The sequence below is a fragment of the Leucoraja erinacea genome, chromosome 28 (assembly GCF_028641065.1).
Source record: "Leucoraja erinacea ecotype New England chromosome 28, Leri_hhj_1, whole genome shotgun sequence".
NCBI classification, from domain to species: Eukaryota; Metazoa; Chordata; class Chondrichthyes; order Rajiformes; family Rajidae; genus Leucoraja; species Leucoraja erinaceus.
The window spans coordinates 31,665,606-31,809,784 of NC_073404.1; the positions used below are offsets into that span (position 1 = coordinate 31,665,606).

Here is a 144,179-nt window from a genome sequence, read left to right on the forward strand (position 1 = left end):
TGAAAGCTAACACACCATTCGCTTTCTTTACTACCTGCTGCACCTGCATGCCTACCTTCAATGACTGGTGTACCATGACACCCAGGTCTCGCTGCAACTCCCCCTTTCCCAATCGGCCACCATTTAGATAATAGTCTGCTTTCCCGTTTTTGCCACCAAAATGGATAACCTCACATTTATCCACATTATACTGCATCTGCCAAACATTTGCCCACTCACCCAGCCTATCCAAGTCACCTTGCAGTCTCCTAGCATTCTCCTCTCAGCTAACACTGCCCCCCAGCTTAGTGTCTTCCGCAAACTTGGAGATATTGCCTTCAATTCCCTCATCCAGAAACAGGCCCTTCAGCCCAACCTGCCCATACTGGCCCAACCTGCCTCATCTACACGTCACAGAGTGATACAATGGGGAAACAGGCCCTTCAGCCCAACCTGCCTCATCTACACCAGTCAGATGAGGCAGGTTGTGTGAAAAAGTTACCCCTCAGATTCCTATTATATCTTTCCCCCTTCACCTTAAACCTGTGTCCTCTGGTCCTTGATTCCCCTACTTTGGGCAAGAGACTCTGTGCATCTACCCGATCGATTCCTCTCATGATTTTGTACACCTCTATAAGATCACACCTCATCCTCTTGCGCTCCATGGAATAGAGACCCAGGCTACCCAACCTCTCACTATAGCTCACATCCTCTAGCCCTGGCAGCATCCTTGTAAAGGTCATAAGGAATAGGAGTAGAATTAGGTCATTCAGCCCATCATGTCTACTCCACCAGTAGACTTGATGTTCCTGCTCCTGGACCTGCTCTAGCTCTTGCTCCTGCTCCAATGTCGGGGTCTGGGTCTGAGTCTGAGTCTGCTCCAGTTCTAGCTCCAGGGCCTGCTCCATGATCTGGATGTTTCTACTCCTACATGTCTGTTCCTAGATCTGCTCCAGCTCCTGTATAGGGGTCTGCTCTTGGATGTGGGTGTGGGTGTGGGTCTATATCTGCTCCATTTCCAACTCCAGGGTCTGGGTGCAGGGTTGCTGCTGCTCCGGCAGGTAGTACTGTACCAGTGTACCTAGTGTACCAGTGTACCTAGTGTACCTAGTGTACCTAGTCCAGGGTCTGGGTGCAGGGTTGCTGCTGCTCAGGCAGGTAGTACTGTACCAGTGGACTTCCACGAAACTGCTGGCGCTGGTTTCGAAAAAAAGACAAAGTGCTGGAATAACTCGAGATCTCTGATTTTTGAGCTGTTCCCTGGGCCACACCCAGAGAATGTCTTCCAGCTGCATGATGTCCATCAACTTGGTCTTTGGTGTTCCTGAAACCTGTTGGTCTCCCAGCACAGTAAGATGTTGACCAGGGAATGTTGCTGACCTGCCCATTCCCACTTCAACTCAAATATTACCCATGTGCAATAAACTGGCTGGGCTCACTAACAAGGGAGGGCTGTAATCTTAGTCTTAATTTTATTTTAATACTGTCATGTACTGAGGTAGAGTGAAAAGATATTTCATTGCGTGCCATCCAGTCAAGGAAAAGACTACTGTACATGATTACAATTAAGTCGCCCAGTGTACAGATACAGGATAAAGAGAATAACATTAGTCCACTGCTGAGACATTGGCTTTCCAAAGGGATTCAATTTCTGAGCCTGGCCCAGGACTTGTTACTATTTTATGCCAGTCATCTGCAGTTGCCATTTATCCAAGGAATGGGGAACAACACAACTGTTTTCTTATAATCAAAGAACTCCCTTGCCCTATACGTGTTCCTGTTCATATGTCACAATTCGCTATCTGTTTAAGGGTCAGGTCAGAGCTGTGAAACATAGAAACATAGAAATTAGGTGCAGGAGTAGGCCATTCGGCCCTTCGAGCCTGCACCGCCATTCAATATGATCATGGCTGATCATCCAACTCAGTATCCCGTACCTGCCTTCTCTCCATACCCCCTGATCCCCTTAGCCACAAGGGCCACATCTAACTCCCTCTTAAATATAGCCAATGAACTGGCCTCAACTACCCTCTGTGGCAGAGAGTTCCAGAGATTCACCACTCTCTGCGTGAAAAAGGTTCTTCTCATCTAGGTTTTAAAGGATTTCCCCCTGATCCTTAAGCTGTGACCCCTTGTCCTGGACTTCCCTAACATCGGGAACAATCTTCCTGCATCTAGCCTGTCCAACCCCTTAAGAATTTTGTAAGTTTCTTTAAGATCCCCTCTCAATCTCCTAAATTCTAGAGAGTATAAACCAAGTCTATCCAGTCTTTCCTCATAAGACAGTCCTGACATCCCAGGAATCAGTCTGGTGAACCTTCTCTGTACTCCCTCTATGGCAATAATGTCCTTCCTCAGATTTGGAGACCAAAAACTGTACGCAATACTCCAGGTGTGGTCTCACCAAGACCCTGTACAACTGCAGTAGAACCTCCCTGCTCCTATACTCAAATCCTTTTGCAATGAAAGCTAACATACCATTCGCTTTCTTTACTGCCTGCTGCACCTGCATGCCTACCTTCAATGACTGGTGTACCATGACACCCAGGTCTCGCTGCATCTCCCCCTTTCCCAATCGGCCACCATTTAGATAATAGTCTGCTTTCCCGTTTTTGCCACCAAAATGGATAACCTCACATTTATCCACATTATACTGCATCTGCCAAACATTTGTCCACTCACCCAGCCTATCCAAGTCACCTTGCAGTCTCCTAGCATCCTCCTCACAGCTAACACTGCCCCCCAGCTTAGTGTCATCCGCAAACTTGGAGATATTGCCTTCAATTCCCTCATCCAGATCATTAATATATATTGCAAATAGCTGGGGTCCCAGTACTGAGCCTTGGGGTACCCCACTAGTCACTGCCTGCCATTGTGAAAAGGACCCGTTTACTCCTACTCTTTGCTTCCTGTTTGCCAGCCAGTTCTCTATCCACATCAATACTGAACCCCCAATGCCTTGTGCTTTAAGTTTGTATACTAATCTCTTATGTGGGACCTTGTCGAAAGCCTTCTGGAAGTCCAGATACACCACATCCACTGGTTCTCCCCTATCCACGCTACTAGTTACATCCTCGAAAAATTCTATAAGATTCGTCAGACATGATTTACCTTTCGTAAATCCATGCTGACTTTGTCCAATGATTTCACAGAAGCTGCTCTTCTGTTGTTACTGACTACTTGTCGAATCGCATGGATTTCCTTCACCATGTTTTGAGCTCTGGTTCATAGCATCTCTCTCTAGCTTGCTTGGGATGTTTGACATCTTGTCCCTGGCTACACAGCAGATATTAGAAACATAGAAACATCGAAAATAGGTGCAGGAGTAGGCCATTCGGCCCTTCGAGCCTGCACCTTGTGATGCGTTTCCGATACCTCAATGAATTGGTAATCGGACAGGTTCACAGTTCACTTTCCATTCCGTGCTGTTAGCTGATGTTTCCCGTCAGGTCAGCAGTGGTGCTCGACTTGGTGTCAATAATTTTAGATTAACGAGTGTGGAATTGCTTAACACGTTTACTGCTGAATTTAAAACAGGAAATGCTAGAAATGCTAAACAGGTCGGGCAGCATCTGCGGAAAGAGAGACTGTCAATGTTTCAAGTCAGAGAGACTGGATCAATGAATTGGATGAGAATGTGCAAGGTATTATTAGTCATTATTAGTAATTAGTAACTTCCCCAACATCGGGAACAATCTTCCTGCATCTAGCCTGTCCAACCCCTTAAGAATTTTGTAAGTTTCTATAAGATCCCCTCTCAATCTTCTGAATTCTAGCGAGTACAAGCCGAGTCTATCCAGTCTTTCTTCATATGAAAGCCCTGACATCCCAGGAATCAGTCTGGTGAACCTTCTCTGTACTCCCTCTATGGCAAGAATGTCCTTCCTCAGATTAGGAGACCAAAACTGTACGTAATACTCCAGGTGTGGTCTCACCAAGACCCTGTACAACTGCAGTAGAACCTCCCTGCTCTTATACTCAAATCCTTTTGCTATGAATGCTAACATACCATTTGCCTTCTTCACTGCCTGCTGCACCTGCATGCCTACTTTCAATGACTGGTGTACCATGACACCCAGGTCTCGTTGCATCTCCCCCTTTCCTAATCGGCCACCATTCAGATAATAGTCTACTTTCCTGTTTTTGCCACCAAAGTGGATAACCTCACATTTATCCACATTATATTGTTGTGATCAAGTAATGAAACTCTGCTCTGCCCCAGAATATGGAGTGTTGATGGGATCAACAGATCCCTGAACATTCTCAGCAGTGATTTCTTTGCTTGAAATTCTAGAATGGACAAAAATACAAGTATCTGTCATCAACTGATCCTTTTTAAGATCAACAAGGAGAAAATGAAGTTTCTTTAGATTTCCTTAACATGCAGTTATAGATGTAACAGGATTTCTTTGCTGTAAACTATTCCAGAGAGCATTACTGTTTTATTCAGTCAATTGCACCCATTGTGTTAATCAGCAATGATCCCCCCTGAACATACAGGTCAATATATGTATGCCAGCATGCACGTCAACCTCAGATAAATCATACTGGTTTTGGTTGATAGGTTTATAATGAGTAATATTGGGAAAATGGTCCATTAACATTACTGTTAATGAGTATTAAATAATGCCAAGGACACAGTGTTGTAGCAGTATAGAGGTTGCCTCACAGTACCAAAAGCCCAGGTTTGATCCCGACCTTGGCTGCTGTCTATGTGGAGCTTGCATGTTTTCCCTGTGACTGCGTGGGTTCTCTCTGGATCCTCCAACATCCCAAAACCTTGAATGTTTGTTGGTTAATTGGCCGCTATAAATTGTCCCTCATGTGTAGGGAGTGGATGAGAAAGTGTGACAACATAGAATGTGTGAGATCAGATGATCGATGGTGAGTGTGGACTCGGTGGATGAAGGACCTGTTTCCACGCTGAATTTCTAAACCAAACTAAACATCAGTGACAATTCGGCCAGAGATTTTTTTTTTGCCATTATTTCAAGCAATTTATCTTCCCCTGAGGCTAGACAAAAGCCTCAAATGAACACGTCATCCAACAGACAGCACCCCCTGCAGTTCACCGACGTGATAGCGAGACCTTTCAACAGACTATGCAACACATCACAGCAGGAATAACATCTAAACAGAGAGTAGGCAGCAGGCAGCACCACATTACATGCACCATCTGATCTTCCTTCTCCGACGTTAATGCTCCAAGTATTCATTTTAAGAAAGCCATGATGGTACTAATTAATTTATTCAGGGTGCCTTCAGCATACATTTAATCACAATTCCGTTTCTGCATGAAATAATCTGTTACTTTGACTCCAGGCAATACGTCTGGTACACTGCCTCTTATTTCCTAGCCAAAGCAATAACAAAACTGTAGTTTAATTAATCTATTAAAGCACCCAATAGCAATCTATTAAATATAGATTTATAAATGTCTGGATTTAAGTTTCATCATTTATCAATCGATCACTTAGTTATTTTTGAATTTAACAATGATAGATTCCTGACATTAGAGTTCAGTTTAGATACAGTGCGGAAACAGGCCCTTCAACCCACCGAATCCGCGCCGGCAAGCGATCCACGCACACTAGCACTATCCTGCACTCTAGTTACAATTTTATCAAAGCAAATCAACCTATAAACTTGTATGTCTTTGTAGTGGGGGAGGAACCGGAGCACGTTCCTTTAAAGTCAAAGTCAATTTTATTTGTCACATCCACCCAAAGGTGCAGAGAAATGAATTTGCCAGCAGCGATGCACTTAAAAAAAAACACACAATAGAATTTAACACAAGGTGATGAGCAATTTAGAAGGATGAGTGGGGAATAATTGAAACTTACCGGATAGTGAAAGGCCTGGATAGAGTGGATGTGGAGAGGATGTTTCCACTAGTGGGAGTGTCTAGGACCAGGGGGCATAGCCACAGAATTAAAGGACGTTCCTTTAGGAAGATGAGGAGGAATTTCTTTAGTCAGAGGGTGGTGAATACATTGCCAAAGAAGGCTGCTGAGGTCAAGTCAATGGATATTTTTAAGGCAGAGATAGAAAGATTTTTGATTAGTACAGGTGTCAGGAGTTATGGGGAGAAAGCAGGAGGATGGAGTTAGAGGGAGAGATAGATCAGCCATGATTGAATATCGGAGTAGACTTGATGGGCCGAATGGACTGATTCTGCTCCTATCACTCATGAACATATGAACACGAGGGAAAAACTCACAAGGTTGCAGGGAGAACGTACAAACTCCGTACAGACAGCACCCAAAGTCAGTCCCTGGCGCTGTGAGGCAGCAACTCTACCGCTGTGCCACTGTGCAAAATAGTATTTGTAATTTAAAATCTAATTACATGTAAGGCATGTATGCATCGAATGACAACGTTTTCCCTGTGTATTTCAATTTGCCGAGCTTGCCTGGCCCTGTAAACTGCGGAAGGAAGGAAGGGAGTAGTATTGTACCCAGCAATTCTCAGGTCATTGACAGTATCCAGGAAAACGACAATGCAAACATTTGGCACACCAATTTGCATATTTTATCGCCACTAATTATAAGCGTATCTAATTGCAGAAATTGATCCCCTAAATCTGACATTTTAAAACGTTTTTAATTCCTTGTGGAAACAAACCCAATTTAATATATTCAGTCATTGTAAAACAGTAAGTCTGATCACAGATTCCTAAATCAGTCAGAAAAGGCATGTTATAAGACAAAAATATATTTTATTTGTTATTTCAATTTTGGAGATAGACTTTCCAAGTGTTGACCCGATGATCAGAGAATATATAAACAAATCTAATGGAAAGAAATCAAATGTATCCAACATCAGCCTTGCTACTTACTTATATACAACGCCTCCATCTTTTAACTTTTAACATACCTATCATTAAAACAAGTGAAAGATGTTCCAACTAAATACCACTGCTGTTTAACTACACATACCACCATACACACCATAGTTATGCTCAATAATGCATTTATTTTTTGATGCCAAACCCTTTCACTGATATCCAGTAACATTACCACAAAGTGAAAGCAATATGAAAAATTTAAGGCATCACAGTATATCATCAAACACGCAAATCGGCTAAAGTCCTGTGCAAAAAAGGTACAAATTAATGATGACAAGAATAACATTTTGAAGTAAGCCTCCAAAATGGAGCTGACAACATCAGGTACAGCAAGACATTTCTGGTGCTGAAACATTGCTATAAATCAGGTGTTTTTGGCAATGCTGTATTTCTGGTGATCTTGTACTGTACTTAGGCAGATCAGGTGTACATTCAGCAGCATACACCGAGACATTCACACGCACACACACACACACACACACCTGGACAGATTCATTATTCTATAATCCTTCACCAAAATTCAATAACCTCCACATTATACTGAAAAACATTTACACCCAAATTTCAGATTAGAAAAGTTATGAAAAAATATGCTTCAAATAGCATACAATAGGACCACTAGTTCTCATTTTCTGTTCCATCATAATTCAGTGTAAGCAATTCCACTGTCTCAGCAGCAGTACTTCAGAATTATATTTCTACTCTTAAAAGAGCACCTTTAAAAATTAAGCTTCTCTGTTAACAGTTTAACTGCGATTGAGGGAGCTCCGATTACAAAATAATCCAGTGTGTATCAGGAAACCAATGGGAAAAGTAACAGCAATAATATTGAAGACACTAATTGCAAAAATGGTTCATTTGGTTCACTCTCCCAGTACATAGTCTGTGTGCAACTCTAAACCAGTCCATTACTACTGTTAATCGCAGAATGTAAATGAGACGTAAAGATCATATCAAGCACTCCAGCACATTGATTGTTGATCAATCTTCTTACATTCAGTTTATCAATTACATTAATGTCAGCAACATTAGTTTATTCCTAATTTATAATATTATTTGCTGCAATTAGATGCAACCAGCGCTTTGTCTGTGGACTGAAAGGTGCCGACACACACACGCCGTTCCCTGCTGTTGGTGTCTACAGCAATCATCGTCCTATAAACTGCTTCAATTGTTTAAGAGTCTGACCTTCATTTAATTTCACTCTTTGAACTTTAGTAACCATTCTGTGATATTTAAAAAATTGGAGAATTTAAAAAATCTAGTTTTTAGTCGGCTGTTTTTAGTTGCATACAGTCACTAAAATAAAACTATGTTAAATAGTGAAATGTAAATTAACTATACACAATTGTAGAGGAGAAGAAAATGTAAAATAAATGCCTAAATCTTAAGATCTATGAAGGTAGATTAGGTGGTAAGCACGTACAGAGTCAGGTTACCTCCACACGACCAACAACATTCATGCACAGCATAAAGCTGCACGACATCTGAGATTAAAACACATCCATTGGTTTAAAGTAACTTGGACCTGTATGAATTTTACAGCACTAGAGTGCACCATTTCACTCTGCCCCCCCCCCCCCCCCCACCCGCGGCCCTTTATTTGTACAAAATACAGTGGTGTGAATAGTTGGAGGATTATTAAATAGATTGCACATGAATGCTTTTGTACTTGTTGTTATATAAAAAGATTGCTAGAGGTTGTGATGGGCAGAGCTTAGATGGTGGAGATGGTGTAACTACAGGCTCTGTATGGCTGATCTTCCACATTGTATGTGTCAGCAGTCAGATCAAGGTGTATGCAAATCTTCAGTTGTTATTCATTCCTGCAGCATCAACTTTCCCCAAACGGACAACCAAGAACGTGACAGAATTCACTCCAAGATTTCCACCCAATGCCATGTGCTGTAGTAGGCCAGACATATCCTCTCCTACAGTCATGAGACTTGGCAATAAAGATGAATGTTAATATCAGACCAGTGGGGCTGGTGTGATACATTGATGTTCATTGATGTAGTGTGTCTTCATCGCTTTCCGTTTCATCCTGAAACTCGTTGCTGAGAAGTGATTTCTTTGAACCCATCGACATCATTCGGATCTCATCTTCGTAGTCGTCCCGATGCTGCCTCAATCGATGGAAGCCGTCTTTCTGGTGACTGGACTTGAAGGAGCAAACACACCAGACAATGCAGGCAGTCACAATCACTGCTGACAAAGCTGCACCTAAATGTAGATGGAAAAATCATCCTTGTTTAATCTCCATCACACAAATGAATCATCAAACCACAAGATACTACAGATGCTGGTTTACAAAAAGACAAGAGCACGGATCGGTAACTTCTTGGGTCTGAAGAAGGGTCCCTACCCAAAATGTCACTTATCCATGTTCTCCAGAATGGCTGCCTGACCCCCCTTAGTTACTCCACGATTTTCTGTCTTAAATTATCAACGTTGCAAGAACGCAGTCATTTATAACAACAAAATCAACAGTGTTATGGACACACAAGTAGAAGAGATTTTCTTGTAGAACACTAGAGAGCATAGCTTTAAGGTGAGACGGGCAAATGTTAAAGGGGAAACACAGTGATGGGTGCGTGGAACATGCTGCTAGCGGTGGTGGTGGAGGCAGATACCATAGTGGCATTTAAGAGAATTTTAGTTAGGCACATGGATAGGCCGGGAAAGGAGGGGTATTTAGGCATTTAAGAGCTGATCTTGGTATCGTGCTTGGCACAGATATTGTGGGCCGAAGGCCCTGTTCCTGTGCAGTTCTATGTTTTAGAAACTAGAATGTTAAACTTAATGTTTAAATATTCCTTTGCATGACAACTTTTCAATCTAATGCCATGCTGAAACACATCTCAAACACTGCTTAAATAACCTGCACAACATTTATATTACAAAGTCTCTCAGTGGCAAAGGTTTGTTCTGCTGACTTGTCTAGATTTCTAGATAGATAAACCGTGATTGAAGAGTAGAGCAGACTCAATGGGTCGAATGTCCTAATTCTTCTCCTATGACTTATGAATTTTCTGAGATCTCAGTTGTTGAGTATAATCATGAATAAGGACCCACAAATCTTGGTACAAAACAGGGAAGCAATTTGGGGATGTAAAAAGGCTGGGCTATGTATGATCTTGTTGAGTGATGGAGCAGATCGGAGGGATTTAGCAGCCCAATCCTGTCCCTACAATCTATCTCACTCCGATTAATTAAGTAATTAATCACTATCAGTGAGCTATTTCAATCTACAGGTTAGTTAACAAGTGTCAGCACAAGCGGTTTATAACACAGTGCTGTTGCATTAGTGCCTACCTGTTGCTGTCACCACCAGTTCTCGGGGCAGTCCAAACAACTTATTATCCAGCTCAACAACCATCACCAAGGTGATGGCTGCCTCATACGGCGACACAAATACCTAAAAGACGCACACAAAAAAATATATATATAATTGATTTGAACCTTTCAAACAGCACCAGGAGAGCACTATAAACCCTTCCCCCTGCAGCAGGTGGGAGTGCCGCTTCTGCCATGACATCTCTCACTTATGGAACCAACAAACTTTAAAGGAAGACACAAGGAACTGTGGACGTTGCAATCTTGAGAAAAAAAAGTGTTGGAGGAACTCAGCGAGTCAGGCAGCATCTGTGGAGGGAATGGACAGGCAATGTTTTGGGTCAAGACCCTTCTTTAGACTAATTTGAGTTTAAATTTAGTTTATTGTCAAGTGTACTGAGGTACAGTGAAAAGCTTTTGTTGCGTGCTAATCAGTCAGCGGAAATACAACACATGATTACAATCGAGCCGTCCACAGCGTACAGATACAGGATAACGGGAACACCATTTAGTCCAGTAAAGTCCAATCAAAGATAGTCCAAGATTCTCCAATGAGGTAGATAGTAGCTCAGGACTGCTCTCTAGTTGGTGATAGGATGGTTCAGTTGCGTGATTACAGCTGGGAAGAAATTGTCCCCAATCTGGAAGTGTGTGTTATAAACGGCAGAACTACATTTAGACACAAGCTGATCACAAAACAAAATGGAAAAGCTGCATTACAATCTATGGTTCTGATTGTGATGCTGATCTACTGACCGTCATGCTGTTTTTATTGGTAGCCAAGCAAAATTAAGATATTAGCATCCATCATGATCCAACAAATCAATATTTTCTCCATTAGGAAACAATTTAGAGACCATTTTGCCACTTTGATAAATGAAGGGGCTAAACATTGATGTCTAATCAACAAAATTGGTGCTTCCAAGTTCAACAATTTGTTCACAGATCACCCACAAGGAACATGATTTATAGCAAGTTCCATCATTCAATTATCTAATTTGAATACAATCTGAAAAACCAGCAATCTGTAAAGGTAGTAATTTGCCGTCTTTGATTTTCTGTTTATCATGTCCTACTGGGTCCATGCCATTTCCCAGGGGAGCAATCTCATTCGCCCCATTTCCCCTCACCACTGCAGGATATTATCTCACATACATGCATCAAAGTGCTTTGGATTCATTTTGCCTTTAATCCACTCAGTGCGGTTTTACAGTAAGAAATTAACCCACCAGCGCCTTCAGTAAAGACCAAAGCAGAGATAACTACCATACCTACCTTGCTGAGCTACCATCTACCTCATTGGTGACCCTCAGACTATCCTTGATTGGACTTTGTTGGCTTAACCTTGCACTGGTCTTTCCGCTGACTGGATAGCATGCAACAAAGGTTTTTCACTGTACCCCACTACACGTGACAATAAACTCAACTGAAATGAACTAAACTGAAATGTCTTAGAACAGAGAAATTAGATGGACAACACAGGAACAGGCCCTTCAGCCCACAATGTCTGTGCTGAACATGATGTCTGTACAAAATCAATATCCCTCCATGTTCGTGCCACTATCAGATCTGCCTCCACCACCACCCCTGGCAGCACGTTCCAGGCACTCACTACCCTCTGTGTAGAAATGTTTCTGCACACATCTCCTTAAACTTTGCCCGTCACCTTGAAATTATCCCCTATTGATACATCCATCCTGGGAACTGACCGTCGACACTATCTATGAGTCTCATCATTTTATATACTTCTATTAGGTCTCTCCTCTTTGGGATGTGGGAAGCACCTGGATGAAACCCATGCCATTACAGGGAGAACGTGTAAACCCCACACAGACAGGACCCAAGGTCAGGATCGAACCCTTGTCAGCGCCCTCCCTGTGGCGACTCTCTGCATACTTTGAGTGCACTGTGACATATCACGTGATAATAAAGTATCGTTCATTCAGGTGAAGATTCCCACGAACCAACCCGGGTCTCTAGCGCTTTGAGGCAGCAGCTCTACCAACTGCGCCACCCTTGCAGTTTTGAATGATTTTTACTTTAACTCCTTTCACAGATACTGCCTGAGCTGGTGAATGTTTCTGCTGTCTGTGTCTTTATTTCAGATTGAGCACCTGCAACTGAGTAGCTGCTCGCTGCCAGGTGAGGATGTTACCTTTTTGCGCTGATGCTGGTAGCCTTCTGCAAGCGCATCAACGTCGTGCGGTCCCGGAGCCAGCAGGATGTGGAAGTAACCTGCCTCCGACGTCGGCACCCTCACGCCTTCATTCAGAATTATATTCGCTCTTGGGATGGGATTCCCGTCATGATCCGTAACCTTTCCACGCAAGCCTTTATGGACCTGGCAGAAAGAAAGATTAGAAGCATTAGATAAACTTCAAAGCAAGCAGAGGCACACACACACACACACCCCAAGAGAGACAGACACACGCGTTATAGCCAGATCTTTACTTTTAAATTGCCCGAGTGTGGTGGAAAGGGATCAGGAACAATATAACCCTTAGACATCCATCCATGGAACAAGTTGCCCAGGGGATGATGCTGGGTGCTTACCTCAACAAGCATGCTCAGCAGAGACCTCTGGTTATCGTGCCAAATTGCACCCAGCTCTTTAGCCAGTGGGAACTTACAGCAGCCGGTGTAAACTGTGATCTCCGGACAGTGGCCATAGGTAACACTAAAGTCCTAGCAGGGCAAAAGATGAGAAAACAAACAATGATAACGGTGCCAGTGTATGGATTATGACACGATAAACAAGAATGTTACACTTTCTACCCAGTGGGCTAAAGCTTTACAAGATAAACATAGATTTAAAACACCAGAATTAAGCTTTTGAAACAAGGAACTGCAGATGCTGGGTTGCACAAAAAAAGACAAAATGCTGGAGTAACTCAGCGGGTCAGGCAGCATCTCTGGAGAACTTGGTTAGATGATGTTTTGGGTGGGGACCCGTCTTCAGACTGGTTATGGTGGTGGGGGGTAGTAAGCTGGAAGAGAGGTGGGACTTCTGGCAACTGATAGGCGGATACAGGTGAGGGGTGGGATTTTTAAAGGCCAGAACTGAAAAGACAAGGAGATTCACAGCAAGACTAGCAAGAGAATGCATTAATCAAGCAGCACACCACTGTGTACAAAATCACAGGGCACCGACAGTCTAGATAGTAAGAACCTTGTTCCCTGCTACATAAAACCAGAGGCAACACATTACAGGCAAAGTTAAAATGTTGAGTAGGGATTTGGGAGAGATTTTTTCCACACTGAATGGTTGGAATGGCACCCCTGAATGGGAGACAGAAGCAGAGGCAGAGGCTTTTGAAACATTTCAGAAATATGTCAGTGTGCATTTAAATCGCCAGTGCACAGAAAGCTGTAGGTCAACTAATGGAAAGTAGGATCCATATGGATGGATATTTGATGCCCCCGTAAGATTACTGTTCTGTACTCTGTGACACATCAAGTATTAATTGGGTTTACGAGCTTGAATTACACTGAGTATTCGGATAGACTGGGGGTTTGTTTGGAATGCAAGAGGCTGAGGGGTGATCTGATGGTCACAAAATCAGGAGGGGCATGGATAGTCGCTTCCCCCAGGGTGGAGGATTCTAAGAATAGAGGGTACAGGCTTGAGGTGAGGGAAGAGAGATTTAAGAGGGACCTCAGAGGGCAACTTTTCACTCAGAGAGTAGTCTGTATCTGGAACAAGCTGCCAGAGGAAGGTAAAGTAGTGGATACAATTACAACTTTAAAAATTCATTTGGTCGGATATATGGATAGGAAAGGTTTACAGGTCAAAAGCATGGACTAGGTGAACGGAAGGGACGGTTCTGTACAACTCTGCGACGATGGCCTTTTGAGAAAGTCTTGAATGAGTCACTTCTAATGTTAACACTGCACAAGTTTGTAGAACGTAATTTTGTCAGCTTTCGGTTACAATTTTATCAGAGAATTTAACCCACCACAAGGGGGCAGAGCAGGAAAAGCTTTTGTTCAGCCAACCAAAGCTTAGGATTTAAAAGTATAACATGTGGCAAACTTTCAGTGACTAAGCACAATACTTTCTGTAGATGATTCCCAGCTTTAATTTATGCAGCTGCATGGTTGGGCACATTAAATGGTTACATGAGTCAACATGCTCTTGTACCTGCTTCAGTAACCCCAACGCCCAGGAATAACTCAGACTGCAGAGACTGCCCGGTCCATCACAGTACTGACCTCCCCACCATCGAAGGTCCATCACAGTACTGACCTCCCCACCATCGAAGGGATCTACAGGAGACAATGCCTCAAAAAGGCAGCCAGCATCACCAAAGACCCACACCACCCTGGCCACCCTCTCATCTCGCTGCTACCATCGGGGAAGAAGGTACAGGAGCCTGAAAACCCTGACCTCCAGATTTAAGAACAGCTTCTTCCCACCAACCACCAGGCTCTTGAACACTGCACAACACTAACCTCAGCAACTGTGATTTTCCACCGACTTTTGTCTTTAATTGTGCTACAGACTGTGTCTTTATTTTTGCAGTTTTGGTTACCTTGTATTACGGGTATTAATCTATTGTATTTTTGATTACCATGTATTATCTGTGTGTTATTGCATTTACAGGCCTGTTTGGCTGCAGCAACAGTTCTGTTGCCGGTACATACGACAATTAAACACTCTCGACTCACCTTCATGCTGTGCATGTGACCATGCCACTGGGCACCACGTACAACGCCACCAGGAATATTCTCATCTGTAACACATTAAACCAGACAGACTTCAGAGGCCAATGTGCTGTTGCGTTCCACAATCATTATTTCATATTCTCAATACTGTAGTTATTGATCAAGATGAACATTTATCATATTCAGGATGTGTAGGAAGGAACTGCAGAAACTGGTTTAAATCGAAGATAGACACAAAATGCTGGAGTAACTCAGTGGGACAGGCGAGCATCTCTGAAGAGAAGGAACGGGTGACGTTTTGGGTCAAGACCCTTCTTCATGCTGGATCTCAACCCAAAACGTCACCCATTTCCTTCTCTCCAGAGATGCTGCCTGCCTCGCTGAATTACTCAAGCATTTTGGTCTATCTTTGATTTACCATGTTCACTTGGGCCCCTGCACCGAGAATAAAGAGGGGCCCGGCAGGCAGTCGCCAAGAACGGAGAATTCTTCATGAAATGATTCATGGTGGTAAAAAAAAAAAAGGCTATTAGACTATCCACACTCTAAGCCCATTTCTCACAATTCTCACAAATTTCTCACAAATGCCAGATAATGTCCAATTCAATTCAATTTGACTTTATTGTCATTGCACAAATACGAGTATAGGTACAATGAAATGCAGTTTAGCGTCTGGCTCCCAGTGGCAAATTTGTAGAGAATGCATTTAGAGTGCATACATGTTTACCTCAACTTAAGCAAGAATGAATTTCCCATTCCACCGTAGATTTCTACTGATCTACTATTTTGGACGTGACTGCAGCCTGGAACCAGCCCAGTGCTCGGGGTCAGCAATAGAGAGAACAGCACAACCTCTGATACTTGCTGACCACACGTCAGAGTAAAGCCACCTAGAGATGGAGGGGTTCTTGATGTACAAGCCTCCATCAGCCGTAATGCCAAAGACAATCAGCCTGATCTGGGCTTGTAAAGTACTAGAATTTGAACAATCCCCAAATCATATTGAAAATATTTCCAATTCCAACAGCAGAGATCTCAGTGCATTTAACCCCAGTGTAAATTCCTACCTGTGTTGTTGGGACAGCCTGGGTGGCCCAGATGCATTTTGGGATGGTTGTTAGAGTACACATTGGCCAGATATTTTAGGGTTTCCTCATTCTCCACTGTTGAAGAAACACCAGATCAGTCAAAATAGTTAATGCAATAATCCCACGTTCAAACAATTTTAATTGAAACAAAATTTGAGAAGGTTCCACTCCTTCAACATCTGCAGTAAGATGCTGCAGATGTTCTACCAATCGGTGGTGGCCAGTGCCATCTTCTACGCTGCCGTGTGCTGGGGCAACAGGGCCAAGGCTGCGGACACCAATAGGATCAACAAACTCATCAGGAAGGCCGGCTCCGTCCTGGGGGTGGAGTTGGAGTTGGATTCACTGGAGGTTGGTCTTGGAGGGGACGATGCTCCTCAAACTGTGGAGCATCCTGGACAATACAGCTCACCCCCTCCATGACACACTGGTCAACCTGAGGAGCACCTTCAGCAACAGACTGGTTCCACCACGATGCAGCAGACCACAGGAGATCCTTCTTCCCTGTGGCTATCAAACTTTGCAACTCCTCCACCCTTCTGTCATGAGGTAGATTGAGACTGAGACTGACAACCATTCCCCCCCCCCCCCCCCCACCCCACACCTCCTCAATCTTTTTGCACATCCCTCAAGCGTTTCCACTCGTCACTTTAATTTTTGTTTCATGTATTTTGTATTTTATGACTGTTGGCGATCAATTTCCCTCCTGGGATAAATAAATTTCTATCGTATCGTATTTACAATTTTACCTAAGCTAATTAGCCTACAAACCTGTGGAAGGAAACCGAAATGCCCAGAGAAAACCCACCCAGTCACAGGGAGAACATAAAAACTCCACAGATAGCGCCCGTGGTCAGGATCAACCCCGGGTCTCTGGCGCTGCGCCACTCAGTGCTGGAGGTGGTGAGTTGGTTACCTGGCCATGTTCATCCTCAATCTAGCCCTCTCCTTACACCCAGAGTCCGACCAGCAGATGGTGCATCATAAATGATCACACAAAGGCTGGTAGGTGTATGGAACGAGCTGCCAGAGGATGTGGTTGATGTGGCAGGTACTGTCGAAACGTTTAGGCACGTACATGGATAGGATAGATTGCGAGGGATATGAGCCAAACACAGGTAGATGGGACTTGTTGGTCAGTAAGGGCAAGTTGGGCTGAAGGGCCTGTTTCCACACTGTAAGACTGACTCTATAACAAATGAACCAGTGACAACACTCTTGCTTGTATTAGACAGGACAAGTTAAGGTTTCCAGCAGCAGTAATGGAGGTACATACCTGTTTGGACAGGCTTGTCGTAAGGATAGGTTGTAAGAAGAGAGCCGCCATCCAAAACAACAGACAGTGTGAATCCTTGGTTGAGGATCAGGTTCTTGACAATGTTTCTGGTCTCAGGCTGCATCTTTGCTAGTTGTTCAGACGAGTTCCCTGAAGTACAAGGTCACCATTTATTGTATCTATAACATGGTCTTCAGGATGTACACACAATCAAAACTCATCTTTCTATTCAGTTTATAAAAGGCATGATAAAAAGTGACAGTAGCATTGGGTTGAATAAGAAAATTATACTCATAACACATGAAGACACAAGATATTGCAGATGCTGGAATCTTGAGGAAAACACAAAAAGTGTTGGAGTAATTCAGCAGGTCAGGCCGCACCTGTGGAGGGAAATGGACAGACAACATTTTGGGTCGGGGTGCTTCTTCAGACTAGACACCTGGAACTGCAGATGCTGGAATCTTGAGCAAAAAACCCCACAACATGCTGGAGTAACTCAGCGGGTCAGTCGCCATCTGTGGGAACATAGATAGGCAATGAAGGGCCCAGAGCTGCAACGTCACATATACAATGTTCTCCAGAGATGTTACTTGACCCACTGAATTATTCCAGCACTTTGTTTTCTAACCCCTTCTTCAGACTCATGGAGTGGAGGGGGTGGAGGAGGAAGATTGATAGGAGTTAGAAAGCCCTTGCCATCCGACCTCTCTACCAGTTGTACCGATCCATCAGTCTGATGAAGATAGCCAACCCTAAACATCATCTGTCCACTCTCCAAAGCTGCTACCCGACCCACTGAGTTCCACAAGCAGTTTTTTCATAATACACATGCACATCACTCAAGTTAATTTTACCCATCAATTATTTACATGATAGCTGAATTATGCTTCTGTTTAACTAGCTAGAATTATCAATGATTGGTACGCTGGAATTCAGAAGATTGAGGGGGGATCTTATAGAAACTTACAAAATTCTTAAGGGGTTGGACAGGCTAGATGCAGGAAGATTATTCCCGATGTTGGGGAAGTCCAGAACTAGAGGTCACAGTTTGAGGATAAGGGGGAAATCTTTTAGGACCGAGATGAGAAAATATTTTTTTACACAGAGAGTGGTGAATCTCTGGAACTCTCTGCCACAGAAGGTAATTGAGGCCAGTTCATTGGCTATATTTAAGAGGGAGTTAGATGTGGCCCTTGTTGCTAAAGGGATAAGGGGGTATGGAGAGAAGGAAGGTTTGGGATACTGAGTTGGATGATCAGCCATGATCATATCGAATGGCGGTGCAGGCTCGAAGGGCCGAATGGCCTACTCCTGCACCTATTTTCTGTGTTTCTATGATTATTAATTAAATCCCGTTGATTAAAATGATCTCAAAATAAAGTGTATTTTTTGATGACCTGGACCAATTTATTTCTCAAATATTGGATTAAATATTGATCACGACTATTCACAGCCCTTATATATTGATGAAACAATTGATGTTATCAACACAGGGCCTGGGTGAATTAGCCAGAAACACCCAGATATGAACAACCCTCCCCAAACACACTTTTGATTTTAAATAGAAGTCTCGATTTGATTCATTCCAAAACAAATTTGCTCAAGGTACAGGTATATATATGTTATGGCAATGCTTTATCATTTAACAGTGCACATGAACCCATCATTTGAAACATCATCGACTGTTTAGTCTGAAGCCGCGGTCTGCGGAGCTTCTAGCCACGGGCGCGGCGTCCGGAGTCTGGGATCCCTCGTTGGGGACCCCTGGAGAAGAAGAGCTCCAGCCTGCCGTCTACAACACTTTGAAGCCGCGGTCTGCGGAACTTCTAGCCCCGGGTGCGGCATTCGGAGCCTGGGATCCCTCGTTGGGGACCCCTGGAGAAGAGCTCCGACCAGCCTGCCGTCTACAACACTTTGAAGCCGCGGTCTGCGGAGCTTCTAGCCCCGGGTGCGGCGTCCGGAGCCTGGGATCCCTCGTTGGGGACCCCTGGAGAAGAAGAGCTCCAGCCTGCCGTCTACAACACTTTGAAGCCGCGGTCTGCGGAACTTCTAGCCGCGGGTGCGGCGTCCAGAGTCTGGGATCCCTCGTTGGGGACCCCTGGAGAAGAGCTCCGACCCACGGTCTTCAACATCTTGAAGCAGCGGTCTGCGGAGCTTCTAGCCGCGGGTGCGGCGGGAACTTACTAACCATCTGGAGCGGGATCGCTCGCCGGGAATCCCTGGAGAAGAAATCCAACCGATTCGGGACTTACCTTCCAGACAAGAGGCCTGTCATTTGGCCGCCCACAGCGGCGACTGCGGAGGTTATGCCCTGACCACGGGGGGAAATGCAGGAGGACTGACAATACTTTGTGCTTTCCACCACAGTGAAGAATGCTGTGGTGGATGTTTGTGTTACATTTTTATTGTATATTGTGTGTTCTTTGTTATTGTACCGTTGCTGGCAAGTTCATTTCACTGCACTTTATTGTGTATGTGATGAATAAATCTGATTGACTGATTGATTGAAGGGGAAGCAAAAATAGCACAAAGTGTAGGGTTTGCAACTAGATAACGCTATTACAATGAAAATAACAACTCTGCTGGAGAAGAGATGTTGAATGGCAGAGGTCTGGATCTGGATCAGTATTTCCAATGACACAATTACCTGATCTAATAGATTACCTGTGAAATCAGTGTCGAGATCTTTGCCATGTACGTTAGTTTGTCCAACTTTGGAGGTACACTGCCCCTCTTGTGCAATTTCTCTACCATCAGGGTTGACTGACGGCACTATCATAATCTTGGTTTCCTCAATCAACTGCAAAACAAGGTTTTTTAATTAGTTATCAATATAAGATTTGTTCTCCAACTACTGTATACAAAGCATAAAGAGCAGCCAGAACTTACTCACAACCATCATGCAGTTGGAAGATAAATTGTAGTTATTGAATGCCTAGAAGACTTATACAGGGATTCACAGTAATAAAATGGATCTCAAACATTTATACAACAATAACCTTCAAATATCCAGCGCTTTGAGAGAACAATAAGATTACATAAACTAGCTCTGCAAAAATACAATACATCCAAAAGCTCAACATTTCACTGTGTTGTTCCAGGATTTTGTCACGGAACACCTGATATTGGTGGGTCAGCAGCGGGAAAGAGAATCCAAGCAGGACATTTTCAGAAACTCTCGATCGATGCATTTACATCGGTCACTTGCTTTAAAAATAAACTCTGTTTCTCCCCACATATCAAGCTTGGCAATATAAAATAATAGTTAAACATGTAACATGGGCCACCAGCAAGAGCTGCAGTTTTCAGGGCATTTGCAATGATTGATTTGCTGGATCATTGCATGGATCTGCTGCTTTTGTTCTTCCTCTCACTGTGAGGAGCTGCTAGCATTACTATTCTGCAGGGATCAGGCGCCCTGAAGCTGTGGCAGGTGATTCTACTGGACTATTCCTGCTCCACATTTTCTTTATTTAGTCACATCAGGCCACCTTATTCATCCCTCCCATTCCAAATTCATCAGCACTCAAATATTCAAAAAAGGGCACCAGGATACAAAGTGAAATGGTTAAAGGAAAGCAAGATTGCCAGATGATCGCAATAAAACCTAAAAATAAAAGTAAATTTCTAGCATTAATGCCGGAAATCTGAAACATAACAGAAAATACTCAGGTTACACCGCATCTGTGGACAGAGACAGTTTCAGGTCAACAACCCGACATTAGAAAACACTTTGTGGAGAGCGATTGTGAACGCACTTTTAAAACAATCCTGTGTTCAAACCAGGAACAGACATGGTCTAGTAATTTGATCTGAATAATGTGCATTTCAAATATTGACAAAGCTCAAACGTAAGATGAAAGGAAAATGATGCATCGATCATAGAGGCCAACCAGGGGAATATGTCTGGAACACAAAGCACAAACCTGTGGGAAACATTACCTTTGTAATAGCTTGGTTTTTCCCAAAGAGAATACAAAGAAACTCTGCAAAGGCCAGGAGCAGCTCAGTGCCGACTGGTGCATTGCCGTGAACTCCAGCAATAAACTTCATTTTTGGTTCTGCAACTTCCTTTATTCCAGGTCGATCTGATATTTCCAGGGCCCAAATGTGGCGCACTTCTACACTCTGGCCCAGACTTTAACACAGGAAGAAACGACAACTGTTAGATCACTTGTTTCTTAATTCACACGTCCAGCATTGCATTATACAGTGTGAATTATACGGGGAAGTGGAGAGGGTGCACATTTCATCAATCCTTTGCTTAATTAAACATTCTGAAAAATCAATACCTATTTCTTATTAATTTAAATGGAATACAGATAAAAATTTGACTGTAGCTTTAGACTTTATAGAAATACAACGTGGAAGCAGGCCCTTCAACCCATCGAGTCTGTGCCAAACAATAATCACCACGTACACGAGCACTATCCTAAATAAGGACAATTTGCGTTGCCAAAGTCAATTAACCCACAAGCCCACATGTCTTTGGAGGGTGGGAGGAGACTGGAGCACCTGGAGAAAACCTACCCGGTCACAGGGAGAACGTACCATGGACAGAGGTTTCGGGGGGGGGGGGGGGGGGGGGGGGGGGGTCGACATTTTCATGATCACCACAGACTGCTGCTGAACAGTCCGAAGCATCAGTTCTGTAAACCTGCACGTGCTTTCACTCAATCAGTTATTCCGTCTAGATAGCATGGCAGGTGAAACTATTTAATTTTCAATTCCTTCAGGAAACTATTGAATCCAGTCCAGAGGAATGGATGTATTCTGCTTTATCAATTAGTTTGCCAATAGATTCTACATTTTAAATTAACCAGAGCATATATTGCTATCTACTTCAATGTAGGGCACATTTATGCTCTCCCGTTAAGGTCCCTCAACTAATGGAAACGATTCTTCAGCTTTTGCACAAAACACTGGTTCTACTGTTATTGGAGTGTTGTGTACAATCCTGGTCACCACAGTAGGGGATGTGTTGTCAACACAGGGTGCAGAAAGATTCAGCAGCATGGTGTCTGGAATGGGGGTCTGTACTGATATGGAGAGACTGGGGAGGCCAGGGGGTGACCTTATAGAGATTGATAAAATGAGGGGGCAAAGGTAGAATCTTTTTCCCTATGGCAGGGAAATCTAGAGCTAGAGAACACAGATTTCAGATGAAAGGAGAGAAATTCAGAGCAGATCTGGGGGATATGTTTTTGACACAGTGTGGGTAGTTAGCTGCCAGAGGTGGTGGCAGAGGAAGACACAAGTACAATTTAAGTACAAATAAAGGCATTTGGACAGATACTTAGAAAGGAATGGTTGTAGAGAAGTGGGATTAGCGTAGATAGATAACAGTCAGTGTGTAAGAAAGAACTGTAGATGCTGCCGGTCCCGCTGAGTTACTCCAGCTTTGTGTGTCTACCTTAGATTAGTCAGCATGGATGAGGTGGACCATGTGCTGTACAATTCTATGACGTTATGTTTTATAGGCAATAACTCTCAGCCATAATGAAGAAAGTGTTCACTTGATGCTTCTATTCTATCCATTTACTAATCAGGCAAATGACCCATTCTATCAACAACTACACAGCGGCCCTGAGCTACTATCTACCTCATTGGAGATCCTCGGGCTATCTTTAATCGGACATTACCTTGCACTAAACATTATTCCCTTTATCACGAACACTGTGGGTGGCTTGATTTGATTATGTATTATCTTTCCACTGACTGGTTAGCATGCAACAAAAGCTTTTCACTGTAGCTTGGTGCGCATGACAAGAAAGTAGACTAACTACCTAACATTTCTGGAACATCTTGGTAAAATCCTAATAAACTTCCCAGACCTCCCCAGATCCCTCTTCAATGCACCATACCTTTGTCAACAGTTCCTTCTTGTACTTTGCCAAGTATTTTGTAAAATAAACCACACCACTATGAACGGCAGCTTGTTTCTCTGCTACAAGAAACAATGACCAAGGAACTCAATATGACCTCGTTTTTAAGAGATCCACGTTGATTGGTCTAGATAAACTCGTTTTTCTCCAGATATTTCCATATTTAATGAAATCATTTCATGACTATCTGTTTGAGTTTAGTTTATTGTCACATGTACCGATGGTACAGTGAAAAGCTTTTGTCGCATGCTAACCTGTCAGTGGAAAGACAATACACAATTACAATCAGGCCGTACAGATGAGATGCAAGTTGTAAAACGGGGTTATTTTCCAAAACTGCCACCTAATTAATTTTGCAAAACAGAAGGCTCTCCTACAAAGGAATCTTATGGTACTCATTTGCTGAACACACAATGGAGAAACAAACCCTGTGGCCAACTGCATGACATTGGTCCTGTGTGAGACTCTACCCATCTCTGAATTGATCTGCTTTTCCCTTCAATCTTTGCCCCTCATCCATGCAATTCACTTCCACTTCTCTTGCCGTCTCCCTCACTCCCCAAACTTGGAGATTTGCTCAAGTTTGACTCCTGATTTTCATCTTTACTGCTAGTTGCAAAATGTATTTTCTTTATCTTTCCTACTGAACTTATTCACTTTTTTTTTTTAATGAAGTTCTCCCTCCCTTCTTTTTAAGAGATAAGGTTCCAGTTTGTTCCATCTTCCTGGAATAGTTCTGGCACTATCTTTATAAACCGTAATTACACCTTCTCCAGTGAAATGACATCCCAACACGTTCTGATTCCAGGCTTGACAAGACCATGTTAAGTATATTCGACACCAACACAATGTAAATATTACAAATGTGAATAATGATTTCACAAAACTGGCCAGAAAATGTGATATTTTAAATTATTATATCTGAACTGAAATTTCTCCCAAATCCTTAAAAAACCCTTGATTAATAAAATGGAATTCACAGTCCAGTAGAAGAGATTACAAGGAGAAGGCAGGAGGAAGGAAAGATAGATCAGCCATGATTGAATGACAGAGCAGATTCAATGGGCTGAATGGCCCAATTCTGCTTCTATGTCTTACGGTCTTGTAGGTTTCAGCTTGGCCTCATGGACAGATCGCAACTACATTTGTTTTTCACAAGGGCAGCACAGTGGCGCAGTGGTAGAGTTGCTGCCTTTAAAGCGCTAGGTACCCGGGTTCGATCCTGACCACGGGTGCTGTCTGTACGGAGTTTGTACGTTCTCCCCATGACCTACGTGGGTTTTCTCCGGGTGCTCTGGTTGTCTCCCACACTTCAAAGACGTACAGGTTTGTAGGTTAATTGGCTTGGCAAAATTGTAATTTGTCCTTAGTAGGACAGTGTTAGTGTGCTGGTGAAGTCGGCACGGACTCAGTGGGCACAAGGGCCGGTTCCTGCACTGTATCTCCAAAACTAATAAAAAACTAGGCAGTGGACAGAAACTGGCCATTATTGCAGAATACTCCTCAAACAGCTGTCACCTTGTGCTTACCTGATCAGTTTGGTAATGGAGGGATAGTTACTGTGTAATCCACGAAGAGCCTCAGACAGGTCTTTGTAGTCATGGTAACGGTAGAGATTTAGGTCGACACGTGCGGACAAAATCAGGTCCTGCAACCCATTTTCAGAAGACAAGCTCTTGATGAGTTTTTCAAATTCCTGGCCGGGGTCTGCTGAGGACTCGGTGAGCACTTGGTCAAGGCCACTGTCGTGGTTGTTCGCCACACGCGTAAGGGTGAAATTCACTTCCACTGCCTCTTCCACCACTGTCACGCTCCTAGTCTTTGGGGTATATCTGCAGGGGGTGAGGAGACAAGTAGTTAAACATGGCAGAACATACTTCCAGGATTTGTACAATCACAATTAAAATCTTGCTAACTAACTCTTTTACATAGAAACAGTTTTCTTTTCCCTCCACTCTTTTTTTCCCCCAAGACAGTTTTCTTTCTGCTTGTCATTTTCTAATGTAATTCTTAAGTGGTTATCTAGTTCTCAATAGAAGTCATGTTATAATCAACTTGGACTGCTTCATGCAAACACCATTCCAATTCATTCATCGTGTTTTATCTATGCGCATTATAAAAAAGCAGAACTACTGTACCTGTACAGTAATGGAATATAATCATATTCAATTTATAAACAAAAGTCTCTTTTTGTAAATGAAAGTATGTCAAAGTGCAATATCAGGGTAAAGTGAACACTTCCTTACAACCTTTCTGTCCTGGGCCTCCTCCATGGCCAGAGTGAGTCCCACCGTACATTGGAGGAGCAGCACCTCATATTTCGCTTGGGTAGTTTACATCCCAGTGGTATGAACATTGGCTTCTCCAATTTCAGGTAGTCCTTGCTTTCTCCCTCCTTCCCCTCCCCTTCCCAGCTCTCCCACAGCCCACTGTCTCCGCCTCTTCCTTTCTTCTTCCCGCCCCCTCCACCCCCACATCAATCTGAAGAAGGATCTCGACCTGAAACGTCACCTATTTCTTCGCTCTATAGATGCTGCATCACTGAGTTTCTCCAGCATTTATCCAGCATCTGCAGTTCCTTCTTAAACATTTCTCCACAACTGGTTTGCTTTATTGTGTTGCATGTTAACATTCCCAGTAGAATGAATCCTTCAACAATTAACAAAGCTACTGATCCCTCTACTATCACGCCTTTTAATTCAATGCAACAACAATCTCTTCAGCATTCTGTAAGTACTAATTGCTTTTCCTGTAAAAATGGACTCAAAAATACAATGGTTAAAAACAAAATCACACACCTACTTGTAATTATTTCCTGTTCACACAAGGAAATAGCAAAAATAAATATTGGTGTCTTGGTCCAGAAGTTCCCCAAGTGACAAGCTCCCCAAACTCATTAATGACCTGGATACCAAGCAATTAGTTGATGCTCTAGACAGCACAGTCCTCATGGCAAGGTCCAGTATCGTGGCTGGGCTGAAAGCCCATGGGTGAAGGTGGGCAAACATGCCCTGCCTGCACAACAGCAGATAAACACTCACACCATGCTAAAGCCCCAGCTTCTGGGTCAGCTGGCTGTCAAACCTCCAAAACTAGAATGCAACTCAACGTCCGACATCCGCCAAGCCAATTAAAAAATATTGATTAGTACAAGTGTCAGAGGTTATGGGGAGATGGCAAGAGAATGGGGTTAGGAGTGAAAGATAGATCTGCCATGATTGAATGGTGGAGTAGACTTGATGGGCCGAATGGCTTAATCCTGCTCCTATCACTTACGATCTTATGAAATTAAATACAAAGCTAAATTTATGTTAAAAAACATGCACATTATCTCAGTTAGCTCACTCCAAGCTTAACTAAGTGGCCAAGGTGGACTTTAGGACCTACTCCTGTTCTGTACAGCTCTATGACTCCACCAGTGGAGCACATGTGAAGATTTGGTAAAGCTGCCGACAAAGAGCAGCCAGGAAGTTTGGTGTCTCTGAGAACCAGAGGACACAGGTTTAAGGTGAAGGGAGAACAGATTTTATAGGAATCTGAGCTGCTGGAGGAGGTAGTTGAGGCAGGCTCAGAGGAATACAAGCCAAACATTTCGTTGTCTCTAATGCATTTCGTTGTCTCTGTACTGTACACTGACAATGACAATTAAAATTGAATCTGAATCTGAATCAAACGCAGGCAGATGGGAAAAGTATAGATGGAACATGTTTGTTGGTGAGGAAGGAACTACAGATGCTGGTTTAAGCCAAAGATAGACACAAAATGCTGGAGTAACTCAGCGGGACAGGCAGCATCTCTGGAGAGAAGGAATGGGCGACCCTTCTTCAGACTGAAAGTCACAGAAAAGGGAAACAAACTTTAGTGTGGACGTTGGGCCAAAGGGCCTGTTTCCACACTATATCACTCTGTGACTCGGAATTGTTGTGCCTGTGTCAGAACCTTAAGTGATTGATATACGATTAGTTTCTTGCTTCTCACCCTCGAGCGGAGGTAGTGATCTTGTAGACACCAGGCAGGAGCAGCCGCCAGTAATCTCCATCTTTGGCAGATCTCACAGGATGGTTCACCTCAGCAACTGTGATGGTAGCATTGTAAATCCCCTTTCCATTAGTGGCATCAATTATAAATCCTTTCACACCACGGTGCACCTGATGTCAACATATTAAATCACAATCAGATTTGTTTGGTATCAATGTGAATGAAGCTGTTCACTGTATCTCTGTACATGTGACAATAATAATAAACTAAACAATGTAACACATTCTGATAAAAAGTAGGCAGGGGTTTGTGTATAATTTGTTCAAATCAAAATGTATTTCCATAAATGGATTAAATAGCATGACATTTAATGTCCCAGTATTAAAATCTACCTTAAAATCAGGTGCTTGAGTACAAGTACCATGACAAAAGTTCAGCAACTTAGTAAATCAAATGGAAACACCCACAATCTTTGCAATTTTGATGTTACTATTTCTGCATTTCAGACATTTGCACGGCCTTAATCACGCCAATAGTTGTTGGTTGCCAATCTGAAACAGAGTCACACGCCCTGAAGATAAGACACAAAAAGCTGGAGTATCTCAGCAGGACAGGCAGAACGTATGGAGAGAAGGAATGGGTGATGTTTCAGGTCCAGACCCTTCTTCAGACAATTCTGCCAAAGGATGTGCGAGCTGCAAAATAAACTCTGTTTTCCTCTCCAAAGGCACTGGCTGATCGAGCAGTTTGTGTTTTATTTTAGTTTAACTGATCCATAATTTCATTATTTACCCTCCCAACTACTCCTTTCTTGAATAGAGGTGCTACATCTGTGGATATTCAATCTGCTGGGACTTTCCTGTATCCAGGGAATTCTGGTAAACTACAGCCAATGCATACACCATCTCTGTGTAGCAGGGGGAACTGCAGATGCTGGTTTAGTGTAGCAGGGAACTGAGTTCTGAAGATACACTTGGTCCCACTGAATCACTCCAGAATCTTGTGTCTATCATCCACCATCTCTGCAGCCTTTTCCACATAGCCCATTGAAAGCTTACAACACAGTTAAGATGTTAAATGTGCCTATTATTTAACATTCTTATAACAGGAGCCTCAGGGAAGGGTGCAACATAACTGGATAATTGAGCATCATCCGGCTGAGAAACTGCCAGAAGAAACAGTAAAGGTGGTTACAATGACACTGTTTAAAATATATTTATACAGGTGTATGCATGCTGGGGAAAGGTGGAAGGGATGTGGGTTGTAAATGTAACTAGCTCAGACAGACAACTCATCAGCATGGATGAGTTGGGCTGAATTGCCTGTTTCCATGCTATATAACTGTTGGGCTCCGGGGAGGTTGTTGGCAATGCCAGTTTTTATTGCCCATTTCCATCTGATGCAAAAAGGCAATTAAGAATCAGGTACATAGGCACATCTATGGTCGGATACAAGCCAGACAAGGAAATAATAGCAGATCTCCAAACATGAAAGGCCATGTGGCACCAGAGACTTACCAAAGCATGAAAAACAAACTTAATATCTGATTGAATTTACCTGCTTCATAAACTGCAGAAGGGACCTTTTATTTTGCTTCCAATACTTTGGTAGATCACTAGCGTAGGGGAATTTAAAACAACCCAACTCTATAGTAACTTCAAAGCAATTTGTATGAAGATAATTCCAGTCCTGCATGCCACCTGTGGAACAAGGATTTACACTTTATTAACTGTTTCACCCGTTTCAGACAAACAAATCATATCTAATGTGGAATAACTATCAGCTATGGCAGAGGTAAAATTACAGATTTCATTAAAATCTACAAATATCTCCAATTTATTGGAAAAATGCAATTACACAATTTTATTTTCCAGGACAATACATGTTTGCATTCTGAAGTTGAAGGTACATCCTGCCTTTGGAATGTGAAGAGATTGTGACTTTGGAGGGTAAGCATTGTTAAAATATACGACCTGGATCCGTGATCTATCCTTGTATGAGCCAAATAATGTGGCAGCAGAGAAACGGTATTAGAAAACATCACGTTTCTCAGTGTGATCCAAAGGCACATCATGTCCTGTGATAGTTTCAGGTTAAATGATACTGGGCTGCATTATTTGCACAGACATTAGTCAGAACCCAGTTCGCAGCAGGGAAAAGGAGCCATGAGATGTGTGCAGAAAGGAACTGCAGATGCTGGTTTACACCAAAGACAGCGGGACAGGCAGCATCTCTGGAGCTTGGTGAGGACTCCTTCCCATAGAAAAAGGATGGGAGGCGGAGGAAGAAAAGCTCTAGGTCGTAACAGACCTGTAACTCGTAGAGAGGGGAACAAAGGTGAGGCCTCTGTTGAGGACAGACCAGTCTCAACACAAAATATCACCCATTCCTTCTCTCCAGAGATGCTGCCGGTCCTGCTGAGTTACTCCAGCATTTTGTGCTGGAGTCTTGAACAAAACGAAGAGCTGGAGGAACATGGCGGGTCAGGCATCTTCTATGGAAGGAATGGACGGGTGACATTTTGGGTCAGGACCCTTCTTCAGACTGAAGGGTCCTGTCCATTCCCTCCACAGATACCATACAATACAATTTTATTTATCCCAGGAGGGAAATTGGTTAAATTGTTGCCTGATCTGCCGAGTTCTACCAGCATGTAGTTTTTGACGGTAGTCATGGTACAGCTATCATTAAGTACAATAAAGTGCTGCTTTATCTATTAAACTTTACTGTCTTGAATAAACTGCACCCTGATTAGTAAAATCATAGTGATTGTCTCGTGATGGATTTATGTCCACAATCACCTGCAAACTAACTAAACAATACACGGGAACACAGCCAGAAAACTCTTATTGGGTCCACACCACCGCTGCACCACCCCGGTTTATGCAACAGCTGCACATCAGCTGTTTGGGTGTAGCTTCTTCACTGGAATATTATAGTTGCAGAATTTGCCTTGGGCCCTCATTATAGGTGATAAACTGAGAAATCGTTTGCTACGTATCATACAGGAACTTTCTCAGCTCCGGATCAGATGCATGTCACTAGACAAATGATCCATATTCTTCACATGACCTTGTATGACACAGCAGGTGGCCATTTGGCCCATCAGGTCCATGCAAACCTTTGGAGCAACCCAATAATCCCAATCCCCTCTCACATATCTCCCTCAATTCCATCCCGACTCTCCCAAGACACGTCTACATTTACAGTGGCCAATTAGTTATGAATCTGCTAGCCTTTAGGCCAGGGGTCGGCAACTCATGGCCCACGAGCCGAATCCGGCCCGTAAACCGAAATCATCCGGCCCGCAGGCGGATTTCTTTTCAGTTTGTTTTCGCAATCTGGGAATTGTAGCCAGTCCCGCACGTAGGTGACCTGGGCGCTACAGCCAGTCCCGGGGCAGGCGAGCGGATATGGGAACGGCAGCCAGTCCCGGGGCAGGCGAGCGGATATGGGAACGTCAGCCAGTCCCGGGGCAGGCGAGCGGATATGGGAACGACAGCCAGTCCCGGGGCAGGCGAGCGGATATGGGAACTGCAGCCAGTCCCGGGGCAGGCGAGCGGATATGGGAACGACAGCCAGTCCCGGGGCAGGCGAGCGGATATGGGAACGACAGCCAGTCCCGGGGCAGGCGAGCGGATATGGGAACGGCAGCCAGTCCCGGGGCAGGCGCGCGGTTATGGGAACGACAGCCAGTCCCGGGGCGGATATTGGCGACAGCCAGTCCCGGGGCAGGCGATATGGGAACGACAGCCAGTCCCGGGGCAGGCGAGCGGATATTGGAACGCCAGCCAGTCCCGGGGCAGGCGAGCGGATATGGGAACGACAGCCAGTCCCGGGGCAGGCGAGCGGATATGGGAACGACAGCCAGTCCCGGGGCAGGCGAGCGGATATGGGAACGACAGCCAGTCCCGGGGCAGGCGAGCGGATATGGGAACTGCAGCCAGTCCCGGGGCAGGCGAGCGGATATTGGAACGACAGCCAGTCCTGGGGCAGGCGAGCGGATATGGGAACGGCAGCCAGTCCTGGGGCAGGCGAGCGGATATGGGAACTGCAGCCAGTCCCGGGGCAGGCAAGCGGATATGGGAACTGCAGAAAACTAATTGAAAAACAGGTGAAAACTAAAGCGAGAAACAACATCAAGTGTCACACTGTGACGATAGAGGTGGCCTGCCATCCGCTCACAGACATGGGGCCTGGACCCTATGCAGAACAAGGTTGCCAAGCCCTGCTTTAGGATGTGGGAGGAGGGTGGAATGTCCAGGAGAGGCCCACACAGTCAAAGGGGAACATGCAAGCTCTGAGACAGAGCACGGGTTAGGATCAAATACAGTTGGCACTACGCACTGAGCCCAAACAAAACAAATATGGTTTTTTTTTTAAATTAAATTGTGACAGAACATCTTACCTGGCACATTGTACCATTTTGCACCGTTGGTGATTCCACGAGGAAAATATTCATCAGGATATATATTTTTACAAGGATGACCTTCAAACATTGGACCATTCTCCTAAACACAAAAGTCAGAAAGCAGTTATCTTTGTGTTGGTCTGCCCACACGCCAGCCATGTGCGTCCTTATGGTCTTCTTCAGCCAGTGTTTGAGGAAAGCTCACTGGACATCACGATTCATTCATTGTGTCCCGTTTCAAACGATCACCGACATATTTGCAATTAACAAGCTCACCTCCTCATTGATCCGCTCACCTCCATACCTCCTCATCGATCTGCCTACCACCTGTGATGGCTACATTGATCTTACGGACAACCAATCACCTTAAAATCATCTTTGATCTTCATTAACATTTTTGAGACATGTTCTATTTTCCATTTCTACTCAATCCCATGTGTAAATCAACTTCTCCGGCATTCAGCTGTGCCACATACTCCAGTCATAGTCACACAGGTAAACTTACATCGGTGTTTACTCTGGAATTTTACTTTCCAGACCACACTCACTGCCGCACCCGCCTCTGAGGTAGGGCAACGGTTCAAATGCCTTTCAGTGACTCTGCATTATAACATCAACTTTATCTCTCCAAGGGTTCCCTCTGTTTAGTATGAAGCAAAAGGCTCCAGGAACTCACAAAATGCTTGAGTCACTCAGCAGGACAGGCAGCATCTCTGGAGAGAAGGGATGGGATGCTCCAGAGATGCTGCCTGCCCCGCTGAGTTACTCCAGCATTTTGTGTCTTCCTTTGATTTAAACCAGCATCTGCAGTTCTTTCCTACACATCTGGAGGAACTCAGCAAGTCCGGCAACATTGGAGAGAGCGAACAGGCAGCTCTCCACCAGGCTACAAGTACCCTCATAATTCCAACATAATCAGGCAATTGCAATTAATTTTCCCTGTGACCATTCACATGCATTTTGGCTACTGCTCTGGTCTGCATCTACATTTACATTTTACCCTACAACGCTACGAACATCTTTCAATTCTGGTTTGTCACTAGCTAAATCCCTCTTTTGTTATCATGCATTTTATCTTTCCCCTCTTACACACTCTGCCTTTGTAGTGAGAGGGCAGTGGAAAAGCTGCTCTGTGATTAGCTGGGACATACAAGAGGAAATGATTACCATGCACAGCTGAATAATGGTCAGCTGCTTACCTCCAGAGGCTATGAAGTAACATTCACAAGGCCATGTATCTGAGTGAGGCATGAATCTTACAATCAAACCATCCCAGTCACTTCCTTTTACTTCCTTCAAAGACCTCACCCTCTCAATTACAATTTTGTTTACCCAAGTGGCATTAACATTGTTTTAGAAAGCTGGAATTAATTATTTTCTTAGATTCTGCACAGAGCAAGGGCTGATCTTTGGTCATTCCAAACCATCTCTATTCATCGTCCTACTGTCCATTGATTGCCACCCCATTGACACTCACACTGCCTCAAAGTTAACAGTTTTTAAACTTTGTAGGAATCTAATTAAAGCAAGTCATGTACCTTGGCAAAAGAAAGTGCCAACTGGCAAAAGACGGCATCGTCTGGTGATCTACTGTACATGTCTGCGCCATCTGGATCATCATCATAAGGGTAATTCACTACGAGAGTACCTGGCCAAAACAGGAGCAGTTATTCAATGTGATTGCGTTCCAATATACCGGCGAGCTACATAAACCACATCAAAACAACCTGACATTTTATGAATAAATTCCTTAAAATGTACTCAGAACATTCACAGATGCTTGAAATTTATATGCAGTGATAATTCTCTTTCTCACCCCACACTTCTCCCTCCCACTGATTGCAGAAAAGCACAGGAACATTGTTCTGAAGGCACAAGGAACTACGGATGCTGGTTTACAAAGATACAAAGCGGGTTCGGCAGCATCTCCTGAGAACTTAGACCGGCAACATGTATGCGATGGAGGGTCCCAACCCAAACTATCTCCTCTCCGTGTTTTCCACAGATGCTGCCTGACCCGCCAAGTTATTCCAATACTTTGTTCCAACATTGTTCTGACATTGGCTGAGGTTATACCATTTCTCTTTGTCTTTTGGAACGTAATGTTTACTCAAAATGTTCCACATGATTAAAATCACGCCCAGCTTGACCGAAGGAGGAAATGTACTCACCTCCATGTAAATTAGCTGACAACACAAAGGGAATCCTATTGAGCCAATCCATCACCGCTAATGTCTCGGGCTGACGCGGATCAATGATTTGAAAGAACTGATCGGGAAAGTTGCGATTCAGATCATAGTTGTTACTGTTGTTTCTTCCAACTACACCGTCCATGTCCCCTGAAATCATAAGCAGGTGAATGTTTCAGAAACATACAAGATAAATTGCAGAAACAAGAGTGAAACTTTCACACCAAGTAATGTTCTCCAGCACACAACACTGTGTTACCTGTGGTTTAAAAAAAAACATTAGCATTTTAGAAAAGGATAAATGATGGATCATTTATTTTCTTCCTGGGCATACATTTACAGCAATGGCAAACTTCTTAATTAGTAGAACGGAGACCAATAAATAAAGAGGAAGAAGATTGGACTTTTTTGCCTTCCATGACAGCGAAGACTGTGGGGAATCCTCTGTGGTGGATGTTTACGTTAACGGTTATGTAGTGGTGTCTTGTTGCTTTTTTCCCATATGGCTGCATGGTAATTCGCATATCACTATCTTAATTGGTACACGTGACAATAAAAGACTTTTGAAACCGTTGAACTTTGGGACATGTGACAATAACAAATTTATGTACAATTAAAAGCTTTGTTTTGCATGATATTTGAACAGATCAACAGATATACCATACGTTGCTAAAATCAGTTCAATAATTCACGTACAATAGATGGAGCTATTTTCAAGAGAAGGAAAAAGATCTAATGTCAGAGATGCAATAACATCAATCTGTAAGTATTTTATAAGACCAAGCCATATGTTTCATACTTAAGCATTTAAACTGAAAATAAAGATGATTTTTGTAAATCCACATGCTTAAATTCATTCTACTTCAACACAGGTTCTTGCAAAGTAATCAGTTCCACAGAAAATGCTGAACATAAAAGGTTTTGGAATGAGACATCGCAACATCACTTTCGGCAGGCAAGACCAGAAACATAGCAGATGCAGACCATCGCGCACATAGTAGAGGCAGGCCATACTCCCCACAGTTGACTCCATCTACACTTCATGATACTTCAGGAAACCAGCCAATGTAATCAAAGACTTGTCCCACCCCAGTTATTCCCTCTTCCGCCCACTCTAGTCTGGCAGAAGGCACAGAAGCTTGAAAGCTGCACCGCCAGACTGAGGAACAGCTTCTTCCCCTCTGTTATCAGGTTTCTGAATGGTCCTTCCATAAGCTAGGGTACTGTCCGATTCACCTCTAGGCTTTGTCTACGACACTGGTGCACTACAACGCTAAGAACTATATTATGTACCTTCCCCATTGATCTATCATTGGAATCAAGTTTAACAATATTGTATTTACGTATAATATTTAGTCTGATTGGGCAGCAAAACCAAGCTTGTCACTATGCAGGTGACAATAATAAACCTGATAAACATGGTTATTAGCCTACTTTCTTTTATCCACAGCACATTTTATTAAACATTATTTTTAAAGCTAGTCTTCCCAATGGAAAACAAGTATTACCTTCTGTTGAACGTTCATATCCATCAGGGTTCATGGAAGGCATGATGTGGATCCTGGTGTTATTCACCAAACTGGTCACTTCAGGATCTGTGCCATAATTACTGCAGAGGTACTCAATAAGGTTGAGGAGCAGCTCACGGCCCACCACCTCATTCCCATGCATATTCCCAATGTACTTGAACTCTGGCTCGCCTAGTCAGACAGAAAGCGTGGCGTATTTAACATAGTTCAACTATTTCCTCTTATAAAACACTAGTACTTAAAACACTTGGTTTTGTAAATCTATGCAATTTTGCAAATAAATTGTGTATGACCCGTCCTCCTTGCAGAGTGGCTCTCAGTGCCAGCCAACGCACAACGACAAGGTATATTGTGTGTGGTCAGAAACGTGAGAGCACTTAAAGAACTAACGTGACTGCAGCCAGCAGTGCTTCACCTCACCAAATGACCTCACCCAATGACTGCGTCAGTGAAGGAAACAGGAGGAACTCAGCCAGCTAGTTCCACCGTCCTAAAGCCACATGAATGACCCCCAACTCTTTCTCCGCTGCATCGGCGCTGCCTCTGGCACCCGCGCAAAGCCAGCTAGTCCCAATGTCCTAAAGCCAGCTAGTTCCACCGTCCTAAAGCAACATGAATAACAGCCAGCTAGTTCCACCGTCCTAAAGCAACATGAATGACCCCAACTCTTTCTTCGCTGCATCGACAACTGCATCGGCGCTGCCTCCGGCACCTGTGCAAACTTGTTGATTTCATTAACTTCGCCACTAACTTCCACCCTGAACTCAAATTCACTTGGCATCGCCTTCCCCTTTCATGATCTCCCTGTCTCCATCCAGCACAGGGGACAGACTATCAACTTGCGTCTGCTACAAACCCACCGACTCCTACAGTTATCTTGTCTACACCTCCTCCCACCCTACTTCTTCCAAAGACACTATCCTTTGCTCTCAATTTCTCCATCTTCATACATCCACTCCCAAAATGAGGCTTTCCATTCGTCCTTATTTTTTGTGGACATGGTTCCCCCCCCCTGCTGTCATAGACGGATTCCCACACTCGTCAGTGTCCTGTACATCGCCAACACCAAGCTTAAACTCAGCAACCGTTTTGCTGAACACTGGCACTCGGTCCACCAATCCCAGTTGCTAACTATTTTAATCTCCTTTTCCCAATCCTATACTGACCTTTCCACCCCGGGTCTGTAGAATTATTGGCAGCAAAAGTACAATGCATTTCCTGAGCAACTTTCATTTCAAGCCATCAATGGGACAATAAAATCCTGGCTCTCAAGACAATAGGGGGAACGGTGCATTCATTTTGACCGTAGAAATATAGATACACATTAAATAGATTGTACACTATTGCAGCAATTATACCCAATTCATGGACGCCCGGATTGTCTGATATTTCCATGACATACAAATTTCTTTCTTCCACAGATTTTCCGATGCTATAGCTCCTTGTGATGGCTGGATATTCCGTTGCGTATTTCCTCAGTAGGATCTCCATATCTATGTAATTATGATGTCTGAAGTTCTCTGGCTCAATGGTATTGGACTGCTGGACATCCTCCATTTCAGATACATTGTGCATCTTGAATTCAGTCGAGCTTGCCATGGTTGGAGTGACTGTCTCAATGGTGTGATTATCTAGAGATTGGAGTGTGAAATTAAGTTGTGTGGCTGGTCCCTCCAGTACCTCAACATCCAAGACAGTGGAGGGCATGTAACTGCGGAAATACAAGCAATGTTTAGATACACTTTGTTAATAAATAACCAAAATCTATCATATTAATTCATTAACAAAAAATCGAACAAGTGAAATTTGGCCTGGTTAAGACCACCAAATATTTGTGACTTCTAACATATTAACATAACCCACAAACATAATGCTAAATAAAAATAGAAAGGGATACAGTGCTCTATGAGATAGGTCTGTAGCTTTACAATAGTCTACGTGCTTGATAATTAAATTACTTTCTTTGGTGGAAAAACTTCAAAATGATTTATCTCATATTGTTTTGTTTGAGAGATGACAAAATGTGCTGAGGAGAGCAATGATATATGTTTTAGACGAGCGTCACATGAATAATTCTCTGGGACACAAGCGCAGTTTTCAACAGGAGTTAAGTGTTCCCTTGATGGCACATACGACGAGGGTGATAAGGAAACCGTTATTCTACATGAACAAAATAACTGAAAAATGGGGTTGAAGGGCAATTTAGAATTTAATCTGCATGATTAACGCTAATATAAAGTGATCGTCCTAGCTGGTCACCTCCATGTCAGGTATAAATCTACATTCAGAGGTCCAAGGGAGGTTTGTCTGCCATTAACACTCCTTACCCTTGTGCAACCGTGGTTATATTGTAGATTCCTGGTACAAGCAATCTGTGGAAATCACCAAAACTCCCCGTTGTAATATTGTGATCAATGCCAGCAACTACAATGGAAGCGTCAGAAATCCCTGAGCCAAGAACGGCATCCGTGACAAATCCTGCAACACCAATGTGAACCTGCAAAACACAAGCAGAAATGCCACTGGCAATTAACATTAGGTTGAAAATAACCAGGCATTGAGAGTACCCAACTTAACTGCTTCAATTGCCCAGCAGCAAACAAAATCTAGACATTATTAGTCGTGTTCTGGACGTTTATTTAGGTTGTATTACTAATGCTTACTAATCTTTTCTCAAAATCGCCTTGGCTCCTGTATTAACTTACTGTTGACAAGGAAGAAAGTGAACATTAGAGTGATATGGACCAAACGCAGACACGTTTGAACTATTGTAGATGGGGCGTTTTGGTCGGCATGGGCAAGTTGGGCCAAAGGGCCTGTTCCCGTGCTGTCTGGTCTTTTAGTCTTGGCTTGTACACAGCGATCTACGTGTAGGTGAATTTTACATGTACATACTTTTTGGATTTTTAAAAATCTTTTCCCTACAAAGGAATCTCTCTCCTCCTTGAATGCCCTCCACAGCTCAGTCATTGTGTCATACAACACAGAAACAGGCCCTTTGGCCCAACTTGTCCATGGAAACCAAGAATCTCCATCTAAACTTGTCCCATTTGCCCGAGTTGGCCGATATCCCTCAAAACCAAATTCTTTACCATGAAACAGTCTTTCTCAATCACATTTGCAAGGTCTCTCGTAAGAGCAATTTAAAAAAAAACACCTTTCCCTTCAAAACATTCTCTTAAAATACCTGTTCCATCAAACTTAGAAGGGATTCAAGGTTGTTTTTCCACTCTTCATTCAAGGCAGAGGCAGGTGGATATTTACAACAAGAGAGTTCCAGTGTGATCTCAAAGCAGTCTCCATGCAAGTAATTGTAATCCTGCATTCCACCTGCAAGTCAATTACAAGTAGATGTCACACAGCCATGCTGAGTATGAGAAATGCATACCGTTTAGAATCAAGACAATTACTTCGAGTTTTCTCAGTTTCAACAAGACATTTAAATTTTTTTTTAATATATTTAATGCTAAGATTGCCGTTTACAGTGAAAAGCTCAACCTAAATTTTATTAGCAAATCAAAATAGTCCGTCTGGTAGAATGATGGCGGACAAGGCAGACAGGTGATGGTGAATCATCGTTGTGAATGCTGTCATCCATACGGTAACTAACCCAAGCTGGTGATTCACGGAGCTGCAGGGCACCTTTAAGTCCTGCAGCCTGTCATTAAGGAACAGGTGATACATTAGCGAGCCACAGAATGTTGAGCAACGTGGGAGGAAAATTGGTGGCAGTGCCCCCACGTGCCCAGTGCTCCCATATGCCCCCACATGCCCATTGTTCCCATGTGCCCCTACAAAATGCCAGAGAACAGTGTACTCCCCATGTACCCACAATAAACAAGGGCAGCAAGAAGTTATAGGAGAATTAGGCCATTTGGCACATCAATCATGGCTGATCTCTGCCTCCTAATCCCATTTTCCTACTTTCTCCCCATATTCCTTAACATCTAATCAAGAATTTGTCCATCTCTGCCTCAAAAATATCCACTGATTTGGCCTCCATAGCCCTCTGTGGCAACGAGTTCTACATATTAACTACCCTCTGACTAAGGAAATTCCCCCTCACCTCCAGCCCTTTAATTCTGAGGCTGAAGGAAATTCACATTAGGCAGAAAATGATGATGGGTAGACTGATGGGACTGAAGGCTGATAAATCCCCAGGGCCTGATGATCTGCATACCAGGGTACTTAAGGAAGTGGCTCGAGAAATCATGGACGCATTGGTGATCTTTTTCTAATTTTCTATAGATTCAGGATCAGTTCCTGTGGATTGGAGAGTAGCTAATGTTATCCCACTTTTTAAGAAAGGCGGGAGAGAGAAAACAGGGACAGTTAAGGCTGACATCGGTGGCGGGAAAGATGCTGGAGTCAATTATAAAAGATGAAATAGCGGCACATTTGGATAGCAGTAACAGGGTCGTTCCAGGTCAGCATGGATTTACAAAGGGGAAATCATGCTTGACTAAACTTCTGGAATTTTTTGAGGATGTAACTCGGAAAATAGACAAGGAAGAGTCAGTGGATGTAGTGTACCTGGACTTTCAGAAAGCATTTGATAAGGTCCCACATAGGAGACTAGTGGTCAAAATTAGAGCACATGGTATTGGGGGTAGAGTACTGACATGGATAGAGAAGTGGTTGGCAGACTGGAAACACAGTAGGGATTAACGGGTCCCTTTCACAATGGCAGGCAGTGACTAGTGGGGTATCACATGGCTCGGGTCTGGGACCGCAGCTATTTACAATATACATCAATGATTTAGATGAAGGGGTTTAGTAACATTAGCAAATTTGCAGATGACACCATGCTGGGTGGCAGTGTGAACTGTGAGGACGATTCGATGAGGATGCAGGGTGACTTGGACAGGCTGGGTGAGTGGGCGGTTGAATGGCAGATGCAGTTTAATGTGGATAAATGTGAGATTATTCACTTTGGTGGCAAAAACAGAAAGGCAGATTATTATCTGAATTGTGTCAAGTTGGGAAAAGGGGAAGTACAACAGGACCTGGGGGTCCTTGTTCATCACTCACTGAAAGTAAGCATGAAGGTACAGCAGTGAAGAAAGTAAATGGCATGTTGGCCTTCATATCAAGAGGAGTTGAGTCTAGGAGCAAAGAGGTCCTTCTGCAGTTGTACAGGGCCCGAGTGAGACCACACCTGCAGTAATGTGTGCAGTCTTGGTTTCCAAATTTGAGGAAGGACATTCCTGCTATCGAGGGAGTGCAGCGTAGGTTCACGAGGCGGGACTGTTATATGTGGATAGAATGGAGCTGCTGGGATATACTCTGGAATTTAGAAGGATGAGAGGGAATCTTATTGAAACATGTAAGATTATTAAGGCATTGGACACGCTAGAGGCAGGAAACATGTTCCCAATGTTGGGGGAGTCCAGAACCAGGGGCCACAGTTTAAGAATAAGGGCTAGACCATTTAGAACCGAGAGGAGGAAAAACTTTTTCACCCAGAGAGATGTGAGTCTGTGAAATTCGCTCCATACAGAAAAGCACCTCTAGTCAGGAGCGAACTGGAGTCTGTGGCGAGGTAAAGCAGCAACTCTACCACCGTGCCACCCTGGTTTGATTTAGTTTAAGTCTTGCTGCAGGCACGGGCAATTTTTACATAACTTACTCTCATTTGTGCTTTGACCTTGTCTGCCTCATTTATTTTGAAACCATTAATGTTTTAACTAAGTGAACCACAGTTGTGTACACTGTTCACTGACCTATCCAATCTCAAACATACTCGACATTTTCAATAGTGCTTTCGGTAATCATTTGAGCAATTGATCCAATTAAAATGAAAACAGGAAATTAATTAGCCAGTAAATAAAATATTTCTGATCATCACTGAGTAAACACCATCATTCTGCTGAAACGTTGCCTATCCACGTCCTCCAGAGATGCTGTTTCATCCGCTGAGTTACTTCAGCACTTTGTGCTTTACTCAAGATTGCAGCATCTGCAGCTTGTCTTTCTCATCCCCACTGAGTTTGACCTTGGTGGAGATGGAAGCTGATATTAGAAGAGACACTCCACAGGTTGGTTCATCGTTGCTGTCGGTTGTCCCCTGGCCAGATCTACTTTGATTTTCAAATATTTCCCTAAGCCGACCCAGTTTCCCAGAATTACTTTAAAAATATCTCCACTCAGCAAAACGCTTACCACACTTACAGGATATCCTGCAACTGTTATGTACGAATAAAACTGGTTAAACTCACCTTGAAAATATAAGCTATTTACCTTTGTCAACAATGGGCTAATTTAAACTTGAAGATATTTGTTTTACAGTTCTGAACAAAACTCATTACAATCCAAAGCAAACTTAAGTATTAACAATGGGTTTCTGAAAGCTAATTATTCGAATTACAGACACAAAGTAAATTTTAAATGGGCTCCGTAATACATTCAATAACACAAAGGATGACTGTTGACGCAGTCCTTTTTTTGCATTTCATACGAAGGATGCACATGACCAGAATTTTCCCTTCCTTGTCTACGTGTGCACACTGTTGGTCATAAAATTAGTTATTTTGAGGTGAAGGTGAAATCCTAGAAAATTAAAAATGATGTCAAGGTTATGAAAATTAGGAAACCTTCAATAACAACCAGAAGGCTTCAGACAGTCTGCAGTTTTTCAACACCATTGAATACACCAGGCTGCTAAAAATCCTCTCCACAATCATCTAGAAGGGTATAACTCCAGAAAAACTCCAATCATCTTTGTGCAGGGCTAACAGATTTTGCAGTATCGTAAATATCCCAGGCAATCCAGTGCGTTAAAGGGAGCAAGAAATATACCATTTGCCACACCTAGCCACAGGCCAACACATTACACACTCCTGTTGTTCTGGACCCCAGGCCTGGCTCCTGCCACGCATTAGTATAGGGAGGTTGATGTCACCCCGGCCACTCTACCATCTGTAACCAAAACTTGCCGACGGTTCCACTGAACATAGAAACATAGAAAATAGGTGCAGGAGTAGAGGCCATTCGGCCCTTCGAGCCTGCTCCGCCATTCAATGTGATCATGGCTGATCATCCAACTCAGTATCCTGTACCTGCCTTCTCTCCATACCCCCTGATCCCTTTAGCCACAAGGACCACATCTAACTCCATCTTAAATATAGCCAATGAACTGGCATCAACTACCTTCTGTGGCAGAGAATTCCAGATTCACCACTCTCCGTGTGAAAAATGTTTTTCTCATCTCGGTCCTAAAAGACTTCCCCCTTATCCTTAAACTGTGACCCCGTGTTCTAGACTTCCCCAACACCGGGAACAATCTTCCTGCATCTAGCCTGTCCAACCCCTTGTAAGTTTCTATAAGATCCCCCCTCAATCTTCTAAATTCTAGCAAACTTTTGTGCCCGGTCTGCCAAGGCCTGCTGGATTTTCTGGTTTTTAACTCCCCTTCCCCTTCCTTAACTGACCATTCTGCCCTGGGCCTCTTCCATTGCCAAACTGCAAACTGTGTCCTCACTTTGAATTCTCAAATTTTAGGTAACTACAAACCCCACCCCTCTCTCTCTCCCTTCTCCCGCACAACCTCTGGAGAAAAGGAAGAGTGACGTTTCAGGCTCCAGCCATCCTTTCATTGTTCACTTCTTATACTTGATAAATTAGTGGTCACTATTCATCAAATCTGCAATGAGATTACGACACGCTGTTGATTGCATCACACAAGCCAGCCTGACTGCTGGTGATAATCACACACATACAAGAAACTTGTGCAAAGGTTAGCTATATAATTTTCCGTCTTTAACAGGTAGAAGCAATTTCTCTCATGTTGAGTTGATGGAATTAATCGTGTTTAACCGAAAGAAAGAATTATCTTTGAACAGCTGACATCACTGCTTCCCCCCCATCGAATAATTAAGAGCATAGTTCAGACATTTTATTGGCTTCCTGGTTTTTCAGCATTGCGGCGCTTTGTTCTCTGGGTCAGCACCTAATGAGCGACAGCTACAACATCCTCCTGTTGGTGCTTTTTACTGTGTAGGAAAGAACAGCAGGTGCTGGTGTAAACCGATGATAGACACAAAATGTTGCAGTAACTCAGCAGCAGACTGATTCTGAAGAAGGGTCTCCACCCGTTTCCTTCAACCCAAAGATGCTGCCTGTCCCACTCAATTTCTCCAGCATTATCTGTTTATCTTCAGTGCTCCTTATTTGTGTTCTTACACCATCACTGTCACACTGCAGCCATTCGTTTCGAGATACAGCCTGGAAACAGGCCCTTTGGCTCATTGATGATTTGCATGGAATGTCAGAGATCATCAATCTCCCATTTACACCAGTTCTCCGACTTTCTCATCCACTCCCCACCCATCAGGGGCAATTAACCTATGAATGAATTAAATTCATCTGAATGAAACCCATGTGGTCACAGGGAAAACGTGCAAAGTCCACGCAGCTGCATCGAGGACAGGGTAAAACTCTGGCACTACGAGGTAGCAGCTCCACCTGCTGCATCACTGTGCCGCCCATTCCAGAAAATCCAACAGACTCTTCCCGCAGGCACGGTACACCCGAAATAACAGAGGAGACATCCTTCGTCTCTTCCTCCTCAGCTCCTATTACATCCTAATAAAACCCAGTATTCCTCTTTCTCCTTCGCTGATTCCCTGGCATTTATTTACTTTGCGCTGTTTATTTTACACATTTATTTCACATTGAAGAAAGGTCGAGAAGGGCCCCAACCTGAAACTTCACCTATCCATGTGCTTCTGAGATGCTGCCTGACCCACTGAGTTACTCCACCATTTAGCACCTGCAGTCCCTTGTACCTTTATCTCATCTGTACCTGGTTGGAATCAGAATCCCAAATTTGAAACTAACTGGGAGGCCAAATAGAAACAATGCATCATTTAGTTCTTAAGCTGCTGCATTTCAAATATAAATTCCTTTAAATCTTTGTCACTTACAAGCAGGGTAAGCACATGTATCTGGCTGACACATTATCCCGTGCTCCCAGGAGGTCGAGCGCCCAGCTATGCCAGTTTAACTACCCCCTTTAGTCAGAAGGTAGTTAATCTGTGGAACTCATTGTCACTGAGGGCTGTGGAGGCCAAGTCAGTGGGTATTTTTATGGCAGAGATAGACAAATTCTTGATTAGAATGGTGTCAAGGGTTATGGGGAGAAGGCAGGAAAATGGGATTTAGAGGCAGAGATCAGCCATGATTGAATGGCGGAGTAGACTCAATGGGGCAAATGGCCCAATTCGACTCCTATAACTTGTGAACTTGTGACAATGGATCAGAGGCAAGCATTAATAATATGCTGTTCACACTCATAAACATTAACTAGATAGTCATTGATTTCCTGCATTTTAATCAGTCATGATTTCTCAGCAGGAGCTGGCTCAAAATAGTTAATTATCACATCTGTTAGTTTTCAAACTTTTAATTTTCTACTTTTCACGATTATGAAGCAATGTGCTAAAGGGCAAAACAATTGCCTGACTGAACAGAAAGAGCAGATTCAGATTCAACTTTAATTGTCATTGTCAGTGTACAGTAGAGAGACAACGAAATGCAGTTTGCATCTCCCTGGAAGAGCGACATAGAATATGATTTCAATAAATAAATCTATTTACATGTATACAGTCATAGTGTTTTTCCTGTGGGGGGGGGGAGGGGGGGGGGTGATTGGCAGTCACCGAGGTACATTGTTGAGTAGAGTGACAGCCGCCGGGAAGAAGCTGTTCCTCGACCTGCTGGTCCGGCAACAGAGAGACCTGTAGCGCCTCCCAGATGGTAGGAGGGTAAACAGTCCATGGTTGGGGTGAGAGCAGTCCTTGGTGATGCTGAGCACCCTTCGCAGACAACACTTGCTTTGGACAGACTCAACTGCAGATGTGAGATGTTTTAAAGAGAAGGAATGGGTGACGGTTTGGGCCGAGACCCTTCTTCAGACTGATGTCAGGAAAGTGGGAGGTACATAGATAAGGAAGTGTATAGAATGAAAATAGGACAAATGGAATGGAGATAATGGAAAATGTGGAATTGATAATTGTTAGTTAAAAGGTAACAACAAAGCAAACGGATAAAATGTAGTTGGAGGCAGTCAGACTGGTCAGAGAACTGGGAAGGGGAGGGGATGGAGAGAGAGGGAAAGCAAGGGTTACTTGAAATTAGAGAAGTCAATGTTCATACTGGTGGGGTGTAAGCTGCCAAGCGAAATATGAGATGCTGTTCCTCCAATTTGTGCTGGGCATCACCACGACAATGGAGGAGGCCCAGGACAGAAAGATCAGTGTGGGAATGGGAATTGGAGGGGGAGCTAAAGTGTTTAGCAACCGGTTAAGAAGATGGAGGCGCAGGCTCCCCCTCAATTAATAATTGATTAAATTGGTAGTCATAAAAACAAGAATACCCAGTTGTCTGTTCATGATGGAACTGATGAAAAAGACAAAGGGAGGTCTGTTGGAAGAGGAGACTAGTGGGGTAGAAAGGTGGGGACCAAGGGAACTCAGCCACTGATCTGACTGGGAAGGGAGAGGTGGTTTAATTTAGCGATACAGTGCGGAAACAGGCCCTGTGCCTCCCATCTCCCTATGCAAGCTGGATAACAAAGCAAAGAACAAACGCAAACATGATGCTGAGATTAATGTACCTGCACATCCATGTGCCTATTCAAAGTCTCTAAAGCCACTATCGTATCTGACCCCATCACAACTCCCGGCAGACTGTCTACCCCACCCATATCTTTTGTAGTTTTATACACCTCTATCTGGTCTCCACTCAACCTTCTCCTTCCAGAAAAAACAATCCAAGTTTGTCCATGTGGTTGACATCCCTTAATCCAGACATCACCTACTATGCATCCTCCCCAAAGGCTGCACACCCTTCTTGTGTTGGGGCAACTGGAATGACACGCCCGAACCAATGCCGGCTTATAAAGATGCATTGTGATTTCCTGACTCCCAATGTCCTAACCAATGAAGAAAAGTAAACCACGTGCCATATTTACCGCTATATGTGTGTGCTGCCACTTTCAGGGAGTTTGTGTTAAGGATCGGGGCTCAGTCACCTTTTTATCAAGTGTAGCAAGACACTTGAGACATATGTTGAGCCATAAAGAAACTAGCACTGAACTCACTTTCTTAACATTGGCTTACATCAGTGTAAATACCAGTAGATGGTGTATTTTATCAAATCACAGCCACACAGCATTGAAACGGCCTTTCAGCCCCCCAACTCTGTACCAACCCATTTTTTTCTTAATCACACTAATCCTACAGTAATCCATTTTATTCTCCCCATGTTCCCATCCAGTCCTTCCCAGGCCCTACCCCTCATCTACATTGATGCAGCAATGTATTGTGTGTTTAATCTATAAACCTGCACATTGTTTTGGATGCTTGTGGAAACCAACGGATAAATCGTGGCCACTCCTCAGACACACTCCTGAAGCCAGGATTGAACACGGGTCAGTGGAGCATGGAAGCAAGTGACCACTGTGCTTATTCACTGTACCTATTGGATAATGAATAGACAACAAACATAGCAGGAATAGAACTTATTCCCCAACTGCAAGTCAAGTAATAATCACTAGGTTAGTATTTCAGCTCTGCACATGTTCCCTTGAATCATATTAGACCAACAAAGTAGCTCTTTAGTTCAGGGGGCAATTACTGTACGTCACCGAACTCACCTGGAACATCATACCACTTGGCTCCATTGGTGATCCCATCAGGAAAGGTTTCATCAGGAGAGTCAGCGCACTGTGGTTTGCCCGTTTTCATTATGGGATGCTTGGAAGCATAGGTCTTGGCCAAGTACTTAAACACTTCATCATCCGGGGCCTTACTGTAGTACCCCTTTGTTTCGTGATTTCTCGAGTCGTCATAGGGATAACTGGCAACCACAGATCCACCGTGAAGATTCGCAGAAATCAAAAACTTGTTTTCTACAGGAAAATAACAAATTACAATATTAGAATTAGGCAATGGAAAACAAATACAATTACTTTATACATCTACAGATGCGTTAGTTACACCAGTGAGAAACCAAATTAGATGTCTGACAAAGATCAGAATTTAAGATCGAACTTTTTGTTACAGAAGGCCTATCGCCATGAGTATGTTAAAATATTTTAATTGCAACATTTGTCAGTGTCAACATAAATCGAATCTTGGCGTTCAATGGCCCAAGCATCCACAGGTCCCCTATCATTAACATCCCGAGGGTAGACAAAAATGCTGGAGAAACTCAGCGGGTGAGGCAGCATCTATGGAGCAAAGGAATAGGTGACGTTTCAGGTCGAGACCCTTCTTCAGACTGATGTGAGGGTGGCCAGAGCAAGTCCCACTGCAAATTGGAGGAGCAGCAGCTCATATCTCGCTTGGGTAGCTCACACCCCAGTGGTATGAATATTGACTTCTCCAATTTCAGGTTGTCCTTGCTTTCTCCCTCCTTCCTCTCCCCTTCCTAGCTCTCCCACAGCCCACTGTCTCCGCCTCTTCCTTTCTTCTTCCCCCCCCCCCCCCCCCACACAGGTCTGAAGAAGGGTCTCGACCCGAAACGTCACCTATTTCTACGCTCCTTAGATGCTGCCTCACCCGCATTTTTGTCTACCTTCGATTTTTCTAGCATCTGCAGTTCTTTCTTAAACATGAACATCCCGAGGGTCATCAAGCAGAGCGGTAACCGGACCAGACACACCAACAAAGGGATTACACCCGACACCCCTAAACCTTTCACCATGCTTGATGCTAATCAGTCGTATGACAGAATACTCTGTACTTGTCTACAAGAATTCAGCTCCAGCAATGTATAAACTTCAGTGTCTGGGGTAAAACTTGGTTTCCACCCCATACATCACCCTAGTCATTCATTCCCTGCACAACATGGCTGCAGTGCCTACCGACATAACGTATTGCAATTACTGATCACAAATACAGTCCCTGTCAGCAACATCCATGCCAGTAAATAGGTTGAAGCGACAGGAACAGGAACAGCATTATCATGTGCAGTAACAGAAAATAAATTAAAGACACAGTCCACACCCATCTGTCAGAATATTTGGTGTATGTCATTAATTAAATACCTGACCAAGAAAATACTTACACAAGAATGCACTGAAGGAGAAAAACATCAGTTTGTGATTTATTCTGAAGACATTGATTCCCACAATGTAATGGATTTATCATTTAAATCTACACCTGCGAGCTTAAATAGAGCACGTTGACACAATACATCATGCCATGTCATGCCCAACCACGTACTTGGCCAATTTCAACATTATGTACAAGAACTGCATTACGTCAGGAACAAGGGCTATAGTCAACTTTTCCACACGTTACCAATTACAGCATTCTTACTGCTCATATACGGGTTGTTAGAAGAAAGCAAGGATTAAATCCAAGGCCTCTTGGGTCCAACTACACAGGAACAGTCGTTATTCAGTTCTGAGCATGTTTCACCACAACTAAGACATAACTGATCAATAGCTGAATCTCAGAGTCCACCATCTGTAATTATGCCAAGTTGACATGGCTGAAAATAACATATCCATACTATTTAACTTCACTAGTGCACAATATTAAACCTCATAGCAATTTTTTTAATGCATCAAAATATCTTAACCTTATCCAACTTCACGGCTCAAAACTAGAACAAACTGATGTAAAAGTGCCAGGGTGATTAGTTTGATCTGACAACATGGCCCACTTTCAACATGATACTCTCCCATTTTGCCCACATTTAAAACTCACCTTTATAATTGAACACCATACTGTAGTTATTATATTATAATAAACACCATTCTGAATAACTCCAGATTTCATTCCCTTCACTTCAATACTGTATTTTACTCAATTAATTGTCACCCACATCAGGACGTCATTTCCAATTCTGTGCATCCTCATTTTTGTCAATAATCAATCACCTACAGGAAGTTTATCAGATACTTTCTGCAAAACCACATAAATAACATTCATGATACTCCCTCATTGCCCCTTCATTTAGTGGATGACCAATTTCAGTTAGAACAGAAGCACCAAGAGGCCATTTCAACCCTCCCACCTACTATCACTCAATAAGATCACACCTGATCCATATAAACTCCACTTTCCACCCAACCAATTATTTTAGCTTAAAAATCCATCACAGCCTCAAATATAATGAATCCCAGTTTCATAACACACCAATGAACAAACTATCCATATTTTCCTTTTCACCGATTAGGTTTATCCCAAAATAGACACAAAATGCTGGAGTAACTCAGCGGGACAGGCAGCATCTATGAAGAGAAGGAATGGGTGACGTTTCAGGTCGAGACCCTTCTTCAGACCCAAAACGTCACCCATTCCTTCTCTCTAGCGATGCTGCCTGCCCCGCTGAGTTACTAGCATTTTGTGTCTATCTTCAGTTTAAACCAGTATCTGAAGTTCCTTCCTAGTTTTATCCCATTTGTTTTTCATGGACTCCTATATACACACACACCTCCCAGCCTCTAGACCCCTTGCAAGTGTTTGTCTCCCTACTCTTTGTTGCCTTTGACAGCTTTCCCAGTCTGCTGCTTCCCTGGCCTTAGCTCAGGTTTCTTCTGCAAACATGATACCATCTCTTACTATCTTGATCCCTAGTTGTTTGGTTACACAAGTGGAGCTTTGAGTGATTACACTCCCTTACCTGGAACAGACTGTGGTTGCAAAATAAATAGTCTGGTTTGCAATGAGTCACCTATTTGCTTTTCAGTGAACAGCAAAAAGTGCAACTTTTACATGAGATGCATTGTTCACAAGTGTCTTCATTTCAGTAACAAAATATCACTTCCGTCTAATTTTCAAATTGGACCGTTTCAATTCTGTCAATCCTATAACTTGCATACTGTATTTTTAATATCAGTAGGTACTTAAGATAGACACAAAAGCTAGAGTAACTCAGCGGGACAGGCAGCGTATCTGGAAAGAAGGAATGGATGACGTTTCGGGTCTGGGATACAAGTTGAAGGTCAGTTGAAGTATTTGATGGTATGCATTTTCAAGCTTTTAAATCTTCTGCCCGACAGGAGAGGGGAGTAGACAAATATGACCAGGGTGCGAGTTGTGACACAGGCTGCAGATGCTGGTTTACAAAAAAAGGGCTGAAGGCTGGTTTGTGTGATGGACTGGGCTTCATTCACAACTCCCTGCAATTTCTTGCAGTCTTTGGCAGAGCAGGTGTCAAACCAATCTGTGATGCCTTCAGATAGGATGCTTTCTAATGGTGCAATTGGAAAAATTGGTAAGAGTCACTGAGAACATTCCAAATTTGCCCAAAGCCTTCTGAGGAAATAGAAGTGGTGTACTTTCTTGGTCGCAGCATCAACATGGTTGGACCAAGTCAACATGTTGGTGATATGTACACCTTGGAACTTGCAGCTCTCCATCATCTCCAGTTCAGCACAATGACACAGACTGGGGCAATGTACTCCGTGACACTTCATGAAGGCCGTGTACTGCACCTTCATTTCACATCCTCTTGATGGATTTTATGCTGGGTTTCATGATTAAAACTGGAAATGCAGAAGTCACAAAGCAGTCCGAGAGGCTAAAAAGCACTAACTCTAATCCCGTTCACACACAAAGAAAAAGCTAGTGACATTGATTCATTCCTACAAGTGAACAGCTTTAACTGTGGTCACAGAAGTCAGTTTACGTCTGTGAACTGTTAGCAATAGTTGGGGCATGGATATCAGTGTTCAGGACAAACCCAACACCACACCTGGGCAAGATTCCGAATCCAGTTCATACTACTCAACACGTTTTAATTCACACAGTCATAAGAGTGAATACATGCACGACAAGAACATGAAGTTTCTAGAACGTTTCCAACAGCCATTATTCATCAGGTTGTGCTACTGGCCCCTGTAGTGGTAATTTGCAGATTAAAAGCATTTTAAACAGTAGCCTTACAGCAATAGAAGTAGAACGGTTTGACCTATTTACAATTCAAACCAACATAAAATCTAGCAGACAAAGAAAAAAACATGGTGTTTTGTTACTAATCAGTATCAATGCCAGTGAGGCATTGCGAGAACATGGGCAAGCCGTGTTGCCAGGAGTCCTTGTGAAAAGGCATTAATGCTATACCGTCTGACCCTTATTTGCCTGATTAGCACTGCCTGACATTTGAATAGGGCCCAACACACCAGATATTGCTGCACAATACTTAAGGGATGAGTAGGAAGGAACTGCAGATGCTGGTTAAAACCAAAGATAAACATATCTTTCATTCATTTGTTCTATATCTCTCTTTATCACCAACTATCTCTCTCGTTTCCCTTTCCCCCGACTCTCAGTCTGAAGAAGGGTCTCGACCCGAAACATCACCTATTCCTTTTATCCAGAGATGCTGTCTAACCCGCTGAGTTTCTAACTCATTTTGTGACTAACTCAGGATATGAGTCTGCAAATATGACAGGTCACTACTTGATTCTGGTTTTGGAACAAAATACCAGTCGGACATTTGTCCCACTCTGAAAGATTGAATTTGAACTTGGACCATTCAGGCAGTTCCTGCCACTGAAGAAGAGTCATCACCCAAAACATGGACTGACCATTCCTTCCCAGATACAGCCCGACCCGTTGAGCTCTCCAGCACTGTGTTTTGATTGATTTAAAGATACAGCACAGAAACAGGCACTTTGGCCTAGAGGCCACACTGACCATCCATCATCCATTCACACCAGTTCTATGTTATTCCACTCCCTATCCACACAAGAGTAATTTAGAGGCAAATTAACCTACAAGACCGAACGTCTTTGGGATGTGGGAGAAAATCAGAGCACCTGGAGGAATCCCATATAGTCACAGAGAGAACGTGAAAATCCCACACAGATATATAGCACCCGAGATCACGATGGAACGCCGATTACTGGCGTCGTGAGGCAACAGTTCCACCAGCTGTGCCTCTCTTCCAGCCCTCAAATTAGGTGTCAAACTAAGTGCTGAGAATGTTAGACAGCTATGGAGGCTGTCACGTTAAAGCAGAGAATGACAGATTCTTGATTTGTAAGGGCATCAAGGGTTATGGGGAGAAGGCAGGAGAATGTGGTTGAGAGGGAACGGCAGATCAGCCATGAATGAATGGCAGAGTAGACTCAGTGAACTCAATAGCCTAATTCTGCTCCGATGATTTATAGCCAAACAGCGTGGAAACAAGCCCAACTTGCCCACAACAACATACATGTCCCAGCTACACTAGTCCCATCTGCATTTGTTTAAGACGGAACTGCAGATGCTGGAGAATCGAAGGTACACAAAAAAGCTGGAGAAACTCAGCGGGTGCAGCAGCATCTATGGAGCGAAGGAAATAGGCAGGGTTTCGGCCCGAAACGTTGCCTATTTCCTTCGCTCCATAGATGCTGCTGCACCCGCTGAGTTTCTCCAGCTTTTTTGTGTACCTTCCCATCTGTATTTGTTTGGTCCATATCCCTATAAACCTATGCATGTACCAGTCCTAATGTTTCCTAAATGTTGTGATAGTCCCTGCCTCAACTACCTCCTCTGGCAGCTTGACCCTTCTTCAGTCTAGGTGTAGAATATATTATTGTGTAGGAAGGAACTGGTTTCTATGTAAAGCAGATGCTGGTTTACATAGAAGATCAACACTAAATGCTGGACTAACTCAGCAATAATTCTGTCCAGAGATGCTGCCTGTCCAGCTGAGTTACACCAGCATTTTGTGTCTATCTTCGGGGTAAATCAGCATCTGCAGTTCCTTCCTGCACGTAGGAAGGAAGTGGTTAAGCTAGAAAGATTGCAAGGAAGATTTACAGAGATGTGTAGGAAGGAACTACAGATGCTGGTTCAAACTGAAGGTAGACACAAAATGCTAGAGTAACTCAGTGGGACAGGAAGCATCTCTAGAGACAGGTACATGGATAGGACAGGTTTGGAGGGATAAGGGCCACATGCAGGCAGGTGGGATATGTTGGCCAGTGTGGGCAAGTTGGTGGGAAGGGCCTGTTTCCACGCTGTAAGACTCTAGTGAGGACTCTGGAGAGAAGGAATGGGTGAGGTTTCGGCTCGAGACCCATCTTTAGACCTTAGATTTGTCCCTGTTATAGGCAAGACGCTGTCAAGCTGGAACGGGTGCAGATTGACAAAGATGTTGCCGCCAGGACTAGAGGGCCTGAGCTACAGGGAGAGGTCGCGAGTTGACAAACCGGTTCACCTTTAATCCACCTCTCCATGGCCACCACCTCGGGCACGTCGGCCTCCTCCACTGCCTGGGCCCTGTACTGGTCGGGGAAGCTGCGGTTGAGGTCTTTCTTCCTGGCGTTCCACCTGGCGCCGGCGGTCCCGGAGCACTCGCCCTCCACGGCGCGCTCGAAGCCGTCGGGGTTGAGACTGGGCAGGAGGTAGACGCGGGTAGTGTTGAGCAGGCGGCCGACGCGCGGGTCGTGGCCGTAGCCCTGCACCAGGTACTGGGCCAGGTAGAGCAGCACCTGGCGCGACACCGTCTCGTCGCCGTGCATGTTGCCCACCAGCTTGAGCTGGGGCCGGCGCCTGGGCGGCGAGGCCGGGGATGAGGCCGAGGATGGGGCCGAGATCTCTATCACCCACAGCGAGCGGTTCTCCACACTGCGGCCGATGCTGAAGAGCCGGGCGTGGGCAGCGTGGGCCTCCGCCAGGCCCTGCAGCAGCTCCGTCATCTCCTCGTAGTTGTAGTAGCGGGACGTGTCGATGTCGGTGCCGGTGCCGGTGTCCGTGCCGCTCTCTCCGGCCCCGGCCCCGGCTCCGGCCGCCCAGCACACGGCCACGGCCATGGCGCAGACCGCCAGCATCGACGCCTTCACCATCGCCATCACTCTGAGCGCCACTGCCCCGGGAACGGACATCCCGCGTGGGCCCGCCCCCACCGCGCTGAGTGACACCACTACCGGCCAACCAACTCGCAGCATCTACTACAACCCGCCCCTTGCAGCCCGGAGGACCAATCCGCTCCCCGCATCCACCGGTACACGCCCATAGCGCTGAGTGGCCCGCAGACCAACCCGCTAGCTGCATCCAGCAGTACCCGCCCACCAGGGCCTTGAGTGACAGCGGGACGGGCCAACCCGCTAGCTGCATCCAGCAGAACCCGCCCACCAGGGCCTTGAGTGACAGCGGGACGGGCCAACCGGGTGGCGGTATCGCCAGAACCCGCCCACCAGGGCCTTGAGTGACAGCGGGACGGGCCAACCGGGTGGCGGTATCGCCAGAACCCGCCCACCAGGGCCTTGAGTGACAGCGGGACGGGACCAACCCGCTAGCTGCATCCAGCAGAACCCGCCCACCAGGGCCTTGAGTGACAGCGGGACGGGCCAACCGGGTGGCGGTATCGCCAGAACCCGCCCGTTATTAGCGCTGAGTGGCAGGACAGGCAGCCAACCGGGTCACAGTATTCACTAGAACCCGCCCCCTACAGCCCGGCGGACCAATCCGCTTGTTGCTTACGAAGAACCCCGCCCTCCAAATCGGAGCGGACTAATCAGCGCGATGTTCCCACTAGAACCCGCCTCTTCATATCACTGATTGACAGCCGTATTAACCAATCAGCTGGCTGCGTCTAGCAGAACCCGCCCACCCTGCCTTGAGTGACGTGACAGACGACCAACCAGGTCGCAGTATTCACTGAACCCAGCCCCCCGCAGCCCGGCGGACTAATCAGCTCGCTGCTTTCAGCAGAACCCGCCCACGCCGCCCTGAGTGACAGGACAGCCATCCAACCAGGTGGCAGATCCCGCCCACCCCGTCCCGTACTGAGTGACAGCGCAGTTGACCATACAACGCACGACTTTACCGGTGCCGTCCCTTCCCGCCAGTGACAGGCAGCCGGGCTGACCAAACAGAGTGCGGCGTGTGCTGCGGTCCCGCCCCCCGTGTGATGGCCCTTCATTGGCGCCTCCAACTGGCCCTTCAGTGTCACATGGCGTGAGGTACAGTCAACTCTATCTTCACATCTTCTTTATGCGTTCGGTCACTTATTACTACGCATGCTAATGGAATGTCGGCCTTCATAACGAGAGGAGTTGAGTCTAGGAGCAAAGAGGTCCTTCTGCAGTTGTACAGGGCCCTGGTGTGACCACACCTGGAGTATTGGTCTCCTAATTTGAGAAAGGACATCCTTGCTATTGAGGGAGTGCAGCGTAGGTTCATCAGGTTAATCCCCAGGATGGAGGGACTGTCATATGAGGAAAGATTGGAAAGACTGGGCTTGTATTCACTGGATTTAGAAGGATGAGAGGGCATCTTATAGAAACGTATAAAATTATAAAAGGACTGGACAAGCTAGATGCAGGAAAAATGTTCCCAAAGTTGGGGGAGTCCAGAACCAGGGGCCACAGTATTAGAATAAAAGGTAGGTCAATTAAAACCGAGATGAGAAAAAACTTTTTTCACCCAGAGATTCGAATTCAGATTCAGATTCAACTTTAATTGTCATTGTCAGTGTACAATACAGAGACAACGAAATGCAGTTTGCATCTCCCTGGAAGAGCGACATAGAATATGATTTCAATAAATAAATCTATTTACATGCATACAGTCATAGTGTTTTTCCTGTGGGAGGAGTGTCTGGGGGGGGGGGGGGGGGGGGGGATTGGCAGTCACCGAGGTACGTTGTTGAGTAGAGTGACAGCCGCAGGGAAGAAGCTGTTCCTCGACCTGCTGGTCCGTCAACGGAGAGACCTGTAGCGCCTCCCGGATGGTAGGAGGGTAAACAGTCCATGGTTGGGGTGAGAGCAGTCCTTGGTGATGCTGAGCACCCTCCGCAGACAACGCTTGCTTTGGACAGACTCAATGGAGGGGAGCGAGGAACCGGTGATGCGTTGGGCAATTTTCACCACCCTCTGCAATGCTTTCCGGTCGGAGACAGAGCAGTTGCCATACCATACTGTGATACAGTTGGTAAGGATGCTCTTGGTGCAGCGGTAGAAGTTCACCAGGATCTGAGGAGACAGATGGACCTTCTTCAGTCTCCTCAGGAAGAGGAGACGCTGGTGAGCCTTCTTGACCAGAGTTGAGGTATTGTGGGTCCAAGAGAGGTCATCGGAGATGTTGACCCCCAGGAACCTGAAGCTGGAAACGCGTTCCACCTCCATCCTGTTGATGTGGATGGGGGTGTGCGTGCCGCCCCTAGACTTCCTGAAGTCTACAATGAGCTCCTTGATCTTCTTGGTTCATATGTGATAGGAACAGAATTAGGCTATTCATACCATCAAGTCTACTCTGCCATTCAATCATGGCTGATCTATCTCTTCCTCCTAACCCCATTCTCCTGCCTTCACCCCATAACCCCTGACACCTATACTAATCAGGAATCTACCTATCTCTGCCTTAAAAATATCCATTGACTTGGCTTCCACAGCCTTCAGTGGCAATGAATTCCACAGATTCACCACCCACTGACTCATCTTTCTAAGCGTACACCCTTTTATTCTGAGGCTATGCCCTAGACTCTCCCTCTAGTGGAAACATCCTCTCCACATCCACTCTATCCAGGGCTTTCACTGTGTGGTAAGGTAAGACGGCGCATCCACATACCGGCCCTTTCTTCTTGCGTTCGTCGCCATCGCCGACTCAGTTCAGTTTCAGTTTAGTTTATTGTCACTTGTATCGAGATACAGTGAAAAGCTTTCCCTCATCCTCCTCCCCTCCCGTTCCCGGGTTCAGCATCTCCCGTCTCCCTTTCCGCAATGGGCAAACCAGGCCTGCTGTCGGGACAGAGCCACTTTCAGCTGGACATTCTGTGCTGTATCTCTCGACTAAACTAAATCTAAACTAAAAGAATGTACTACTGCTCAAAATTGCTCACTTGGAGCCACACATTGCTTTTCTATTGGTAATAAAGATTTATTTTTGATGGGAACTATACTTTGGTTCATTCAACCACATGTGTGCACCCACATTAGACAGCGATGTCACTCGTTTCCATCTTGAAGATTGTGGAAGAAGTGTTCAAGCAACTCCACAGAAAGCAATGAATTATTGAATCTCTAACCAATTGCCACCAGGTGTTGATCTTGAGACAGTACGCTGTCATGTGCTCGCATAATGGAGGGCATTCTCCCACATCAAAGGTCACAAGCATTTCAAACACATTCCTTTATTCTTGTACTATGACCAACAAAACTTCAAATGCTGACATTGAAAGTTATTTTCCTTTATCTGCACTTTATCTGTACCAAGCAGACTTTTACCCAGACTGTATTTTCCAAGGGTTGGGAATCAAGAAACAGAGAACGTAGGCTTAAGGCCAGAGGGGAAATGTTCAATAGGAATCTGAGGGGCAACATTTTCACTCAGAGAGTGGTGGGTGTAAGGAACGAGCTGCCACAGGAGATAGTTGAGGCAGGTCGATGAATCGGACTGGTTTAGAGGGATCGAGTCAAACATAGGCAAATTATACTAGCTTAGATGAGGTAGTTTGGTCAGAATGGACATGTTGGGCTGAAGGGCCTGTTTTTGTGCTCAATAATGGTGCAGTAAGAAATGATAGGTCTCCCAGATTTCCATCCTTGTTCCTTCATGGCTTTAGTTGTTTAGATTAATTCTGTCACTATACTTATCCTTAATACTGAGTTGCCAGCTCTATGACTTTAGAGACACCTATCCTATATCCTATTTCAAAATTGTTAAGGTCACCATTATAATACAGATGCCGTATCTGCCTTCTATACCATTTGCTTTTGTGAATAGTACAATCATTGTTAATATTTCTAATTTATTTTCATCACGTGGAACAGAGGTCAGAACAGGGTGGTGCATCTGTGGAATTCTTTGCCACTGACGGCTGTGGAGGCCAAGTCAATGGATATTTTTAAGGCGGAGATGAACAAATTATTGATTAGTACGGGTGTCAGGGGTTATGGAGAGAAAGCAGGAGAATGGGGTTAAGAGAGAAAGATAGCTCCGGCACTCTGGAACACCCTGCCGCTGCACATCAGACAGGCCCCCTCACTGTCCATCTTCAAATCCAGTGTTAAAACGCATTTGTACTCCCTGGCTTTTGACCATGCCTGAGGCTTTGCTTCTGTTTGTGGTGTTTTTGATGTTTCTTTATTTTACATGTCTTTTCCTACTATTTCTTTTGATTGTTATTTTTGGTGTGTATTAACTTTTTTGTCAACGATTAGTGATGTACAGCACTTTGTTGCAGCTATGTTTGTTTTTAAAGTGCTCTATAAATAAAATTATTATTATTATTATTATTATTATTATGATTGAATGGCAGAGTAGACTTGATGGGCCGAATGGCCTAATTCTGCTCCTTTGACTTACAAACTTATGAATTTATGAAGTCAAAACTCAAACTGCAATCTGACCCAGTATTGTGTCCTTGCACCAACATGGATTAGATAATCAACAGACACACAATGCTGGAGTGACTTAGTGGGTCAGACAGCATCTCTGGAGAAAAGGAATTGGGTGATGTTTTGAGTCAGACGCAGATTGGACAAAGTGAAGATAGACACAAAATGTTGGAGTAACTCAGCGGAACAGGCATCATCTCTGGAGAGAAGGAATGGGTGATGTTTCAGGTCGAGACCCTTCTTCAGAAAGTGACTTTGTTTTGAGGGGAAAAGACCTTGAAGGCACGATTGGGAAATCAGCTGTATTTTAAATCTTCAGTGCAATGTTAAAGTGAAGAGGAAGGTTTACATTTTCAGATCCTTCGGATTAATCCAGGAGCCATTAAAATATTTGCCAATTTGCACATTGTGTGATGGAATACGGTGCTGTGAATGTTTAAGTTAAAGAGACAACTGTTGGGTCATGAGATGAAAGAGAAGGTCACGCAGAATTACACCACGGTTGTGTCTTTATTCTTCGATCAGTTGCTGATCAGGCAAAGAAGATCTTTCTAGATTCAGGGACAGTTTCTTGCGAGCTGTTATCAGGCAACTGAAACAGAGCGGTTCTGAGCTGCTATCAGACTTATTGGTGACCCTTGGACTATTTTTAATCGGACTTTACTGGACTTTATCTTACACTAAACGTTATTTTCGTTATCCTGTATTTGTACAATGTGGACGGCTTGATTCTAATCATCAGTCTTTTCTCTGACTGGATGGCATGTATCAAAAGCTTTTCATTGCACCTTGGTACATGTGACAATAATAACTAAACTATTTTAAAAATTAGTTGACTGACCTATTGTGGAATTGCTTTGGGAATTGCTGAGGGGAGAGTTGCATTGTGGCTTGTATATATAAAAGCTGGGGTAGGACCATAGGGCAGGACCTTGCCCCGAAGCATTGATTCTCAATAATTACAGGCTTGTTCCCATCAAACTGCATTGTGAGAATACACAGAAAGGATGTTAACAGCAGCGTTAGAATTAAAGGGCCCTGGCCAGTAATATTCATCTCTGAAGAAGGGTCTCCACCCGAAATGTCACCCATTCCTTCTTTCCAGAGATGCTGCCTGACCCGCTAGAGTTATTCCAGCATTTTGTGTCTATCTTCAGTGTAAACCAGCATGTCCAGTTCTTTCCTACACATATTCATGTAGCAACGTATAAATAACTTCATGAAACCTTTCACACTCTCAGTTGCCCAGAGGCAGATTCAGATGGAATGTATTAACGACTGACTCCTTGTAGAACCCCTTGAAGGGTCTCGACCCAAACCGTCACCCATTCCTTCTCTCCAGAGATGCTGCCTGTCCCACTGAGTTACTCCAGCATTTTGTTTCTACCTGCTTTCTCCATGTTTAGTTTAGTTTATTATCGTACAGATACAGGATAAAGGGAATAACATTTAGTGCAAGATGAAGTCCAGAATAGTCCGATTAAAGATAGTCGGAGGGTCTACAATGAGGTAGATGGTAGCTCAGGACTACTCTCTAGTTGGTGATGGGGTGCTGCAGTTGCCGGATGCCAGCTGGGAAATGTGAACAAGGAACCAAGTCTCTGGTTCCTTGAAAAAAACACAAAGTGCAGGAGTAACTCAGTGGGTTTGGCAACATCCCTGGAAAACATGGAGAGGTGATGTTTGCTCAGATCCTTGTTCCTTGTGTCCACTCCAGCCTTTGCTCCTCACCTCCCTGCACCTCACAACCTCCACTCTCCATTGCATCTCACCCTCACTGATTGACAGTGTTCTCACACGCCATTCACTCTGGAACAAAAGAAAACAGAACTCTGGAAGAACTCAGCGGGTCAGACAGTATCTGTGGGGGCAAAAGGTGTGTGTTGACCTTTTGGGTTGAGATTGTGAGAGGAAAGAGGAAGGTTGTCAGTATATACAGTACGAGGGAGGGGTGGGACAGAGACTGGTAGGTGGTGTTGGAAGGAACTGCAGATGCAAAGTGCTGGAGGAACTCAGCGGGATAGGCAGCATCTCTGGAGAGAAGGAATAGGTGATGTTTTGTATCGAGACCCTTCTTCAGATTGTTAAGTGGTTGTTTAGTTTGGTTTAGAGATACAGCATGGGAACAGCCCTTCGGCCCACCTAGTCCACACGGACCATCGCTAACCCATTCACACTATTCTATGTTATCCCACTCTCACATCCGTTCCCTGTTTAAGGGGTAAACTACACAAGGAGTAAACCGGAGAAATTCCACGCGGTCACAGGGAGAAGATACAAACTCCACGCACAGACAGCATCTGAGGTCAGGATCAAACCTGGGTGTCTGGTGCCATGAGTCAGCGGCTCTACCCGCTGTGCCACTGTGCCGAATCTTCCACTTGTATTGCTTACAACCCAATGGTATGAACAATGAATTTTCCAGTTTAGGATAAAGCACACCCCTGGTGCTCTTCCACACACAATCACCTGCCCCCCCCCCCCAAGTCCGCCACTTCCTCTGCTCAGGAAGGAACTGCAGATGCTGGTTTACACTGAAGAAAGACACAGAATGCAGGAAGAACTCAGCGGGACAGGCAGCATCGCTGGATAGGAATGGGTGACTTTTCGAGTTGAGACCCTTTTTCAGACTGCCTTGACCCGAAACATCACCCATTCCTTCTATCCAGTGATGCTGCCACTGTTCACCTGTCCCATCCCCCCCCCTATCCATCCCCTCCCCTCCAGCCCCCCCTCTCCCCTCCCCCCCTCCCTCCCTCTCCCCCCATCCCCTCCCCTCCCCTCCCCTCCATCCCCTCCCCTCCCCCCCCCCCCCCCCCCATCCTCCCCCTCCCCCCCCCCCCCCCCCCCTCTCCCCTCCCCTCCCCTCCTCCCCTCCCCTCTCTCCTCCCATCCCATCCCCTCCCCTGCCCTCTGCTCCCTGGTTCCATCTGCCCAGCATCCCGTCTCATTCTGGTTGCACCTATCACCTGTCCCACTCCTCCCTCCACCTGATGTAGGCTGGCCAGGTGCTCCTTGTAGTTAGTGGAAAGTTAGTTAAGTAAATGCATGAGTGTCCTTTCTCAGTCCAACATTCCAGGCATGGGTCTTTAGTTACATGCTGTTGGTTCCAGTGGTCTAAATATTGGCGACTGTATTAACTACTCGGTTTGGAATTCCTTGCAGGTCAATGAAGGTTCACGAGTATCTGAGGAGCACGAGGGTGACCAGGAAGGAGAGGCCCAGGTAGGGTCGAGGGGCTGATCTATGTGTGGAGTCTGGAGGTGTGGGTGAGGTGCGGACTGGATACTCCTCACCTGTATTCACAATAGAGAAGGACGTGGAAGGTGGTGAATTCATGATAATCAGAAACAGGTTAGCATTAAGGAGGAGGTGCTGGATACCTGAGGGCTTATAAATCCCCCAGACTGGGTGAGATCTAATCTAGGCTTCCATGGGAGGGGAGGAGATGTACGTAGGACCCTGGTGCAGAGTTTTTGTAAGTCACAGGAGCAGAATTATGCCATTCGAGTTTACTCTGCCAAGATTTAATGGAACCTTAAGGGGCAACTTTTTTGCACAAAGGGTGGTGGGTGAATGAAACGAGCTGCCGGAGGGGGTAGTTGAGACAGGTACTATAGCAATGTTTAAGAAACATTTGGACAGGTACATGGATAGGATAGCTTTAGAGCGATATGGGCCAAACGCGGGCAGATGCGACTAGTATAGATGGGGCATTGGTTGGTGTGGGTGAGTTGGGCCGATGGGCCTGTTTCAGATAATAAATAGATAATAATTTATTATCAGTCATTCATTTATTGCATTATTGATTATTAAATCCGTGTGTTATTGCGTTCATGGGCCCGTTAACTGCAGCAAGTACGAATTGTTCCCTTCAAGGTACATCTGACAATTAAACATTCTCGACTCTCAAGAACGTTTCAAAGGATTTGACGAAGATTAAGTGGTTTACATACTGACTTACGTCACATAGCAATTTTTAAAGACAATTATCCTATCCTCTTTAGCTCATAAACTCAGACGTTTAACTAAATGCTGTCATTTTCTATATAGTTGCTAAGACATTTGGTATTCAATGCTACGCCCTTTGTTCAGTTTAGCTAGAAAAACCATTACGGGATAATCTTATACAGGTGTACAAGATCATGAGAGGAATAGATCAGGTGAATGCATTGAGTCTTTTGCCCAAAGTTGGGGAATTGAGAATCATAGTTTAGTTTAAGCCATTTAGAACGGAGCCATTTAGAACGGAGACGAGGAAACACTTTTTCTCACAGAGAGTAGTGAGTCTGTGGAATTCTCTGCCTCAGAGGGCGGTGGAGGCAGGTTCTCTGGATGCTTTCAAGAGAGAGCAAGATAGGGCTCTTAAAAATTGCGGAGTCAGGGGATATGGGGAGAAGGCAGGAACGGGGTACTGATTTGGGATGATCAGCCATGATCACATTGAATGGCGATGCTGGCTCGAAGGACCGAATGGCCTACTCCTGCACCTATTGTCTATTGTCTATTTAGTTTAGTTTAGAGATGCAGCGCGGAAACAGGCCCTTCAGCCCACCGAGTCCACATCTACCGCCGATCTCCGTTCATTAACACTATCCTACACACACAAAGGACAATTTTCAATTATTCCATGCCAATTAACCTACAGCAACTCTACCGCTGTGCCACCGTGCCCCCAGTAATAATGTGACTGTCTCTCTCTGCCCTCACGCCCTGCGTGTGTTGTAATGTTAAGAATATTGCAGTTGGCCTAATTCTGCTCCCATGACTGATGACCTTATGAATCATAGATAGACCATCAGCTAAATATACATACGGTGGTATCTATATAACTAAAAGTCTCATCTTGACCACTTCCTGTCTGCGCTGTATATTGATTTTAGAAAAAACGCTACCCTATATCGCTATGATTTTTGGCCATCTTACTCATAGTCCTCCTCCGCTGAGGCTGCCCCGAGGACTTTTCTTTTGTTTTTTTTTGTTTTTTTTTGTTGTTTATTTTATTAGAAGTTAATACAGTACAAAACAGTACAGTGGAACCTAATTTTAGGTGGCAACTATGTAATACCGTAATCCATTCTATGTACAACCTCTAGTTTTATGTTATGAGAAGGAAGTAAGCAAGACAAGAAAAAGAAAACAATAGAAAGAGGAAAAAGTGGAAAAATAGATGGTAGAGAGTAGAAAAACGTGAAGTGTGTATATAAAAAATAAAAAAGGAAGAGAGAAAGTGGAAAGTAGAAATAGAAGAGAAGGCCCCTTAAAAGAGAATTTTTCAAATCTGTATTCGGAGATGTAGATCTATCCGCGTCATGAACTGAAATCAGCAATCTTTACAGTACCGCTGCATCACATGATTCCAAAAAGTCGATGAAAGGACACCAACTCCTTAAGAATTGGTCATATTTATCTATTAGTCAGAGTCTCATTTCTTCAAGGCGTGCTATGTCCATCATATTCCTAATCCACATTTTAACAGTTGGTACGGTTGTATTTTTCCAAAATTTAAGTATCAATTTCTTTCCAATTATTAACCCATAATTAAAAAAAACATTTTGATCTTTATTTAAATTGGTATCTTCTCCTATTATTCCAAATATAATCCATTCCGTTTTGGGTTCTATTCTTGACTTGAAAAGCTTTGTAAATATATCAAATATATCACTCCAAAATTTATTCAACTTTGTACATCCTACAAATGAATGTGTTATATTAGCGTTTTGAAACAAACATTTATCGCATCTGGGAGAGACGTTTGGATAAAATTTATTCAACCTCGTTTTTGAATAATATAGTCTATGTAATAATTTGAATTGAATTAAATTATGTCTTGCATTAATAGAACAGTTATGTGTATTCATCAAATACTTTTCCCATCTATCCTTCGAGATCTTTATCATTAGCTCATGTTCCCAATCTTCCCTTAATGCTTCTGTTGAGGGTGATTCTCTATTTAATATATTATTATAAAAGTATGATATTAATTTTTGTGAATCAGCCTTAATATTCATTGCTTCTTCTAAAGGATCTAAAAATATAGTTTGAAATCTATGTGTATATTTCTTCATAAAGTCACATACCTGTATATATTTAAAATATTGATTATCCTTCAATTTAAATTTTAATTTTAATTGTTGAAATGATAATAGTTTGCCCACTTCATACATATCCCCTACTTTCCTAATCTCCAGTCTATCCCATTGTTGATATGTGTTGTCGATGAGAGAAGGTTTGAATGCGGGGTTGTTCAATAGTGGGGTTAGTACTGATAAATTATTTAATTTCAAGGATACTTTTATTTGTTTCCAAATTCTTATTTATATTGTGAATAATTGGGCCCCGAGGACTTTTCTGATCGATGAAAAATAAAAAAGTTATGAGTGTTTAAAAAATCTTGTGATCAGTTGATTGGTTCTCCTGCCAGTCAATCACCATGATGAAGGTAACGCCCCTTGTGGTGGGGGGCAGGACTATAAAACCCCGGATACCTGGACGTGAGTCAGTCACATTGGAAGATTTCGTAGGAGAGTCCATGACTGTGATTTTAAGCTGTGAATCAACTGAACTGTGAGTCTGCAATGCAGTTGCAATAAATTATTTGTTAGGAGGTTGAAATGCTATGAAATTGAATTTGCTGGCCTCACTCTACTTGAAATGCTATGAAATTGAATTTGCTGGCCTGCACTCGGCTTGAAATGCTGTGAAATTGAATTTGCTGGCCTGCACTCGGCTGGAAATGCTATGAAATTGAATTAGCTGGCCTGCACTCTGCTAGAAATGGAATTTCAAGGAATAGCCGTGAGTGAACTGCCAGCCCATCAGCCCTGAGTGACTGATCTGCCAGCCCACCAGCCCTGAGTAACTGAGCTGCCAGCCCACCAGCCCTGAGTGACTGAGCTGCCAGCCCACCAGACCTGAATGACTGGGCTGCCAGCCCACCAGGCCTGAGTGACTGAGCTGCCAGCCCAATAATCCATTCGGCCCATAATGTCCATACTAGTTCTCTGGAAACCAGTCCCTTCGGCCCTCAACACCCATACCAGCGCTCCAGAAAGCCCCCCCCCTCCACTGGCCATAAATATTGGAATTGGTGAAGAGGTGGAATATTGCATTGGGGGACCAACCCTCCCGTGTGAACATAGGACCCAATGGGTTCCACTTAGTCTAGTTGTTTAATTAAAAGTATTATGACTGTGGCAGCCACTAATGTTTAAAGGGCGTTTCAATGATTGTTTCTTCAAACATTACCCAACTCTCTTATAACCAATATCTGGAGCATTCAGTGAATCAGAGATTGTATTCAATTTGGCTTCCTACCAAGTGCAGTCATTAAAAATGGGTCAAGTTTTAGCTATGTGTGATCTTTCTCAGAGTTGTGTTGTTATGGCAATTCATATGTCATCTGAACACTGAAGTGAATATGTGTCTAAATATTTGACCAAACATGTTATCTAGGCACGAAACATGAAACTGCAGACCTATTTGGTGTTTCAGTTTGGGAGTTCATGACCTCAAACACTTGGGATGAATAGTGAAAGGCTGAGATAGAGTGGATGTGGAGAGGATGTTTCCACTAGTGGGAGAGTCTAGGACCTGAGGTCACAGCCTCAGAATTAAAGGACGTTCCTTTAGGAAGGAGATGAGAAGGAATACCTTTAGTCAGAGGGTGGCGAATCTGTGGAATTCTTTGCCACAGAAAGCTGTGGAGGCCAAGTCAGTGGATATTTTTAAGGCAGATACACCCACTGTAGGTAGATTCTTGATTAGTACGAGTGTCAGAGGTTATGGGGAGAATGCATGTGAATGGGGTTGAGAGGGAGAGATAGATCAGCCATGATTGAATGGTGTAGTAGACTTGATGGGCCGAATGGCCTAATTCTGGTATTGGTGGTATCACAACCCATCAGATATTGCACGTAGCAAAACTCATTGAATGATGTTGGGCTTATGTCGGAAAATAATGAGTGGCTGGCAGTGGGATGTAGTACCATGTCAATTTTAATGGTGGAGACTTAAAACACTTCTCCTTTAATCCCTTTGTATGAACAATAGCCTCCACTGCAGTATTAGTTTAGTTTAAATAGACACAAAATGCTGGAGTAACTCAGCGGGTCAGGTAGCATCTCTGGAGAAAAGGAATAGGTGACGTTTCGGGTCCCAGAAGTATAGTCTGTTTGCTGTATAGGTCAGTGTTGTGCAGTGTTCAAGAGCCTGGTGGTTGGTGGGAAGAAGCTGTTCTTGAACCTGGAGGTCATGGTTTTCTGTTTCCTGTACCTTCTTCCCCATGGTAGCAACGAGATGAGATCGTGGCCAGGATGGTGTGGGTCTCTGATGATGATGGCTGCCTTTTTGAGGCAGTGTCTCCTGTAGTTCCCTTCGAAGGTGGGGAGATCAGTACCCTTGATGGACTGGGCAGTATCATAAGTCATAAGGTCTTGAGTGATAGGAGCAGAATTAGGCCATTCAGCCCATCAAATCTACTCCACCATTCACTGCCGCCTACATTCCTGAACGTTCTCATTGCTGAATCAGGACGCGATGCAATCAGTCAGCGTGCTCTCTACCATACACCTGTGGAGGGTTGAGACTATACATCCACATATGTTCATGTTCAGAAGTAGTAGGAACAGAATTAGGACATTCGGCCCATCAAGTCTAATTGTCAATTCCTTTCATTAAGCTCAGAATGAATTAAGGACCATGCTAAGACCCTTACTGGCAATGCTTGCAGATTCAAATTGTAGAGAGCAATGGTTAGTGTAGTGGTCCCTGCAACATTCTCCATTTAGCATATTTACCAGCTGCAATATTTGTAATGACATTTAATTCATGTACAATTTATGCTTGGTGACTGAGTTAAATATAATTAAACAGAATATGCATTTCAATGTAAATTAACTCAGATTGAGCAGAATACATTTCCATAGCAACAGTGACTGCATAACCCTTCTTCATTAGACTCACTACAATAAACCAATTATTTAAAATGTGCATCTAATTTTACTTGTGGCACCTTTGTTAGGCCCAATCATCTCCTGGGGCAACTGTTTATAAATTTAAACAGAATCCTTACTAAAGATTAACAAGAATTTGGGGGATTGGTAACTTTAACATCGTGGAGCTCATGGTCCCTGGTTAGAGACCGACCGGGAGCTCCAAACGGCAGGAGCTTCAACCGCCACGATGCAGAGGTTTCGATCCCCCCTACGCAGGAACTCCGACTGCCCCTACGCAAGAGCTCCGACTGCCCCGACCGTGGGAGAATAAAGAGGGAAGAAGATTGGACTTTATTCCCTTCCATCACAGTGAGGAATGTGGGGATGTTTATGCTAACTTTTATGTAGTTGGGTGTCTTGTTGCTTTTTTTTTTCATATGGCTGTATGGTAATCCGAGTTTCATCAGCATTTCGTGTCTATCTTCGGTTTAAACCAGTGTCTGCTGTTCCTTCCTACACATCAAGTTTAGTTTAGATTAGTTTAGAGATTCGGTGCGGAAACAGCCCCCTCGGCCACCCAAGTCCGTGCCGCCCAGCGATCCCCACACATAGAAACATAGATAGAAACATAGACAATAGGTGCAGGAGTAGAGGCCATTCGGCCCTTCGAGCCTGCACCATTCGCCATTCAATATGATCATAGCTGATCATCCAACTCAGTATCCTGTACCTTCTCTCCATACCCCCTGATTCCTTTAGCCACAAGGGCCACATCTAACCCCCTCTTAAATATAGCCAATGAACTGGCATCAACTACCTTCTGTGGCAGAGAATTCCAGAGATTCACCACTCTCTGTGTGAATAATGTTTTTCTAATCTCGGTGCTGAAGCTTAGGACCTCAAAATCTAGGGGGCCTCCGGCCAAGGTGTTTTTGCCCAGAGTAAAAAAAATCCAGAGAAAATAACAATTGGAGCGCTATCAGCGTTTCCACTTTGATGGAAATTACGAGAAATTCTGGTTCTGGCCCGCTGGAAATTTTGGGGAAAAAAATGGTGAACATCCTTGTCTGCGCAGTTGGGGGAAGTCGGTGACGCAGTAGCGACGCAAAATGCGCTGTCTCTCCGCCCGTGCGCAGTGGGACCGGGCTGGTTCAGATCTTCATTTACACTCCGCACAATCACCTCAATGCCTCGTGTCTACCAAAGATCCTAGGTGTCTACTCTAGGTAAATAGTGGAATATTGCGTTGCGGGAGTGCCCGTTTCTCCGGGCCGGGGGGGGGGGGGGGGTCTGCGGCGCGGAGTCGGAGTCTCGCTGCGTGGGAGGGAGAGAGAGGGGGGGATGTGAGAGGGGGGGATGTGAGAGGGGGAAAGGGGTGGTTGAGACAGAGGGGGGAGAGTGATGGAGGGGAGAGGGAGAGAGTGAGAGGGGAAGGGGGAGAGAGAGATGGGGAGGAAGAGAGAGTTGGAGGGAGAGGGAGGGGGAAGGGGAAGGAGGAGGGGGAGAGGGAAAGGGGGATTATCTTTAGTGAGATTGCAAAATTAAGGTAGGTTTTAGAGCAATTATATTTTCTCCTCCATATGAATAATATCAAACAATTGGAACTGCTTTATTTTCCTTGATAACAATACTGAAAAATATGTATTCCATAGTTTGCGACTCATTTGTGATCATATTGAATGGCGGTGCAGGCTCGAAGGGCCAAATGGCCTACTCCTGCACCTAATTTCTATGTTTCTATTTTGCATCATATTTTTAATGTGCACACACTAACACAGTCGAAGAGTAACAGGCAATCAAATCAACACACAAAACATTTAAAAAAAAAGATTTTGTTTACTGCAAAAACTTACAGTATTTTATTTGCAGTGTTTTCATGCAACTTTATAACATTTTACATCTAAAACCCCAGAGCTTCCAGGGCCCTTAAGCGGGCTCTAGACCCTGGCCGCAAGGATCTTTGAGCTTTGCGCTTGTGATATGCGCTGCGTACACTTATTTCACATAAAATGTTTGTAATCCTGCCATGCCACCCCCCTTTTTGAAAAGCTTCGTACGGGCCAGTGTATAATATTTTTGACACTGCCATAGGCCTTTCAGTGTAGTCTCTAAACAACACTTCAGTCATTTTCCTTGCCCTCCATTTCAGAATAATAGTGTTGTAAGCTGATAACTCAACACTAGCACTCGTGCACATAATGAAGTTGCTGCATCCTTTCAGTGGAAGTTGGCATGTGACCAGACAAGGGTAAGAACATGGTTAAGTTGCAGCCACATCCCCCCCCACCCACCCACCCGGATTAGGTTTATCTTTCTCATCTCCCGAAGGTGTGAATTATCGACCACAGAACCACTGAAAGAATTCGCAGAGTTTGGGAAGTCACGAGCTGCTGACCAGATGACCACAACTCTCTGGACGATGACCATTCAGCGGTCTCTGCACCGTGACTTCTGCAGTCCGTGCAAACCACCTGCAGCAGCCTCATGCTTTTCTGTAAACCAGCAGTGGTAAACATCAGGGTAAACAACAAGCAAATTAGGGCAGCACGGTGGTGCAGCAGTAGAGTTGCTGCTTCACAGCGCCAGAGAACTGGGTTTGATCCTGACTACGGGTGCTGTCTGTATGGAGTTTGTATGTTCTCTTTGTGACCTGCAAGAGTTTTCTCCAGGTGCTCCAGTTTCCTCCCACACACCAAAGACGTGCAGGTTTGTAGGTTCATTGGCTTTGTTAAGTTGTCAAATTGTCCTTAGTGCATCCGCTGTTCGGTGCGGACTCGGTGGGCCGAAGGGCCTGTTTCCAAGCTGTATCTCTAAAGTCTAACGTCTAAAGATAAAGGGCCAACCCTCTGCTTGAATTAACCAGAGGGAATGGGCATGACATATCTGCAATGAATTCCACAAATTCACCACCCTCTGACTAAAGAAATCCCTCCTCATTTCGTTCCTAAAGGTACGTCCTTAAATTCTGAAGCTATGACCTCTAGTTCTAGACTTTCCCACTAGTGGAAACATCCTCTCCACATCCACCCTATCCAAGCCTTTCAGTATTCAGTAAGTTTCAATGAGGACCCCCTCACAGAAGGCTGTGGAGGCTGTCAGTGGATATATTTAAGGCAGAGATAGATAGATTCTTGATTAGTATGGGTATCAGAGGTATGAGGAGAAGGCAGGAAAATGGGGTTAGGAGGGAGATATAGATCAGCCATGATTGAATGGTGTAGTAGACTTGATGGGCCGAATGGCCTCAATCTGCTGCTATCTCTTATGGTTTTATGATTCTTTAAACTCCAGCGATTGCAAGCCCAGTGCCGTCAAACACTCATTATGTGTTAACCCACTCATTCCTGGGATCATTCTTGTAAACCTCCTCTGGACCCACTCCAGAGCCAGCACATCCTTCTTCAGATATGGTGCCTAAATTTGCTCACAGTACTCCAAATGTGGCCTGACCAGTGCCTTATAGACCTCAGCAATACATCACTGTTTTTCTGTATTCTAGCCCTCTTGAACTAAATGCTAGCGGCCCTGATAAATAAACAGTCCTGCCCCAAAACATGGCCTGTTCATTCCCTCCACATATGATGACTGACCCTGATGATGCTCTGCATTCCTCAAGTACTTTGTGTTTTGCCCATAGAGAGGAGTCTCCTGTGATAGTTGTGCCATTTCACTTCCAATAGTTTTTACCTGGATGGGTGGGGAGTTTTAGTCCGATAAATCAAGCCTTGTAATTGAGACACAAGGAACTGCAGAGGGTGGGACCTTCAGAAAACACAAAGTGCTGGAGGAACTCAACGGGTCAGGCAGCGTCTGTGGAGGGAGTAAAAGGAGAATATTTCAGATTGGGACCTATTTCCCTCCACAGATGTTGCCTGGTCCACTGATTTCCTCCAACACTCTGCTTGTGCTCACTATATTTGAATACATTTTTTCACCATGGATTTCCAATTCCATGCATAATTTGTGAGTGAAGAATATTCACCGAGCCTCGTCATGCTTAGACCAAAGAGCGAATAGAACGATACAGCATAGGAACAGGCCCTTCGGCCCACAATATCTGTGCTGTACATGATGCCGTTAATATTTTCTGCCTGCATCCGAATCTCGCAATCTCCTTCATAACCGTGCCGATCTAAAAGCCTCTTAAACACCATTATCATATCTGCCTCCACCACCACCAACCCTGGCCGCGTGTTCCAGGCACCCACCACCCTCTGAATGATTTCACTCAGGAGGTTATGATGCAGCTTTACAGGAGTGGTTCACAGGGAATGGAGGGAGATGCATCATGTGCAAGTAGATGAGATGTTCGGTACAGACATTGTGGGCTGAAGGGCCTGTTCCTGTGCTGTCCAGTTCCATGTCATTCCCTGATTTACGCTCATTGTGCCTTGAGTTAATGTAGATTTATGTTGTGGTCTCAAAGCTAAATGCAACAAGTGAGTACAACACCCAAGTGGACATCTGACTTTAGACTTCACTTTAGACTTTAGAGATACAAAGCAGGAACTTTTGGCCCACCGAGTCCGTGCCAACCAGCGATTACCCCGTACACTGGCACTATCTTACACAATAGGGACAATTAGTAATTTTACTGAAGCAATAAACCTTCAAACCTGCACATCAGTGTGGGAGAATGTCCCCACCCACGTGGTCACGGGGATGGTGCAGCACAGGCCACCCGTAGATGGAGCTGAGGTGGATTGGTCAGCAGGTCCACCCTCAGTGCACTGAAGATTTGGAGAGTGAACATGTAAACTACCCCTACAAGAAAGTAAAACGTCCTCTGTCCATTCCCTCCACAGATGCTGCCTGACCCGCTGACTTACTCCAGCACTCTGTGCCTTTCTTGTATAAACCAGCATCTGCACTGCCTTATCTCCACACTATGCCCAAATGCTACCTAATTATATAAATGCAGGGATGGGCGCCTTTATCTTGAAAATATGTAAATGGCAATAAACGAGTGATCATCAACAGAGAATGTCCCCACTGTTGGCCTCATGATGGATGGAAGGCCAATGATGAAGGAGGTGGATTGGTCTGAGGAACTCTTGCACTGAAGATGGAGGTGAGGATGGTGGACTCACAACAACACTCTACCCTCTCTGTAGGTGGACTGCACCCACTGGAGTGTCCTTCCATGTTGATGATGATGACACTTTATTGTTATATGTACCCAGCCAGGTGCAGTGAAGTTCTTTGTTTGTGTACACACGAGAGTTGTCTCAAAGGCTCGACAAAGTTGCAAAAAATACACATCCCTTCTAAACCCACCCCCCCCACGCCGGTTGCTCCTTTGTTCTCGGTGCGCGGACAGCCACCTCGGCCCGACTCCGACCTCGCTGGCGTTGGATTGTTCTTCCATGATACTGATTGACTACATTTTGACCAGGGCTCCTTGACTCTGCCCTCGGTCGATCGCTGACTTTGTTGCAAGGCAGGTCACCCTCACTAACCTCTGCCCCTGAGTTTGTACTGTATTTACAGACAAAAGGACACCTGACCCGCTGAGTTACTCCAGCACTCTGTGAAACGTCACCTATCCATGTTCTCCACAGATGCTGCCTGACCCGCTGAGTTACTCCAGCACTGCACTGTGTGAAACGTCACCTATCCATGTTCTCCACAGATGCTGCCTGACCCGCTGAGTTACTCCAGCACTCTGCATCCTTTCCTAGTTTGAGGAGTTGTGGTTGGAGACGTTATTGTGGAAGTGACACTGCTGCATTTTCTAGAGGATACTCACTGCCAGAATGGCAGATTCTCCACAACCACTCTATCCAGGCCTTTCACTATTCAGCAAAAAATGCATATATAAAAAATAAATTGGTCCTCACTCTTCTGAAAGCTGCCTTTGGGAAATAAGCGGAGTATAGCAGAGCCAACATTGTGCCCCTGGTTGTGGCCACTTCCTCTCAAATTTCTGTAGTTCATTTACATAACCATATAAACTCTTGCGCCCATTAGCCAGCGACCACAAGGGGTTTCACATCCAAGCTCAGCAGGAGCTGCACCTTTGCACCAAGAGCTCTTCTCAAAGTGTGGGAAGGAGGAGACGTGTTATATGACTCTCTCGTTGTACTGTCCCATGTTGCATGGGCAAGTCAACACACTAATACAAACCTTGACTCTCGCTGTGGCCTTGGTTAGAGGTAGTGTTTATGCAGCATCAGTGCAGTACTATGTTGACATTATTGTATTAATGGATGATAATATACCACTGCCTGACCCGCTGAGTTACTCCAGCACTTTGTGTCTTTTTGTGTAAACCAGCATCTGCAATTCCTTGTTTATATATATATATATATATATATATTTTTTTTTAATATTTTATTTTATTAGAAGTAAGTACAATCATATGGCACCAAAGTGCCTAATATATATTTGTCATAATACATTTTATGTACAGCTTTTTTTTTGTTATAATAAAGAAAGATTAGAATAAGACAAATAAGTTAGATAGTAAAGGATAGAAAAGTGTGAGGTGTATAGTGTGTGAAGAAAAATAAAAACGACCAATGAATGAAGAAAGTTGAGAAAAAGAAAATAGAAAAAAGAGAATAAAACATTTTTAAAAAAGGAGCTCATTATATATAATCTTGTCCAACCCTCATCCAGTCCTGAAACTGTTATTTTTTACAATTGTGTTGCATCATATGATTCCAAAAAGACGGCAAATGGAGACCAACTTGTTCTGAATTGGTCTGATTTATCCATTAGGGAGGAATCACATTTCCTCAAGATGAGCGGTGTCCAATCTACTTGCAATCCACATTTTAAGCGTTGGTATTGATGTATTTTTCCAAAATTTAAGTATTAATTTTTTTGCTATTATTAAACCATAGTTAAAAAATAAATTTTGAGATGTGTTCAATTTATTCCCATCTTCCATTGCTCCAAATATAATCATTTCAGCATTAGGTTCCATTCTTATCTTAAATAATTTTGTAAATATTTCGAAAATATCACTCCAAAATCTATAACGTTTTATGCAGGAAACTAAGGAGTGTGTTATAGTTGCATTTTGCGATAGACATTTATCACAAATGGCGGATATATTTGGATAAAATTTGTTAAATCTTGTTTTTGAATAATATAATCTATGTAAAATTTTAAATTGAACTAGATTATGTCTTACATTAATCGAACATTTGTGAATATGTATCAAGTACTTTTCCCATGTTACCGTCTTAATTTTTATCATTAGTTCCCGTTCCCATTCTTCTCTAAGTACCTCTGTCGATGGTAGGTTTATATATAGAACTAGACCAAGTGCAGACCCGTTGGGTCTGTTCCCCCAACATGCGGTTGTGGGGAGGGAGGTGGCGTGCAGCATCACACACTAACTACCCCCCCTCCCGCACTCACGCTAATGGAGGGGAGGAGGGGGAGAGGAGGAGAGAGGAGAGAGGGGGGGGAGAGAGAGGGGGGGGGGGGGAGGGGGGGGGGGGGAGAGGTGGGGGAGAGCAGGGAGGGGGGTAGGGTGTGTGGAGGGGAGGGGGGGGGGTGTGTGGAGGGGAGGGGGGTTTGGGGGAGGGGGGGGGAGGGGGGAGGAGGGGGGGGAGGGGGGGGGGGGGGGGAGGGGGGAGGGGGGAGGGAGGAGGGGGGGGAGGGGGGGGGGGGGGGGGGGGGGGGGAGGGGGAGGAGGGGGGGGGAGGAGGGGGCGGAGGGGAGCGGGAGGGGGGGGGGGGGGGGGGGGGGGGGGAGGGGGGGGGGGGGGGGGGGGGGGGGGGGGGGGGGGGGGGGGGGGGGGGGGAGGGGGGGGGGGAGGAGAGGGGGGGGAGAGAGAGGAGGGGGGAGAAAGAGAGGGGGGAGGAGAGGGAGGGGGGGGGGGAGAGGGAGGGGGGGGGGGGGGGGGGGAGGGGGGGGGGGGGGGGGGGGGAGGGGGGGGGGGGGGGGGAGGGGGGGGGGGGGGGAGGGGGGGGGGGGGGGGAGGGGGGGGGGGAGAGAGTGCCCTTTTACTTCAACCCAAACCCAAACAACCATTTGCAGGCAGTGCTTTTTTACCTCTAACCATATTTTCATTTTCAAACCAAATTAAGGGTACTCGCAGTGCTGTAGACATTTGTCAGTGTCATTCAAAGCTCTGATTGAGGCACACCACTTGCAGAGACTGATTGAGGCACACCACTTCCTGGTTTTATAGTCCCTCCCCCTCCCTCCAGCAGGGGCAGCAGAGAGAATGGGGAATGTTGTAAAAACATTAATATCTCTGTCAATTTTCATCGACGGGAAAAATCCTCGGCACACATACGGCAGAGGGGGCCTCTGAGCGAGGTGGCCAAAAATGACGGCCGTAGGTGGCGGCGTACTCTCGGAAACCGCAGCACAGAATGCCAAAACCGGTCAAGAACAGAGTTTTAGTAATATAGATACTATTACATAAATATGATATTAATATTTGTAAAGTAATGACAACAATAAACTTTATTATCTTTCAAATACATTATTATACAACATAAAGGAAAAGCACAATTTAAATATTCAAATATAAAGTTGAACTGCTTTTAGAGTTACCTAAACTAATGTGCAGAGTTGGCAGGTAGCTGCATGAAGGACAGAGATGTGCGTCCGTCATCATGCCCATCTGACACCAGCACTACTGTATCATTAATGTTTACACAATAATAATAAAAAATAATTCTATCATATTCCATTGTCAATATAAAGTCTTGGTGGAAATACCAAATCTTCAGCCACAATAACTTTCACCGACACATGTTATGCATTCTATAACAGAAAGAACAAATAAATATTAGTAAAGATTGTCCATCGGAATAGATTGCAGCTCTTACAATTAATTAACTATTAATCAACCTTCAGCATTAGTCGTTGTTATGGAGTCTTTAGCCCAGAGGGTTCAGGTTGGTAAACCAATTTACTGGTGAAGATTTATCAAAAGTATTTACAGGGAAACAGTTCAGTTATTGATTCCTTCAACCTCAACAAACACCAGGGTGGCAGGGCTACAGCAGGTAGAGCTGTGGGCTCACCAGTCACATTGTTCAGCTGTACACTAACCCCATCCCACACACATTGCACCATTACCTTGTTCAGAGTGATACAGCGTGGAAACAGGCCCTTCAGCCCAACTTGCCCACACCAGCCATCATGTCCCAGCTACACTAGTCACACCTGCCTGCGTTAGGTCCATATCCCTCCAAACTTGTCCTATCCATGTACCTGTCTATAATTGTTTCTTAAAAGTTGGGATAGACCCAGCATCAGCTACCTCCTCTGGCAGATTGTTCCATACACCCACCACCCTCTGTGTGAAAAAGTTACCCTTCAGATTCCTATTAAATCTTTTCCCCTTCACCGTGAACCTACAGAGGTCCCTGATTCCCCTACTCTGGGCAAGAGAATCTGTGCATCTACCCGATTTATTCCTCTCATGATTTTCACACCTCTATAAAGAATAGAGAACTAGTGTGAATGGGTGATCAATAGTCGATGTGGACTCGGTGGGCAGAAGGGCATTTTTCCGTACTGTATCTCTAAACTAAAGCTGCATAAAATATTGACCATTTTATCGACCAGATAAATTGTTGGAAGCATTCTTATTTAGTTGAGTTGAGTTTAGTTTAGAGATACAGTGCGGAAACAGGACCTTTGGCCCACTGAGCCTGCGCACATTAATATTACCCTACACACACTAGGGACAATTCTTTTTACAATTTTACCAAGCCAATTAACCTACAAATCTGTACGTCTGGAGTGTGGGAGGAAACTAGAGCACCCGGGGAAATCTCCCGCAGGTCACGGGGAGAACGTACAAACTCCATACAGACAGCACCCGTAGTCAGGATCGAACCTGGGTCTGTGGCGCTGTGCCCGAAATAATCCCAAAAATAGTCACTCTCTGAATCTGGTGACATTATCTTTGTCTAAGTGACGTATTTTTATAAAAGGATCATGAAAAATGTAATAAATTAGTGAAAAGAAAAACATAACAAAGGAACCACTAACCATTTCTCAGGTTCAACTGAACCCTGCTCCCCTGTTTCTGGAACTGGATGTGTTGTAGCTCTGAAATATAAACAAGATGCTTATAATGTGCCCATTGATATTATCAAACTGTCTTTGTAAATTCCAGTTCAGTTCAATGTCACATGTACTGAGGTACAGTGAAAAGCTTTTGCTGCATGCTATCCAGTCAGCAGAAAGACAAAACGTGCAGGCTAGTTTGGCCGAAGGTCCTGTATCCACACTGTATCTCTAAACTAAACTAAATAAGAATGTCACCAATACATAGACGAGGGAATTGAACGTAACATTTCCAAGTTTGCAGATGACACAAAGCTGGGTGGCAGTGTGGGCTGCGATGAGGATGCTATGAGGCTGCAGGGTGGCTTGGCTAGGTTGGGAGAGTGGGCAGATGCAGTATAATGTGGATAAATGCGAGGTTATCCAATTTGGTGGCAAGAACAACAAGGCAGATTATTATCTGAATGGTGTCAGATTAGGAAAAGGAGGTGCAACGAGATCTGGGTGTCCTTGTACATCAGTCTCAAAGTAAGCATCCAGGTACAGCAAGCAGTGAAGAAAGCTAATGGCATGTTGGCCTTCATTGCGAGAGGATTTGAGTAAAGGAGCAAGGAGGTCCTACTGCAGTTGTACAGGGCCCTGGTGAGACTGCACCTGAAGTATTGTGTGCAGTTTTGGTCTAATTTGAGGAAGGACATTCTTGCTATTGAGGGAGTGCAGTGTAGGTTCACCAGGTTAATTCCTGGGATGGCGGAACTGTCATATGAGGAAAGAACGGGTCGACTGGTCTTGTATTCACTGGAATTTAGAAGGATGAGAGGGTGAAACATTTCTGGTCTTAATGACTACAGACCTGTCGCTCTGACCTCTGTAGTCATGAAGACCCTTGAAAGACCCAGCTGAAAAATATCACAAACTCTCTGCTGGACCCCCTGTAGTTTGCATACCAGGCCAATAGATCTGTGGATGACGCAGTCAACCTGGGCCTGCACTTCATTCTCCAGCACCTAGACCGCCAGGGGATCTATGCAAGGATTTTGTTTGTTGATTATAGCTCTGCATTCAACACCATTGTGCCAGAGTTACTACACTCCAAACTCTCCCAGTTGACTGTGCCTGAACCCCTCTGCCAGTGGATCACCACCTTCCTGACAGACAGGAAGCAGCATGTGAGGCTGGGAAAGCTCATCTTGGACCCGCAGACCCTCAGCATAGGAGCACCGCAAGGCTGCGTACTCTCCCCTCTCCTCTACTCTCTCTACACCAATGACTGCACCTCCACAGACTCCTCTGTCAAGCTTCTCAAGTTTGCGGACGACACAACCCTGATTGGACTGATCCAGGATGGGGAGGAATCTGCTTACAGACAGGAAGTGTCACAACTGGCATCCTGGTGCCATCGCAACAACCTGGTGCTCAATGCTCTTAAGACGGTGGAATTGATTGTAGACTTTAGGAGAGCTCCCCCTCCCCTCCCCCCACTCACCATCAACACACCACAGTCACATCTGTGGAGTATTTTAAGTTCCTTGTAACCATCATCTCCAAGGACCTTAAATGGGGGGCCACCATCGACTCCACAGTCAAAAAGGCCCAACAGAGGATGTACTTCCTGTAGCAGCTGAGGAAGCACAATCTGCCACAAGCAATGATGGTCCAATTCTACACGACCATCGTCGAGTCTGTTCTCACCTTCTCCATCATAGTCTGGTTTGGCTCAGCCACAAAGCACGACTTCCGGAGTCTGCAGCGAATCGGCTGATCAGCTGAGAAGGTTGTTGGCTGCAACCTTCCCTCCATTGACCATTGTACACTGCAAGGGCCAGGAAGCGAGCGGGCAAGATCATCTCTGACCCCTCTCACCCTGGCCACAAACTCTTTAAACCACTTCCCTCTGGAAGGCGACTCCAGACTGTCAATGCCGAAACAGCTTTTTTCCACAAGCAATAGCTGTACTCAACAAACTAAAGTCTGTAGCCTCCTTTTGCCCTGGTATTTTATTTCATTCACATGTTTAAATTATAATGTTTTATTATTAATGTTGATTGTGTCATTCTTAATTGTTATTGTATGTCGAGTTGATGCTTGCGAGTGGAGCACCAAGGCAAATTCCTTGTATGTGAACATACTTGGCCAATAAACTTATTCATTCATTCATCTTATAGAAACATGTAAAATTCTTAAGGGATTGGGCAGGCTAGATGCAGGAAAAATGTTTCAGATTTTAGGGGAGTCTAGAACCAGGGGTCACAGTTTCAGAATAAGGGGTAGGCTATTTAGGACTCAGATGAGGAAAAACTTTTTCACCCAGAGAGTTGTGAATCTGTGGAATTCTCTGCCACAGAAGGCAGTGGAGGCCAATTCACTGGATGTTTTCAAGAGAGAATTCGATTTATCTCTTAGGGCTAATGGAATCAAGGGATATGGGGAGAAAGCAGGAACGGGGTACTGATTCTGGATGATCAGCCATAATCATATTGAATGGCGGTGCTAACTCGAAGGGCCAAATGGCCTACTCCGACACCTATTTTCTATGTTTCTATGATTACAATTAAGCCATTTACAGTGTAACCATGATAACCATTCCAAACAAACACACAAGCTAGAGTAACTCAGCGGGTGAGGAATAAATGTTGATTTCTCTAACTTCAAGTAATCCTTGCATCCCCTTTCTCTCCATCCTCCCCCAACCTAGTCATCGTACTAGTTTCACTGTTGTCCTGTTGAGTTTCACTGTCTGTATAACTCGTTATCACCTACCCCACAGCCAACAATGGACCATTGTGAGCTCCACCTTTCCTTGATCACCATTGCTTTTTGCATATCTTTCATTCATTTGTTCTACTGTATATCTGCCTTTATCACTGGCCATATTTCTTCTTTTCCTTTCGGTTTCTCCACCCGAAACGTCACCCATTCCTTTTCTCCAGAGATGCCGAATGGCCTACTCCTGCACCTATTTTCAATGTTTCTGTTTCTATGCTGCCTGACCCGCTGAGTTACTCCAGCTTTCAATGTTATCTTAGGTGTAAACCAGCATCTGCAGTTCCTTCCCACACACCTTTCTATTCAACATGTTGTGTTGGTGAAAGTATAATGTGATGTATGGCTGGGGAATCTATCTCCCATCCTGTCTGTAAAGATGTGTATGTGTAAAGCTGTGTCGATGAATGCGGACTCCATTTATCAAAGCCTCCCCAGGGTTGGACATGCTGAAGAAGGGTCCTGACCTGAAACGTTGACTGTCCACTCCCTTCACAGATGTTGCCTGGCCCACCGACTTCCTCCAGCATTTACTGTCTTGCCATGTAACCAAACGTTGCTAGTCTGTGTGAAATATGGTGCTATGGAGATATTATCGCAGATAAAATGAAAGACACATAGCAGGAAGTTCATGATATCCGGATCAGACACTGTGAGTGAACTTTGTTGCTATGTGGAAATCCCTCATTGGCTACATCAGAAAAAGGGTGATGAAACAATAACCTAGCACAAAGGAGATCACATCCTGTCTGCCTCTTGCTGAGCAATTCTGATAGTTTGTTCAAAGACAAAAAGGGTCAGGCAGCATCTGTGGAGAACATGGATAGATGACGTTTCAGGTCGGGCCCCTTTTTGAGACTTAGCCTGAAGAAGGGTTCCAACCCACAATGTCACCCATTCTTTTTCTCCAGAGATGCTGCCTGATCCACTGAGTTACTCCCGCATTTTGTGTCTATTTTTGGTATAAACCAGGGTCCACGGTTCCTTGTTTGCAAATTGTTATGCCCGCTGCAGAATGAGAGCCAAGATGCAGCTGAACCCAGGCCACTCTCTGCATGCTGCTCCCAGAAATGGATCTGCAATCATTCATTACAATCGCTCCACTCTTTTAAATCTTTATATAATCTCTTTACCCTGTGTTTGTACACTGTGGGCGGCTCGATTGTAATCACGTACAGGCTGGATGCTGACTGGATAGCGTGCAACAAAAGGCTTCTCACCTTACCTCGGCACGTGCCATTAATTAAGCAAAACTAAACTTTCTTTCAAGAGAGAGTTAGATTTAGCTCTTAGGGCTAACGGAATCAAGGGCTATGGGGATAAAACTGGAACGGGGTACTGATTTTAGATGATCAGCCATGATCATATTGAATGGCGGTGCTGCCTCGAAGGGCCAAATGGTCCTGCATCGACTTTTTCTATGTTTTTGTGTTTCTAAACCTGAAAGTGCATTACAGATATGAAGATTTGAGGAGCAGTCTGAAGAAGGGTCTCGACCCGAAACGTCACCCATTCCTTCGCTCCATAGATGCTGCCTGGCCCGTCACCCGCTGAGTTTCTCCAGCATTTTGTCTACTCACTGATATGAAGAGGTACTTACTGTGAAGTGTTGAGTCCAGGATACAAGTCCACTAGCGGGATGGAGATATCGCCAAAAACCACTTCAGCGTTGATGCCGTAGGGATCGTCGACTGGCTGCACGGGTTTCTGTTGGGATGCAGGGGAGGATGTTGTTGTAACAGGACATATCCACCATCAGACAAGCATCGACACCAGTGAAACATCTCCTGCAGATGCTACTTGCTCCTCAGTAGCCGGTGGGATCATTGGACTCTTATGGCCCAGAAACATGCTCATTTGGGTCCGTGTGTAAGATGGATCTGCAGATGTTGGTTTAGACCGAAGATAGACACAGAAATCTGGAGTTACGCAGAGGGACAGGCAGCATCTCTCGAGAGAAGGAATGGGTGATGCTTCAGGTCGTGACCCGTCTTCAGACTGGACTTTAATTTGGAACAACGTTGGCTCGGTGTGGATTAACCTGTGGACAGGTCCAGAGACCCAGGTCCCATCCTTGATATTAGGGCCTGTTTCCATGCTGTATGTCTAAAGTCGAAAGAACTAGTGCCAGTGGTACGGGGGTATCAGCGGGGGTGGGGGGCATTGGGACCAGTGCCAGTGATGGGGGTATCTGGGCAAGGGGGGGGCATTGGGACTAGTGCCAGTGATGGGGGTATCTGGGCAAGGGACACTCACAGGGTGAATGACACTCGCAAGTTTGGGGGAAGTGTCACGCTATAACTCTATATGGGCAACAGGATGCAGTTACACTGTCATATTATTACGAATTAAATGAGTAAAAGTACAGTACGGTAACACTTCAAACATGACAAATTATTCATGAAACAGATTTGTTGTATTCAAAGATGAGCACAAACAGAATAGTATTGGAACAAAATATCACCAGTGCATCTGGATTTACATCAGCAAATTTGTTTGATTGAAGCTGACACCGCGGTTGCAATGGACATTGATTTAACTTTTGTCACCCTCGCGGGGAAAAGCAGGAGGATATCCAATAAAAGGAAAATGGGGTTGAGAGGGAAAGTGAAAATGGCGGAGTAGACTTGAACGGGCTAAGTCTGCTCCTATCGTATGAACATGAAAAGCACGTATTATATAGTATATCAATGAAACACGTATGATACAGTATCCCGACGACAAATGATCACCAGCAGCTAACTACACAGAGTGCCGTTAACCTGACCCTTGTAAACAAAGCAGAACAGAAACATTCACCTCTGGTAAATACAATTTCTAAGTACCCGATGGAAAAGCAAATCATATTCACCGTAATTCGGCAGTGATCGGACGGCAATGTCCTTCGAATAAACTTAACCCGAGAAGATTGTGAAAAGTTCACAAAAGGTTAAAGATTACAAACCTCTGCGGTAACGTCTTCAAAGAACGGTACAGCCATCTTGCAAACGATAAAGCTACTGGCAGCTTTGTGTACAGCGCATGCCAATACGTTGAAAGATACACGTGACATATCGAAAGGCGTGACGTTGAGTCCATAAACTCACTGCATTTCGGAATAAGGTCCTCGAACCGAAACATCACCAGAGATGCTGCCTGTCCTGCTGAGTTACTCCAGCTTTTTATGTCTACGGTTTAAAGCAACATCTGCAGTTCCTTCCTACACTAACTTTCTCATTTGATATTTGCTCATGATCGCCCATTTGGTCAACAATCCCCCTCCTTTATATTTTATTATACCTCCTATCAATAGCTGCAATAGCCGGCTTGGCTGGTTTCAAATACAAACTTTTAATATGTCATTTAACATAAAAATTGAACTGATAGAAATGGTCAAATGGCAACATCTGTGCATGTGAAAATGTTCAGGGTTTGTGCTAATGCAGTCTCAGGATGGAGAGAAGTTTGAGATTAACGCGAGAGGCACGGTGCCGCAGCGATAGAGTTTCTGCCTCACAGCGCCTGTCGATTCTGTACAGAGTTTGTACGTTATCCCCGTGACCTGTGTGGGATTTCTCCGGGATCTCCGGTTTTGTCCCGCACTCCAATGATGTACAGGTTTGTAGGTTAATTGGCTTGTAAATTGTCTCTAGTGTATGTAGAATAGTGTACGGGGTGATTGCTGGTCAGCGCAGACTCGGTGGGTCGAAGGGCCTGTTTCTGCACCGTATCTCTAAACTAAACTAAACTAAACCAAACCACGTGGGTGTGTGAGAGGATGGACAAAGGGGAGAAAACGGTCGTACCAGGGGAACCAGGGAGCATCTCCCACCCTACAGACCTTGTACTTTCTCACTGCAACTAACACTATGCCACTGTAACACTATATTCTGCACCCTACACTTGTGTGCTGCTTGACTGGACTCCAGTACAGTAGGATTTGATTTGACTGGATCAATAGTGAAGAGTGTTTTATTGTCATGTGTCCCAGATAGAACAATGACATTCTTACTTGCAGCAGCACAACACAATATGGAAACACTTTGAACATAGAAACATAGAAAATAGGTGCAGGAGGAGGCCATTTGGCCATTTGGCCCTTCGAGCCTGCACCGCCATTGATTGGCTGATCATCCACAATCTGTAACCCGTGCCTGCCTTCTCCCCATACCCCTTGATTCCACTAGCCCCTAGAGCTCAATCTATCTCTCTTTTAAATTCATCCATTGAATTGGCCTCCACTGCCTTCTGTGGCAGAGAATTCCACAAATACATAACTCTCTGGGTGAAAAGGTTTTTTCTCATCTCAGTTTTAAATGGCCCCCCCTTTATTCGTAGACTGTGGCCCCTGGCTCTGGACTCCCCCAACATCGGGAACATTTTTCCTGCATCTAGCTTGTCAAGTCCTTTTAAAATTTTATATATTTCTATAAGATTCCCTCTCATCGTTCTAAATTCCAGTAACTACAAGCCGAGTCTTTCCAATCTTTCCTCATATGACAATCCAGCCATCCCGGAGACTAACCTCCTGGTGGTATTCTGTAAACAATGTAATAAATGAGGAAAGAATGCACTGTAACAACCAAGACCTGACTCTACACCAACAGGTCACATCAGCTCAAGCTGTGCTTGTTATTCATCATGTTAAAATGAGGAGCGGGATTAGGTCACCAAATGTAATCGGATGTAGAATACCAGTGGCGGAAGGTAAGCAACCCACAATGTACATAACGCAAGCATTGCTACAGTTACCATTAACCATGAAAGGATTGAATCAATGTAATTTCATGAAAGACACTCACAGGGTGAATGACACTCGCAAGTTTGGGGGAAGTGTCACGCTATAACTCTATATGGGCAACAGGAAGCACAGTTACACTGTCATATTATTACGAATGAAATGAGTAAAAGTACAGCACGGTAACACTTCAAACATGACGAATTATTCATGAAACAGTTTTGTTGTATTCAAAGATGAGCACAAACAGAATAGTATTGGAACAAAATATCACCAGTGCATCTGGATTTACATTAGCAAATGTGTTTGATTGAAGCTGACACCGCGGTTGCAATGGACATTGATTTAACTTTTGTCACCTTAGCGGTGAAAAGCAGGAGGATATCCAATAAAAGGAAAATGGGGTTGAGAGGGAAAGGGAAAATGGCGGAGTAGACTTGAACGGGCTAAGTCTGCTCCTATCATATGAACATGAAAAGCACGTATTATATAGTATATCAATGAAACACGTATGATACAGTATCCCGACGACAAATGATCACCAGCAGCTAACTACACAGAGTGCCGTTAACCTGACCCTTGTAAACAAAGCAGAACAGAAACATTCACCTCTGGTGAATACAATTTCTAAGTATCCGATGGAAAAGCAAATCAGATTCACCGTAATTCGGCAGTGATCGGACGGCAATGTCCTTCGAATAAACTTAACCAGAGAAGATTGTGAAAAGTTCACAAAAGGTTAAAGATTACAAACCTCTGCGGTAACGTCTTCAAAGAACGGTACAGCCATCTTGCAAACGATAAAGCTACTGGCAGCTTTGTGTACAGCGCATGCCAATACGTTGAAAGACTCGCGTGACATATTGAACGGCGTGACGTTGAGTCCATAAACTCACTGCAATTCGGAATAAGGTTCTCGAACCGAAACGTCACCAGAGATGCTGCCTGTCCCGCTGAGTTACTCCGGCTTTTTATGTCTACGGTTTAAAGCAACATCCACAGTTCCTTCCTACACTAACTTTCTCGTATGATATTTGCTCATGATCGCCCATTTGGTCAAAAATCCCCCTCCTTTATATTTTACTAGACCAAGTGCAGACCCGTTGTGTCTGCTCCCCCAATGATGTGATCCCCCAACCCAATATTCCACCATGCACCCGTCTCCTCCAACGGAACTGAACCCGTTCCCAAATGTAAGATTCCAGCACTCCCCTGCCTCCCTCAGCAGTAGATTGAAAAAAAATCCAATTACACCTACCCTGTCTGCTGCAGCAGTTCCAATTGCAATATCAATTGGCCCTCCCCCTCCTGTTGAAGCACTTGCTGTGATATCCCATTGAGGTGAAAAGTTCAGAGTGTTCCTGTCTTGCAACTTTGTTTTGAAGTGTGTTGGAAGCTGATAGGAAGGAGTGTATTGGGCATTGTGACATCACACGATGGAACAAATCAAAAGGCAGAAAGGCAGCCGGACGGCAGGCGGCAGCCACACAGTTTAAATATATAATAGATTATACCTCCTATCAATAGCTGCAATAGCCGGCTTGGCTGGTTTCAAATACAAACTTTTAATATGTCATTTAACATAAAAATTTAACTGATAGAAATGGTCAAATGGCAACATCTGTGCATGTGAAAATGTTCAGGGTTTGTGCTAATGCAGTCTCAGGATGGAGAGAAGTTTGAGATTAACGCGAGAGGCACGGTGCCGCAGCGATAGAGTTGTCGATTCTGTACAGAGTTTGTATATTATCCCCGTGACCTGTGTGGGATTTCTCCGGGATCTCCGGTTTTGTCCCGCACTCCAATGATGTACAGGTTTGTAGGTTAATTGGCTTGTAAATTGTCTCTAGTGTATGTAGAATAGTATACGGGGTGATTGCTGGTCAGCGCAGACTCGGTGGGTCGAAGGGCCTGTTTCTGCACCGTATCTCTAAACTAAACTAAACTACGTGGGTGTGTGAGAGGATGGACAAAGGGGAGAAAACGGTCGTACCAGGGGAACCAGGGAGCATCTCCCACCCTACAGACCTTGTACACTGCAACTAACACTATGCCACTGTAACACTATATTCTGCACCCTACACTTGTGTGCTGCTTGAGGAAATGAGGAAAAAAGTTCAGTGTGTATGCACACACATGTACACACACAGACACACACACACATATGTATAATTTGTTGTAAAAATGTATATAACTTTATAATAATTTATATATATAATCATCTTTGGATGGCTGATCTATCTTACCCTCTCAACGCCATACGTTTAACACCCTTACAAATCAAGAACCTGTCATTTTCCACTTTACAAATACTGAATGACTTGGCCTCCACAGCCGTCTGTAAGTTCCACAAAATTCCTCCTCATCTCCTTTCTGAGCGTCTGCCCTTTAATTCTGAGGCCGTGCCCTCTGGTCCTAGACTCTCCCACTAGTGGAAACATCCTCTCCACATCCACTCTTTCCAGGCCTTTCACTATTCGGTAAGTTTCAATGAGGTCCCCCCTCAACCTTCTAAACTCCAGCGAGTACAGGCCCAGTGCCGTCAAACGCTCATCATATGTTAACCCACTCATTCCTGAGGTCATTCTCATAAACCTCCTCTGGACCCGCTCCAGAACTGCACATCCTTCCTCAGATATGGGGCTCAAAACTGCTCACAATGCTCACAAATGTAGTCTGGCCAGTGCCATATAAAACCTCAGCATTACATCCCTGTTTTTATATCTGCTTGAAACGAATGCTAGAATTACATTTGACTTGCTTACTACCAATTCAACCTGCAAACCAACCTTTTGGGAATCCTGCACCAAATCCCTTTGCAGCTCCTATTTCTGAGTCTCGTCAAAGGCTCATCATGCAGATTAGATTCAGATTCAGATTCAATTTTAATTGTCATTGTCAGTGTACAGTACAGAGACAACGAAATGCATTTAGCATCTCCCTTGAAGAGCGACATAGCAAACGATTTGAATTAAAAAAAATAATAAGTGTCCGGGGGGGTGGGGGGGGGGGGTCCGGGGGGGGGGGGTGATTTGGCAGTCACCGAGGTACGTTGTTGAGTAGAGTGACAGCCGCCGGAAAGAAGCTGTTCCTCGACCTGCTGGTTCGGCAACGGAGAGACCTGTAGTGCCTCCCGGATGGTAGGAGGGTAAATAGTCCATGGTTGGGGTGAGAGCAGTCCTTGGCGATGCTGAGCGCCCTCCGCAGACAGCGCTTGCTTTGGACAGACTCAATGGAGGGGAGCGAGGAACCAGTGATGCGTTTTTCACCACCCTCTGCAATGCCTTCCGGTCGGAGACAGAGCAGTTGCCATACCATACTGTGATGCAGTTGGTAAGGATGCTCTCGATGGTGCAGCGGTAGAAGTTCACCAGGATCTGAGGAGACAGATGGACCTTCTTCAGTCTCCTCAGGAAGAATAGACGCTGATGAGCCTTCTTGATCAGAGTAGAGGTATTGTGGGTCCAAGAGAGGTCATCGGAGATGTTGACTCCCAGGAACCTGAAGCTAGAAACACGTTCCACCCTCCTCCCGTTAATGTGGATGGGGGTGTTCGTGCCGCCTCTGGACTTCCTGAATTCTACAATGAGCTCCTTGGTCTTCTTGGCGTTAAGGGCCAGGTCGTTGTCAGCGCACCATGCTGCTAAGTGCTGGACCTCCTCCCTGTAGGCCAGCTCATCGTTGTTGCTGATGAGGCCACTCACCGTTGTATCATCTGCATATTTGATGATGGTGTTAGTACCATGTACAGGTGTGCAGTCATAGGTGAAGGGAGTAGAGGAGGGGGGGCTCAGCACACAGCCCTGAGGAACGCCGGTGTTCAGGGTGAGGGTAAGAGGTGTGCTTGTCTAACCTCACAGACTGGGGTCTGTTGGTTAGAAAGTCCAGTATCCAGTTGCAGAGGGAGGGGTCGATGCCCAGGTTACCGAGTTTGGTGATCAGTTTTGATGGAATAATGGTGTTGAATGCTGAGCTGTAATCGATGAACAGCATTCTTACGTAAGTGTCTCTGTTGTCGAGGTGGGAGAGGGGCCCAGTGAAGTGCCGTTGAGATGGCATCCTCCGTACTCCTGTTCTTGCGGTAGGCAAAGTAGGGATCCAGTGTGGGGGGTAGGTGGCTTTTGAGGTGTGCCAGGACCAGCCTCTCGAAGCACTTGGTGATGATGGGGGTAAGTGCAACTGGGCGGAAGTCGTTGAGGCTTGCCGCAGTGGAGTGTTTTGGCACTGGCACGATGGAGGTGGCTTTAAGGCAAGTGGGGACAACTGCTTGGGCAAGTGACAGGTTGAAGATGTCAGTCCAGACGTCTGTCAGCTGCGCAGCACAGGCCCTGAGCACGCGCCCGGGGATGCCGTCAGGGCCAGCAGCCTTACGTGCATTAGTCCTACTCAGTGCCACGTACACGTCGTAGGGGGTGAGTGTGAGGGGTTGGTGATCGGCAGGTAGCACAGCCTTGATGGCTGTCTCTAGATTGTCCCTGTCGAAGCGGCCATAGAAGTGATTAAGCTCCTCAAGGAAGGAGGCGTCGCTGGATGTGGGGGTGATGTTGGAGGGTCTGTAGTCCGTGATGGCCTGGATGCCTTGCCACATGCGTCGGGGGTCGGAGTTGTTGTTGAAGTGCTCCTCAATCCTGAGCTTATGGCAGTGCTTGGCCTTCCTGATGCCCCTCTTCAGGTTAGCCCTGAACCCAATTATCCCCGGGATCATTCTTGTAAACCTCGTCTGTACCCTTGCAGGAGCCAGCACATCCTTCCTCAGATCTGGGGCCCACAATTGCTCACAATACTCCATATACTGTCTGACCTGGCCTTATCGAGCCTCAGCATCAGTCTGCAGAAGGGTTTCGGCCCGAAACGTCACCTATTTCCTTCGCTCCATAGATGCTGCTGCACCCGCTGAGTTTCTCCAGCATTTTTGTGTACCCTCAGCATTACATCCCTGTTTTTGTTTTCTAGTTCTCTTGAAATAAATGTTAGCATTGCATTCATCTTCCTTACTACCAATTCAACTTTTTGGAAATCCTGCACCAGCACTCCTAAGTCCCTTTGCACCTCCGATTTCTGGATTCTCTCCCCATTTAGAAAATAGTCTACACCTTTATTCCAATTACCAAATTGCATGACTCCACACTTTGCTACATTATATTCCATCTGCCACTTCTCTGCCCACTCTCCCAACCTGTCCAAGTCCTTCTGCAGAGTCCCTTCTTTCTCTACACTACCTGCCCCTCCACCTAAACGCATCATCCACCAACATTGCCATAAAGCCTTGAATCCCCTCATCCAAATCATTAATATACAACATGACGAGTAGCGGCCCCAGCACTGATCCTTGCGGAAATCCGCTAGTCGCTGGCAGCCAACTAGAAAAAGCCCCCTTTATTGCCACTCATTGCCTACTGCCATCCAGCCAACCTGCTATGCATGCTAATATCTGCCCTTTGATACAGTGGGCTCTCATCTTCGTAAGCAGCTTCACGTGTGGCACCTTATCAAAGGCTTTCTGAAAATCTAGGTAAATATCCACTGACTCTCCTTTGTCTCTCCTGCTATTTATTTCTTCAAATAATTCCAGCAGATTTGTCAGACAAGATCATGCTGACTTTGGCCTATTTTATCACGAGCTTCTAAGTACATAACCTCATCCTTTATAATGGACTTTAAAATCTTACCTTCTTCTTCTTCTTCTTGTGTATGGCGTGCACAGCCTAAAGTTGTAGGACAACTTGTTCTATTTGATCTTATTTGATTCTGCACGCCAGGTTGATTGCATTCGTCGAAACAGGGTGGACCACGTGAAGGTTGCAATCTCCCACCTCTAAAACCTTATTCACCACTGTGGTCAGGCTAACTGGCCTATAGTTCCCACTTCAATAGTGGAGTAACATTTGCAATTTTACAATTGTCTGGAACCATTCCTGACTCTAGTTATTCTTGAAAGATCACCACTAATGTCACCTCAATCTCTAAAGCTACCTCATAGTGTCATAGTCATAGTCACAGAGACACAGAGACACAGAGACACAGTCACAGCCACAGAGACACAGAGTCACAGAGTCACAGAGACACAGAGACACAGAGACACAGAGACACAGTCACAGTCACAGCCACAGAGACACAGAGACACACAGAGACACAGAGACAGAGACACAGAGACACAGAGACACAGAGACACATACAGAGACACAGAGTCACAGAGACACAGAGACACACAGATACACAGAGACACACAGCCACAGAGACACAGAGTCACAGAGACACAGTCACAGAGACACAGTCACAGAGTCACAGAGACACAGAGTCACAGAGTCACAGAGTCACAGAGTCACAGAGACACAGAGACACAGAGACAGTCAGAGTCACAGAGACACAGAGACACAGAGTCAGAGACAGAGAGTCACAGTCACAGTCATATAGCATGGAAACAGGCCGTTCAGCTCAACGTTCCTATACTGACCAACATCTTTCAGAACCCTGGGGTGTAGCCCCTCTAGTCCAACTTATCCACCTTCACACATTCAGCTTCCCAAATCCCTCTCCCTAGTAATAGCTACTCCACTAACTTCCACCTCTTGTCTGTCTGTCTTCAACTTCAGGCATGCTGGACTGATGCAAAAGTATATTCCCTTCATCTGCCATTTCTTAATTCCCCATTACTACCTCTCCAGCATTATTTCCCCAGCAGTCCAATCTCCTCTCTTGCCCATCTTTTACTCTTTACATATCTGAAGAAACACTTGCTATCTTCCTTTATATTATTGGCTATTTCATCTCTTCCCCTTGTTGCCTTTGTTGTTGTCTTCTGCTGGGTTTAAGCTACCCAGTTCTCTAGCTTACCACTAATCTTTGCAATATTATATATCTGCTCTTGTACCTTTAAGCTGCCTTTGACTTCCCTTGTCAGCCACGGTCGCCTCATTCTCCCCCGAGAATTTTTCATCCTCTTTGGAAGAAAGATCCTGCATCTTCCGAATTATTCCCAGAAACTCTTGCCATTGCTGTTCCACCATCATATCTGCTAGGGTCTCTTTCCAGTCAACTTTGGCCAGCTCCGCCCTCCTGCCTCTGTAGTCCCCTTTGCTCAGCTGCAATACCACACAACACTAACCTCAGCCACTATGATCTTCTGTGGACTGTCTTTGGTTGAATCACAGGCTTCAGTTTTGCATTGTTATGGTTACCTGGTGTTATAATGATTCATTTATTGTATTGTAGATTATTACTCAGTTTAATCTAGTTTATTGTCACGTGTACCTAGGTACAGTGAAAAGCTTTTGTTGCGTGCTATCCAGTCAGTGGAAAGACAATACATGATTACAATCGAGCCAATTGCAGTGTACAGATACATGATCAGGGAATAATGTTCAGTGCAAGGTAAAGCCAGCAAAGACCGATGAAGGATAGTCCGAGGGGTCACCAATGAGGTAGATCGTAGTTTAGCACTGCTCTCTGGTTGTGGTAGGATGATTAGTTGCCTGATAATAGCTGGGAAGATCATATAACTGATCTGAGGTAGACAAAAATGCTGGAGTAACTCAGCGGGAGAGGTAGCGTCTATGGAGCGAAGGAATAGGCAACGTTTCGTGTCGAGACCCTTCTTCAGTCTGATGTCGAAGGGTTTCGACCCAAAACGTCACCTATTCCTTCGCTCCATAGATGCTGCCTCACCCGCTGAATTTCTCCAGCATTTTTGTCTACCTTCGATTTTTCCAGCATCTGCAGTTCTTTCTTAAACATATAACTGATGTGTGTGTTTCTGCATTAATGGACCTGTTTAGAGGCCACAAGTAAGAATGTCATTGGTCCGTTGTGGGTACGCATGACAGTTAAACACTCGATTCTCTTGCGATTAAAGATTGTTGCAGACAAGGAGTTCTGGGGTGGGGGTTGGGGAGAGAAGCTTTCAGATACCTTGTGGCTTTTGCAACAGGATGTGTGGCTGATGGTGAAGGCAAACAGCTCTGGAGGGAGAAGAAGAGCCTTCAGCACGTGCTCATAGATGTCCAGGCCAGGCGACTTTTTGTGTGCTGGTCCCACAAGTTGGTCTGCAATCACACATTACAATCGCTCCACTCTCTTAAACCTCTACCCCAACAGCTGCATTCCCAACTTGCTCCTGTACCTGGACATAGTGGATGTGGAGAGGATGTTTCCACTAGTGGGTGAGTCTAGGAGCAGAGGGCACAGCCTCACAATTAAAGCTTATGTGATAGGAGCAGAATTAAGCCATTTGGCCCATCATCTTCTGTACCATTCAATCATGGCTGATCTACCTGTCCGTCTCAACCCCATTCACCTGCCGCATCAACATACCCATTGACGGCCTTTTGTGGCCATGAATTCCACAAAATCACCACTAGAGAAACTCCTCACTGGGCAGCAGGTCCAGAGGCGGTGATCCATCAACTCCAGGTTTGTTGTAGACGATCATGACCCAGTGTAGAGGGATCTACAACGAGGGAGCAGCTTACACCCCAGCGGTAGGAATATTTAGCTCTTTTATTCCACGTAATTGTATCCCCCCTGTCATTAGGTGAGTAGTTCCACCATTTCATGTTTTACCAGCCTGTGTACTTTATGCATTTGAGGTTAGAACTTGTTACATTCTAAGCATCAGGAGCCAGCATGCGATAATTCGAATAAATGTGCAGGAAGGAACTGCAGATGCTGGTTTATACCAAAGATAGACACAAAATGCTGGAGTACTGTAACAATAGACAATAGACAATAGCCTGAAGAAGGGTTTCGGCCCGAAACGTTGTCAATTTCCTTCGCTCCATAGATGCTGTTGCACCCGCTGAGTTTCTCCAGCACTTTTGTCTACAATAGACAATAGACAATAGGTGCAGGAGTAGGCCATTCGGCCCTTCAAGCCAGTACCACCATTCAATGTGATAATGGCTGATCATCCACAATCAGTACCCCATGCCTGCCTTTTCCCCATAGCCCTTACTCCGCTATCTTTAAGAGCTCTATCTAACTCTCTCTTGAAAGCATCCAGTGAAGCGGCCTCCACCGCCCTTTGAGGCAGAGAATTCCACAGACTCACAACTCTCTGTGTAAAAAAGTGTTTCCTCATCTCCGTTCTAAATGGCTTATTCCTTATTCTGCTTACCCCAAACTCAGCGGGACAGGCAGCAGCATTTCTGGAGTAAAAGGATGGGTGATGTTTGGGGTCAGAACCCTTCTTCAGAAGGAGTCATTCTAATAAACCTCCTCTGCACCATCTCCAAAACCTCCACATCTTTCCTGCAATGGGCTGACCAGAACCATGTTAAAATGAGGGAGCAGCTTCTTTTTGCCAGTCTAATTCAAAAAAACTTGATTCAAACCATTGCTGCTAAAATCAATTCTTTATTCTGACAGTGCTGGATAATTCTTTAAACCTTCCAATACAGAGTTAGAAACTCTGGAGCAGGTCGAAAGAACGACTGACTTTGGCATAAATGTTACACATTATATAGGTAAAAGACAAGGATAGTACAAAAGGAGTGGCAAACTATTAATCAATCATTATGGTTTACCATACATTTAACTTATTTGCATTAACCAATCAACTAAATCATTTCCATTGATTGACAACACGTATAGTCACATGATTTTCCCTTTCCAGCCCCTTTACAACCTTCTTCCCCTCTGTGGTTTCTTCAACCTCTTTGCTCAAAATCATTTTATTTCAATAAAGTAAAACCACAGATATAAAACTAATTCTCACAGAATACTTTTCAGAATATACACATAATATAGCAATCACACAACACATACATACAAAACATATATTTACACTTTTGGAAAAGAAAGTTATTTCTAAAACTTCAGATTTAAACAAAGTCTAATACTTACAATTGTAATTAAACACAATACACTTCACAATTAATTTCCTTACAACCACATAGTTAAAATACAGTTACTTATGGATTACAAAGATTAAATATGAGTTTTGCCCCATTCTTACAAAGTGGTAAAGACTTAAGTTATTGCTAATCACACAATTCCCAACTCCAGCCACATAAAGGCCATTAACTGTCACACTTGATTGCTTCTTCCCAAGCTCGGGTCTAATTTCATTTTGTATTACAACCTCCCCCTTCTATCTCTGGAGGAAAAGAATGTAAGGCCTCTTCACTAAAAGCATTCCTCACAACGAAAGATTATCAAAACAGAGTTACTTTCTCAGTTTCTGGTAACCATAAGAAATCCTTTTGCAAAGGTCACACAACCATCACCTATGCCTTATCTCTTATCTCAACATAATTACATTTAAACAGCACAAACCATCTCACAGACTAGTATCTACCCCTGGTGCCTACAATCCAACATAGACAACCATAAATTGCCTTAATGACACACCCAAGCTCGGAAGATGTGTCACAAAGGAAGAAGAATGGTGCCCATCAGATCAACATTTCCATGTTTTGATAAGCCATCTGTTCTCCTGTGTGTGTTCTTTATTTCTTTGTGGAGGCATGTATTTCTGAAAGCCCCAACTCCAAACCCTTCTCTTGCAACTTAACACAAGTTCCTTAAGAACTTATCATTTGAGTAATTTTATTATATATTTCCTCATTCCCTCTTCTGGTCATATTATGACCACTAATAGGATAATAACACAACAGAAATTCATCAGCATTGGCTTATTAGTCATCCAAGTTTATACCTAACCTCAGATGCTTTATAACCCCCAAAACCCGGACCACGTAGGTCGGCAGGTTGGCTTGTTGACACCAATGCTGTTCCCTACGTCTCTGCCGTGCTTCATACCCTAGCCCTTAGGGAGCTCAACTATTCTAGGCTTCATACCACTAGTCTATCTCCAATTTATTCATTCTAATACATTTATCTTCTAACAATTCTTTTTCAACCTGCGCATTTACAATCCTTTCAACATCCTCATCCTTCAACATTCGAATTTCTTCTTCTTCTAGATGTTGCAATAATATCTTCTCACCAGTTTCCACATTACCCAAGGCTGTCATTAGTCTAGCACTAATAATCTAACAATAGCAATTCCCACAAACAAACACAAAACCACTATTGCTGCTCATATGGCCATACTAATGATCCAATTATATAACCATATAACCATATAACAATAACAGCACGGAAACAGGCCATATCAGCCCTTCTAGTCCGTGCCGAACACTTATTCTCCCCTAGTCCCATCTACCTACGACCATAACCCTCCATTCCTTTCCCATCCATATACCTATCCAATTTATCTTTAAATGATAAAATCAAACCTGCCTCCACCACTTCCACTGGAAGCTCATTCCACACAGCTACCACTCTCTGAGTCCCCAAACATGTTACCCCTAAACTTCTGTCCCTTAATTCTCAAGTCATGCCCTCTTGTTTGAATTTTCCCTACTCTCAATGGGAAAAGCTTATCCACGTCAACTCTGTCTATCCCTCTCATCATTTTAAAGACCTCTGTCAAGTCCCCCCTTAACCTTCTTCGCTCCAAAGAATAAAGACCTAAATTGTTCAACCTTTCTCTGTAACTTAGTTGCTGAAACCCAGGCAACTTTCTAGTAAATCTCCTCTGCACTCTCTCTATTTTGTTGACATCCTTCCTATAATTAGGCGACCAAAATTGTACATTGTGTGTCCTCACAACCCGGGTAAGAATGCTCATTGTCACGAGGTAGTGGCAAACAGTTAGCCAGTGGGGCTAAGGTCTCATCATAAGGGATGGTGACAGTTTCCACCGGAAATGGCTTCTCACCTTGACATATTACTAACCGTTCAGTCCTCTCCCCTTCTGGAGACACTGCAAATAGGCTATTGACTGATTTCATAGCAGAGTAACACACAGTTTGTCCTTTACCAAATAATTCAGGATGCATAGCAGGATGAATCGCCTCATTTTAATTTATCTGGAATAAGCAAAGGCTCACAAAAAGCTAATTTCTTACTTAATTAGCTTAAACAACTATTCACTCAATTTAAACGTCCTTCAGTCAATCAGTCCAGTAATCAGTCACATATTCTTAACCATATAGCAAAATAAGGATTCAAAAACTAAACTTATTAAGATTCAAAACTAAACTTATAATGATACAACTCCCAAGCAAAGCAGAAATGTAAAAACTAAAAAACTCTGAGTTGAAAATAAAATTACTCTTCTCCCCCCTTTTGATTGGGCTCCCCAATCAATTTGCAGTGGTGCAGATGAACCCATGCAGCACGACCCTCGACCTTGGCAGTGGTCGGAGTGGTGAGGATGACCTGGAAGGGACCATACACAAAACTCCAAATGCTGCCTCAACCAAAGTCCTCTAAAGCTGCATAATAAAATCCTGACTCTTATACTCAAGGCCCCGACCAATGTAGGTGAGCACACCAAATGCCTTCTTTACTACATAGTCATAGAGTCATACAGCACAGAAACAGGCCCTTCGGCCCAAAGTGCCCCTGCCGACCAACAATCTCCATCTACACTAGTCCCACCTACCTGTTCTTGGTCCATAGCGCTCTAAACCTGTCCGATCCATGTACCTGTAAAAATTTCTTAAATGTAATGATAGTCCTAGCCTCAACTCCCTCCTCCGGCAGCTCATTCCATTAACCCACCACCCTTTGTGTAAAACAGTTACCCCTCATGTTCCAAATCTTTCCCCGCTCACCGCTATTCCCCCCATGATTTTGTAGATCACCCCTCACCCTCCTGCTCCAGCTCAAGCCCACGAGCCCTGGCAACATGAATGAATGAATACTTTTACATTTACAGTGTACAGATACATGATAAGGGAATAATCAGAATCAGAATGCCGTTTTTTGTCATTTAAACATAGGTTCAAACAAAATTACGTTCCTGCAGTCACAACAACAAAAAAAACAAAACACACAATTCGCACAATTCCACACAAACATCCATCATAGTGAATCTCCAAACACTTCCTCGCTGTGATGGAAGGCAAAAGTCTTATCTCTTCCCTGTTCTCTGTTCTTTATACTTCTCCCGCAGTCAAGCAGTCAAACTGCTGGATCGAGCTGATCGAGGCTCTTGATGTTAGAGCCCCCGGCGGGCGATGGTAAGTCTTGCAGCCATTTAAGCCGTGTGGGGCGATGTAAGGCCCTGCTCTGGGTCGATTTAAACCCCTCTTTGTGGGCGGGTGGCCGTTACAGGAGCTCCGAAAAGCGGTCTCCCACCAGGGACCCACGAGCTCCCGATATTACCGTCCACAGGGCCTGCGGCTGGAGCCTCCGAAGCTCCGAAGTCGGGTCGCAGCCGCGCGCCACCACAGCGCTCCGCGCTCCGAAGTCGGCCAGCTCCAGGATGGTGAGTCCGCAGGCTCTGCGACTGGAGCCCCAGGTCGATTCCGGTTGGAGGCCGTCGGCTCCACGATGTTAGGCCCCAACGACAACGGAGACTCGACAGGGAAAAGGACGCGTCCCCTGTTCAGGGAAGAGATTAAAACGTTTCCCCCACCCACCCCCCACATATACACAGCTAAAAATAATATAAAACTAAAACCAAAACATACACCTAACAGGACAAAAAGAAATAAAAGACAGACGGACTGCAGATGCCGCTGCCACGAGGCACCGCCATTTTGTCCCAACCCTATAACGTTTAGTGCAAGGTAAAGCCAGCAAAGTCCGATCAAGGATCCCAAGGGTCACCAATGAGGTAGATAGTAGTTCAGCACTGTTCTCTGGTTGTGGTAGGATGATTCAGTTGCCTGGCAACAACTGGGAAGTTATCATATAACTGATGTGTTTAAGAAGGAAATGCAGATGCTGGAAAATCTAAGGTAGACAAAAATGGTGGAGAAACTGAAGAAGGGTCTTGTCTTGAAACATCGCCTATTTCCTTTGCTCCATAGATGCTCCTGCACCCGCTGAGATCCTCCAGCTTTTTTGTGTACCACCAAGGTCTTACCTACGTGGCCAGTGGTTCACAAATTCACAAGTTATAGGAGCAGAATTAGGTCATTCGGCCCATTGAGTCTACACCATTCAATCATGGCTGATCTCTGCCTCCTAATCCCATTTTCCTGCCCTCCCCATAACCCTTGACACCCGTTGTAAGCAGGAATCTATCTATCTCTCCCTTAAAAATATCCACTGACTTGGCCTCCACCGCCCTCTGTGGCAATGAGTTACAAGTACCACTTGGAGTTGACGGAGGTGTGCTCCACCTAGTGGAGACCGCCACAATTACTACTACTGCTTCTTAAATTCCAACCAGGAGTCCAGAGCTTTGTATTGTCATGTGTCCCAGATAGAACAACGACATTCTTACTGGCAGCAGCACAACGGAATATGTAAACATAGTACTCTGTAAACATTATAATAAATGACTAGGGATAATTTACATTTATACCAAGCCTATTAGCCTTCAAACCTGCATGTATTTGGAGTGTGGGAAGAAACCGAAGATCTCAGAGAAAACCCACGCAGATCACGGGAAGAACGTACAAACTCTGTACAGACAGCACCTATAGTCGGGATCGAACCCGGGTCTCTGGCACTGTAAGCACTGTAAGCCAGAAGCTCTACCGCTGCGCCACCGTGCCGCCCCAAAATATAAAGAGGGCAATTAACCTACTAACCCACACATTTTTTTGGGGGGTGAGGGAGGAAACCGGAGCACCTGGAGGAAACCTCTACGACCACAGGGAGAACGTGCAAACTCCACACAGGCAGGACCTGAGGTCTTTGACCCCAGATGTTACTGGACTTTATCTTGCACTAAACATTATTCCCTTTATTACGTATCTATACACTGTGGACGGCTCGATTGTAATCATGTATTGTCTTTCCACTGACTGGTTAGCACGCAACAAAAGCTTTTCACTGTACCTCGGTACACGTGATAATAAACTAAACTAAATTAAGTCGACATTGCTGCCTTGGATTCAGAGTCACAGAGTTGGTCAGCATGGATACAGGCCTTTCGGCCCAGCTTGTCCATGCTGACCAAGTTTATAGACTGGGCTAGTCCCACTTGCCTGCATTGGGCCTGTATCTGTAGCAAGTGAGAATGTCATTGTTCTGTCACTTTACATATAACTCTTACACACTGGAGTCAAGTTCCCAGCCTATCCAACCTGTCCCAATAACTCAAGCCCCAGCAACAAGCTGGTGAACCCCCCTCTGTGCCCCCTCTCCAGCCTTTCCAGCCTTTCACTGGTCCTGCCAAGTGGCCCAGCTCGGGTATTTCTGGTATATCCATTCGAATTCTTCAGCAGGGGAGTTGGCTGGGGCTTCGCTGGGGTGTTAATCTCACAGTCAATTTCCAATCAAACCCACAGATGTGGAGTACATTTTGTTTTAGCCAACATTAGCAGTTGTGTGTGGAATCTCATGGGAGCAGTGAGCTACAACTGGTGCAGGGGACGTGCATAATTGCATTCCTGACCATTCCTGGGCTCCACTGTTGGAGAATGGTTCCCCTTCGATGGAAAGGGTCCACAGGAGCTTTACCAGGGCCAATAATCGCTAGAGTTGAGAAGGATCTCATTGAAAGGTTTACATGGAGCACACGTGGAGACGATGTTTCCACTAGTGGAGCGTCGCGGACCAGATAGGTTTACGAGAACAATCTCGGGATGAGTGGATTAACATATGAGGAGCGTTGGAAGACACAGGCCCTGTACTCACTGGAGTTTAGAAGGATGAGGGGGATCACATTGTTCGATTGTGAAAGACCTGGATAGAGTGGATGTGGAGAAGATGTTTCCACTAGTGGGCGTGTAGGATCAGAGGGCACAGCATTAGAATTAAAGGGCGTACCTTTACAATGGAGATGAGTAGGAATCTCTTCAACTAGTGGGTGGTGACTCTGTGGGATTCATTGTCACAGACGGCTGTGGAGGCCAAGTCAGTGGGTATTTTTAAGGCAGAGATAGATAGATTCTTGATTAGTGCGGGTGTCAGAGGTTATGGGTAGAAGGCAGGAGAATGGGGTTGAGAGGGAAAGATAGATCAGCCATGATTGAATGGCGGAGTAGAAACATAGATACACAGAAAAAGGTGCATTAGGCCATTCGGCCCTTCGAGCCAGCACCGTTATTCAATATGATCATGGCTGATCATCTAAAATCAGTACCCCGTTCCTGCGTTCTCCCCATATCCCCTGATTCTGTTAGCCCTAAGAGCTGCATCTAACTTGATGGGCCGATTGGCCTAATTCTGCTCCATTGTCTGTTGGACAATTTTTATCAACAGCTCTCCATCAGTCTGAAGAAGCGTCTTGACCCAAAACGTCAACTAATACATCTCTCCATAGATGCTGAGTTCCTCCTGCATTCTTGTCTACCTTCCACTGGGTGGCATCAATCTGTTGATCGATCCCAAAACCTTGTGTGTTGTTCTGTCCCAGTTAGTACCAGAGATTCAGAGATACAGCACGGAAACAGACCCTTCAGCCCACCGAGTCCATGTTGACCTGCGATTACCCCGTACACCAACACTATCCAACGCACTAGCGACAATTTACAATTCTTTCTAACCAAAGCCAATGAACCTACAAACCTGTACACCTTTGGAGTGTGGGAGGAAACCGGAGCACCCGGAGAAAACCCACGCAGGTCACTGGGAGAACGTACAAACTCCGTACAGACAGAACCCGGGTGTCCGGCGCTGTGAGGCAGCAGCTCTACCATTGTGCCACCGTGACATTTACTGATCTGTTTCGTGTCAGCGCATCGTGACCTTTGGGGAAAAAGTCCCTCGTCTCTCCAACAACGGACAAACTTGGTATCATTGTGTAAGAAGCAACTGCAGACGCTGGTTTAGACCCAAGATCAGTGGCGGACTGGCCAGGGTGTCAGCTTGCCCGATGGCAAGTGGGCCCCTGATGAAGTGGGCCCCCTATACCAAGTGGGCCCCTGATCAAGTGGGCCCCCTATATCAAGTGGGCCCCTGATGAAGTGTGCCCCCTATATCAAGTGGGCCCCTGATGAAGTGGGGCCCCTATATCAGGTGGGCCCCTGATGAAGTGGGCCCCCTATATCAAGTGGGCCCCTGATGAAGTGGGCCCCCTATATCAAGTGGGCCCCTGATGAAGTGGGCCCCCTATATCAAGTGGGCCCCTGATGAAGTGGGCCCCCTATATCAAGTGGGCCCCTGATGAAGTGGGCCCCCTATATCAAGTGGGCCCCTGATGAAGTGGGCCCCCTATATCAGGTGGGCCCCTGATGAAGTGGGCCCCCTATATCAAGTGGGCCCCTTTGTCTCCTGGCAACCAATATTTTTAGACCTAGTCCGCCACTGCCCAAGATAGACACAAAATGCTGAAGTAACTCAGCAGGACAGGCAGCATCTCTGGAGAGAAGGAATGGGTGGTGTTGAAGGCTCGTCTGAAGGAGGGCCTCGACCTGAAACATCACCCATTCCTTCAGTCCTGGTGTAAATAGTTACTTGACCTGTAATCCATTGGGGTGGGATGGGCTGGGGGGGGATTCTGGTGACTGATCAGTCAGTACAATTTATACACAATCTCTACCCTGGTTGTATCTGCAATCACCAAGAATGAGAGGCCATTCGGCCCAACCATCCCATTTAACCTTCCAATTCCACACTGGTCAAACCGCACCTCAGCTCCTTCCCTCCTCTCCACTACATGTGCCAAGGTACCTACACAATGTCCATCCTGTTCCCAAACCACAGCCTTGGCAATGAGGTGGAAGGTTAATGTTGGAGGGAAATGTCCTCTCTGGTTCCGTCTGTACATTGGCGGCAAGTGCCGAGAGTGTCACATTTACCAGCAATGGAACAGTAAAACTCTTACTTGCTGCAGCTTCACAGGCCACCAAATAAATAACACACACATAAATACATAATAATCAATAATACAATGCATTAATAAACCACACTAGCTCAAGTTTCCAGAATCTGCAGTTCCTTGTGTCTGCAATCTTTGCTCAATGGCTGTGTGCATTCAGCCTATCTATTCCCCTCACGGTCCTGTACACCTCAATAAGATCACCACTCAGCCTCCTGCGCTCCACGGAATAAAGTCCTAGCCTGCCCAACCCTCAATCAGTGACCCAGTTAACCTACGCTCAGATTCCTGGACTCACAACATGTTCCGTGAGTTTGTGGCTGGGACAGTGGGGACCAGCAGGTAATCCAGCTCTCTGTTTCAGTAACGCCGATTTTGTATTGTATTGTATTGTATTGTATTCAAATTTATTGTCATTGTCTCAATTTGAGACAACGAAATGAATTTTCCTTACAGGCAGTATCATATTAAAAAAAAACATTAAAAAAATAAAATAAATAATAAATAAATAATAAAACATATTAAAAATAAAATTGAAATTGAATTAAAAAAAAGAAAGCACAAACACAGAAAGTCCACGACACAACATCTGTGATCTTTGGTGTCAACATGCATCCCAGACTAATATGACAATGTGTCCATCCCGGACTAATGAAGCCTTGACTGGCAGCTTCTTACTTAATGTTCTTCACTACACTTCACAAAGAGCCCCACAACTGATAAATATGTGAAAGGCATGAGGGTGTGAGCTATAGGGAGAGGTTGAGCAGGCTGGGTCTCTATTCCATGGAGTGTAGGAGGATAATAATAATAATAATAATACATTTTATTTAATGGGCGCTTTTCAGACATCTCAAGGACACCTTACATAGTAATCGGAATAAAAACATATAATCGGAATAAAATAAGTAATAAAGACATCACAGAGACACAAATTAAAAACAGAATTCAATCCAAAAACAGAAAATCAAAAACGCAGTGTGAAGATGAGGATGAGGGGAGATCTTATAGAGGTGTACAAAATCATGAGAAGATTAGATCGGGTGGATGCACAGAGTCTTTTACCAAGAGTGGGGGAATCGGGGACCAGAGGACACAGGTTCAAGGTGAAGGGGAAAAGATTTAATAGGAATCTGAGGGGTAACTCTTTCACACAGAGGGTGGTGGGTGTATGGAACAAGCTGCCAGAGGAGGTAGTTGAGGCTGGGACTATCCCATTGTTTAAGAAACAGTTGGACAGTACATGCATGGGACAGGTTTGGAGGGTTATTCCAAGTGGGACTAGTGTAAATGGGACCTTGTTGGTCGGTGTGGGCGTTGGGCTGAAGGGCCTGTTTCCACACTGTATTCATCTTTGATGATAGAATTACCATATAATAATAACCATATAACAATTACAGCACGGAAACAGGCCATCTCGGCCCTACAAGTCCGTGCCGAACAACCTTTTTTTCCCCTTAGTCCCACCTGCCTGCACTCATACCATAACCCTCCATTCCTTTCTCATCCATATGCCTATCCAATTTAGTTTTAAATGATACCAATGAACCTGCCTCCACCACTTCCACTGGAAGCTCATTCCACACCGCTACCACTCTCTAAGTAAAGCAGTTCCCCCTCATGTTACCCCTAAACTTCTGTCCCTTAATTCTGAAGTCATGTCCTCTTGTTTGAATCTTCCCTATTCTCAAAGGGAAAAGCTTGTCCACATCAACTCTGTCTATCCCTCTCATCATTTTAAAGACCTCTATCAAGTCCCCCCTTAACCTTCTGTGCTCCAGAGAATAAAGACCTAACTTATTCAACCTTTCTCTGTAACTTAGTTGTTGAAACCCAGGCAACATTCTAGTAAATCTCCTCTGTACTCTCTCTATTTTGTTGACATCCTTCCTATAATTGGGCGACCAAAATGTACACCATACTCCAGATTTGGTCTCACCAATGCCTTGTACAATTTTAACATTACATCCCAGCTTCTATACTCAATGCTCTGATTTATAAAGGCTAGCATACCAAAAGCTTTCTTTACCACCCTGTCTATATGAGATTCCACCTTCAAGGAACTATGCACGGTTATACCCAGATCCCTCTGTTCAACTGTATTCTTCAAATCCCTACCATTTACCATGTACAGCTCTTCCACAAAATCCCTTTCAATCTCCTTAAGGCCAAGAGATATTCCTCTAACGCATCCAACACCCTCACTCCATGTACACCTCACACTGCCTGGACAAAGCCAGCAGGATCATCACAGACCAGTCTCACTCCATGTACACCTCACGCTGCCTCGACAGGGCCAGCAGCAGCTTCAAGGACCACTCCTTCTCCCCTCTCCCATCAGGCAAAAGGTACAGAAGTGTGAAAACACACACCTCAAGATTCCGGGACAGTTTCTTCCCGGCTGTTATTTGGCAACTGAGCCATCCTATCACTAGCTAGAGAGTGGTCCTGACCTCCCATCTACCTAACAGGAGCCCCTCGGACTATCTTTAATCAAATTTGACTGGACTTTGCCTTGCACTAAACATTATTCCCTTGATCCTGTATCTGTACATAGCGGGTGGCTAATTCACACAGCGGGTGTAATCGTGTATAGTCTCTTGCTGACTGGATAAGATGAAACAAAAACAACATTTCACTGAACCTCTGTACATGTGGCAATAATAAAGTGAAGTCAAGTAAACTAAACTAAACTAAAGAACATCAATCAGTGCAGGAAGTGACTGCAGATAGACACTAAATGTCTGTTATATGTATCTCTTCGGTTTTAAACCAGCTCCTCATACACAAGGAACTGCAGCTGCTAATTCACACCAGATAGACATAACATGCTGTAGTAATTCATTGCGTGATTTATCTGACTCCCGCCCGGTCAGTAAGAACAAATTATTAAACCATCTCCTTATTGTAATTAGCAGTAGATGCTGTGGATCTTGTTCCCCATTCCTGTACATATCAAGAATAAATGCTCACTATTAGAGATTCCAGGCATCAACAATTTCTCTGTACAAGCTAAGTTTAGTTTATTTTAGTATAGATTAAAAACTGTAAGGTTACCTTTTACTGTGATATTCAACTGGTATTTGACAGAAGCAGCTGCTGTAATCCAATGTCAAAGGCCCTGCTTTATCTCCCAGCGAAAATTCAATTTTATCTCCAGGCGAAATTCAATTGAGAATGTGACACTATTTCGAGGTGTCGTGTTCACTTACCTCGTTATAACAGTTTCTACGATGTGAGCTATAGGCGTTGAGGTGAAATGACGATTCTATTTGCATTTCTTAGTAAAAAGGAAACTAAAAACAGTCGTAACATCTACTTGTTGATCTTTGCGGTGACTGGGTGGTTGGGTTATAATGGTAACAGTGTGTACAGGTGTCAGAGGTTATGGGTCGAATGGCCTAATTCTGCTCCGAGAACTTATGAACTTATGGAGCAACAAATGTGTACATGGGGACATGATGGTCGGAGCTATAGGGAGAGATTGAGCAGGCTATGACTCTATTCCTTGAGGAGCAGGCGGATGAGGGGTGATCTTATAGAGTTGTACATGGTCATGAGAGGAATAGATTGGGTAAACGCATAGAATCGTTTGCCCAGAGTAGGGGAATCAAGGGCCAGAGGACAAAGGTTTAAGGGAGGGGGATTTAATAGGAGGCTGAGGGGTGACTTGTTTACACTAAGGGTGGTGGGCGTATGGAACAAGCTGCTGGTGGAGGTAGTTGAGGCTGGGACTATCACGACATGTAAAAAACATTTGGACAGGTACTTGGATAGGACAAACGCGGGGGTGGGACTAGTGTATAACGGGCATGGGTCGGGTGGGACTAGTGTAGATGGGGCATGTTGGTCGGGGTGGGACTAGTGTAGATGGGGCATGTTGGTCGGGGGGGGACTAGTGTAGATGGGGCATGTTGGTCGGGGTGGGACTAGTGTAGATGGGGCATGTTGGTCGGGGTGGGACTAGTGTAGATGGGGCATGTTGGGTGGGACTAGTGTAGACGGGGCATGTTGGTCGGGGTGGGACTAGTGTAGATGGGGCATGTTGGTCGGGGTGGGACTAGTGTAGATGGGGCATGTTGGTCGGGGTGGGACTAGTGTAGATGGGGCATGTTGGTCGGGGTGGGACTAGTGTAGATGGGGCATGTTGGTCGGGGTGGGACTAGTGTAGATGGGGCGTGTTGGTCGGGGTGGACTAGTGTAGATGGGGCATGTTGGTCGGGGTGGGACTAGTGTAGATGGGGCATGTTGGTCGGTGTGGGACTAGTGTAGATGGGGCATGTTGGTCGGGGTGGGACTAGTGTAGATGGGGCATGTTGGGCGGGGTGGGACTAGTGTAGATGGGCATGTTGGTCGGGGTGGGACTAGTGTAGATGGGGCATGGTCGGGGTGGGACTGGTAGATGGGGCATGTTGGGGTGGGACTAGTGTAGATGGGGCATGTTGGTCGGGGTGGGACTAGTGTAGATGGGGCATGTTGGTCGGGGTGGGACTAGTGTAGATGGGGCATGTTGGTCGGGGTGGGACTAGTGTAGAGTGTAGATGGGGCATGTGTGGTCGGGGTGGGACTAGTGTAGATGGGGCTTGTTGGTCGGGGTGGGACTAGTGTAGATGGGGCATGTTGGTCGGGGTGGGACTAGTGTAGATGGGGCATGTTGGTCGGGGTGGGATCTAGTGTAGATGGGGCAGATTGGGTGCGGACTGGGTCTAGTGTAGATGGGGCATGTTGGTCGGGGTGGGACTAGTGTAGATGGGGCATGTTGGTCGGGGTGGGGACTAGTGTAGTTGGGGCTTGTCGGGCGGGGTGGGATTAGTGTAGATGGGGCATGTTGGTCGTGGTGGGACTAGTGTAGATGGGGCATGTGGGTCGGGGTGGGACTAGTGTAGATGGGGCTAGGGGTGGGACTAGTGATGGGGCATGGGGGGGCATGTTGGTCGGGGTGGGACTAGTGTAGATGGGGCATGTTGGTCGGGGTGGGACTAGTGTAGATAGGGCATGTTGGTCGGGGTGGGACTAGTGTAGATGGGGCATGTTGGTCGGGGTGGGACTAGTGTAGATGGGGCATGTTGGGTCGTCGGGGTGGGACTAGTGTAGATGGGGCATGTTGGTCGGGGTGGGACTAGTGTAGATGGGGCATGTTGGTCGGGGTGGGGACTAGTGTAGATGGGGCATGTTGGTCGGGGTGGGGACTAGTGTAGATGGGGCATGTTGGTCGGGGTGGGACTAGTGTAGATGGGGCATGTTGGTCGGGGTGGGACTAGTGTAGATGGGGCATGTTGGTCGGGGTGGGACTAGTGTAGATGGGGCATGTTGGTCGGGGTGGGACTAGTGTAGATGGGGCATGTTGGTCGGGGTGGGACTAGTGTAGATGGGGCATGTTGGTCGGGGTGGGACTAGTGTAGATGGGGCATGTTGGTCGGGGTGGGACTAGTGTAGATGGGGCATGTTGGTCGGGGTGGGACTAGTGTAGATGGGGCATGTTGGTCGGGGTGGGACTAGTGTAGATGGGGCATGTTGGTCGGGGTGGGACTAGTGTAGATGGGGCATGTTGGTCGGGGTGGGACTAGTGTAGATGGGGCATGTTGGTCGGGGTGGGACTAGTGTAGATGGGGCATGTTGGTCGGGGTGGGACTAGTGTAGATGGGGCATGTTGGTCGGGGTGGGACTAGTGTAGATGGGGCATGTTGGTCGGGGTGGGACTAGTGTAGATGGGGCATGTTGGTCGGGGTGGGACTAGTGTAGATGGGGCATGTTGGTCGGGGTGGGACTAGTGTAGATGGGGCATGTTGGGGCGGGTGGGACTAGTGTAGATGGGGCATGTTGGGACTAGTGTAGATGGGGCATGTTGGTCGGGGTGGGACTAGTGTAGATGGGGCATGTAGGTCGGGGTGGGACTAGTGTAGATGGGGCATGTTGGTCGGGGTGGTGGGATGGGGCAGTGTTGGTCGGGGTGGGACTAGTGTAGACGGGGCATGTTGGTCGGGGTGGGACTAGTGTAGATGGGGCATGTTGGTGGGGGTGGGACTAGTGTAGATGGGGCATGTTGGTCGGGGTGGGGAGTAGTGTAGATGGGGCATGTTGGTCAATGTGGGCGAGTGTGAGCAGGGACCGTGATCCAGTGTCTAAAGATCTCTCCAGCTGGAGTATAATTCAGTTGTGAAACTGAACAGTTTGGATGGAGGTTTGGTGATCACTTTGCCCGCTGTTGTTTTCTGTCACAGTTTCCAGGACGTGAGCAATAGGCGTTGAGGCGAAATGACACCCACGCTGTTCTCAGCAACTTGCATATCAGCTCATGTTACAGTGATAAGGAACTGGAGACATAGATCTGAGCCACAGCACGGATTAACGTCTACTTGTTGATCTTTGCAGCTACTCGGTGGTTTGTGTTATAATGTTAATAGTGTGTACGGGTGTCAGGGGCTCTGACTAGAAGGCAGGAGAATGGGGTTAGGAGGGAGAGATAGATCAGCCTTGATTGAGTGGCAGAGTAGAGATGGGCCGAATGGCCTAATTCTGCTCTGAGAACTTATGAATTTATGAAGCAACAAATGTATTTTCTGGTTTCATTCCTACCCACCCAGTTGTAGCCACGGAACTAGTCACTGTGGTGTTTCTGGCAGGAACTATCAAGACATTTCATGTTTCATGTAGTTTTTATGACTACTTGACAGATCAATTTCCCTCCTGGGATAAAGAGAGTTCATGGATACATGGATAGAACAGGTTTAGAGGGATATGAGCCAAACGTGGACAGGTGAGACTAGTTGGCCGGTGGGGACAAGTTGGGCTGAAGGGCATCTGCCTACATGTGATCCATATCCCTCCATATCCATGTGTTGATCAAAGAGCCTCTTAAACACCATTACCGTACCTGCCTGGCATCCATCACCATCCATCATCCTCTGTAAACAAACTAGCCTGCACGTCTCCTTTAATGGACAATAGACAATAGGTGCAGGAGTAGGCCATTCAGCCCTTCGAGCCAGCACCGCCTTCAATGTGATCATGGCTGATCATCCCCAATCAGTACCCTGTTCCTGTCTTCTCCCCATATCCCCTGACTCTGCTATCTTTAAGAGCCCTATCTAACTCTCTCTTGAAAGTATCCAGAGAATTGGCCTCCACCACCCTCTGAGGCAGAGAATTCAACAGACTCACAACTCTCTGTGAGAAAAAGTGTTTCCTCGTCTCCGTTCGAAATGGCTTACCCCTTATTCTTAAACTGTGGCCCTTGGTTCTGGACTCCCCCAACATCGGGAACATGTTTCCTGCCTCTAGCGTGTCCTTAACAATTTTATATGTTTCAATGAGATCCCCTCTCAACCTTCTAAACTCCAGAGTGTACAAGCCCAGCCGCTCCACTCTCTCCGCATATGACAGTCCCACCATCCCGGGAGTTAACCTTGTAAACCTACGCTGCACTCCCTCAATAGCAAGAGTGTCCTTCCTCAAATTAGGGGACCAAATCTGCACACAATACTCCAGGTGTGGTCTCACTGGGGCCCTGTATAACTGCAGAAGGACCTCTTTGCTCCTATACTCGACTCCTCTTGATATAAAGGCCAACATGCCATTTGCTTTCTTCACTGCCTGCTGTACCTGCATGCTTACTTTCATAGACTGATGAACCTGATGACTGTTTAAACCTTTAGTTTAAGAAGAAACTGTAGATACTGGAAAATCGAAGGTAGACAAAAAAGCTGGAGAAACTCAGCGGGTGAGGCAGCATCTATGGAGCGAAGGAAATAGGCAACGTTTTGGGCCGAAACCCTTCATCAGATGGGCAAAACCTTGTAAACCTTTTAAACCTTGTCCCCTTTCATCTTACAGCTGTGCCCACTATTCTTTGACATTCCCACCCTGACTGTCTAACCCCTCTATGTGTCTCGTATATTTCTATCATGTCTTTCCTCAACAGAGAAACCAATCCAAGTTGTCCAACCTGCCCCGGCAGCTGAGCCCCTCTAACCCAGGCAACGTTCTGCTCAGCCTCTCCTCTCCAAACCATTCACCAACTAACTGCTGTACTGGTGAAGCAGCAACTCATTGTGAAACTTCACACATTCGTTTCAGAACCTCCTCGCCATCTAATCATAATCATATTTTATTAGCCAAGTATGTTTTGCAACGTACGAGGAATTTAATTTTCTATAAGTCATACTAATAAAAAGTAACAGAACAATCCACTTGAGTTTAGTTTCCAGATACAGTGCAGAAACCAGCAACCCTCATACACAACCCTACACACACTGGGGACAACTTACATTTACACCAAGTCAATTAACCTACAAATCTGTACATCTTTGGAGTGTGGGAGGAAACCGAAGATCTCGGGGAAGGCCCATGCAGTCTCAGGGAGAATGAACAAACACCGTACAGACAGCACCCGTGGCTGGGATCGAACCCAGGTCTCTGGCGCTGTGAGGCAGCAACTCATTGACGTATTCAAGAGAAAGGTAGATTTAGCTCTTAGTGCTCTTTGGGCTCAGGGATAGGGGGAGAAAGCAAGAACGGGGTACTGATTCTGGATGATCAGCCATGATCATATTGAATGGTATTGCTGCCTCGAAGGGCCGAATGGCCTACTCCTGCACCTATTGTCTATGTTCCTTGCTCCACCAACACCATGCCCTACCAGGTCTATGGACCTTTGGTCAGCTGGCAGCATTGAATTCAGTTACCAGGACCCTGAGATCAGGTAATCCCTCACCTCTCCACACCTCTTTCCTCCTTCAACCCAACTCCATTGAACAGCTGCCCAAACATTTCTACCAACGGGTCCAAATATTTGGAGTATTGAAAGCAGTTTTGGGCCCCATATCTGAGGAAGGATGTGCTGGCTCTGGAGAGGGTCCAGTGGAGGTTTACAAGAATGGTCCCAGCAATGAGTGGGTTAACCTATGATGAGTGTTTATCGGCACTGGGCCTGTACTCGCTGGAGTTTAGAAGCATGAGGGGGGGACAACATCTTTATGTGATGGTTCACAGGATGGTTCAGTTGCCTGATCACAGCTGGGAAGAAACTGTCCCTGAATCTGGAGGTGTGTGTTTTCACACTTCTGTACCTCTTGCCCGATGGGAGAGGGGAGAAGTGGGAGTGGCTGGGGTGAGACTGGTCCTTGAGGATGCTGCTGGCCTTGCTGAGGCAGCGTGAGCTGTAGATGGAGTCAATGGAAGGGAGGTTGGTTTGTGAGCGTGATGGTCTGGGCAGCGTCTACAACTCTCTGTGAAAACTAAAGGTTGTCACTGCAGATTTTATAACCACTGCAGTGTAGTTCCCTATTAATCATCTAAATTAAAGTCATATCGTTGCTTTTCTGACATTGTGGTGCGGGCAGGCAGTACATTGCAAATGCTGCAGAATCTTATCAACATAGGCGTGCTTACACCAAGCCTCAAGAAACCTAGTTTAGTCACACAGCATCTGCAGTTCTTTCTTAAACATTATTAGTTGACCTAGTTTGACCATAGTCATAAAGCTCAGAAACAGGCCCTTTGTCCCAACTTGCCCCAACTTGCCCACGCTAACCAAGATGCCCCATCTACACTTGTCCCACCTGTCCACATTTGGCCCATATCCCTCTAAATCTTTCCTATTCATGTAACAATCTAAATCATCGATCGTTCTAGTATCTTTGATCTAAATGTTGTAGTAGTTTCTGCCACAACCACTTCCTGTTGTAGCTTGTTCCATATCTTCACCACATCCTGTTTGAACAAGTTGCCGGCTCAGTTTACAATTCAATCTGTCTCCTCTCAACTTGATCCAATTAACCATAAACTAGTGCTAAAGATTTGTCGACTTTAAAATTGTTAAAGAAAATGTCAATATTTTCACCTTCATTCAGTTTAGTTTATTGTCATGTGTAAGTAAGTAAGTAAGTTTATTGGCCAAGCATTCACATACAAGGAATCTGCCTTGGTGCTCCCCCCACAAGTAATAACATGACATACAATGACAGTTACGGATGACTCAGAAAACATTAAACATTAATAATAATAAAACATTAATGAGGTCCAATGAGAAGCTTTTGTTGCGTGCTGTCCAGTCAGCAGAAACACTGACTGATTACAATCGAGCCGTCCACAGTGTACAGATATATGATAAGGGAATAACGTTTAGTGCAAGGTAAAGTCCAGTAAAGTCCGATTAAAGATAGTTTGAGGATCTCCAATGAGGTAGATGGGAAGCCAGAACTGCACTCTAGTTGGTGAGAGGATGGTTCAGTTGCCTGACAACAGCTGGGAAGAAACTGTCCCTGAATCTGGAGGTGTACGTTTTCACACCTGTACTTTTTGCCTGATGGGAGAGGGGAGAAGAGACACAAAAGGGAATAACATTTAGAAACATAGAAATTAGGTGCAGGAGTAGGCCGTTCGGCCCTTAGAGCCAGCACCGCCATTCAATATGATCATGGCTGATCATCTAAAATCAATACATCATTCCTGCTTTCTCCCCATATCCGTTACCGTTACCATGATTCCGTCAGCCCCAAGAGCTAAATCTAACTCTCATGAAAACATCCAGTGAATTGGCCTCCACTGCCCTCTGTGGCAGAGAATTCCACAGATTCACAACCCTCTGGGTGAAAACGTTTTTCCTCATCTCAGTCCTAAATGGCCGAATCCTTATTCTTAAACTGTGACCCCTGGTTCTAGACTCCTCCAACATCGGGAACATGTTTCCTGCCTCTAGCGTGTCCAATCCCTTAAGAATTATATATGTTTCTATAAGATCCCCTTTCAGCCTTCTAAATTCCAGTGAATACAAGCCCAGTCAACCCATTCTTTCATCATATGTCAGTCCTGCCATCCTGGGAATTAACCTGGTGAACCTACTCTGCACTCCCTCAATAGCAAGATTGTCCTTCCTCAAATTAGGAGACCAAAACTGCACACAATACTCCAGGTGCGGTCTCACCAGGGCCCTGTACAACTGCAGAAGGACCTCCCTCCTTGCTTCTAAAATCAAATCCTCTCGCTATGAAGGCCAACATGCCATTGCTGTGAAAATTCATTTTGCTGCACTTTACTGTGTATGTGATGAATACATTGATTTCTTCACTGCCTGCTGTACCTGCCTGCATACTTTCAGCGACTGATGTACACCCAGACCTCGTTGCACCTCCCCTTTCCTAATCTGACCATTCAGATATGTTTAGTGCAAGGTAAAGCCAGTAACATCCTATCAGAGATAGTCCGAGGGTCTCCAATGAGGTAGATGGAAGGTCAGGATTGCTCTGTGTTAGTGGTGATAGGATAATTCAGCTGGTACAAAACTGTCTCTAAATCTAGAGGTGTGTGTTTTCACACATCTGTACCTCTTGCCCGATAGGAGAGGGGAGAAGTGCACAATACATGGTCCAGGGTGCCCCTCCTTCACCCCACAACCCACTGCTGTCTTTCCACCTGCCGATCACTCCCTCTCCTCCACAGTTGCCGTTCGCAGGCAAGGCTGCAATTAGTTTAGTTTAGTTAAGTTTAGCTTAGTTTACAGATAGTGTGAAAGCTGGCCCTTGGGCCCACCGAGTCCAGCCCGACCGGCGATCTCTGTGTACACTGGCACCACTAGCACCAGGGGCAATTTACTGAGGCCAATTAACCCACAAACCCACACGCCTTTGGAATGTGGGAGGAAACCGGAGCACCTGGAGAAAACCCACGCGGTCACGGGGAGAACGTACAAACTCTGTACAGACAGCGCCCGTAGTCAGGATGGAACCCGGGTCTCTCCCGCTGTGCCACCGTGCCGTCCCCATTCTCAGTGTACGGGTGATCTTGTAGGTGTGGATGAACCGGCATTCATTGTCCTCCTCTGTCCAAGAGCTAAGGCCAAAGACTGCAGTTGACAGCAGTTGCTCAGAGCAAAGCGCAAGGAACTTCCCCCGAGCCTTTTCTGCCGAGCTTGCACCTTCCACACCGACTTGTCAACAGGAAATACTTTTGAAGTAAACACCAGCCATCACCCACTCACGCTACTTCTTTTTATAAAGTGGGGACAATTTACAGAGGCCTATGAGCCTACAAACCCACACGTCTTTGGATTGTGGGAGGAAACTGGAGAAAACCCACCCGGTCACAGAGAGAACGTACAAACTCCGTACAGACAGCACATGTAGTCAGGATGGAACCCGGGTCTCTGTGAGGCAGCAGCTCTACCCGCTGCACCACCGTGCAGCCTAGCTCAGTATGTGCCAATTCTCGCTCAGAGTTAAGATATATCAGTGTACACATTTGGATTTGTTTGATCTGGAACGTCAGAGGCTGGAGAATTATATACATTTATGAGAGGCACAGATAAGAGTCGACAGAACCCGGGTGGGAATGTCCAACACTGGAGGTGTAACTTTAAGGTGCGGGGGGCAAAGTTTAAAGGAGATGTGCGGGCCAAGTGGTTTACACAGAGGGCGGTGGTGCCTGGAACGAGCTGCCAGGGATGGTTGTGGAGGCAGATACGACAGTGGGTGTTTGGGATAGGCACATGGACATGCAGGGATATGGGTTATGTACAGGCAAAGGAGATCAGTGTAACTTTGCATCATGTCTAGCATGGACATTGTGGGCTGAAGGGCCTGTTCCTGTGCTGGACTGTTCTGTGCTCTAAGCTAGTCAGTGGAAAGACAATACATGATTACAATCGAGCCGTTTATAGTGTACAGATACAGGATTAAGGAATAAAGTTTAGTGCAAGGTAAAGCCAGTAATGTCCAATCAAGGATAGTCCGAGGGTCACCAATGAGGTAGATAGTAGTTCAGGACTGCTCTCTGGTTGTGGTAGGATGGTTCAGTTGCCTGATAACAGCCGGGAAGAAACTGTCCCTGAATCTGGAGGTGTGCGTTTTCACACTTCTGTACCTCTTGCCTGATGGGAGAGGGGAGAAGAGGGAGTGACCGGGGTGAGACTGGTCTATGATGATGCTGCTGGCCTTGCCGAGGCAGCGTGATGTATAAATGTAGTCAACAGAAGATAGGTTGGTTTGTGTAGGAAGGAACTGTAGATGCTATTTTACACTGATGATAGACACAGATTGCCAGAATAATGTCACCCATTCATTCTATCGAGAGATACTGCCTGTCGCGCTGAGTTACTCCAGCATTTTGTGTCGAACTTGGTTTGAGTGATGGTCGGGGCTGTGTCCATAATTTGCTGCAATTGCTCGTGGCCTTGGATGGAGCTGTGATGCATCGTGATAAACTGCTTTCTGTGGCGAATCTGTAGAAGTTGGTGAGAGGTGTAGGGGACATGCTCAACTCCCTCAGTAGAGGTGTTGGTCGTTGCTTCAATATGGGTGGTCCTGTCAATGCAGGCTGGGGTATGTGGACCGCTTCACTTCCTGAAGCCCATCACTATCTCCTTTGCCTGACATTGAGAGAAAGGGGTTCTCAACCTCCATCCTGTATTCCGTCTCATCATATTAGATATCCGGCCCACACTGGTAGTGTCGTCTGCGACTTGGTAAATGGAATTAGATTTGTACTTGGCTGCAGAGTGGTGGGTGTACAAGAAGGGGGGCTGAGAAGGCAGCCGTGCAGAGCCCCCATGTTGAGGATTATGGTGGAGGAGGATGATTTGTCCCCTATCCTCACTGATTGGGGTCTGTGGGTCATGAAGTCGGGGATCCAGTCAGAGAGGAGTGCTGACACCGTCCAGTGTCATGGTGATGAGCTTGGATGGTGTAATGGTGTTAAAGGCAGAGCTGTAGGAGTCTCTCCTGCCCAGGTATTCCAGGGATGAGTGTGAGGCCAGGGTCAAGGTTGCTGGGTAGACTGGATTTAATGCGTTCCATAACTAGCTTCTCAAAACATTCCACAATGGGGGTTGTCAAGGCCACTGGACGGTAGTCGTTTAGGCACGTGGTCTTGCTTTTCTTCAGCACTGGAATGATGGGGGTCTTCTTGAAGCAAGTGGGGGAGATTAAAGATGTCCGCAGATACTCCCACTAGCTGGTCCCGCAGCTACTAAGGTCACGGCCTGGAACTCCACCTGGGCCAGTTGCTTCTCATGGTTTGCCCTCAAGAAGGGCCATCCATCCTCTGCAACAGAAGACTATATTTATTATACGGAATAAACTGTTCAAGGAAGAAATAATGAACAGCAGATGCTGGTTTACACAAAAGGATACAGAGTGCTGGAGTAACTCAGCAGGTGCAGCAGCATCTATGGAGCTAAGGAAATAGGCAACGTTTCGGGTCGAAACCCTTCCGGGTTTCGGCCCGAAACGTTGCCTATTTCCAGAAGGGTTTCGGCCCGAAATGTTGCCTATTTCCTTCGAAATGTTTCCTATTTCCATAGATGCTGCTGCACCATAACTCAGCGGGTCAGGCAGCATCTGTGGAGAACATGGATAGGTGACGTTTCACAGTGTGCTGGAGTAACTCAGTGGGTCAGGCAGCATCTGTGGAGAACATGGATAGGTGACGTTTCACAGAGTGCTGGAGTAACTCAGCGGGTCAGGCAGCATCTGTGGAGAACATGGATAGGTGACGTTTTCACAGAGTGCTGGAGTAACTCAGCGGGTCAGGCAGCATCTGTGGAGAACATGGATAGGTGACGTTTCACAGAGTGCTGGAGTAACTCAGCGGGTCAGGCAGCATCTGTGGAGAACATGGATAGGTGACATTTCGGGGCGGGATCTTCCTTCAGATTGTATTGATGATACAGAATGAATTATGTGAGGTAGCAGGGTAGCGGAGATCACGGTGATGGTGGGCGGCCTGACCTTCCCGTCCAGCGGGTGAGATGTCCGAGTGGTGGCCACTGTGGCCCATGGTGACCACTCCCCTCCCCTGTCCCAGGCTGACTGTTCACTGAGCGACAGTCACCACGGAGCTGCAGTAACAGCCGGAGCCAGCGGGGGGAGCCGATACTCCATGGCTAAAGAAGGCAATGGGTTGTCAATGACTCCACTCTCGTCCCCTCGCCCAAACCCCGACCTCACCCCCCGTCCCCACATCCCCTGTACGCAGGTAGATCCGCTGCCTCACACACCCTGGTTCAATCCTGACTACGGGCGCTGTCTGTACGGAGACAAGTTACTGAAGCTAATTAGCCTACAAACCTGTACGCCTCTGGAGTGTGGGAGGAAACCAGAGCACCCGGGGAAAACGTGCAAACTCCGTACAGACAGCACCCGTAGTCAGGCAGCAACTCTACTCTAAAGAAGTGCATTAAGGATGAGGTGAACCGTGGGCACTAAGTCCCTGCCCAGTGACAGTGTGGCCGTGGGAACTGTCTGTGTCAACTCCGAGATCGTAAATCCCACGGTGGGGCGGGGCGGGCTGGAGTGGAGCCGGGCTGACCAGAGTGACCCCTCCATCCCTCCAATGCTGTTGAGAGTAGATCAGCACGGCTGTCGGTTGGATGAGAACAGTGCTGAACTACTATCTACCTCCTTGGTGACCCACGGACTATCCTTGATTGGACTTTGCTGGCTTTACCTTGCACTGAACATTATTCCTTTGTCATGTATCTGTACACTGTAAATGGCTCGATTGTAATCATTGACTTTCCGCTGACACACAACAAAAGCTTTTCACTACAGTGCATATAATACTCCAAATGTGGTCTGATCAAAGTCCTGTAAAGCTACAACGTGACTTACTGACTCACTGCCCTGATCAATGAAGGCAAGCGTACAGTAAGTCTTCATCACCTCTCTATCTCCTTGTGCTGTAATTATATAATATATTAATAGATTAAATAACTATAATCTTTATCTAATCTTTTAATATATCCAGCCATCAGTAGTCAGTGAGTCTCATGGCCATTCACGGAGACTCACTGAGAAGGCAGGAACGGGGTACTGATTGGGGATGATCTGCCATAATCACATTGAATGGCGGTGCTGGCTCGAAGGGCCGAATGGCCTACTCCTGCACCTATTATCCTCCTGTCCCTGCCACCATATCGGATGACCAGATCTCAGTGACTGTGATGGCTCTTGTTACAGAGGCCAGGAGCTTCACATTAGATCCCCGCACACTAACACACTAGGGACAATTATTTTACATTTATACCAAAGCCAATTAACCTACAAACCTGCACATCTTTGGAGTGTGGGAGGAAACCGGAGCACCCGGAGAAAACCCACGCAGGTCATGGGGAGAACGTGCAAACTCCGTACAGACAGCGCCCGTAGTCGGGATCGAACCCTTGGCTCTGGCGGTGTAAGGCAGCAACTCTACCGCTGTGCCACCCTGCCGCCCCAAGTTGTTTACAGGGCACACATTGCGTGCCAGTCTATACACACCCATACCCTCCCCTCATGCTTCCTTGTAATAATTCAACAGAACGATTGTATGGGCAGTAGATGGAATATTTCTGATGTGTGGGAGGCAGTGCCTCGATATAAAGCCTTCACAGAACAAAGGGTGAAATTATAGGCAGCAGCTTGGAATACTAATGGGTGGTTCCACACCAGCCCGTGATGTCCATATGCGCTGTTGGAAAACTGGTGGTCCCCTTATTCTCACCTTCCGTGGGTGAATCGTAACACCTGGCACACCTTTTGTTTCTCTCTCTCTCTGCTCAGAGGATTAACTCTGCAGACTACAACACAAAACCACACGCCAGCCTTCATTTCTACACTTCACTGCTTCCTAACGGGATGTGTCAGCCTGCCTTCAGGGTGAAGGGAAGGGTTTCCACACACAGTCAAAGGGAACATAGATGGTAAAAGGAAGATACGAGTATACTTTAGAGATTCAGCATGGAGCCAAGACCAAGCTGGCTGCATCCTCCAGTTTACAGTCCCTTACCCAGGGAAACTAAAGACTCTGGTGTTTGCTGCATTAGTTTAGTTTAGTTTAGAGATACAGCGCAGAAACAGGCTCTTCGGCCCATCGAGTCCGTGCCGACCAGCGATCCCCGCACATTAACACGATCCTACACACACTAGGGACAATTTACATTTACACCAAGCCAATTAACCGACAAACCTGCACGTCTTTGGAGTGTGGGAGGAAACCGAAGATCTCGGAGAAAACCCACGCAGGTCACGGGGAGAACGTGCAAACTCCACACAGACAGCACCTGTAGTCAGGATTGAACCCGGGTCTCTGGTGCTGTGAGGCAGCAACTCTACCGCTGCGCCACCGTGCCGCCCATTAACGTCACTGCTGAAGGAATTGTCCAGAGATAGGGAATGGGAATAGAGAGAACATGCAAACTCCACACAGACAGCATCTAAGACCCAAGTCCTCAGGTGGAGTTTGCATGTTGTCTATTTGATCGGGTGAGTTTTCTCCGGGTGCTCCGGTTTCCTCCCAAATCCCAAAGATGAGCAGGTTTGTAGGTTAATTGGCCCACTGTAAATTGTCTTTAGTGTGTTGGGAGTAGATGAGAGAGTGGATAACATGGAACTAGTGTGATCGATGATCAGTAGGGACTCGATGGGCTGAAGGGCCTGTTTCCATGCTGGATCTATAAACTGTACTAGTGTTCCCACCCACTGATTCAGCGGTGGGATATTACAGACAATGTAAATCTACCCCAGGCAGGCAGGTAGAATAAACAGCTTTGGAACTACACTGGAATAGAATCAATTAGTCTTGTAGCTTTGATTTTTATATGCAACCTTGCAGAAGTTTCCACTCTAATTCCTCCTTAGAAAGCAACCAGGTCACCAGTAATTAACTGTGAGTACTGAGCAATGATGCAATGGAGCATGGTGACCTTGATCCCGCTAGCTCTAGGGGCTGACTCTAGTGGTATGGGGAGAAGGCAGGCATGGGTTAATGATTGTGGATGATCTGCCATGATCACAATGAATGGCGGTGCTGGTTCGGGTCCTTGTTCATCAGTCTATGAAAGTAAGCATGCACGTACAGCAGGCAATGAAGAAAGCGAATGGCATGTTGGCCTTTATAACAAGAGGAATCAAATGTAGGAGCAAAGAGGTCCTTCTGCAGTTGTACAGGGCCCTAGTGAGACCACACCTGGAGTATTGTGTGCAGATTTGGTCCCCTAATTTGAGGTAGGACATTCTTGCTATTGAGGGAGTGCAGCGTAGGTTCACCAGGTTAATTCCCGGGATGGCGGGACTGTCATATACTGAGAGAATGGAGCGGGTGGGCTTGTACACTCTGGAGTTTAGAAGGATGAGAGGAGATCTCACTGAAACATATAAGATTGTTAAGGGCTTGGACATGCTAGAGGCAGGAAACATGTTCCCGATGTTGGGGGAGTCCAGAACCAGGGGCCACAGTTTGAGAATGAATAGGCCATTTAGAACGGAGATGAGGAAACACTTTTTCTCAGAGAGTGGTGAGTCTGTGGAATTCTCTGCCTCAGTGGGCGGTGGAGGCAGGTTCTCTGGATGCTTTCAAGATAGAGCTAGATAGGGCTCTTAAAGATAGCGGAGTCAGGGGATATGGGGAGAAGGCAGGAGCGGGGAACTGATTGGGGATGATCAGCCATGATCACATTGAATGGCGGTGCAGGCTCGAAGGGCCGAATGGCCTCCTCCTGCACCTATTGTCTATGCTTCTTTGTTTCTATATAATTATTGTTCCAAAATGGCTGTGTCACAGTGACGGCTCTTCACTGGCTGTGTCGCAGTGACCACTCTTCACTGGCTGTGTTACAGTGACCACTCTTCACTGGCTGTGTCACAGTGACCACTCTTCACTGGCTGTGTTACAGTGACCACTCTTCACTGGCTGTGTCACAGTGTCCACTCTTCACTGGCTGTGTTACAGTGACCACTCTTCACTGGCTGTGTCACGGTGACCACTCTTCACTGGCTGTGTCACGGTGACCACTCTTCACTGGCTGTGTCACAGTGTCCACTCTTCACTGGCTGTGTTACAGTGACCACTCTTCACTGGCTGTGTCACAGTGACGGCTCTTCACTGGCTGTGTCACAGTGACCACTCTTCACTGGCTGTGTTACAGTGACCACTCTTCACTTGCTGTGTTACAGTGACCACTCTTCACTGGCTGTGTTACCGTGACCACTCTTCACTGGCTGTGTTACAGTGACCACTCTTCACTGGCTGTGTTACAGTGACCGCTCTTCACTGGCTGTGTCACAGTGACCGCTCTTCACTGGCTGTGTCACAGTGTCCACTCTTCACTGGCTGTGTTAGTGCCCACTCTTCACTGGCTGTGTTAGTGCCCACTCTTCACTGGCTGTGTCACAGTGACCGCTCTTCACTGGCTGTGTCACAGTGTCCACTCTTCACTGGCTGTGTTAGTGCCCACTCTTCACTGGCTGTGTTAGTGCCCACTCTTCACTGGCTGTGTCACAGTGACCACTCTTCACTGGCTGTGTTACAGTGACCACTCTTCACTGGCTGTGTCACAGTGACCACTCTTCACTGGCTGTGTTACAGTGACCACTCTTCACTGGCTGTGTTACAGTGACCACTCTTCACTGGCTGTGTCACAGTGACGGCTCTTCACTGGCTGTGTCACAGTGACCACTCTTCACTGGCTGTGTTACAGTGACCACTCTTCACTGGCTGTGTCACAGTGTCCACTCTTCACTGGCTGTGTTACAGTGACCACTCTTCACTGGCTGTGTCACAGTGACCACTCTTCACTGGCTGTGTCACAGTGACCACTCTTCACTGGCTGTGTCACAGTGTCCACTCTTCACTGGCTGTGTTACAGTGACCACTCTTCACTGGCTGTGTCACAGTGACCGCTCTTCACTGGCTGTGTCACAGTGACCACTCTTCACTGGCTGTGTTACAGTGACCACTCTTCACTTGCTGTGTTACAGTGACCACTCTTCACTGGCTGTGTTACCGTGACCACTCTTCACTGGCTGTGTTACAGTGACCACTCTTCACTGGCTGTGTTACAGTGACCGCTCTTCACTGGCTGTGTCACAGTGACCGCTCTTCACTGGCTGTGTCACAGTGTCCACTCTTCACTGGCTGTGTTAGTGCCCACTCTTCACTGGCTGTGTTAGTGCCCACTCTTCACTGGCTGTGTCACAGTGACCACTCTTCACTGGCTGTGTTACAGTGACCACTCTTCACTGGCTGTGTCACAGTGACCACTCTTCACTGGCTGTGTTACAGTGACCACTCTTCACTTGCTGTGTTACAGTGACCACTCTTCACTGGCTGTGTCACAGTGACCGCTCTTCACTGGCTGTGTCACAGTGACCACTCTTCACTGGCTGTATCACAGTGACCACTCTTCACTTGCTGTGTCACAGTGACGGCTCGCTGGAAATGAGATCTACATTCACTCTGGGAGACAAACACCATCGATTTGCCATACAATTGCCCAGCTGGTGAATCACAGGTGAATCAGGAGTGTTTACCACTAATTGCAGTGCTGCCAATATTTCAGAAACATTTGTTAGTCAAATAGTGAAAGGCCTGGATAGAATAGAAACATAGAAACATAGAAATTAGGTGCAGGAGTAGGCCATTCGGCCCTTCGAGCCTGCACCGCCATTTAATATGATCATGGCTGATCATCCAACTCAGTATCCCGTACCTGCCTTTTCTCCATACCCTCTGATCCCCTTGGCCACAAGGGCCACATCTAACTCCCCTCTTAAATATAGCCAATGAACTGGCCTCAACTACCCTCTGTGGCAGAGATGTGAGAGTGGATGTGGAGAGGATGTTTCCACGAGTGGGAGAGTCTAGAACTAGAGGTCACAGCCTCAGAATTAAAGGATGTTCCATTAGAAAAGAGATGAGGAGGAATTTCTTTAGTCAGAGGGTGGTGAATCTGTGGAATTCTTTGCCACCGACAGCTGTGGAGGCCAAGTCAATGGATATTTTTAAGGCAGAGATAGATAGATTCTTAATTAGTGCGGGTGTCAGGGGTTATGGGGAGAAATCAGGAGAATGGGGTTAGGAGAAATAAATAAATCAGTTATGATTGAATGGAGTAGACTTAATGGGCCGAATGGCCTAATTCTGCTCCTATCACTTATGATCAGTTCAGTTTAGTTAATTGTCACATGTACTGAGGTACAGTGAAAAGCCTTTTTGTTGCGTGCTAACCAGTCAGCGGAAAGACAACACATGATTACAATCGAGCTGTTCGCAGTGTACAGATACATGATAAGGGAATAACGTTTAGTGCAAGGAAAAGCCAGCAATGTCCGATCAAGGATAGTCCAAGGGTCACCCTTGTGCTCTCAGGTTGTGGTAGGATGGTTCAGTTGCCTGATAACAGTTGGGTAGAAACTGTCCCTGAATCTGTAGGTGTGCGTTTTCACATTTCTGTACCTCTTGCCCGATGGGAGAGGGGAGAAGGGGGAGTGGCTGGGGTGAGACTGGTCCTTGATTATACTTTTTACGAAGGTGATAAAATGACAGAAATATTTTCATAGAGACATGTTCAAAGGCAGAAATATTTATGCAATTTTCTTTAAAATACTTGACTTTTTTCTTGTATATATTCATTTATATTTGATAACAAGGCGGCTCTTGGACCAAGGTGGTTAATATACTGAACACAAAACTCGTTCCCAAAGGCTGAGCAAGTAACAGTTCATTAACATGTCTAGGTTACTCCCCAGAGCCTTTTACAGATGATTTCACCTCCAGCAGTTATTTAGCCGTTAGTGAGGTGGGTTTGTGCGGGTAGTTTGTGGGCAGGCCTGACGTAGAGGGGGGGGGGGGGGGGTGAGGAGGGAGGTGGGGGGGAGAGGGGGGTGAGGGGGGGAGAGGGGGGTAAGGAGGGGGGGGGTGGGGGGAGGGGAGCTGAGCCATTGAGTTTGGCATCAACAGTGTCCTTAGCTTACTGACTCCAGCATTCCCACTGACCAGTGTCCTGTTCAATTCACTATGGCCTGCGATCTCTCCCCAATGGGGGAGAGAGAGACAGGCAGACAGGCAGACAGAGACAGGCAGACAGGCACACAGGCACACAGAGACAGACAGACAGAAGGGTCTCGACACGAAACGTCACCCATTCCTTCTCCCCAGAGATGCTGCCAGGTAGACAGACAGGCAGAGAGACGGAGAGAGTCGGATACAGAGACAGAGAAGGAGGCGAGAGGCGGGGAGAGACGGGGAGAGACGGGGAGAGACGGAGAGAGATGGAGAGAGACGGAGAGAGACGGAGAGAGACGGAGAGAGACGGAGAGATTGTGGTCTCTGCTCTGAACAGTACAAACAAAAGAAGTGAGGAACTGCAGATGCTGGAATCTTGAGGTGGAAACAGAGGGAGAGGGAGATAAAGGCAGATGGTGCGGAGTAACTCAGTGGGTCAGCAGCATCTGTGGAGGGTCGGACAGATGATATTTGGGGTCAGGTTGAGTCTGAAGTAGGGTAGGCTCCATAACACTGGCAACTCTTTGCGTGCCTTGGTAAAGGCAAAACATAGAATATAACTGTAACTTGTCACATAAGGTCACAAGGAATAGGATAGAATTAGGCCATTCGGCCAATACCACCATCTTTCCCTCCTAACCCCATTCTCCTGCCTTCTGCCCATAACCTCTGACACCCGTATTAAAGAATCTATCTATCCCTATCTCTGAGGTAGACACAAAACAGCATTTTCTGCACGATTGTAATCATGTAGTCTCTCCGCTAACTGGATAACAACGCAACAAAAGCTTTTCACTGTACCTCGGTACACGTGACAATAAACTCCACTGAACTGAAGTGAACTTAATAACTCTGTCGTTCAGCAGCGATCGTCACGGCTGCCTTTACGCAGTTAAAACCAAGTGGAAAAACGATATAACTTGCCCCAGTGGCTCATAACTTAGTCTGAGTGTTAGTAATGTATTCACTCTCCCCTTCCATAAATCTGCACAGTTCATCAGCAGAATTATCAATCCGTGGAGAAAGTTATATTTTATAAATGCCTGCAATTACAAACATATGTAGCTCATAATATCCCCAGCATCAGCTGCCAAAACATTCAAAGCTCTCTATTTATAAGGTGTGGGGTTGGATAAACACCTCTACTCCACTGGGTGAATGGGGGGGGAGGTGAAGGTTGAACTCACGTAGTTGTGCGCGGGCGGGGAGAGTTTGCAATGTCTCCTGAACCAATGCCACTGGAGCAGGCTGTCTCAGTCTGATGGGTGGATCTCATCGCCACAGACGGCTGTGGAGGTCAAGTCAAGTGCAATTTAAGGCAGAGATAGATAGATTGTTGATTAGTACGGGTGTCAGGGGTTACGGGGAGAAGGCAGGAGAATGGGGTTAGGAGGGAGAGATAGATCAGCCATGATAGGATGGCGGAGTAGACTTACACTGTAAATGGATCGATTGTAATCGTGTATTGTCTTTCCTCTGACTGGACTGATGTGACATGTGACAAGAAACTCAACTGAAACTGCAACGAAAGGGCCTGTCCCAGTTGGGCCATCACATACGCGGCAGGCCGTTAGTGACAGTCACGCAACGGTCCCGCACGAGTCGCCCGCACCATCATGCGCCCGCACAGCCACCATTTGAAGATGGACACAAAATGCTGGAGTAACTCAGTGGGACCGGCAGCATCTCTGGAGAGAAGGAATGGGTGATGTTTCTGGTCGAGATTTCTTCAGTCTGAAAGAAGGGTCTCGACCCAATACGTCACCCAATGCGTCTCTCCACAGATGCTGCCGGTCCCGCTGAGTTACTCCAGCATTTTGTGTTAATCTCCAATCGTCTTGGCCCCGCTCTGGGAGTAGGAGTGGGGGCGGATCCGGACCGCAACGGCCGTGAGCCCCAGGCCGAGTCTGACGATCGTTTGCTGCTGTTGGAGGTGAGATGTTGCGTCACGCCAGGGTCTTGGGCGTGTCCCACTTTGGCCGTCAGTTACGTGACAGGCCGGTGGCGCGCGAAGATTTAGTGCAGGACAAAGTCCACACTCCTCCACACCACTCCATGTGCCTGTCCACACGCTACCCACACGCTACCCACACGCCACCCACACGCCACCCACACGCTACCCACACACTAGCAGGTCGGGTAAATGGTGCGTAAAAGACAGCCAAGTGGGACAGGCCCTTAATGCTGGAATGTTGAGCAAAGCACAAAGCGCTGGAGCAACTCAGCGGGTGAAGGAGACACGATCTTCAAATGACTTATCATCACAGGCACAGTACTTTCAGTTTCTGATCATAAAATATGTTTTATATCCTCATTAAAGTTGCAACTGTGGGAGACCTCTGGGATTCTTCAACCAGAAGCGCATCTGTTAAATTCTCATCTGCATGCATCACTAACATACACTTCCATCTGGATGCATTACATAACAACAAGCGTAAGCTTTTATTAAACACTTGTCGTGTAAGCTGGATGAACCAGACGTATTCTTCTGCCTGGAAGCCCTTTGTGTATAAAAAATAAAATAGTTTTGTGGACAAAGAGTTTGTCATTGCTGTTTGATTGGAGAGTCGCCAAACATGGCGAGCCAATGAGGGGCGACTGCAGTGTAGAGATCGTAACGTTGTCATTATTGTGGTCACCAAGGTCCTGTGGGGAAGGACCACAGTCTGTGTCTACAATGGTGGGGAGTGTGGTGTGTGTGGGACTGGGCTACATCTACAATGGTGGGCTGAGCTACATGTACAATGGTGGGGAGTGTGGTGTGTGTGGGACTGGGCTACATGTACAATGGTGGGGAGTGTGGTGTGGGTGGGTCTTGGCTATGTGTTCAATGGTGGGGAGTGTGGTGTGTGTGGGGAGTGGGCTACATGTACAATGGACTGGGCTATATGGTGTGTGTGTGGGACTGGGCTACATGTACAATGGTGGACTGGGCTACATCTACAATGGTGGGCCTAGCTACATCTACAATGGTGGGGAGTGTGGTGTGTGTGGGACTGGGCTACATCTATATGTACAATGGTGGACTGGGCTACATCTACAATGGTGGACTGGGCTACATCTACAATGGTGGGGAGTGTGGTGCTGTGCGATGGACTGGGCTACATCTACAATGTTGGGGCGTGTGGTGTGTGATGGGCTGGGCTACATCTACATTGATGGACTGGGCTACATCTACAATGGTGGGGAGTGTGGTCTGGGCGATGGACTGGGCTACATCTATAATTGCTGGGAGCCTGGTCTGGGTGGTGGACTGGGCTACATCTACAATGGTGGACTGGGCTACATCTACAATGGTGGACTGGGCTACATCTACAATGGTGGGGAGTGTGGTGTGTGTGATGGACTGGGCTACATCTACAACTCTCTGCTGTTTTCGTGTAGCCCATTCCCATTGGCTTTGGTCTACAGGCCAGCTAGAGCAAGGAGAAAAAGGCCAGAGAGTTACATCGTTATAGTTAGAGTAACAGAGAAAAAGTGCAAGATTCCAATGCGGTAGGTTGGAAGATTGGGACGAGTTTACGGGAGGAGTGTTGAGTTGTTGACACATCGTTGCTTTAAGTCACATCTCAAGGATATCCCAGTATGGTACAGGACAGGAACATAAAAGATGCCTTAAGTTTTCCCTCATGAAGAATGGGTTGGAAAGCAGGAATTCTGCAGCAAAAATACAGCTGAAAGTATTGCAAACTAAAGCTCAGCGGGACAGGCTGAGTCAGGGGGAGGGGGAGATACAGAGGTAAGGAAGGGTGAGGTGTGAGAACCAGACATCAAAGGTAGTGGAGATCATGGAAAATGTAGAATAGATCATTGTTAGTTGGGAGGAAAGAACAAAGCAAACCGCGATGGAGACAGTCAGACTGGTCGGACAACTGGGAAGGGGGAGGGGATGGAGAGAGAGGGAAAGCAAGGGTTATTTCAAGTTAGAGGTCAATGTTCATACCATTGGGGTGTAAACTACCCAAGTGAAATATGAGGTGCTGCTCCTCCAATTTGCACTGGGCCTCACTCTGACAATGGAGGAGGCCCAGGACAGAAAGGTCAGATTGGGAATGGGACGGGGAGTTAGAGTGTTGAGCAACCGGGAGATCAGGTAGGTTAAGGTGGACTGAGTGAAGGTGTTCAGCGAAACGATCGCCAAGCCTGTGCTTGGTCTCGCCGATATGCAGGAGTCCACACCTGGAACAGCGGATACAGTAGATGAGGTTGGATGAGGTGCAAGTGAACCTCTGCCTCACCTGAAAAAGCTGTTGGGCTCCTTGGACAGAGTCGAGGGGGGAGGTATAGGGACAGGTGTTGCATCTCCTGCGGTTGAAGGAGTCACAACACATCCCACACACCACGACTCCTCTCCACATGTTTTCAGTGGGTGTAGAAACACCCTTCCACAGCTCAAAGGCCCATTAACCAGGCACATAGATCCCACAACCAGGTCAGACTACATTAGTCAAATATTTTTACCAAAGCAGAGAGGCAAATTAAACGCAATATAGATGAAAGCATTTTGCTGCAAGTTGCAAAATATATTGAACTTGTGGGATGACATATTACCGTGGGAACATGCTCAGTCTTCAAAGACAAAATTGCATAAAATTTAATTATTTGAGCCTGAAAGTATTTGTGGCCAGATTTGAAACGTTAGTGAGACACAGTTGCATTAATGTACATGGCACATCGCAGCTAGATTAATAAATCTTCTAGCACTGAAACATACTGTGGAACTCATTGCCACAGACGGCGGTGGAGGCCAAGTTATTGGGTATTTTTACAGCGGAGATTGACATGTTCTTGATTAGTACGGGTGTCAGGGGTTAGGGGCAGAGAGCAGGAGAATGTGGTTGAGAGGGAGAGATAGATCAGCCATGATTGAATGGCAGAGTAGACTTGATGGGCCGAATGGTCTATTTCTGCTCCAAGAAATTATGAACTTATGAACAGTAAACCACACAAATATAAATGTTGTAATGACAAGATTTATTTTTTAGACAATGCCAATTAAAGGATAACTATTGGAGTGTAAAAAAGCACGGGCTCCAGCAGTTGGACATTGGTCCAATATCCCCTCACCACTGTAGGGGAAAGCTGGTCTAAGCTGATCCACCAGGTGGCACCGTCAGCGATGGCAGCCTCGCCAACGGTCTGTCTGTCTTTTTGTGTTTTTTGTTATTTCTAGTGTGTTTTAAAAGTTTGCGTTAATGTTCTCTGGTTTGTTTCATGTGGGGGGAGGGGGGGGGGGGAAACTTTTAATCAATCTCTTCCCTTGCCGGAGATCGTGTTGTTTTCCGGATCGTATCTGCGGTCGCTCTGCGGTCTAACACCATGGAGCTGGAGGCCTCGCTCGAGACTGACTTTGAGCCCCACCGCGGGGACGAGGACTTACCATTGGAACCTGCGATCCCTTGCCTGGGATCGACGCTCCAACCGCGGCCTGCGGTTTCACCATCGAGGAGCTCGCAGTCACGGGTAGCGACCGATGTCGGGAAGCTCCAAGCCGCAGGAGGTTCGACCAGCCCCGACCCGGGGTCCGATCGCCTGGCGCGGGGGGGCTGAGACCCCCCCTGATGCAGGAGCTTGATCGCCCCGACATAGCGGGCTCCACCGCGGCTATGGGAGCCAAGATCGTCCCGTCAACAGGAGGCTCGAAGCCCCTGACCGCGGGAGAACAGAGAAGGGAAGAGATTGAAGAGTGAGGAATGTGGGGGAGTCGCTGTGGTGGATGTTTATGTTAAAATGTATTTTGTGTCTTGTTGCTTTTTATTGGTATGACTGTGGCAAATCAAATTCCTCATAAGTTGCAAAACACACTTGGCTAATAAAGTATGATTATGATATAGAACAGAAGCTCATAAATCATAGGAGTAGAATTATGGCCATTCGGCCCATCAAGTCTACTCCGCCATTCAATCATGGCTGATCTATCTCTCCCTCCTAACCCCATTCTCCTCCCTTCTCCCCGTAACCCCTGATACCCGTACTAATCAAGAATCTGTTCATCTCCACGTTAGAAACACCCAATGACGTGGCCTCCACAGCCGTCTGTGGCAATGAATTCCACAGATTCACCACCCTAAAGAAATTTCTCCTCATCTCCTTTCTAAAGGTACATCCTTTAATTCTGTGACCTCTGGTCCTAGACTCTCCCACCAGTGGAAACATCCACTCTATCCAGGTCTTTCACTATTCGGTAAGTTTCAATGAGGTCCCCCCTCAACCTTTTAAACCCCAGCGAGTACAGGCCCAGTGCTGACAAACGCTGATCATGAGTTAACCCTTTCATCCCTGGGATAATTCTGATGACCCTTCATCCCACTGTGTCTGCGCTGAGCATGATGCCAAGATAGGCTCATTACCTCTGCCTGTACGCGAGCCACATCCCTCCATCCCCCGCACGTGATCCATGCGCAGCCCGTGTGTCCAAAGGCCTCTGGTGTTCAGTATCATATCTGCCTCTGTCAGCAACTCTGTGAAACACAGCATGCTTCTCCAAGCTCCCTGTACAGAGCAGACACTGCTTCCAACTCAGCCATTCTGTCAAATTATACAATTTATAATCCATAGAAAGCACACATTGGTGTGCAAAGTCATCTTTAAACTGTCAGGGTGATTAAATAACTGTGGTGGAAACTGTGAGACATTTCAAGCAGGCCTGTGCTGGGAGCCAGGATCTCTGCTCATTAATTATGAGTCTGTGGAGACACACAGAGCACATTGTGTATGGCACCTTTAGCCAGTTTAGAACGTGTTGTGTAGAAGTCCATTCCCTGCAGCCGAGCTACTGGCTGCTTCAGCCTAACGAGCCAATGCCCCGTGTCCACCCCCCCCGCTGTGTCTGTGGGCAGCGGCAGCTTAATTACACCCCCCCCCACAGGGAAATAATGACCTTGCCGTCAATGAACAATGCAGGATATTATTCTCCACTTGCCCGCACTGAGGCAGGAACATCACTCCACTGGGAATGCCACCAAATATACACACAAACAACCATTCTTTATTTGAAATGAAATGGCCGTCTTCCCCGAGTAGTGTACATACAACCCTTACACCTGCCCCCATCACCACAACTTCACAATCTTGGTTTAGTTTAGAGATACAGTGCGTAATCAGGCTCTTCGGCCTATCGTGTCCGCACTGACCAGTCAGTGATCCCCGCACATGTTGAAGACATTCGGTACGTCAACAAATATACTCTTGAAATTTAACAGCATATTGACCACTTGCATCACGGCCTGGTCGGAAACTCAAACGCCCGGAAATCGAGGAAACTACAGAGTGGTGGACACTGCCCGGCCCCGGTCCATCACAGGTACTGACCTCCCCACCATCGAAGGTCCATCACAGTACTGACCTCCCCACCAACCCTGGCCACCCTCTCATCTCGCTGCTGCTACCATCGTGAAGAAGGTACAGGAGCCTGAAAACCGTGACCTCCAGGTTCAAGAACAGCTTCTTCCCACCAACCACCAGGCTCTAGAACACTGCACAACACTAACCTCAGCAACTGTGATCTATGGACTGTGTCTACGGACTTCAGTGCTGCATTACTTAGTTACAGAGTCACACAGCATGGAAACAGGCCCTTTGGCCTAACTTGCCCACACTGACCAACATGTCCCATCTGCACCAGTCCCACCTGCCTGCATTTGGCCCATATCCCTCTAAACCTGTCCTATCCATGTACCTGTCCAAATGTTTCCTGAACGTTGCCTCAACTATTTCCTCATGGTATTAGTGATTAATTTATTGGTTATTATATATTTGTGTTATTGTATTAACAGGCATATAAAGCTGTTGTAAGTGAGAGTTTCATGGATCTGTTTCTGGTACATGTGGCAATTAAATACATACAGCGTTTGACAGTGTGTGACTGAATTCATCTTGTTTCCACTTGAATTCATTTGGCTTTTTATTGCGTGCAGTGAAGTTCTACTCATGGAGCTGCTGTCTGGCAGTCAAGGGCTTTCTGCTGTATTAGTTTCATTTAACATGAGTGTTCAGACTAGGTCGTGCAGAGACACAAGTGTGGAAGTGAAACGGCTACGGATTACCCTCATTGTCCACTCTACCCTCAGCTCTGGGTGAGGGGCACAACTAAAACTGCAGGGTCACAGTTACAAAATGTGTAGGAAAGAACTGCAGATGTTGGTTTAAACCGAAGATAGACACCAAATGCCGGAGTAACTCAGCGGGACAGGCAGCATCTCTGGAGAGAAGGAATGGGTGATGTTTCGGATCGAGACCCTTCTTAAGACCCATCCCTTCTCTCCAGAGATGCTGCCTGTCCCGCTGAGTTACTCCAGCAATTTGTGTCTATCTTCGAGTTTCAGTTACAGTTGAGTTTATTGTCACGTGTACCGAGGTACAGTGAAAAGCTTTTGTTGCGTGTTAGCCAGTCAGTGGAAAGACAATACATGATTACAATTGAGCCATTTACAGCGTGAAGAGTTTAAGAAGATCATAGTTAAAGTGAGAAATGTTGTAGGAGCAGAGATGTAAGAGTGCGGAGCGATTGGAACGTGTGATTGTAGATCTGCTTCTGTGGCAAGCACGCACGGACATAGTCGCCTGGGTTGGGCTCCATCTTGGAAGAACCAAACTACCAACGCGCGATTTAGAAAATAATCTGAAGAGTGGCAGCGGTGTAGTTACTGCCTCACAGCGCCAGAGACCCGGGTTCCATCCTGACTAGGGGTGCTGTCTGTACGGAGTTTGCACGTTCTCCCCGTGACCTGTGAGGGAATTCTCCGGTGCTCCAGTTTTCTCCCATACTCGAAAGACGTGCAGGTTTGTAGGTTAATTGGCTTTGGTAAATTGTAAATTGTCCCCAGTGTGTGTAGGATAGTGTTGGTGCGGTCTCAGTGAGCCGCTCTGTATCTCTAAACTAAACTAACCTGAAGGTTCCCACACCCTAAAACCCAACCCAGTTCCATGTTCTCCACAGATGCTGCCTGACCCGCTGAGTTATGGTGCAGCAGCATCTATGGAGCTAAGGAAATAGGCAACTTTTCGGGCCGAAATCCTTCCGGAAATAGGCAACGTTTCGGGCCGAAACCCTCCGGGTTTCGGCCCGAAACGTTGCCTATTTCCTTAGCTCCATAGATGCTGCCTGACCCGCTCACCTACTCCAGCATGCTGCCAGACGTCACCTATCCATGTTCTCCACAGATGCTGCCTTACCCGCTGAGTTACTCCAGCACTCTGTGAAACTTCCCTATCCATGTTCTCCACAGATGCTGCCTGACCCGCTGAGTTACTCCAGCACTCTGTGAAACGTCACCTATCCATGTTCTCCACAGATGCTGCCTGACCCGCTGAGTTACTCCAGCACTCTGTGAAACGTCACCTATCCATGTTCCACATCTTCCATTATTTTCCTCCCTTCCCTTGACTCCATCTACACCTCACGCTGCCTCGACAAGGCCAACAGCATCATCAAGGACCAGTCTCACCCCGGTCACTCCCTCCTCCCCTCTCCCATTGGGCAAAAGTGTGAAAACGCACACCTCCAGATTCAGAGACAGATCTTCCAAAGATCCTGGAGCAGAGCAAGATAGACCACTCCTGCAAAATCCGATGGACTGACGTGTAGTACGCAACGGAGTGTAACTTCCGCCATTTCAGTAAACCCGACCCTATCTTTGACCCGACCCAACTTCAGTTATGCGTTCAGTTAAAACAGCACATACCTTATACGGGGAGGAACTGCAGATGCTGGTTTAAACCGAAGATAGACACAAAAGGCTGGAGTAACTCAGTGGATCAGGCAACATCTCTGGAGAGAAGGAATAGGAGATATTTCGGGTCGACTTTTCCGATAGCTGCGATTTCACCTCCCTCCTTTATTACTAAAAAATAAACACTTTCATTTCCCCGGACGAGTGAGGGGGGGGGGGGGGGGGGGGGGCTGCACTATAATGTGTTTGTCAACAGCCATCTTAGCATGACATGAAGTGTAGGTACATAACAAGTTGCCTGACTCTCTCTGCCCCCTCCCTAACTCTGGAAAGTTGCAAACCCAGCAAAGGTTGAGGAGTCACTCCTGTTAGAGCGGTATTTTCTCTTGTTTAAAAAAACCCCCATCCCTCTCTGGTTTGCAATAAGACTTTTTTCTTGAGGTGTGCGTGTAAATATAACGCTGCCTATATCTGCCCCCAACCACGGACCGTCAGCATTGGGAAGAGAAAATTGACATTTTCATCCCAAACTCTTGACATTGCAGCCCGAGGATGTAAATGCACAAAAGTGGCGCATAGATGTGAGACTTGAGGGGGTCAAAGATTTCATCTCTCTGCTGTTGGCACCTGTCATAAGTGTGCATATATATATATTTTAAAGGGAGTTGTTCTTTCAGAGAACATTCTGGCGTTCAAACATAATTTCCTGTCTCCATCCTGACCATATCAATTATTTTAGGGTGAAGTTTCCCCCACCCCACGATGCCATCCCTCCATCGTTATTCCTATCATAATTACATTGACTGTCCTTCTGTCTACACCAAATTGGCTCAGTCCATAACTGTGACTAATGGGTTTTTTCCCTGCCTTGGGAACACAATTCAAATTCCCAGTTTGGAGGAATTGTTTTGCAAATCCCATTTTAAAGGGAATCTTTTGTTTGTGTTTTAAAACATTGCGGGACCAGGGTTTGCTTTTAGAAAGTAGACACAAAATGCTGGAGTAACTCAGTAGGACAGGCAGCATCTCTGGAGAGAAGATGGGGTGGGGGGGGGGGGGGGGGGGGGGGGGGGGGGGGGGGGGGGGGGGGGGGCAGGGGGGGGGGGGGGGGGGGGGGATCCTTGAGTGGGTGCAGGATTTCCTGAAGCTCCTTCATAATGGCAATATTTTGTACATTCAAAGTTAATAAGGAAGACTAGGCAGGAATATCAAAATGATCATCTGCAGCTGAGAAAAAAGAGGATTTGTTGGTAGTCGGTAAAATAATAGCAATATGAAGACGCCCTGACCAATGCAAAGATACTAGAGCGGAGACGGCAGCCGGTTATGGAAATGGCGCTAAAGATTACCCATGACCTACTACGGCTTTTTCGCCAAGTGGATTATCTTGCTCCGCTCTCGGAACTTTGGTTTCTTCCCAATTATTATCAGGCAACTGAACCATCCAACCACATCAAGAGAGCAGTCCTGAACTACTATCTACCTTATTGGTGACCCTCAGACTATCTTTAATCAGATTATACTGGACTTTGTTTTGCCCTAAACATTATTCCCTTTATCCTGTATCTGTTCACTGTGAACGGCTCGATTGTAATCATGTATTGTCTTTCCACTGACTGGTTAGCCTGCAACTTTCCCCTGTACCTCAGTGGCCACCTGGTTTTCATTCAGTCTGCCCTCTAATCCACTTTATTCCTTTACAGATTTGGCGCCATGTCCAATTGGGAAAAGTAACAATTGGCAGAGGCCGACACAGATAAATCTCTCCTAGTTCGTTACGTAACGTAATGAATTGTGACCCAAAACAGGTCTGATTTTTGCAGGACCTCAGTGGATGCGTTTGGTAGCCATGGCAACCATTATAGTCTTGTCAAAACAGTTCAGTCAGTGAGAAGTGCAATTGACTTGCTTGTCTTCTGGGACCGACAGTATCCACCTTCCTTACGGTTACCTTAACAACCGCTGCACAGAATGGTGAACCAAGGCCGGGAGTGGTGACGAAACAACCAGATTCACCATGATCAACTCTCCACGAGAGATCTCCAACCATTGTGTTAATTGGTTGGTTTGTATTCATGATTGAGACAGGACCACAGAAGAACTTCCTGCCTCCCCTCCACTACACCGATATAAGTAGATTCATATAAAAGTTTAATGAGGGACTTTTACCTTTGAGTTGCTTCATATTTTAGCATGAAACATGAACGTTGTGAAGTGATTAATAAAGTGACATTTACTGTAATCAATAAGCAAAGTTACTTCAATTATTCATAATGGAAAATTGACTTCTTATTAATTGAAATGGTTCAAAAGAGAGGCTGACATTTAATGGCTTGTAAAAGATGGATTAGTTTCAACGATTAATTGATGTAATCCACAATTACTGCTCAGGGTTGAAGCTGCCGACACAGCCCATGAAGCCGAGGGTGGTGGGTGTATGGAACGAGCTGCCTACAGGAGCTAGTTGAGGCTGGTACAATGACAAACACAAGTTACAGACAATGACACTCAACAAGACCACTTTGCAGCTGGTACAACTTGCGTGTGGGAGGGATAGAGATAGAGTTAGAGAAATCAATATTGTGCCAGGTGGGACAAGTGTAGATGGGGCATATTGGTCGGCGTGGGCAAGTCGGGCCGAAGGGCCAGTTTGCACGATGTGTGACTGTGTAACATCCTAGTGAATGGCCTAATCTCAGACAACGATGAGAAGGCCTACCGGGAGGAGGTGGCTGATCTAGCACTCTGGTGCCAGGATAACAGCCTCCTCTTGAACATCAAAAAAACTAAAGAGCTGATCGTGGACTTTAGGAGGGCACATCATCCGAGGACGTACACTCCATTGAGGATAAATGGGGATCCTGTGGATGGGGTGAGCTGTTTTTAAATATCTGGGAGTCCACATCTCTGAGGATATGACATGGACATCACACGCCTCAGCACTCATGAGTAAGGCAAGGCAACGTCTTTACCACCTCAGGCAATTGAGGAAATTCAGAGTGTCTCCGAGGATCCTCCAGTGCTTCTACTCAGTGGTGGTGGAAAGCATCTTGTCCGGGAACATTACCATCTGGTTTGGGAATTGCTCTGCCCAGGGCAAGAAGGCTCTGCAGAGAGTAGTGCGTTCGGCCGAACGTACTATGGGAACTTCACTCGCCTCCCTGCAGGAACTATACATCAGGAGGTGCAACTCCAGAGCCAATAAGATCATGGGAGACCCCTTCCACCCCTGCAATGGACTGTTCCAGCTGCTACGGCCAGGCAAACGCCTCCGTTGCCATGCGGTGAGAACGGAGAGGTTGAGAAGGAGTTTCTTCCCAGAGGCCATTCGGACTGTAAACTCCCATCTCACCAGAGACTAACTCTACTGTACAGTTTTTTTTCACTTTTTCCTTCCACCCACAATATTTAATATGGGAAAGAAAATGTGATTCTGTTCCATTCTGTTTGTAGTTTGTTTGGTTGTTTGTTTGTTTGTCTTTTTGCACAAAGTCCGCGAGCATTGGCCACTTTTCATTTCACTGCACATCTCGTATGTGTATCTGACGAATAAACTTGACTTGACTTGAATGTTTTCTGCAGTCTCTCCAATTTATCGACCTCCTTCCTGCAGCTATTTGAGAGCTTGGTCCCATTTAAGGAGCTTTATTAGTGAACCAACATCGCAAATCGCAAATATGTTCTTTACTCCCTTACACAGTGCCTGCCTAATGATACATTATGCTAGATCAGACATACCAGGCATGACTGTCATTAGGCATGGTCATACATCTCACACACAAGTTGGACTATGCTTGCATTATATTCACTTACATCCAGACTCTGCACGGTGCATTAACCAGGATGAGATATTGCTGCTGTTAGAACACAACAACCTCAATCATCCACAGCATGAACCATTAGCAACTTGACGTCAAGTAAGCAGCATATATCTACAGTTTGTCACCGTGATGGGACAATGTGTAAATGGACAGATAGTTGAGGGGGTGGAAAGAAGGTGGAACAGTGAACCGACTTCATAATAACTCTGACGATAGACACAAAATGCTGGAGTAACTCAGCGAGACAGGCAGCATCTCTGGAGAGAAGGAATGGGTAACATTTTGGGTCAAGACCCTTCTTCAGACTGAAGAAACATCACCCACTCCTTCTCTCCAGAGATGCTGCCTGTCCTGCTGAGACTCTATCATCAAGTGATACAGTGTGGAAACAGGCCCTTCAGCCCAACTCACCCACACCGGCCAACATGTCTCAGCTACACTAGTCCCACTTGTCTGCGCTTGGTCCATAACCCTCCAAACCTGCCCTATCCATGTACCTGTCCAACTGTTACTTAAACATTGGGTTAGTCCCAGCCTCAACTATCTCCTCTGGCAGCTTGTTCCATACACCCACCACCCTCTGTGTGAAAAGGTTACCCCTCTATTACATCTAAACTAACATTGCAACCCCCTTTCTCTCCCCCTCACCCCTGAAACTCCTGCACCACTTCTTGCCTTAATCTCCTCGTTGAAGACTCTGGAGCCAAAGACTCACACTTTACCCTTACAAGGCCACTCAACAAAACTGTTCCACTACAGCTGCACTTGTTTTTAATCTCTTACCTAATTAACTACTTTAGGGCTAATTAGTAAACTACCTGAACCTGGGTCTTGCAGCTCTTTTTTAAACTGGCTTTATTCCTGTGATTCATTTTTTTCTCCCCCTCGCAGACTTTCAAACCAATAATCTCTTCTCTCCACGTCTGCTTGCTGCTTCTCCGAGCTCCACGTAAGTGACTCCAGCTTTATGTGTCTATCTTTGGTGTAAACCAGTATCTGCAGTTCCTTCCTCCCCTATACAAACAGTGTGGCTTCTAATCTGTCCTATGGCTTGCTGTTCTTGGTTGAGTGTCTATCCTGCTCTTATAGCACAAGTACTTTGTTTTCATGGTAATTCTCTTCTCTGAGTAATATGAGTCTTGTGGCAAGCCTGAGGCCTCTGCTCAATTTTATAGATTATTGTAGAAATAAAATTTTAGGTTGGAATTAAAATGAATGGTACCTAATAAACGTATATGAGCTTGTGGTGAAGGAGCGCTCCTGACTCTGAGACCTCGTGTCTTCTCCATTCTCTGGGCTTCGCTCTTCCCCCATTAACTGCCGCCAATTTTCTTTCATTTTCCTTCCAATTTTAATTCATTTCACTTTTCTCCTGACCTCCTACTGACCCCCACACATTCCCCATTGACCCACACAACCCCCCCCCCCCCCCCCCCCACACCCCCCCCCCCCCCCCCACCCCAACCACCCCCCCCCCCACACATCCCCTCCCAGGCGTTGATGATCAGTACAGGTAACCTTACTTTGTGCTGCTTTCACTGTGATAGTTATCGTAGAGTCCTAGAGTTATACAGCACGGAAACAGGCCCTTCAGCCCAACTTGTCCAAGCCGATCAACATGTCCCATCTACACTAATCCCACCTGCCTGTGTTTGGCACATATCCCTCTAAACCTGCCCATCCATGTACCTGTTTAACTGTTTCTTGATCGTTGCCTCAACTACCTCCTCTGGCAGCTTGTTCCATACACCCACCAACCTCTGTGTGAAAAAGGTGCACAATTCTGCAGCGCTATATACATATATACAGATTGAAGTCCGGGTGTTGGGCGGTGTAGTCAGTGCATGTGTGAATTTGAATTAAGAGTAGTTATAATTTTCGGAAAACAACTATTCCTGAGTCTGTTTGTCCTGGATTTGATGCACCTATAGCGCCTTCCAGAGGGCAGCAGGTCGAACAGTCCAAACGCAGGATGGGAGCTGTCTTTGATGATCTTCTTTGCCCTGCTAAAGCAGCGGGAGGTGTAGATGTCCATCAGGGAGGGGAGAGGGCAGCCAATGATCCTCTGCGCTGTCCTGGTTACCCTCTGAAGCCTCTCCCTGTCTGCCATGGTGCAGCTGCCATACCATGCTGTAATGCAGTATGTCAGCAGGCTCTCGATGGACGAGCAGTAGAAGGTCAGCAGCAGGTTAGAGTCCAGGTTGTGCTTCCTGAGGACCCTCAGGAAGTGCAGCCGCTGCTGAGCCTTCTTGATGACCGCTGTCGTGTTGTCTGTCCAGGAGATGTCAGCAGCGATATGGACACCGAGAAACCGGAAGGTGTTGACCCTCTCCACACACTCGCCGTTGATATGTAGGGGGACTAAGTCGGTGCTGTGCCTCCTGAAGTCGACAATGAGCTCTTTTGTTTTCTGGTGTTCAGAGCCAGATTGTTTTCTGAGCACCAGGTTGTCATTCCTCCTCAACTCCTTCCTAATGGAATGTTTTTTAATTCTGAGGCTGTGACCTCTGGTCCTAGACTCTCCCACTAGTGGAAACATCCTCTCCACATCCACTCTATCCAGTCCTTTCACTATTCGGAAACTTTCAATGAGGTCCCTCATTCTTCTAAACTCCAGCGAGCACAGGCCCAGTGCTGTCAAATGCTCAACATATGTTAACCCACTCATTCCTGGGATCATTCTAGTAAATCTCCTCTGGACCCTCTCCAGAGCCGGCACATTCTTCCTCAGATTGTCCGATATTCATTTCTATTCAATAATGAGCCAATGGTGCAGCTGTAGAACTGCTGCCTCACAGCGCCAGAGACCCGGGTTCGATCCCGACTACGCCGAGTCTGTGCCGAGTTTGTACGTTCTCCTCGTGACCTGCGTGGGTTTTTTGTGCGATCTTTGGTTTCCTCCCACACTCCAAATACGTGTAGGTTAATTGGCTTGGTATAATTGTGTGTGTAGGATAGTGTTCGTGTGCGGGGATCGCTGGTCGACGCAGACTCGGTGGGCCGAAGGGTTTGTTTCCGCGCTGTATCTCTAAACTAAACCGATGTGTGTAGGAATGAACTGCAGATGCCGGTTTAAACCAAATGTGGACACGAAATGCTGGAGTAACTCAGCGGGTCAGGCAGCATCTCTGGAGAGAAGGAATGGGTGACGTTTCGGGTCGAGACCCTTCTTCAGACTAATGTGTGTTGTGCAGGCAGCATGGCACATAATCAATAATAATCCATGATGAATCTCACTGCCACCCTCAGCATAGTTATGTTAGCCCCGTCACTGATAAGTGAGGTGCAGAGTGGTTATGACATTAGAACCATTTGTCATGTTCAAGTTTAGTTTATCGTCACATACCAGTACGAGATGTGCAGTGAAATGAAAGTGGCAAATGCTCGCGGCTTGACTGGTTAACACACAATGAAAGCTTTTCACTGTACCTCGCTAGTCTGACCAGCGTTAGAGAAAGATGACTGGGGCTGTGTCAGTAACTGCTCCATCCCCGACTCTCACCACTGGGACCTTGTAGACTAGACTTTAGAGATACCCTGTGGAAAGGTCATAAGGAATAGGAGCAGAATTAGGCCATTCGGCCCATCAAGTCTATTCCACCATTCAATCATGGCTGTATATCTCCCCCTTCTAAACAAGCCCTTTTGCCCAGCAAGTCCACGCTGACCAATGGCCCGAGTGTGCAAGATATACTCATCTCTGCCTCGCGTGGCCCACATCCCTCCATTCTATCTACGTCCATGTACACCACCACTGCTGGCAGGGCAATCTACAATGGTGACTGTAGGCCTAACTTTAGTTTTCAGTTTAGAGATAGCATGGAAACGGGTCCTTCGGCCCATCGACTCCGTGCCAACCAGCGATCTCCGCCTACACTAGGGACAATCTACAGAAGCCAATTCACCTACAAACCCACGTGCCTCTGGAGAAAACCCACGCAGGTCACGGGGAGAACGTGCAAACTCCTTACAGACAGCAGCTGTAGTCAGGGTGGAGCCTGGGTCTCTGGCGCTGTGAGGCAGCAACTCTACCGCTGCACCACCGTGCTGCCCCAACCTGCTGAAGGTTGTAGGATCACGTCTCCAAACAGGGACAAGCGACTGAGCCACTGTCGGGTGGGATCAATGCCAATACAATAACACGAGCTGCAGTTGGACACTGCCGCTGATTTATACTGGAGGACATGAGGCACACATCGTCTCAATCTTGCTGCGATCACTGCCAGTCTCTGCTGAGCCAGACTCCTAATACAGGCAGTCAATGCCAAATTGCCCTGGTTAAATGGGTCGGTGCAAACTACAGCAGCTCATTTGATATCAGTCACTCAGTTCCATGACCTGTTATACATCACAATAAACTCTGCCGCAAGAAGGAAGCTGTTGTGTGGGTTCAGTGTGTGTCCGTGCCAATGCCCCAGGGCTCACAGCTTGTCATCATTCAAACACAGATTAGTAAAGGCTCCAAATCAGATTAGAATCTCACAATTCAATGTACTGATCGGGGCTGCTCTCTGCCTGCTCTTCTACACAGCACCTGCCTTATTTAAGGCATCTTTGTCTCTGCATATTTGCATTGGACTAACGTAAATCCTCTGCACATCCCCCATGAGTGAAGCATAACTGCCCAAGGTCATGAGTGATCAGAGAGTTGTAGATGTAGCCCAGTCCCACACACACCACACTCCCCACCATTGTAGATGTAGCCCAGTCCCACACACACCACACTCCCCACCATTGTAGATGTAGCCCAGTCCCACACACACCACACTCCCCACCATTGTAGATGTAGCCCAGTCCATCACACACACCACACTCCCCACCATTGTAGATGTAGCCCAGTCCACCATTGTAGATGTAGCCCAGTCCCACACACACCACACTCCCCATCATTGTAGATGTAGCCCAGTCCATCACACAGACCACACTCCCCACCATTGTAGATGTAGCCCAGTCCCACACACACCACACTCCCCACCATTGTAGATGTAGCCCAGTCCCACACACAGACCACACTCCCCACCATTGTAGATGTAGCCCAGTCCATCACACACACCACACTCCCCACCATTGTAGATGTAGCCCAGTCCCACACACACCACACTCCCCACCATTGTAGATGTAGCCCAGTCCCACACACACCACACTCCCCACCATTGTAGATGTAGCCCAGTCCCACACACACCACACTCCCCACCATTGTAGATGTAGCCCAGTCCCACACACACACCACACTCCCCACCATTGTAGATGTAGCCCAGTCCATCACACAGACCACACTCCCCACCATTGTAGATGTAGCCCAGTCCACCATTGTAGATGTAGCCCAGTCCATCACACACACACACTCCCCACCATTGTAGATGTAGCCCAGTCCCACACACACCACACTCCCCACCATTGTAGATGTAGCCCAGTCCATCACACACACCACACTCCCCACCATTGTAGATGTAGCCCAGTCCATCACACAGACCACACTCCCCCACCATTGTAGATGTAGCCCAGTCCACCACACAGACCACACTCCCCACCATTGTAGATGTAGCCCAGTCCATCACACACACCACACTCCCCACCATTGTAGATGTAGCCCAGTCCATCACACACACCACACTCCCCACCATTGTAGATGTAGCCCAGTCCACCATTGTAGATGTAGCCCAGTCCATCACACACACCACACTCCCCATCATTGTAGATGTAGCCCAGTCCATCACACACACCACACTCCCCACCATTGTAGATGTAGCCCAGTCCCACACACACCACACTCCCCACCATTGTAGATGTAGCCCAGTCCCACACAGACCACACTCCCCACCACTGACTCCATCTACATTTCACACTGCCTCGGGAAAGCAGCCGATGTAATCAAGGTCCACTCACACCCCGTCATTCCTTCTTCTCCCCGCTCCCCTCGTGCAGAAGATACAAAGTCTTGAACGCACGCAGCACCAGACTCAGGAACAACTTCTTCCCCTCTGTTATCAGATGACAGAACGGTCCTTCCATAAGCTAGGGTGTAGTCTTGATCTTCCAACCTACCTCATTGCAGACCTTGCACTTTTTATCTGCAACTCTAATGCTATAACACTGTAACACTATTCTGCACTGGTGTATGTTCTCTTTGCACTACCTGTGTCTGCGTGTGACTTCATTGTACTCATTCATGTTGAGTATTTAAACGGAACAATGACATTCTTACATCACCCATTCCTTCTCTCCAGAGTTTGTTCCTGGACCCAGAGTTACTCCAGCTTTTTGTGTGTATCGTCAGTTTAATCCAGCATCTGCAGTTGCTTCTTACCCAACTCTTACTTG

The 144,179-nt window shown here is 45.8% G+C and overlaps 1 protein-coding gene and 1 long non-coding RNA gene across 2 annotated transcripts; both read right to left on the reverse strand.

Moving 5' to 3' along the window:
- Positions 1-6,683: 6,683 nt before the first annotated feature.
- cpda (carboxypeptidase D, a) lies at positions 6,684-54,033 on the reverse strand. Its single transcript, XM_055658189.1, has 21 exons — positions 53,352-54,033; positions 46,843-47,097; positions 38,374-38,516; positions 37,514-37,683; positions 36,545-36,897; positions 35,166-35,357; positions 33,640-33,807; positions 33,007-33,116; positions 31,466-31,568; positions 28,615-28,757; positions 27,058-27,227; positions 24,609-24,911; positions 21,137-21,332; positions 19,859-19,994; positions 17,192-17,341; positions 15,895-15,990; positions 14,831-14,895; positions 12,716-12,847; positions 12,318-12,503; positions 10,142-10,244; positions 6,684-9,049 (listed from the first exon to the last, which is right to left on the reverse strand). The coding sequence occupies exons 1-21, from the start codon at positions 54,016-54,018 to the stop codon at positions 8,832-8,834; spliced, it is 4,059 nt and encodes a 1,352-aa protein (XP_055514164.1). The 5' UTR covers positions 54,019-54,033; the 3' UTR covers positions 6,684-8,831.
- Positions 54,034-75,369: 21,336 nt separating this feature from the next.
- On the reverse strand, positions 75,370-105,924 carry LOC129710885 (uncharacterized). The gene is made up of 4 exons (XR_008725746.1): positions 105,668-105,924; positions 81,763-81,869; positions 77,382-77,441; positions 75,370-76,142 (listed from the first exon to the last, which is right to left on the reverse strand). It is a non-coding gene; the product is annotated as an uncharacterized LOC129710885 (long non-coding RNA).
- Positions 105,925-144,179: the final 38,255 nt, after the last annotated feature.

Excerpts from the sequence above, each read along its gene's own strand:
- cpda (XM_055658189.1), bottom strand. The coding sequence starts at position 54,018 with ATGTCCGTTCCCGGGGCAGTGGCGCTCAGAGTGATGGCGATGGTGAAG. Across the intron at positions 24,912-27,057 it reads ATCACTACCTCCGCTCGAGG|ATATACCCCAAAGACTAGGA; the intron begins GTGAGAAGCAAG and ends CACCCCCTGCAG. Across the intron at positions 9,050-10,141 it reads ACTGGTGGTGACAGCAACAG|GTGCAGCTTTGTCAGCAGTG; the intron begins GTAGGCACTAAT and ends ATCTACATTTAG.